Raw genomic sequence first — 139,214 nt, 5'->3', positions numbered from 1 at the left:
CCGCTCGCTCTGCTGGAGCAAAAGCCTCTCATTTATCTCCTCAACTCCCCTCCATGAAAATCTCCACCCCTCCCCTGGCACTGAGAGACCCCCTCACTCCCATGGAGATTTGTAATTGTTCTAACTCTTCCTTGGCCTTGTCCAAATAATTTTTCCAGAAAAATGATCAAGGACATTTCAAATGAGACAAACAAACCAAATCAGAGAAACCCCCACCACACCCAGTTTGGGTCTGAATTTTTCTACTGAAATTTGGAGATAATAAAATTCATCCCTCTGTTGGCCAGAAACCAAAGCTAGACCTCCCCCGCTGTAGCTGTGACTTCTGCAACTGAACTACCAATGCGTTGACTCCTCTTGTGAGACATTTCTCTGCACGATACTGCTGCTAATCCAGTTACTGACTCCAGGAAACATTTTCCTTAGTGTAGTTCTGTGTGTCACTGGTTTCTCTAGCAAAGATAAGTCCCTGGCCCTGTGGTCCAGACAGCCTCATTACACCAAGCTTCAAGCTGAGAATTATTTCTCATTCCCGCTCTGTGGGAGGGGAGACTTTTAAACACGCTCTCTGTGTGACTGCACATGGCTAAGCAAAGAGAACAAACCCCAAATCCCCCCTGTGCTTTGGGAGCCAGGTTTGCTGTGGGAATTCTGTAGTTCAGATGACTTCACGCCTTGGCATTGGGATTCTTTACCAGTTTCTCTGGCATTGGGGTAGCTTTGTGCTCACAGCTGTGATGGCCGAGTGGTTAAGGTGCTGGAGTTGAAATCCAATAGGGTTCCCCTGCGCAGGTTCGAATCCTGCTCACAGCGAGGCCTGCGTTTTAGCCAGTCCCTCACCCGGGCAATACCTCTGTACAACCCCCTGAGACACTCTCAATTCTCTCCCCACCCCAAGGAAATCCTGTTCTGCTCCTTTCATCGAGATCCCTGGGACACCCCCTCACACTGTGTCCCTGAGGGGTCAGGCAAACTCTCAGCACCTGAAGCCTCTGCCACTCACCTGGTGCCCCATAGATCAGCCATAGCCCTGGTTCTGCTCCTCTCTCTAGAGTGCGAAAGGAGCCAAGTCAGCAACTCCATGGGAGCTACGGGGCTGCAGAACCAACAAAGGAAAAAATAGGTGCTCAGCGCCCACTGGCAGCCAGCTCCCCCCCCCCACACACACTACAGGCCTTGCTGACAAGCTCCTCCTCTTCCCCTTCAGCACCTCCCACCTGCCAGTGATCAGCTGTTCAGTGGGGTGCAGGAGGTGCTGGGCAGGGTGGGGGAGGGAGAGGAATGGGACAGGGGTGGGGGCTTGGGGGAAGGGGTGGAGGAGGAAAGGGGGGATTTTTCCCGGGCACCACACCCCTCTAGGGCCGGCCCTGAAGGGAAGCACCGACTCTCACAGTGACAATAAAACTGACCAGCCTTGCGGGGGAGGCTGAGGGAGATCCGCACTCACCAGGTCTCTTCTCTCCCCCACGGTGAGCCAGACACTGCTCTCTCCTGGCTCTCACTCTAGCAGCTGGATGCCAAGGAGCCATTTCCCCACAGGAAGTGCATCGAGTGCCCCTGTGGTGCTGGGGGGGCTGGTGCTGCTGCTGCCTGTGGGGCTGGCAGGGGGCTGATGTCTGCACAGACTCTCAGCTGCCAGGCCGGAGGGGGCACTTGGGACCTTACCAGACTGGCTCAGTGAAGACGGGGGGTTGACAGAGCAATACAGACGCTCTCCAGAGCACGGAGCAGCAGCCGCCCATGCAGCCAGGCAATGAGCATTTCCCACAGCCTGGAGCCGAGGGGGAGGCGGCAGCTGCTGTTCCAGCTCCTCGGGGACAGGCCCTGTCAGCCAACAGCCACTTCTTACTCCCCACAGCTAAGGGCGCCGGGTTCCTCCGGTGGGGGTGTGGAGCAGCCGTTCGTTTTCCTGTCCTTTTTCTGTGCAACTGCTGACAAGAACATCCCAGACAGAGAAGCAAGAGGCCAAAATACTTCAATGCAGGTGCCAAAGTAGCTCAGCTGGGCGAGTGTTAGACTGAAGATCAAAGGTCCTTGGTTCAATCCCAGGCTTTGGTGGGTCCTTTCATCCCTCTTTGTGCAGGGGTGGCTTGTTTTCTGGGAGCACAGCAGTGCCTGCACCCAAGGTGAGTCCCTGAGCTTGGGCTCTGCAGTAGGAAAACATAGAATGGGCTTCTGCCCCTAGTTGGCCCACCTGACCTTTAAGAAGGAGAGAGGGGAGCTGTCTTTCCAAATATGTCAGGGAAAGAGTAAGGCAGGGCAGCCCTCAGGAATGGAGCAGCCTGGCTGGGTGTTTTTGTGCCTCAGGAATGGTGCCAGAGGGCTGCTGGGCAGTGACAAGCAGGGATTGGGGATGGAAGCTCCTCTCCGCAGCAGAGCAAGGGCACTACCAGGGAAGGGGCATCAGTAAAAGTGACCCAGCAACACCACACCTCCTCTGATCACCTACAGCAGAGGCGGCTGGTGCTGACAGCTCCAAGGGAAGGCTTAAAAGCCACAGAGCAACTGAGGTCAGGGCTAGAGGAGGACAGGACCATGCCTATGTGTGGCCTTCAGACAGGCACAAAAACACCCAGCCAGGCTGCTCCCTGCCATGCCAAACACCCACTGAAGGTCACCAGCATGCGGGGCGGCTGCTGATGTTCTGTGGCCAACATCACAAGACGGTAGGAAAGCAGGGCCAGCCCCCATGGTGGGGCCTCTGACTGGTCCCACTCAAGGTGCTCACTTTTGCAGTGGGGCAGGAGATTTTACCCCAAGAGGCTTTTCCCCAGCTGGTGAGAAGCAGAGAAACACCCAGGCTCCAAAGACGCTGTGTAGCAAGTACCCTCCAGCACAGGGACAGGCGCACACGCTAGCCCAGTCAGCCGCCCATTTTCTTTGGCAAGTCAGGAATGGCAAAGGCGAGACTGGAAGCACCTGGGGCTCATGTCCCAGCCTTTGTGACGCCCACCCCCCAACTCCTTCCCGGGGCTCTAGCTGAAGCCAGAGCATTGGCCTGAGCCGCCAAGAAGAGGTTCCAGCCCTGCAAGGAGCAGGACGTTCAGCACAACAGTAAAACTGCAGAAACACAACTACCAAGGGATTTAAACCCTCAATCTTCTGATCCACACTCAGACGCCTTATCCATTAGGCCACATGGTAACATGAGAAAAGTCCCTCCAAGCCCTTCTTTGGAAAAGGCCGACATTGTTCTTAGGTCATCTGCTGAGGGGGGCTGAGACTCTCTGGGCACAAGAAGTCGAGTTCCCAGCGACACCTGAGACTTAACTCTATGGGGCCAGGTGCACGGCTTTGGCAGGGAGGCTCAGGCATGGGGGATTGGGGTGCAGCGGACGGACCGGCTGTCTAGGTGTGGAGATGTAGTCGCACTGAGGCACAGGAGGGAGGAGGAGGAGGAATCCTGCTGACAGGCAGTGGCTGTGCAGAAAAAGAGGAGGGGTTCCGGGGACATTTTTTGCCTCTTGTTTGCCTGCCTGCTCACTCTTGTGGTGAACGGTGAAGCTGGCCTCAACAAGCCCAGGTAGCTCAGTTGGTTGAGCATCAGGCTCTTAATCTGAGGGTCCAGGGTTCAAGCCCCTGTCTGGGTGCTCAGCTTTTAAGTTGCCTTGTGTGCCAGGAGCCAAATGATTCCTGGTGCTGCCCACCAGCCACATGCGGATTCCCAGAAGCTGTGGCCATTTCCTGGGAAGGTTCCTTTCCTCAGGAATCAGGAGAGAGGCCACATCCACAGGAGCAGGCCTAGGACACACAGTCTCTGGCTGCCAGGAAGTGCTGTGGGGCCAGGTGCTGAGAAAGCCCAGAGGGGGAGCAGCAGAGATGAGGGGAAGAGAGACAGAGAAGCAATGAGAACAGAGCACAAGTGTACAGGGGGTTCAGGTCCGGCTACTGTGGGGAACTTCCCTGGTTTACACACATGTCATAGGTTTTTTCCCCACTTTGAACTTTAGCGTTCACAAGATGGGGACCTGCATGGACTCCTCTAAACTAAAATCCTAGTTTAGATCTGGTTCTCGCTGCCACCAGTCAAGTTTTAAGTGTCTGACACACTCCTGTTCCCCAAAACTTTCCCTGGGGAACACAGATCCCAACTTCCGTGGATCTTAACACAAAGGGAAATAATTCCTTCCCCCACCTTCTTCCCCTCCCTTGTCCTTGGGAGAGATACCTGGATTCAAACTCCTTGAATCAAAACAAAGAGGGATTCACTTTTCCCCCCTCCCCTTCCCCTGAAAATCCAAACAAGGGAAGAAATCAATCAAGTTCTAAAAAGAAAAGATTTTATTAAAAAGAAAGAAAGAAAGTACACTATCTCTGTAATACCAGGATGCAAAAATACAGGGTCTAACTAAGAAGCCTGGAGAGGCTTCCCCCCCCCACTTCCTCAGAAGAATCAAAGTAACAGCAAACAGAAATAAAGATATTTCTCCAGCAACCACACAATTGCAAATGCAGAAATTAATTAGAAGATTAATTCGCCTTTCTAATACTCACTATACTGGATAGTAGGAAATACTCCAGGAGAGCTTGGAGACATGTCTGGCCTCTCTTAGATCCAAAGAGAGCACGGCAACTCAAACAAAGGGCACAGACAAAGCCTTCCCTCCACAGAGATTTGAAATTATCCTGTCCCTTGATTGGTCCTCTGGTCAGGTGTTCATCAGGTTACTGAGCTTGTTAACCCTTTACAGGTAAAAGAGACTTTAACCCTTAACTATCTGTTTATGACAACACGACCCTGGTGCAATTGGCCGGTGGAAGGATCTGAGTCCCCAGCCCCTTACCCAGAGGCTGCCTGACCCCAAGGAGGCTCTTTCTACTCTCCTGTGTGGCAGAGACCTCGTAACCCCAACAAGGCTGGGCCCAGGAATCCTGGGGGGTTTGATGACCCCCAATCTTGTCATGATCACTTGAACGGGGGCTACAGTGTCCCCACTCTGGGCACTTCCCTGACCCACTCCTCATTGCATGTGCTTCAAGCAAACACCATTTACTACCCAGCAATCAATGTAAAACATAAGGAAAGATGGGAAAGGAAAACACGTCACCCTGTTCTGTGGCGCAGGGAGATCACAACCAGCGTCTCTGGAGGGTCACGGCAGGTCACAGTCTCTCCCTCACATGTCCCAGGCCTCCTCCCCAGGCCCTGGCTGTGCTGCAGGGACACCACGGGCTGGACACTTGCTCTGGCAGTGGCCACGTGCTCTAGGTGACAGGCCCCTTGTTCCCAGTGTCAGCCCCCATGTAGGGGATATGATCCCCCCACCCCCAAAAGTCTGGCCTGCAAGATCTCTTGACGGGTGGCATCTCCTTGCACTGGGCCTTCTGCCCAGGGTCCCCCTCGCTCTCCCACGCTGCTCACTGCACCCACCTCCAGCCCCAGTGCTGCTGCGGCTCTGCCTCCAGCTCCCTGGGCTGCTCCTCTGGCTCCGCTTGCTGCAGCTCTTCTCCCAGCACAGATCTGCTCCCTGGGCAGCTTCTACAGCTCGTGCTGCTGCGGCTCGGCTCCCAGCACAGATCTGCTCTGGTTCTCCCTGGCTGGTGCAGCTCTGCTCCCCGGCTCTTCTCGGGCTCCTGCTCTCTCCTTAGCTCTGCCCCACTCTGGCCCAGGCAGTTCCAGCTCCCACGGAGGATGGGACCCCCTGGCCTGGTGACTCCCTCATTACACTGCCTGGCCTGTCAGTGTGGCTAACTTGGAGCTTTGGCCTCTCCCCATTGCCCTTGGGGACTGTCAGTCTCAGGGGCCTGATTTCCCATTGGCCCTTCCCCCTTCTATTGGTGCTGGGAACTAGCCAACCGAACCCCCACTAACTTTTAGTATGGGGCCAACAGTCCCTTACACAAGCCAGCCCTGTGAGGGTCACCAATGTGCAGAGAAAGCAACACAAGCTGGTCCCATGGTGTAACGGGCAGCACTCAGGACTCTGAATCCTGCAATCTGAGTTCAAATCTCAGTAGGACCTTGTGTTGGCTTGTGGTAAAGCTCTGGAGCTCCCAGTGCTCAATTTCCCTGTGTCCAGCTCTGCAAGAGCAAATCTTTCCCCTCCTGCTGGGTGACTTGCCCACAGGAGCCAGGTCTTGGGTGGTGAATGGCCAAAATTGGTTGGGGCTCTAGAACTTGTTACCAGGTGGTTGGGATTCTTGCTGATTCACATGAGGCCCACAAGTTTGGCCATTGTGCTTGCAGCCACATGTTATCTCTTGTCCACCTGGCACTTGAAGGAAGGAGGGCCAGGGCCAGGCTTCACAGTCAGGGCTAGGCAGGAGGGAGGCAGAGTCCCAGGCTGGAGCCCAACACCTCTCCTCCTCTGGGCACCTGGAGCAGAGGCGGCTGGTGCTGACAGCTACAAGGGAAGGCTTAAAAGCCACAGAGCAACCAAGGGCAGGGCAAGAGGAGGAGAGGACCATGCGTATGTGTGGCCAGCAGACGGCCACAAAGACACCCGGCCAGCCTGATCCCTGGCATGGCAAACACCCACTGAAGACGTGCTTAATCCACTTGCTGATCAGGAGGAAAACCTGTCAAAATCTGTGTGGGAGGAGAACCCGCTTGGCTCGGAAGGAGCGAGGAAAACGAGTGAGTGAAAAAAATAACCAGAGAGAGAGAGTGAAAAGAACGTGAAAGGCAGAGAAAGAAAGAAAGGGAGAGAAAAAAACATTAGGAAAGAAAGGAAGAGCATGAAAGGTAGAGGGGAAAGAAGAAAGCAACAACATACAAGCTAGAGAAGGAAAGGAATGAAAAAGAACGAATGAACCACAAGCGCTAGTTGAAGCTGGAATGGGACAGTCAGAGAAAGGACAGACTGAGCGGTTAAGTAAGGTTGCACCCCAGATTCTCTATGTTGGGGGCACAGGCCTCCCATTTCTGTCCTGGCCCTGCTTGGGGGGACCATCCATAGGTGCCATGGGTGGCAAGTTTGTAGAAATTTTGGTGGTGCCCAGAACTCGCCGCCCCCCCCCAACTCCACCCCCCCAAACTCTGCCCCCACCTGCCTAAGGCTCTGGGCGGGGTTTCGGGGGGAGGTATGGGGTGCAGGTCCTGGGCTAGGGATTGGGGTGCAGGCTTTGGGATGGAGTTTGGGTGCAGGCTCTGGGCTGGGGGTGGGGGTGTAGGAAGGGGTGAGGGGTGCAGGCTCTGGGAGGAAGTTTGGGTGCTGGGTGCAGGCTCCGGGCTGGGGCAGGGCGTGGGTGTGCAGGAGGGGTTGAGGGGTGCAGGCTTTGGGACAGAGTTTGGGTGCAGGCTCTGGGCTGGGGGCATAGGAAGGGGGAGGTGGTGCATGCTCTGGGAGGGAGTTTGGGGATAGGAGGGAGTGCAGGGGTGAGGGTTGTGGGGCTCAGGATGAGGGGTTCATGCTGTGGGGGGGCTCAGGGCTAGGGCAGAGGGGTGAGGGCTGTGGGGCTGAGGATGAGGGGGTCAGGCTGTGGGGGCTGGGGTAGAGGATCAGGGTGCAGGGGGATGAGGGCTCTGGCTGGGGCTTGGGGATGAGGGGTTCATGATGCAGGAGGGGGCTCAGGGCTAGGGCAGAAGTTTGGGGTGTGGGGTGAGGGATGAGGGGTTCATGCTGCGCAGGGGGGCTCAGGGCTGGAGCTGAGGATTAGGGTGCAGGGGGACGAGGGCTCTGGCTGGGGATGAGGGTTTGGGGTCTTGGGGAGGCTCAGGGTGAGGGCGGAAGGGCAGGGTAAGGGCAGCCTGCCTTGCCATTAGTGGGGGGCAGGCGCTAGGACCCTGCGGCAGCAGACAGCAGTTCTGCCGGGAGCAGATCTCCCGCAGCACAGAGCAGGCAGGGGAGAGGCTGGTGCTGCTTTCTGTCAGGCAGGGACGCGGGCTGGGCGGGAGGGCGAGACACGCAGGGCAGGGAGAGGCCCGCGGGGGCTGGGGCCCAATCCAGGCAGGGCCGGGGGAGAGACCCAGCTCCAACTATTGCTGGAGCAGGGTCCCCAGCCCTGAATATTCCTGGAGCCCGGGCACCGCACACAGATATAACCTGCCGCCCATGATAGGTGCCTACTGGCACCCCCATGCTCCGAGGAGGGGGCAAGCTCCCCCATACCCTCCCCTTGGGACACGGGCTCTCCCCAATCCTGACCCCCTTCCTGCACGCTCCTGGGAATGGGGGGAAGGTGGGGGGAAGGCGTGTGCTGAGCAGCACCGTGGGTGTCTCTCTCTGGGGTGAAGGAAGAGGATATTTTTGTACCAGAAGGAAAGAGCAGGGGGCGGGGGCGTTTGTGGAGCCGGGGCGCACACCAGAGAAAGGAACTGAACGCAGCCCAGGGTGAGCCCAGTGCCAGTTGGAGCCGAGACGCCCACACCTGGAGGACCATCTCCAGAACCTACCTTGATGGTGCCGTCCATCACCGCTCCCACATGGAGCTTCCCGCCTAGACCTCCCTGGACGAGGTGAGGTGGTGCATTGGCAAAGGGGGTGGTTTGAGCAGGGTTCTGTGTGTGTGTGTCTAATTTTGGGAAGTGAAGTCACAAACTGCTGGGGCTGGTTTCCTATTGGTGTGACCGATTTTTGCAAAGCTTCCCCCCCCCCATCTTCTTTTGGCACTAGGGCTTTCTGCGCTGCCGTTGACAAGGCAGAATCAGGGCCCCCGTTGTGCCAGGGGCTGCACAAACACAGAGACAGTCCCTGCCCCAGCTGAGATCAGGCCCCGTTGGGCCAGGCGCTGCCCAGACACAGCAAGATACAGGCCATGCCCCAGAGAGTTTACAGGCTCCACACCCAAAAAGTGGGAGGAGAAACTGAGGCCCAGGGTCAAACAGCAGCACTGAGAATAAAATCCAGGAGTCCTGGCTCCTCCTGCTCTAACCACTAGACCCCACTCTGCTCCCAGAGTTGGGGACAGAACCGAGGAGTCCTGGCTCCCCAAAAGGGTGGGAGTGGGGTCTAGTGGTTAGAGGAAAGGAAGATGGGTGTCAGGACTCCTAGGTTCCAGTCCCAGCACTGGGGTTAGAGTGGAGTCTTGCACGTTAGCACTGATGGGGCTGGGAGCCAGGACTCCTGGGTTCTTTCCATCCCCCCGAAACCACCTTGCACAGCAGGAGGGGGCTGGGCAGGAAGTGATGATGGGGTGAAAACTACCAAGAAATGCAAATCCTCGAAGGAGCCTGTGCCAGGAACCGGGTGGTGCAGAAACCATGGCCTCATCCCCACCTCTAACCCCCCCTTGGCTGGCACTGGATCGTGCCCCCTGTGCCCCCCCAATCCACCCCCTGTGGGCCCTGGGGGGCAGGGAAAAGCCATGGTGCTGGGCCCCCCATCCAATTGAAGTATTCAGTGTCGCAGTGACCCAAGGTGTGTGCACAGAGTGGGGATGGAGTGTGTGTGTGTGTGTGGGTGGATGGATGAATGGATTGATTTTTGCATGTGTTTGTGCATGTGTGGTTTTCTGTAAGGGTTTTGTGTATGGGGGGGTGTTATTACAGCTGTGGGGGTTGTGTTTGTGGCTGTGCAAGTGTGTGTGTTCATGTGGCTGGATTTGTGCATGTGTTTGCATCTGTTAGCAGTTGTGTTGATGTTGGCTGGATTTGTGCATGTGTTTGTGTATATTAGCAAGTGTGTGTGTGTGTGGTTGGATTCATGGATGTGTTTGTGTATGTTTGCAATTGTGTGTGTGTGTGTGTGTGTGTGCATGATCTGCTGCCCTCTTTCGGCGCAACAATCGTTTCTCTGTATGTCACAGCCCCCATACCGTCGATCCCGGTGGTGATTTCCCCATCTTACAAGGGCTGGCTGGCCTGACCCTTCTCCCCTCTGCGGAGTGTGGCGGGGGCTGCAGTTCACCCCCTGGGGGCAGGAGTGCCCAGGTGCAGGCACTGGGCTCCGATGCACCTGGAGAGCAGCTCAGGTGAGGCAGGGCAGGGCGTGTGGTGTCCGTTCTGTGTTGCCTGGTGCTGGGCCGTTGCACAATCCCCAGCCACGCCGCACAGCGCGCCCCGAGAGGGGGCAGGGGGCCAAGCAGATGATCCAGCACGAGGGGGGAGAGGATGTGTGGTTGGGGGGAGGAAAAGCCTTGGGCTGCACTGGGGGAGCGCAGAGCAGGGGTGACACCCCAGAAACCTGCAGCAAAGGGATGGACAGGTGGGGTGGGTGGATAGAAGAGGCAGCGGGACTAAAATCTAAAAGGGGAGTGTGGGGTCTGGTGGTCAGAACGGGGGAGGGGGGTTGGTGGTCAGAATTCCTGGGTTCTATCTCCAGCCCTGGGAGGGGAGTGGGGTCCAGTGGTTAGGGTGTGTGTCGGGGGGGAGCCAGGACTCCTGGGTTCTCTCTCTGGCTCTGACTCTCTCTTGTACAATCCCTCAGCAGTTACCCAACTCGCCAGCTTGTGGGAGCGAGGGGCTGGGGCCGGGTTGTGACACAGCCCAGAGTCCCGTACTGCCCCTTTGTTACCCAACCGGGGCAGGGTGGGGGATGGCCTGGGAGACCCGCTAAGAAAGGCGCTTCTGGTGGGTTTGTGTGTGGGTCATGCTGCCCCCGGCTGGATAGACCCCTCTAGGTCAGAACCAGTCTCAGCCCGGGTCAGACCCTGGGAGCCCAGCCCCCTCTGTCGCCACGGCCATGTCTATTGGTCTCCTGGAAAGGTCCATTCTCATGGGTAGCTGTCCAGTGGCAGTGAGTTCCACAGGCCTCGGCACACGCTGTGTGGGGCAGGAGGTCCTTGTGTTGGGAGCAGTGGGAGTGAACTGTGTGCGGTTGTGTCTCTGAGCACAATTGCGAATATTCTGGTGTGTGTGTGTGATTGTGAGTGTGGCTGGGGGTGTGATTGTTTCTCTCTTTGGGGGTTGGGCTAGCATGCCCCTCTGGGTGTGTTGTGTGTGAGTGTTCTTGGGATTGTGTGAGTCCCTTTGTGAGTGTGTGTGTGTGTGTGTCACTTGCTGCAGGATACAAAATCCTGCAAAGCCATTTCCTACTGGTTAGCCCAGCAACACACTGATATAAACAGTGTCACAGGTGCACACACACATACAGAGGGACACACACGTCTCTCGTGGGCCAGTTTGGACAATTTCCCACCCCGCCCGGGCACTGTGCTGGGCCCCCCACCCGGGGGTGGCCAGCGAACGGGGGGGGGGGCAGATGTGCTGGATTCAGAAGGAAGCACTTTGGGAAAATCAGTCACGGCCCTTAGCAGAGCTGGGACACCAACTCAGTGACCCCTGCACCACCCTGGGAGGGGAGTGGGGTCTAGTGGTCAGAGCAGGAGGGGGCTGGGCACCAGGACCCCTGGGTTCTACCCCTGGCTCTGGGAGTGGAGGGGGTCTAGAACAGGGGGAGTGGGAGCCAGGACTCCTGGGTTCCATAGGGGAGACTGTTTTTTCCTGGGCTCCCCTAGAGATCCCAGCCCAGCCCCCTAGTGGAGAGTGAGTGGGAGCAGGGGAAGTTGCTCTCCCACTTCAGAAACATGATTCAACCCCCCCCCGCCATGGGCTGTGACATCATGGACCCCTCCCTCCCCAAGGCAGACAATAGAAGCCCCGCCCCACCAGAGAAGGGGGGGGTCTAATTGCACCCACAACAATCCCACTCATGGTTGCAAAGAAACCCCCACATCCCCACAAACCACCGCTAGGACAGGATCTACCGCCCCAGAGAGCCCGGCCCCGCCCCTCCGGCTCCTGACACGAACTCCCGTGGCCGGGTCTCGGCCTGGCCCTGCGCCCGCCCCGCAGCGCCACGCCCCCAGCGCCCCCGCCTGCTTCTCCCTTGGCCTCGGCTCTCCCCACTCAGGGGCGGGGCTGTTGGATGGAGCCATATGGAAATACGGGGGAGGGGCAGGGCTGAGAGCCAGGACTCCTGGGTTCTCCCCCAGCTCTGGGAGGGGAGTGGGACTAGAGGGTAGAGTGGGGGAGGGGTTGGGGTGCCTGCTGCCCTCACGGTGACCAGCAGAGCCCCCTGCCGCTTGCCGCCCCTACCAGGCGCTGGGTGTGCTGGTGCCTGGAGCAGCCCCTGGTTCCAGCCCCTCTGCCCAGGCAGCTCCCCCAGCCTGACACACACACCCAGCCCCTGCACCCGCCCCACCCCAGGGCTCCTCAGCCCAGAGGGGAGCCCCCCGGCTGAGTGGGGAATCAGAACCCCCCGAAATTACCCTGGGACCAGCATGATCTGCCTCCGCCCTGCCCTGCTCTGCATGTATTCAGAGTGAGTCAGTTTCCCTGTCCCAGCATGTGTCCTGCCCTGTGTCTCTTCTCCTCCCCAGCTCCCTCCAAACCAGCCCATTTCCCCTGCACCCCGGGCTGGGTCTCTGCCAACCCCCCTTCTCCCCTCCTGCCCCCAATATCTCCCTGCCCCTACAGGTCTATAGGGCTGGATCCCTCCCTCCCCCCTTCTTCCCTCATTTCCTGCCTCTGGGGGTCTATGGAGATGGGTGTCTCCTCTGCCATCCCCTCTCCTGCCCCCCCATATCCCGCTGCCTCTAGGGGTCTATGGGGCTGGGTCTCTCCCCCCTCCATCCCCTCCCCTACCCCCAATATCCCTCTGGGGCTCTGTGGGGCTGGGGCTGGGGCTCTCTCCCTGCCCCTGTGCTCCCCCCTGCACACGATGTCCTGGGAGTGACTCAGATTCCCTGGACCAACATTTCACACACCCCACCCCCACCCGACATGTCTCCCTCCACCCCACCCCATTTCTCCTTCACCCCAGGCTGGGTCTCTGCCAATCCCCCTTCTCCCCTCCTGACCCCAAGATCCCCTGCCCCTACGGGTCTATGGGGCTGGGTCTCTCCCTCCCCCCTTCTCCCCCCATCCCCTCATCCCTTCCCCCAATATCTCCCTGCCCCAGGCTGTCTATGGGGCTGGGTCTCTCCCTGAAGCCCCGCCCCCAGCGTCGGGCTCACAGACAATCCCCGCCCGGCGGCTGTGACGTGCGCTGGGGCTGTGACGTGACCTGACGTGCTCACTCCCCGCAGGCGACTCCTTCACTGGAGACCAAAACGACAGAAGGTGTCACGTGTCCATGGGCGGGGTTATGCAGATGAGCAGTGTCTGGCGGCAGGACGCAGAGCAGCGAGGGGAACCGAAGGAGCCCGGCGGAGAGAATTCTCTGCGTGTGGACAGAATCCGGTGTGGGGAGTTCGTGCTGTGGGTGCCTGCGCCGGAGTCACTTCGGGGCAGTGATTGCCACTGAGCTGCATAGTGACCAAAGGCGTGTGAATGGGGTGTGGTGCCTGGCGGGGAGCAGCTCATGGTGAAAAGGTGCCCCTCACTCCCGACCCGCAGCCCCTGCTATCCCAGTCCTGACCTCCAGACCCACAGCTCTGCTGGTGCCCCTCACTCCCGACCCGCAGCCCCCACTATCCCATTCCTGACCTGCAGACTCACAACTCTGCCAGTGCTCCTCACTCCCGACCTGCAGCCCCCGCTATCCCAGTCCTGACCTGCAGACCCACAGCTCTCCCGGTGCCCCTCACTCCTGACCCGCAGCCCCCACTATCCCAGTCCTGACCTGCAGACTCACAGCTCTGCCGGTGCCCCTCACTCCCGACCCGCAGCCCCTGCTATCCAGTCCTGACCTGCAGACCCACAGCTCTGCCGATGCCCCTCACTCCCGACCCGCAGCCCTCGCTATCCCAGTCCTGACCGCCAGACCCACAGCTCTGCCGGTGCCCCTCACTCCCGACCCGCAGCCCCCGCTATCCCAGTCCTGACCTCCAGACCCACAGCTCTGCCGGTTCCCCTCACTCCCGACCCGCAGCCCCCACTATCCCATTCCTGACCTGCAGACTCACAGCTCTGCCAGTGCTCCTCACTCCCGACCCGCAGCCCCCGCTATCCCAGTCCTGACCTCCAGACCCACAGCTCTACCGGTGCCCCTCACTCCCGACCCGCAGCCCCTGCTATCCCAGTCCTGACCTGCAGACCCACAGCTCTCCCGGTGCCCCTCACTCCTGACCCGCAGCCCCCACTATCCCAGTCCTGACCTGCAGACTCACAGCTCTGCCGGTGCCCCTCACTCCCCACCCGCAGCCCCCGCTATCCAGTCCTGACCTGCAGCCTCACAGCTCTGCCGGTGCCCCTCACTTCCGACCCGCAGCCCCTGCTATCCCAGTCCTGACCTGCAGACCCAGAGCTCTGCCGGTGCCCTTCACTCCCGACCCGCAGCCCCTGCTATCCAGTCCTGACCTGCAGACTCACAGCTCTGCCGGTGCCCCTCACTTCCGACCCGCAGCCCCTGCTATCCCAGTCCTGACCTGCAGACCCACAGCTCTGCCGGTGCCCCTCACTCCCGACCCGCAGCCCCCGCTATCCCAGTCCTGACCTCCAGACCCACAGCTCTGCCGGTGCCCCTCACTCCCGACCCGCAGCCCCTGCTATCCAGTCCTGACCTGCAGACCCAGAGCTCTGCCGGTGCCCCTCACTCCCGACCCAGCCCCGCTATCCCAGTCCTGACCTCCAGATCCACAGCTCTGCCGGTGCCCCTCACTCCTGACCCGCAGCCCCTGCTATCCAGTCCTGACCTGCAGACCCAGAGCTCTGCCGGTGCCCCTCACTCCCGACCCGCAGCCCCCGCTATCCAGTCCTGACCTCCAGACCCACAGCTCTGCGGGTGCCCCTCACTCCCGACCCTCAGCCCCCGCTATCCCAGTCCTGACCTCCAGACCAACAGCTCTGCTGGTGCCCCTCACTCCCGACCCGCAGCCCCTGCTATCCAGTCCTGACCTGCAGACTCACTGGTCTGCCGGTGCCCCTCACTCCCGACCCGCAGCCCCTGCTATCCAGTCCTGACCTGCAGACCCACAGCTCTGCCGGTGCCCCTCACTCCCGACCCGCAGCCCTCGCTATCCCAGTCCTGACCGCCAGACCCACAGCTCTGCCGGTGCCCCTCACTCCCGACCCGCAGCCCCCGCTATCCCAGTCCTGACCTCCAGACCCACAGCTCTGCCGGTGCCCCTCACTCCCGACCCGCAGCCCCCACTATCCCATTCCTGACCTGCAGACTCACAGCTCTGCCAGTGCTCCTCACTCCCGACCCGCAGCCCCCGCTATCCCAGTCCTGACCTGCAGACCCACAGCTCTGCCGGTGCCCCTCACTCCTGACCCGCAGCCCCCACTATCCCAGTCCTGACCTGCAGACTCACAGCTCTGCCGGTGCCCCTCACTTCCGACCCGCAGCCCCTGCTATCCCAGTCCTGACCTGCAGACCCACAGCTCTGCCGGTGCCCCTCACTCCCGACCCGCAGCCACCGCTATCCCAGTCCTGACCTCCAGACCCACAGCTCTGCCGGTGCCCCTCACTCCCGACCCGCAGCCCCTGCTATCCAGTCCTGACCTGCAGACCCACAGCTCTGCCGGTGCCCCTCACTCCCGACCCGCAGCCCCCGCTATCCCAGTCCTGACCTCCAGACCCACAGCTCTGCCGGTGCCCCTCACTCCCGACCCGCAGCCCCTGCTATCCAGTCCTGACCTCCAGACCCACAGCTCTGCCGGTGCCCCTCACTCCCGACCCTCAGCCCCCGCTATCCCAGTCCTGACCTCCAGACCAACAGCTCTGCTGGTGCCCCTCACTCCCGACCCGCAGCCCCTGCTATCCCATTCCTGACCTGCAGACTCACAGGTCTGCCGGTGCCCCCTCACGCCCGACCCCCAGCCCCTGCTATCCAGTCCTGACCTCCAGACCCACAGCTCTGCCCGTGCCCCTCACTCCCGACCTGCAGCCCCCGCTATCCCAGTCCTGACCTCCAGACCCACAGCTCTGCCGGTGCCCCTCACTCCCGACCCGCAGCCCTCGCTATCCCAGTCCTGACCGCCAGACCCACAGCTCTGCCGGTGCCCCTCACTCCCGACCCGCAGCCCCCGCTATCCCAGTCCTGACCTCCAGACCCACAGCTCTGCCGGTGCCCCTCACTCCCGACCCGCAGCCCCCACTATCCCATTCCTGACCTGCAGACTCACAGCTCTGCCAGTGCCCCTCACTCCCGACCCGCAGCCCCCTCTATCCCAGTCCTGACCTCCAGACCCACAGCTCTACCGGTGCCCCTCACTCCCGACCCGCAGCCCCTGCTATCCCAGTCCTGACCTGCAGACCCACAGCTCTGCCGGTGCCCCTCACTCCTGACCCGCAGCCCCTGCTATCCCAGTCCTGACCTGCAGCCTCACAGCTCTGCCGGTGCCCCTCACTCCCGACCCGCAGCCACCGCTATCCAGTCCTGACCTGCAGACTCACAGCTCTGCCGGTGCCCCTCACTCCCGACCCACATTCCCTGCTATCCCAGTCCTGACCTGCAGACCCACAGCTCTGCCGGTGCCCCTCACTCCCCACCCGCAGCCCCTGCTATCCAGTCCTGACCTGCAGACCCAGAGCTCTGCCGGTGCCCTTCACTCCCGACCCGCAGCCCCTGCTATCCAGTCCTGACCTGCAGACTCACAGCTCTGCCGGTGCCCCTCACTCCCGACCCGCAGCCCCCACTATCCCCGTCCCGACCGCCCGACCCACCGCTCTGCCGGTGCCCCTCACTCCCGACCCGCAGCCCCCGCTATCCCAGTCCTGACCTCCAGACCCACAGCTCTGCCGGTGCCCCTCACTCCCGACCCGCAGCCCCTGCTATCCAGTCCTGACCTGCAGACCCACAGCTCTGCCGGTGCCCCTCACTCCCGACCCGCAGCCCCCGCTATCCCAGTCCTGACCTCCAGACCCACAGCTCTGCCGGTGCCCCTCACTCCCGACCCGCAGCCCCTGCTATCCAGTCCTGACCTGCAGACCCAGAGCTCTGCCGGTGCCCCTCACTCCCGACCCGCAGCCCCCGCTATCCAGTCCTGACCTCCAGACCCACAGCTCTGCGGGTGCCCCTCACTCCCGACCCTCAGCCCCCGCTATCCCAGTCCTGACCTCCAGACCAACAGCTCTGCTGGTGTCCCTCACTCCCGACCCGCAGCCCCTGCTATCCCAGTCCTGACCTGCAGACTCACAGGTCTGCCGGTGCCCCTCACTCCCGACCCGCAGCCCCTGCTATCCAGTCCTGACCTCCAGACCCACAGCTCTGCCCGTGCCCCTCACTCCAGACCAGCAGCCCCCGCTATCCCAGTCCTGACCTCCAGACGCACAGCTCTGCCGGTGCCCCTCACTCCCGACCCGCAGCCCCCGCTATCCCAGTCCTGACCTCCAGACCCACAGCTCTGCTGGTGCCCCTCACTCCCGACCCGCAGCCCCCGCTATCCCAGTCCTGACCTCCAGACCCACAGCTCTGCCGGTGCCCCTCACTCCCGACCCGCAGCCCCCGCTATCCAGTCCTGACCTGCAGCCTCACAGCTCTGCCGGTGCCCCTCACTCCCGACCCGCAGCCCCCGCTATCCAGTCCTGACCTGCAGACCCACAGCTCTGCCGGTGCCCCTCACTCCCGACCCGCAGCCCCTGCTATCCCAGTCCTGACCTGCAGACCCACAGGTCTGCCGGTTCCCCTCACTCCCGACCCGCAGCCCCCACTATCCCAGTCCTGACCTGCAGACTCACAGCTCTGCCGGTGCCCCTCACTCCCGACCCGCAGCCCCTGCTATCCAGTCCTGACCTGCAGACCCAGAGCTCTGCCGGTGCCCCTCACTCCCGACCCGCAGCCCCTGCTATCCAGTCCTGACCTGCAGACTCACAGCTCTGCCGGTGCCCCTCACTCCCGACCCGCAGCCCCTGCTATCCCAGTCCTGACCTGCAGACTCACAGGTCTGCCGGTGCCCCTCACTCCCGACCCGCAGCCCCTGCTATCCAGTCCTGACCTGCAGACCCACAGCTCTGCCGGTGCCCCTCACTCCTGACCTGCAGCCCCTGCTATCCCAGTCCTGTTCTGCAGACTCACAGCTCTGCCGGTGCCCCTCACTCCCGACCCGCAGCCCCCGCTATCCAGTGCTGACCTCCAGACCCACAGCTCTGCGGGTGCCCCTCACTCCCGACCTGCAGCCCCCGCTATCCCAGTCCTGACCTCCAGACCCACAGCTCTGCTGGTGCCCTCACTCCCGACCCGCAGCCCCTGCTATCCCAGTCCTGACCTGCAGACTCACAGGTCTGCCGGTGCCCCTCACTCCCGACCCGCAGCCCCTGCTATCCAGTCTTGACCTGCAGACCGACAGCTCTGCCGGTGCCCCTCACTCCCGACCCACAGCCCCCGCTATCCCAGTCCTGACCTCCAGACCCACAGCTCTGCCGGTACCCCTCACTCCCGACCCGCAGCCCCCACTATCCCAGTCCTGACCTGCAGACTCACAGCTCTGCCAGTGTCCCTCACTCCCAACCCGCCGCCCCCTGGGCTTCCCCCAGCTCTACCAGTGCCCCTCACTCCCGACCCGCAACCCCTGCCATCCCATTCCTGACCTCCTGTGACGTTATGAGTGTAATATAATATTTCATTGAAAGGTGAAAAGGCCAGAAAGAGTTAATCAACTCACCTCACCCACTGACCTGACCCATGGGTGAACCTTAAGGACTGGTTAGGAAGATCTGTAAATGAACAGAGCTTTGAAATGCAAGTCTGCATTGTTAGAGGTAGAAGGGGAGATGTTTGCTCAGGGCTTGTGATGTCAGCAAACAAGTCTTGTCTATTGCTGTAGTTTTAATTCAAAGATCAAAAAAGGAATATTAACATTTATGATGATACTTGAGTGAAATAGTATTATTGTCTCTGTGTCTCTTTGAAGGTTGTGCTAACCTGGATCTGAACTGTTTAATGGGTAAATTACCCTGTGCTAATTGCCAGGATGTTTGGGAGAAGGAGTTAAGCCTGTTGTTTTCTCAGGCTGAAAGGCTGCTGGAAATGTATAAGAACCGTGGGACATAATCCTGCTTCATCTCAGATCTGCTTTGGGTTTCAAGAGGGGGAAACCTTAAGCCGTAAGGATTGAGATCCCAAGTCATTGACTGGAGTCACCCTGAATATGGACATTGGACTATAATCTCTCAACTATTTCTAAAAGGTCTTTTGGCAACTACAAGCTCATCTCTGCTATGCATCTGAACCTCAAGAATTGGCTTCAAGTCTGTCTGTATATTGATCTTTTAAGCAACACTCTCTCTCTTTTCTTTTTTAATAAATTTTAGCTTAGTTAATAAGAGTTGTCTATAGCATGTATTTGGGGTAAGATCTAAGTTATAATTGAACCTGGGTAGGTGGCTGATCCTTTGGGATTGGAAGAACCTTTTCTTTGATATAATGAGATAAGATTTTCAGGAATCATCATCATATCTGACGAGTGTCATGACGGAGGCCTGAGGCTGGGCACTTTAAGGGAACTGCGTGGTTTGGACTTCTGAGTAACCAGTGAGGTGCTACAGAAGCTGTTTTGTGCTGGTTGGTAAATCTAAGTATTAGAATAACCACCAGCGTTTGGGGTTTGTCTGCCCCGTTTTGTTTGCAGTTCACCCTGATTGAGTGACCTCAGCTGGCTCCCACGGGCAGCACCGTCACACTGCTCCTTTCTAGTCACACTTTCTACACATCTAACATTAGTGTATAATGTAATACAGATCTATCCCAACACCTGCTGGAGGTCCTCTGGTAAGGCGGATTCAGCGGCATGCCTGCTGGAGGTCTGCCGGTCCCGCGCCTTCGGCGTAACCACCACCGAATTGCCGCTGCAGCCGCGGGACTGGCAGAGCTCCTGCAGGCATGACGCCTAATCCGCATTACCAGGGGACCTCCTGCAGCTTGCTGCGCTGGTGCCTGGAGCCACCCCTGTCCCTGACCCAGGGCAGAGGATATTGGAAGCTGAACAGCCAGAGCTTGCAAGATAAAGGAGCAGGGGGGTGAGGCCTGGCGGTGTTGGCAGAAGGGGAAAGCATCAGAGGGCTCTGTGGTTACCAGGGGGATTGGTGGGAGTTGGTGAGGGAGGAGTTGGCGGCTTTGTTCCAGCAGTCGGGCAAACACCACAACATTAAAGAAACCAACAGTGCCAAGTCCTGCAGCGTCGCCCGTGGGATTTCCACAAGAGCATCCAGGCAGGGGAGCCAGTCAGCGTGTGACTGTACGATCGGATCAAGCGACAGCTGCCCGAGTTCCAGGAGATGAGGCTGCAGTTGGCCGATATGAGCGGGATCACCGAGTGAAGGGAGGGGCAGCCTCCCCTGACATTTTTGCAGCCTGCAGGGAATGGAGATCAAGCAGGGGGATGGGGGGGACTCAGGGCAGGACTCGCGGATCTGATAGTGCAGGAATCAATCCTGAACCACTTAAAGGAGGGGAAAGTGATCAGGAACAGTCAGCATGGATTCAGCAAGGGCAAGTCATGCCTGACTAACCTAATTGCCTTCTATGACGAGCTAACCGGCTCTGTGGATGAGGGGAAAGCAGTGGATGTGCTATTTCTGGATTTTAGCAAAGCTTTTGATACAGTCTCCCACAGTATTCTTGCCAGCAAGTTAAAGAAGTCTGGGCTGGATGAATGGACGGTAAGGTGGATAGAAAACTGGCTAGATGGTCGGGCTCAACGGGTACTGATCAATGGTTCCATGTCTAGTTGGCAGCCGGTATCAAGTGGAGTGCCCCAAGGGTCAGTGCTGGGGCCGGTTTTGTTCAATATCTTCATTAACAATCTGGAGGATGGTGTGGACTGCACCCTGAGCAAGTTTGCAGATGACACTAAACTGGGAGGAGTGATTGATACCCTGGAGGGTAGGGATAGGATACAGAGGGACCTAGACAAATTAGAGGATTGGGCCAAAAGAAATATGATGAGGGTCACCAAGGACAAGTGCAGAGTCCTGCACTTAGGACGGAAGAATCCCATGCACTGCTACAGACTAGGGACCGAATGGCTGGGTAGCAGTTCTGCAGAAAAGGACCTAGGGGTTACGGTAGACGAAAAGCTGAATATGAGTCAACAGTGTGCCCTTGTTGCCAAGAAGGCTAATGGCATTTTGGGTTGTATAAGTAGGGGCATTTCCAGCAGATCAAGGGATGTGATCATTCCCCTCTACTCAGCACTGGTGAGGCCTCATTTGGAGTACTGTGTCCAGTTTTGGGCCCCACACTACAAGAAGGATGTGGATAAATTGGAGAGAGTCCAGCGGAGGGCAACAAAAATGATTAGGGGGCTGGAACACATGACTTATGAGGAGAGGCTGAGGGAACTGGGATTGTTTAGTCTGCAGAAGAGAAGAATGAGGGGGGATTTGATAGCTGCTTTCAACTACCTGAAAGGGGGTTCCAAAGAGGATGGATCTAGACTGTTCTCAGTGGTAGAAGATGACAGAACAAGGAGTAATGGTCTCAAGTTGCAGAGGGGGAGGTTTAGGTTGGATATTAGGAAAAACTTTTTCACTAGTAGGGTGGTGAAGAACTGGAATGGGTTACCTAGGGAGGTGGTGGAATCTCCTTCCTTAGAGGTTTTTAAGGTCTGGCTTGACAAAGCCCTGGCTGGGATGATTTAGTTGGGTTTGGTCCTGCTTTGAGCAGGGGGTTGGACTAGATACCTCCTGAGGTCCCTTCCAACCCTGAGATTCTATGATTCTATGACCACAGTTGCTGGAGGAGGAGAGAGAGTCCTGTGAGAGGAAGCTGCTGGTGGGAAGTAATAAGTGCAGAGTGCAAACCCGCCAAGAGTCACAGGGATCTAGAAAATAAAACAGCAGCAGGTCCCATGGTGTAATGGGCAGCACTCAGGACTTTGAATCCTGGAATCTGAGTTCAAATCTCAGTGGGACCTTCTGAAGATATGTTGATTTGCTGCAAACCCTTAGAATCCCCCCTGTTCAGGCACCCCTGGGGCCCTGCACTTCACACAGCTCTCCCTGATTTCAGCTGTTAGTGAGGGAGCCTCACTGCTAGCGCAGACTGGGCAGTTTCTTGCATGGGAGACACTGTCCCAAAGCAGGACTAATGCTTAGAGCTGCTTCTCAGTGATTTCAGATCTGTTGGTCTGCAGCAAGACTCTACGTTGAGTCTTAACCAGCTCTGTTATTACACAGAGAAGAACAAAAGGGTCAAATGGGGCCTGGAACCCTTAAGAAGGATCCACCCCACCGAGTACAACACTTGTCGCTACCTGCTCTTAACCCCACTGAGAATGTTTTGGGGTCACTCCTTGGCTTTATCAACCTAGGGAACTGGGAGACTAGGAATTAACAGTCCTCCCAGTGGGCCAATAATGTCACTCATACTGCCCAGAACCCGCCCCCCAAAACTCTGCCCCTCACCTGCCTAAGGCTCTGGGAGGGAGTTTGGGTGGGGGGAGGAGGTCTAGGGTGCAGGCCTTGGGCTGGGGCTGGGGATTGGGGTGCAGGAGGGGTGCAGGCTCTGGGGGGAGTTTGGGTGCAGAAGGGGTGAGAGGCTGGTCTCTGGGAGGGAGTTTGGGTGGGGGAGGGGTTCTGGGGTGCAGGCTCTGGGATGGAGTTTGCAGTGCTGTAACATGGGCGAGGCGAGTGAGGCACTTGCCTTGGGCGTGCAAAGTGGAGGGGCGCAGCTCTACCACGATCAGAGGTGCTTCGGTGGCAGCTCTACCGCTGCCACTTCTTCGGCTGCAATTCGTCAGTGGGTCCTTCTCTCCAAGAGGGACTCAGGGACCCGCTGCTGAATTGCCGCCGAAGGATGAATGAAGCAGCGGCGGCAATTGGGCGGCAGGTCCTTCCCTCCAACAGGGACTCAATGACCTGCAGCCAAAGAGCCTGGAGCCGGCCCTTGCCTCGGGCACAAAAATTCCTTGTTATGGCTCTGGGAGTTTGGGTGCTGGGTGCAGGCTCTGGGCTGGGGCAGGGGGTAGGGGAACAGGAGGAGGGGGTGGGGGTGCAGGCTCTGGGAGGGAGATTAGGGTGGGTGGGAGGGTGTGTGGAGGGAGAGGGTGCAGGCTGTGGGAGGGAGTTGGGGGCAGGTGTCTGTGAAGAGGGGTGCAGGCTCTGGGAGGGAGTTTGCAGGGAGGAGGGTGTATGTGGGGAGGGGATGGTGGTGCAGGCTCTGGGCTGGGGCAGGGGTGGGGAACAGGAGGAGGGGTGGGGTGCAGGCTCTGGGATGGAGTCAGGGTGCGGCGCACCTGGGGTTCCAAGGTGGGGTGGGCTGGGGGCCTCCGTGTGCTGCTGCCCCCAGGCATCACCCCCGCAGTGTCCCATTGGCTGCAGGGGCTCAGGGCAGGGGCAGCGCATGGAGGCCCAGCCCCACCCTGCCCTGCCATGGGAGGGGCCGGCAGCCACTGGAGCGAGCAGGCAGATGCTGCTCAGCTCCGCTGCACTGACAGGGCCCCTGGGGGGGGGGAGCGCCTGGGGGCAGCAGGTGGGGCCAAGGGAGTGACCTGGTCCCAAAACTGCTGGAGCCCCACGGGCGAGACCTGGGAACCAGGACTGCCAGCCAGACAAACCCCTTTAAGAGGAGGCGTCCCTCTCCCTGTCACAAACTGATCTTCCTCCTTCAGTTCAGTGACAGCCTGAATTGTTCCTTATCCCGCCAGAGCCGGAGGATTGAAAGCAGCAACATCAAACCCCTGTGTAGCTCGCAGGAATGGACACAAACACTCCCTGGTATCTGAGGAGATGTTCAGCTTTGCCCTTGGTCAACTACAAGGCTAAAGGGAAAGGAGGTGGCGCCAGGTATAAAGAGTGAAACACGACACATCATAGTTATGCCCATGGTGGCTGCAAAATCTTTTGACGTACTTCTTCTTATCAGCAGTGTATTGTTTTCTCCGGAGCCTAGGCCTTGACCAAGAAATTTGTACCTTGATAAAATAATCAACTGCCCCGGTGAAGGCAATGGACTTGACACCCACTGGGGTGTCCCTACACAGGTACAAGTACTAACAACAGTTGCTGCCTTTTAGCCATAGATTTTAATCAGGGCAATAAATTGATACAAACCCCTGTTAAATCATTTCTCAGCCCGAGTCCTTCACCCACATTCCCTAGAGCATTGGGCCACCATGTGGACGTTTCATTTCTGACCTCAGTTTCACACAGAGACAAAATTTCCTTTGCACAGATCCATAAACAGTGAAACCTCCCTGTGTCTCTGGTCTGAGCCAGGACATTCGATTCCAGTGAATCCTTCTCTCCAGCAATGGTGATGGTCAGACAGAGGGGTCATGGCACCTGCATCCCTGCCAGGGAGATATTGGCTCGGCTCTTTCTTTCTGCTGTTGTTAGTCCATGAAACATCAAGGGTGGAATGCAAGGCTGAGTTCATGCACCAGCCCCCTGAAAAAATTTCAGTGCCCCAGAGAAATCCTGCCCCCTGCTATTGGAATGATGTGCTGGAGATTTGACTAGGAAAGGGACTGTCTGAATTGTCAGAGACAGGAATGAACAACAATCTACAGCAATGTCGTTCACACAAACACACTCTCATCCTGCTGCAGCTGGAAGGGAAATGGGCAGGAATTCTCGCTGTTCAGCCAAGGACACACTTACACTGATGCGCAGTCATGAGTGTGCTGGGGAAGCTGGTCTGGGCAATTTGAAGTGACAATTCAGTGAGAACATAATCATCATGTAATGATATAAGTGTACATCAAGTAGTTGTGGCCGAGTGGTTAAGGCGATGGACTAGAAATCCATTGGGGTCTCCCCGCGCAGGTTCAAATCCTGCCAACTACGCAAGCGTTGCACTGTTGTTATTGTTACTGTAGTCTTAGTACCTGAGCATCCACAGTGCAAACTGGAGCCAGATCTACTTTCACTCTGTCAACACTTAAAATGCTGCTGTGACACTGCTATAGCACTTTGGAGTAGACAGTGACTGGAGGGGTTTTCCCATCCCTGTAATAGCTACATGGACAGAACAATTCCTCCTTTCCTTTAGCACTATCTAACCAGGGCTTAGGTCACCTTAACTCTATGGGTTTGGGGGGAGGGGGGATTCACACCCTGAGAGATGTCGCTCTGCCAGTTCAGTGCCCAGCGTACACCAGCCCTTAGATCCCTCTGGGTATTTCATTGCAGGCACTGACCTGTGAGAGGAAAACATCAGCTCACAAATACACAGACTGAATTCCCCACATTTAATCTCGCTGCACTTTCCAGAAAGTCACAAAATTCAATTCATTCTTGCTAGGACAGAGAAAAAATAAGTGACACTAAGTTTTTGGCTTGGGTAAATAAAATTAAGTGTTTAATTAATATAGTAAAAATCTGTACTGATTCCTCTAACTAACACCACAGCATGAAATATGAACAGAGACAAATCTTGTCAGTGACGACTAATTTCGCAAATGATCTTCCCATTATTAATTTCCACGCTGCCCCCATTGGAGGTCTGGGCATCTCCAGTGTCATTGCTCTGCGTTCACCTTCCCCTAGAATTGTTCTCGGACATTTGCCTTCCTCTGCAGCATGGGGCTCGGGTCACTTGCTGGAGGATTCCCTGCACCTTGAGGTCTTTACGCCACGATTTGAGGCCTTCAATAACTCAGACATAGGTTAGGGGGTTTGTTACAGGAGTGGGTGGGTGAGATGCTGTGGCCTGCATTGTGCAGGAGGTCAGACTAGATGATCATAATGGTCCCTTCTGACCTTAAGTCTATGAATCTATGAATCTATTCCCAAACTTTAGTCCTGCTTTGGGACAGTGTCTCTCATGCAAGAAACTGCCGAGTCTGCGCTAGCAGTGAGGCTCCCTCACTAACAACTGAAATCAGGGAGAGCTGTGTGAAGTGCAGGGCCCCAGGGGTGCCTGAACAGGGGGGGAACAACACCCCAGGGCTTTTAAAAATGGGAAGGCTCTGAAAGGGGAGGGGCCCAGCCTCTGTAGCAGGAATGCAGGGCAGGCGAGTTCACGGCGGGCATTATGGGATACTGGTAGAAGCCAGTTATAGTGATATAATGACCAGCAGCATTTACACTGAAAATTTGTCACTTTAAGTTTGCTGCACAAAGCTCTAGGCCTCTCGTCGAGGTGGTTTTATTTTGTCACCAAAACAGGGCAATTTTGTCACCAGATGTGGCATTGCAGTGTGTGCACCAGCCACAAGCTGCCGACCGAGGGAGCGTTGTGTGTTTTTCACACACCTGAGCAATATAATTCTGCTGAAATAACTTTGCAGTGCAGACCTGGCCAAAGATTCTCACACACACACACACACACACACACACACACACACACACACACACACACACACACACACACACACACACACACACACACCCACCCCCTGCAAGGAAAACCTCACCTGCTCCTCTGCTTTGCAGAATCCAAACACAAGCAAAGCTTGTCAGGCCCCGGTGGGGATGGCAGGGAGTCAGGTGTGGGCAGACAGTGTGTTTTAGCCACAGGCAGGCACCATGGCTTAGTTGGCTAAAGCACCTGTCTTGTAAACAGGAGATCCTGGATTCAACTCCCAGTGGTGCCTTGTTGCTTAACTTTTAGGGCACCTGGTATTGGCTACTGACAGAGGACAAAACACAGAGCTAGATGGGCCTTTGGTCCAGCCCAGTGTGGCTGTTTAAATTGGGATTGAGGAGAAGGGTGAAGAGGAGCAGGCTCTGGTTGGGAGTGAGGAGCAGTGGGCATAGGAGGGACTGAGGGTTGGGATTGAGGGGCACTGGGAAAAGAGGGGACATGGGTTTAAGCTAAAGAACATCCTCGTTTGGGGATCCAGCAGGACAGGGGAAGGCAGCAGGTGATTCTAATTCCTTAGGGATATTCTATGTGTTTGTATGTGTGTGTGTGTGTGTGTATGTGTGTGTCTGTGCAGGGGAGGAACATGCTCTATGCCCAGAGGCCTTTATTCCTCCAGGCTGCAAGGACAGAGGGGCTGTCAGGAAGTTGCCCCTTCAAACCCACACACAAAAAGGCCCTTCTGAGGAAAGGGAAAATCCTGAAGAGAAAAAGTAACATCAAAGAGGACTCCAGCAAGACAGTGTAAGATCTTGGGGAGTAGTTTATCACCTGACCAGGGACTTGAACCCTGGACCCTCAGATTAAAAGTCTGATGCTTTGCCAACTGAGCTAGCCAGGCTCACAATACAAAAGAGCAAGTTGGTGCAGAGGAGAAACTAGTCAAGAAAACAAGAGCAGGAAACAATACGGGAAACCTGCTGCTCTCTCTGGCCTGGTCAACACTACGAGTTTATATCGAATTTAGCAGCGTTAAATCGCATTAACCCTGCACCAATCCACACAACGAAGCCCTTTATATCGATATAAAGGGCTCTTAATACCGGTATCTGTACTCTTCCCCGACGAGGGGAGTAGCGCTGAAATCGGTATTGCCATGTCGGATTAGGGTTAGTGTGGCCACAATTCAATGGTATTGGCCTCCAGGCGCCATCCCACAGTGCACCATTGTGACTGCTCTGGACAGCAATCTGAACTCAGATGCATTGGCCAGGTTTACTGGAAAAGCCCCGCGAACTTTTGAATTTAATTTCCTGTTTGCCCAGCATGGAGCACTGGATCAGCACAGGTGACCATGCAGTCCCAGAATCAAAAAAGAGCTCCAGCATGGACCGTACGGGAGATACTGAAGCTGATCTCTGTATGGGGAGATGAATCTGTTCTATCAGAACTCCGTTCCAAAAGACAAAATGCCAAAGCATTTGAAAAAATCTCCAAGGCCATGATAGACAGAAGCCACAGCAGGGACTCAACACAGTGCTGAAACTTAAGGAGCTGAGACAAGCATACCAGAAGGCCAAAGAATGAAATGGATGCTCACGGAGGGAGGGGCAACTGATGTCTGTAGCTATCCCACAGTTCCCGCACTCTCTGAAAACCATTTGAATTCTTGGCTGAGTTCCCAAAGCCTGAAGGGTCAAAAATATTGTCGCGGGTGGTTCAGGGTATATGTCGCCCCCCCGCCCCCCGAAAGCAAATGGAAAAAAATTGTTTCTCGCCTTTTTTCAATGTCAACGTATGTCTACTGGATTCTGCTGGCAGACGCGGTGCAGCAGCATCCCCTTCCCTTCCGGACGGCAGACGGTACAGTAGGACTGGTATCTGTCATCTTCGTCCCGCGAGTGCTCCTGGCTGGCCTCAGTGAGGTCGGACAGGGATACCAGGGCAAAAACGGGAATGACTCCCAGGTCATTCTCTTCTTTAAGCTTTGTCTCCTGGAGATTCAGTCCTGCCTGGAATATCATAGTAGCTGAAGACTGCCCTCCAGCTACTATGATATTTTATTTTTAAACTTGTTTTATAAGGACTAACCACTCAGTCTGTGTTCTTTTCCTCTCAATTTCCGAAAAGGAAAGCAAGAACACTCATCAATAGGAGATAGCAGATGCATTAAAGCACCACTATCCACTCACTTCATGCTCAGAAGAGAACACTTTAACTCTTCATTGTGGTTAGCAAGGTCAGACACTTTCAACCATACTTCACTAGTTACAAACTATAGAAATGATCCCTGAAAGTATAGTCTTAACAAAGCTGTGCTCGGCTACACACCCAGGCTAATGTGCGCAAGCTTTCTTCCCACGGTGAATGTTTTCATACAACAGGTTTCACCCCCAGAGAATTAAAGACCAAAAATCTAAAACCAGGTTCCCATTTCATTAAAGCACAATTGAGACAGCTTTAGAACACTGTCCATTAGAAGATGTTTATGTCGCTATTTACAGAAACACACCTCCTGATTAGCATGTGGAGCTCCTACCGACCAATCAAACCCTCTTGCTGTGCCATACCTCTCACAGGCTCCTCCGTACCACATGACAGCCTGTCAGGCACAGACAATGCGGACAGGTCAGCCCTTTCTAGCATGCTCCGCAGCTGTTTCTCTCTGGCTTGCTCTCAAATTCATCTGCACTAGAAGTTTTTGCAGGGTTCTATGTTACCGGTGGTACCTGCACTAAATCAGTGGCTCTCAACCTTTAGAGACACCTGTACCCCTTTCAGGAGTCTGATTTCTCTTGCATTCCCCCAAGTTTAACCTCACTTAAAAACTACTGCCTTACATAATCAGATGCAATATTTATAAAAATAAATCACTTGAATATAAGTATTGTACTTACATTTCAGTGTATAGTAGTATAGAGAACAGTATAAACAAATCAATGTATGAATTTTAATTTGTTACGAATTTGCTAGTGCTTTCTATGTAGCCTGTTGTAAAACTAGGCAAATATCTAGAGAAGTTGAGGTACCCCCTGGAAGACCATTGGATACCCCTGTTTGAGAACCACTGCACTAAATCACCCTTACTTTTAGAACTGGTGCCACTTGACCCAAGGCATTCTGAACCATTTCAGTGCTAGTAGACAGTGGCAACACAGCTGCACTAGGTCTGTTGTTCCTCCCTGCACAATTCCCACTTGGAAAGAAGATATCTTCTGATCTGACCCTATTTACTATTGTGAGCTGCATAGGCAACTTTCTCTGTGTTATGTGAGCAGAATCCACACACTATATACTACCTGTATGGCCCTGAGGATGCCACATCGGCTGCAGCTGGTGATTGGGCCACAGGTTGAGAATCACTAGTCTATAATTTTGCAAAGTCCATTGCCACAGGCTTTTCCCCCATGTCTGCTGTGAGACAAGAGCACATGAAATTCATAGCAATATAAATATGAGTGAAACCCCCCAAATATATTTACATAAAAACTAGACAGTCTCATTTTAAAACAAAGAAAAACACAGGCCACAGAGGGAGTGGGGCAAGAGTCTCCAATGATTTATACCCTCTCCTACCCGCCATTCAGCATAAGAATTAACCTACATGGATCATGACTATTTAAATAGAGCATCTTTCTCCTACAAAGCAGAATAAGACAAAAGGTTGAGGTTGTTCCCCTTCACATTTGGGAGGGAGGGGGGAGGAGTAGAAGGATTTAGAGGCTCAATCCACTTCAGATTATGAAAGAAACCAAGCAGACTAATGATTTACTCAAAACCCATCCCAGCAAAAAGAAAACCAGACTATCTGCACCTAAGCGTTATACAAGTTTCTAAATAAAGCTATTATATCTAACCTTCCTCATAACTAGATTTCTGGTACACTGAAAAAACTCCTCCTTTTATTCAGTATACAAAGCCTAACTACTCAGTCTGTGCTCTCCCCTCTCGCTTTTCCAACTAGCAGTCTATACAGTAACTCCTCACCTAACCTTGTAGTCATGTTCCTGAAAAATGCGACTTTAAGCGAAACGATGTTAAGCGAATCCAATTTCCCCATAAGAATTAATGTAAATGAGGGGGTTAGGTTCCAGGGAAATATTTTTCACCGGACAAAAGATTGTTTGTGTGTATACACACACACACACGCACACAGAGTATAAGTTTTAAACAAACAATTTAATACTGATACACAGTGATGATGATTGTGAAGCTTGGTTGAGGTAGAGGAGTCAGAGGGTGGGATATTTCCCTTACTGCTAAATGATGAACTAGCAATTGGCTGAGCCCTCAAGGGTTAACTCTCTCACTCTGCAAGGCAGCAGGAATGGAGGGAGATATGCGCATTTCCTTTAAGTACACTGCCTTGTTAATTAGATCAGCTTGCTGAGACCCCAGCTGCTGCAAGCTCTCTCCCTCCTGAGCCCTGCTCTATGGAAGATGGGGTAAGCGGGGTGCAGGAGCAGGAGGTAGGGGGACACCCTGACATTAGCCCCCCCTCTTCCTTCCCTCCCCCTGGCACAGCAAGCAGGAGTCTCGGGGAGCAGCTCCAAGGCAGAGGGCAGGAGCAGCACATGGCAGTGGGGGGAGGGACACAGCTGAACTGCAGGCAGCTGCTGCACAGGGAACTTAGGGGAGTGGGGAGCTGATAGGGGGCTGCCGGTCCATCCTGGGTCCAAGCCCCCACCCAGGGGCAGCAGGTTATATGGGCTCGAGGTGCTCGAGCACCAGGAATATTCAAGACTGGGGGCTGTGCTCCACCAATATTTGGAGCTGGGTTTCTCCCCTGGCCCTGCCTGGAGCGTCCCCTGCCCCCCACCTTGGAGCTTCTCTGCCTGAAAAAAAACAAAACAGCCAGTGCCTCTCTCCCTTGCTTGTGCTGCAGGCTGCCTGCAGCTGCTTCTGCCTAAGGCAGGGGTCGGCAACCGGTGGCTCGCGGCTCGCCAGGATAAGCACCCTGGCAGGCCGGCGTGGTTTGTTTATCTGCCGCGTTGGAAAGTTCGGCCGATCGCGGCTCCCACTGGCCGCGGTTCGCGGTCCCAGGCCAATGCAGGAGGCAGGAAGCCGCGGCCAGAACATCCCTCGGCTCGCGCCGCTTCCTGCCTCCCGCATTGGCCTGGGACCGTGAACCGCGGCCAGTGGGAGCCGCGATCGGCCGAACTTTCCGACGCGGCAGATAAACAAACCGGGCCGGCCCACCAGGGTGCTTACCCTGGCGAGCCGCGAGCCACCGGTTGCCGACCCCTGGCCTAAGGCTATAGAGATCAGCGGCCGGCAGCCTGTTGGAGCACCAAGGGAGGGGGAGGGGGAGAGAGGAGTGGGGAAGAGGCATGCACGTGCTTGGGAGCCCTCTCTCCCGCCCCCCCGCCCCAGCACCCACCTGGAGGAGACGCCAAGGGGGACTCTGGCCAGGAGATGGACATCTGGAGTGGACCTCACTCACCTGAGCAGCTGCTGGGGCTTCTGTGAGGTTTGACCCTGTGATCCGCCCCCTCCCCCCACAGCCCCACTCCTGCCCAGTGCTGGGCAAGGGGCAGCCCCATCCCCAGTGAGACAAGGGTGAGGGGCAGCAGGCTGCAGCAGGGGAGGAAGGAAGCCGCATGTGCTGGCAGTTCCCCTGCCCCAGCACCCACCCACCCACCCACCACAGGGGAGATGGGGGAGGGGGGCTCCCTAGACTTGAGCAGCTGGGGCTTGGGTGAATGTTGTGACACCCTGTTCCCCCCCCCAGCCACCACCCTGCAGTCCCCACTGCTGCCCCACGCTGGGCAAGGGGCAGCCCCATCCCCCATCCCCAGTGAGGCTATGGTGAGGGTCAGCAACAGGGGAGGCCACTCTTGATGGCAACCCCCCGCCCGGTACCCACCACAGGGGAGGCGAGTGGGCTTTCTGGACCTGAGAGAGGCCCTAGGAGCATGTGCAGTGACCATGGTGCAGAGTGAGTGTGCTGCCGGGGGGGGGGGTCCTCTCTGGCCCTAGCCCTGGGGTAGCCTGTCTGCACCCCAAGTTCCTTATCTCCAGCCCTGCCCCACCCCAGAGCCTGCACCCCCAGCACCCCAACCCTGAGCACCCTCCTGCACTGTCAAGCCCTCATCCCCAGCCCCACCCCAGAGCCCTCACTTGAGGGGAAAAACACTCAATTTAAATTTGGTGGTCAGTTTGGAGTATCATTGTGTTTAGCACAATACTTGATTATTTTACACCCTTTAAAGTGTATAACTAGTCATATACAGGTGTTACGAACTGAGAATGTTCTTAATGTTTTCTCTGAATACTGCGTGGGTGCCTCAGTTTCCCCTATGCATTTCTCAAGGATCTAGTTGGTGGGATAAGGGGGTGTGATTGTTGTAGAGCCCTAGAGGGACAGTGTGATGCCGTCTGCACAGAGAATGGCCGCAACCCTGTCTCCGGGCAACTGATGGCCTGGGCCACGCTCCTGCAAGGTGCCAACTGAAGGTGTTGGAGAACAAAGAGATCAGGTGGCCTCCTAATGCCTGGAAAAGAGACAAAGGCCAGAGGAGGGAGTGTCAGTGCCTGTGCGGACTTCCGGGAAGCGCATGGTGTGGAAGGGGATGCTGGGATGCTTTGGAACAACTCCATACAAAGCCAGTCAGGACTCTGGGGGAGCCTCCTCTCTCGGAGCAGACTGTCTCCAGGGCAAGAAGCTTACACCTTCCTGGGTCTGACCTCGGAGCATTCAGCATGCCCTTCCACATCATGCACTTTTCACAGCGAGTCTGCCCAGGCTGGTCCTGGGGCAACCAGAGGTCCCTGCACCCCCAACTCCGCAGTCAGATGTGACTCTCAGCCAGACAGTAAAACAGAAGGTTTATTAGATGACGGGAACACAGTTTAAACAGAGCTTGTTGGTACAGAAAACAGAACCCCTCTGTCAGGTCCATCTTGGGGGGTGGGGAGCCCAGACCCAAGTTCTGGGTCTCTCCCCATTTCCCCAGCCAGCTCCAAATTGACACTCCTTCCTCTGGCCTCTGTGTCTCTTCCGGACAGGGAGGCCACCTGATCTCTTTGTCCCCAACACCTTCAGTTGGCATCTTGCAGGGGAAACTGAGGCACCCACACAGTATTCAGAGAAAATATTAAGAACATTCCCACTTCATCACAACAGGTGCAACAAAATATAATACTGTATATTGAAGTAGGCAAGTGCTGCTTCTGACTTTCCACTTTTAATTGACCCTTGTAATCTTGTGGCACTGACGCGTTGTAGCTTCATTTTATATCAGCTTACAGGGTGGGAGCAGGGGGGCACCACCATTTTGGGCCCCACCAAAAATTATACAAACCTGCCGCCTATGCTTCGAGTTACCTAGTTATCAAAGTGTCGGGAATGGTGTTTGGTGCGTGTCTGGGAGCTCCTCGTGCTGAAGTAGAAAGCAGTGGGGGAAGAGCGGCTGCCTAGCATCCGAGACTCTCAGCATCGCTTCTCGGCTCCTTGGAGCTAAGATCAAACGTAGTGTCAGTTCTTATCAGTTTAATATCTGATCGGTCCTTTATTTGAGGACTGTATATTAAATTGATTTTTGAAACAAGGGGATGGAATAGGAGCTTGCTCTGTCCACCCTATGCATTGACCTGGTATTGCAGTGTCTCCAGGACCAGTGCCTCTCCTTTTGGGGAAAACTGTCTGGTTAGAAAAGCAGAAAAAGTTTCACTCTAAAGATGCTGATTTGAGAAGATTTTTTTAAAGTAGTTAAAAAAATCAGGCCTCTTTAGCACTTTGGTTTCTTCATGACAACATATTGTTAAAATATCTTGGGAGTGCTTTCTGAGTCTACAGACGTAAGTTTCTTTGTCTTGCTAGAGGATTGTTTTAAAAGCTGAGATTCTTCTGTTTGCTTTGAGTCTTTTCAACAACATGAGAGACAAATGCTTTCCAGACTGAGGGTCTGTTTGGGAGATGGTTGGTTGGGGGGTTTTGTGTGTGTGTGGGGGGGAAACACAGATTGGTAATATTCGAGTCACATGTCTATCAATAACTGGATGAGTTACACAGACTTCTCCCCACCCAGCCTACGTTCCATGTATCTTGACTGAGCCTGCCGCCCACCATCCCAGAGCAGAAGCCTGAAGCCTGAGCCCCATCGCACTCCCTCAATTACAACCCAGGAGGCTGTGGCCACAATAAAAGCCCCTGGTGGCCACATTTGAGAAATGCTGGAGCCTCACAGTAAACAAATCCCAGCAGGTTTGCCACACCCTGTCCCCCACCCTGGGGATTTCCTGCCCTCTCCCACCCAGACCAACCTTCCTGGAAGAAGTTCCCACCCCCTATGTATTTACTGCCCTTTCTCCCCACCACGGGAACCCGCCAGCAACTCCCTGATAAACCTCCCTCAACTGGCTCCACTGCAGCCATTTCCCTTCCCCTGCCCCTGGGAGGAAGGAATGAGCTGGAGCAAAACATGGATGTTGCGCTGCAGCCTGTTAGGGCAAAAAGGGCAACTGGGGACATGACAGAACAGGAAATAATTTCCCAGCACAATTCCCCCCAGGCTCTTTCCCTGCACACAGATATTCCAGCTTGTCCTGCATGTGACAGAAAAATTCAAATCTAGGGCTGTCAATTAATCGCAGTTAACTCACGCAATTAGCTTTAAAAAAATCATGATTAATCTGTTTTAATCACACCATTAAAAATAGAATACTAATTTAAAATTACGGTATTATATTTTGTTTTTCTACATTTTCAATATATTGATTTCAATTACAACACAGAATACGACGTGTGCAGTGCTCACTATATATAGTTTTATTACAAATATTTACACTGTGAAATATAAAGTGCTCAGGGTCTGTTTGGGAGAACGTGCTGTTGGTTGGCTGGTTTTGGGCGGGGAACACAGATTGGTAATATTCGAGGTCACATGTATATCAATAACTGGATGAGTTACACAGACTTCTCTCCACCCAGCCTACGTTCCATGTATCTTGACTGAGCCTGCCACCCACCATCCCAGAGCAGAAGCCTGAAGCCTGAGCCCCCGCCTCTCCCTCAATTACAGCCCGGGAGGCTGTGGCCTCAAAAGCACCCTGGTGGCCACATTTGAGAAATGCTGGAGCCTCACAGTAAACAAATCCCAGCAGGTTTGTCACACCCTGTCCCCACCCTGGGGATTTCCTGCCCTTCCCACCCAGACCAACCTTCCTGCAAGTTCCCACCCCTATGTATTTACTGCCCTTTCTCCCCCACCCTGCCAGCAACTCCTGCTCCCTCAACTGGCTCCACTGCAGCCATTTCCCCCCCTGCCCCTGGGAGGAAGGGAATGAGCTGGAGCAAACATGGATGTTGCGCTGCAGCCTGTTAGGGCAAAAGGGCAACTGGGGACATGACAGAACAGGAAATAATTTCCCAGCACAATTCCCAGGCTCTTTCTTTCCTGCACACAGATATTCCAGCTTGTCCTGCATGGGACAGAAAAATTCAAATCTAGGGCTGTCAATTAATCGCAGTTAACTTACGCAATTAGCTTTAAAAAATCATGATTAATCTGTTTTAATCACACCATTAAAAATAGAATACTAATTTAAAATTACGGTATTATATTTTGTTTTTCTACATTTTCAATATATTGATTTCAATTACAACACAGAATCCAAAGTGTACAGTGCTCACTATATATAGTTTTATTACAAATATTTACACTGTGAAATATAAAGTGCTGCAGTGCAATCTCTGTATCATTACAGTGCAACTCGCATATGTAGCTACTGCTCCCCTAAGGCTGTGCCCCCTAGGGGGCTGTGAGGGGGGAGCAAGGAGCGACATCGGGGCTCCCTGCATCCAGGTCACTTCCCCACCTGGGCTGCATAAGGAGGACAGAGCGCAGCAGCCCAGCCCTCCCCGCTGCGGGACCGCCCTCTGGCCGCGAGCGGGATTCAATCCCAACGCCACAGCGCCTGCTGGGGGAGCTGCCCCGGGAACTCCCCACGCGCCGAGTCTCTGTCCCGCGCCTCTCCCCCAATCAGCGAAGGGAGGGGCGCGGCGGTGACGAGCTACGGCCCTCCTCCACTAGAAGGTCGCGTGAAGAGAGAGAGAGAGAACGCCGCTTCCCAGTGTGCACCGGGAGGGGCGCATTGCCCGAGCAACTGCCCGTCACTTCCGCCTGAGACGAGCCAGGAACTACAACCCCAGCCTGCCCCGGGCGCCTGCCCCTCTCCAGCCCAGGTGAGGGCGGGTCCCTGGGTCGCCCCAGCCTGACACCTCCCCCAACGCAACTCCTCATCCCCGCCCCCAGAGAGCCCCAGAGAGCCCTGGCCCCCCGGTGCAGGGTCTGAAGCTGCCCGCAGGAACGTGCTGCGCCTGCCCCTTCCCGCCCTGCCCCCGGCTGGTCAGGGCCGGTCTTCCGCTCTGTCCTGCCCCGCTGTCCCCATCCCCAAAGCCCTGCCCCGCTGTGCCTGCCCCCAAAGCCCCGCCTCCTTCCCCAAAACCCTGCCCCCTGTGCCAGCTTCTTCCCTAACGCCCTGCCCCCGCTGTCCCCATCCCCAAAGCCCTGCCCCTGCCTGCCTGCCCCCAAAGCCCCGCCTCCTTCCCAAAACCCCTGCCCCGCTGTGCCCTTCCCCTAACGCCCTCCCCGCTGTCCCCATCCCCAAAGCCCTGCCCTGCCCCCGCTGTGCCTGCCCCTCAAGCCCCCCAAAACCCCAGTGCCTGGGCTGTGCTGCTCCTTCCCTAACGCCCTGCCCCCGCTGTCCCCATCCCCCAAAGCCCTGCCTCCCGCTGTGCCTGCCCCCAAAGCCCTGCCTCCCCTTCCCCAAAGCCCTGCCCTGCCCCCTGCTGTGCCCTCCCCAAAGCCCTGCCTCCTTCCCCCGATGTCCTGCCTTCACGCTGCCCCTAACCCCGAGGTCCCCCTCACATCGCCTGTTCCCCCTAATCCCCGCCCCGTTCCCTGAAGTCCAGCCCTGCCCCGTCCACCAAGGCACCACCCTCGCATTGCCCCTTTTCCCCAGCACCCCACCTCACTCTGCCCCTTCCCCGACTCCCCACTCGCGCATTGCCCCCCAATACACCCCTCCCCTAAGGGCCCACCCCCACATGGCCCCTTTCCCCAAGTTCCTACCCTTGAGCTTCCCTTTCTCCCTAAGACCCTGCCCCTGCACCGCCCCTTCCCCCTGGGACTCCGCCCTCACACTGCCCTGAGACCCCACCCTGCACCACCTGTTCCTCTAATCCCTGCCCCTGCATCGCCCCTTCCCGAGACCCCACCCACATGCTTCCCCTTTGCCCCGAGATCCCGCCCTCACAGCGCCTCTTCCCCAAGTCCCCAATGCCACACTGCCCTTCCCCTTATGACCCCACCCCTGTACCACCCATTCACCCGAGACCCCGCCCTCACACTGCTCCTCCTGAGACCCTACACCACCCAGTAACAGGCCAGACTCTGGGAAGGGAGGGGGAGAAACATGCTTTGCTCTGCCACAGACTTCCGAGTGTCCTTGGGCACATCACTCAGCCTCTCTGGGCCTCAGTTCTCCCATCCAGGAAATGGGGCTGGTGGCGTTTCCGCCCGCCTCGCACGAGCTGGGAAGAGAACTACCCTGTGAATTAAGAAGATGCTCCCAGTCCCCCTGCTCTCACCTCTAGACCCCCCGCTGCTCCCCGGGCCCGGGATCGAGCCCAGAGGGGCTAGCACCCAGCCCTCCCTGCTCTGACCACTAGCCCCACTCCCCTTTTAGGCTCACTACCTTTTCTATCCACCCACCCCACCTGTCCATCCCTTTGCTGCAGGTTTCTGGGGTGTCACCCCTGCTCTGCACTCCCCCAGTGCAGCCCAAGGCTTTTCCTCCCCTCAACCACACATCCTCTCCCCCTCATGCTGGATCATCTGCTTGGCCCCCCACCTCCTCTCGGGACGCGCTGTGCGGCGTGGCTGGGGATTGTGCAATGGCCCAGCACCAGGCAACGCAGAACGTAAACCACAGGCCCTGCCCCACCCCACTGGAGCTGCCCTCCAGGTGCATTTGAGCCCAGCACCTTGCATCTCTGCTCTCCTGCCCCACGAGGGGTGAGCTGCAGTCCCCACCATGCTCTGCAGCAGAGCGAAGGGTCAAGCCAATCAGCCCATTTAGGATGGGGGAATCAACACCCTTTTTTCTGCAAAGCCACTGACCATCAGCGGGATTCCTCCTCCCTCCTGTGCCTCAGTGCAATTAAATCTCTGTATCTAGACAGCCAGTCCATCCGCTGCACCTCAGTCCCCCATGCCTGAGCCTCCCTGGCAAAGCCCTGCACCTGGCTCCATAGAATTAAGTCTCACATCTCGCTGGGAATTCGACTTATTGTGCCCAGAGCGTCTCGGCCCCGCTCAGTAGATGACCTGAGAAACACAGTGTCCGGCTTTTCCAAAGAAGAGCTTAGACCCCCTCATCATGTGGCCTAAAGGATGAGGCATCTCCCTGTGGATCAGATGATTCAGGATTTGAGTCCCCTTGTGGTTGTGCTCACTTTGTGCTGCAAGTCCTGCTGCCTTCAGGGCTGGAACCTCTTCTTGGCTGCTCAGGCCAATGCTCTGGCTTCAGCTAGAGTCCCGGGAAGGAGTTGGGGGGTGGGCGTCACAAAGGCTGGGGCATGAGCCCCAGGTGCTTCCAGTCTCGCCTTTGCCCTTCCTGACTTGCCAAAAAAAATGGGCGGCTCCACTTCCAAAGTCAGCACCGTGAGTGGGAATGGTAAGAGGCCCCATCAGGGGGCCCGGCCCTGCTTTCCTACCATCTCCTGATGTTAACCACAGAGCATCAGCAGCCGCCCTGCAGGCTGGCCTGAGGGTGGCCTTCAGTGGGGGTTCGGCATGGCAGGGAGCAGCCTGGCTGGGTGTCTCTGTGGCTGTCTGCTGGCCACGCATAAGTCATGGTCCTGCCCTCCTCTTGCCCACCTTCCATTGCTCTGTGGATTTTAAACCTTCCCTTGGAGCTTTCAGCACCAGCCGCCTCTGCTCCAGGTGCCCAGAGGAGGAGAGGTGCTGGGCTCCTGCCTGAGACTCTGTCTCCCTCCTGCCTACGAAGCCTGGCCCTGGCCCTCCTTCCTTCAAGCGCCAGGTGGGCAAGAGGAAAAGCACAAAGGCAAGTGCCAAACTTGTGGGCACCAGGTGAATCTGTGAGAATCCCAACCCTCAGGTGTCAGTTCTAGAGCCCTGACCCACTGCAGCCTCCCACCCAGAGGCCTGGGTCACCCAACAGGATGGGAAAGATTTGCTTTTGCACAACAGGACACAGGGAAGTTGAGCCCTGTGAGCTCCAGGGCTTTACCACAAACCAACACAAGGTCCCACTGAGATTTGAACTCAGATTGCAGGATTCAGAGTCCTGAGTGCTGCCCGTTACACCATGGGACCAGCTCCTGCTGCCTTTTCTGCACATCAGTGACCCTCACAGGGCTGGCTCATGTAAGGGACTGTTGGCCCCTTACTAAAGCTTAGTGGGGGGTTTGGTTGGCTAATTCCCAGCACCAATAGAAGGGGGAAGGGCCAATGGGAAATCAGGACCCTGAGACTGACAGTCCCCTGGGCAATGGGGAGAGGCCAAAGCTCCAAGTTAGCCGGACTGACAGGCCAGGCAGTGTAATGAGGGAGTCACCAAGCCAGGGGGTCCCATCCTCCGTGTGAGCTGGAACTGCCTGGGGCAGAGTGGGGCAGAGCTAAGGCGAGAGCAGGAGCCGAGAAGAGCCAGGAGCAGAGCTGTGCAGGTGTAGTGCCAGAAACTGCTCCCTGTAGGACTTTGCTACCTGCAGCAGTTACTGGTACCTGAGGTTGTTCTTATTTGCTGACTTGACCTAATTGGATCAAACTTGACAGTGGTTTCTCTAGCAAAGGCCAATCCCTGGCCGCTTGGTCCAGACATCCTCATTCACATCAGGATGGGGTGACCAGATGTCAAAGATGAAATATCGGGACGCGGGTGGCGGAGCAAAAAAAAAAAAAAGCCAAAGGCCCCCCCCCCCGCCAGGCGTCAGTGGCACAGCCCCGTCTCCACCCAACTCTCGGCTCCGACCCCCGATACACCCCCAGCTCCCCCATCCCCTCGCTCCTGGGCCCAGCCTGGGCTCTGAGCTCTGCAGCCGAGCCGCGCTCCAGGTCCCTCCTGCAGCTCCCGGGCAAGGGGCGAACCAGGCAGCCGGGCCCGGGCCCTCCTGGCAGGAGCGTGTCTGCCCCACGTGTGTCTCTGACCCCCACCCACATGGGCCCTGCCCGCTCCGCACTGCCCCCAGCCCCACTGCGCTGCCCCGCAGGCTCCAGGGCTGGAGCAGCCTCCATGCTGCGCTCCCGGCCATGGCCATGGCCCATGTGCAAACCTGGGAGGGAGGAGGATGCCGCCTGCTTGGGGAAGAGGCAGGGCCAGGGCGAGGATTTGGGGAGGGATCCAATGGGGCAGTGAGGGTGTGGGGCTGGGGCAGGGCCAGGGTGAGGATTTGGGGAGGGATCCAATGGGGAAGGAGGGGCGGGGGGGAGTGTCCCTTCGGGCTCTGCCTGTGTGCTGGGGCAGAGGGCAAAATTGTTTGTTTGTCCAGTGTCCCGACCAAACATCAGTCGGGACGTGGGACAAACAAGCAAATATTGGGACAGTCCTGATAAAATCGGGAGGTCTGGTCACCCTACATCAGGCTTCAAGTTGAGAATCATTTCCCCTTCCCGCTCTGTGGGAGGGGAGACTTTTAAACGCGCTCTCTGTGCAACTGCACATGGCTAAGCAAAGAGAACAAACCCCCAATCCCCCCTGTGCTTTGGGGGCCAGGTTTGCGGTGGGAATTCTGTAGTTCAGATGACTTCACACCTGGGCATTGTGATTCTTTACCAGTTTCTCTGGCATTGGGGCAGTTTTGTGCTCACAGCTGTGATGGCCGAGTGGTTAAGGCGTTGGAGTCGAAATCCAATAGGGTTCCCCTGCGCAGGTTCAAATCCTGCTCACAGCGAGGCCTGTGTTTTAGCCAGTCTCTCACCCAGGCAACACCTCTGTACAACCCCCTGAGACACTCTCAATTCTCTCCCCACCCCAAGGAAATCCTGTTCTGCTCCTTTTATCGAGATGCCTGGGACACCCCCTCACACTGTGTCCCTGAGGGGTCAGGCAAACTCTCGGCACCTGAAGCCTCTGCCACTCACCTGGTGCCCCATAGATCAGCCAGAGCCCTGGTTCTGCTCCTCTCTCTAGAGTGTGACAGGAGCCAATTCAGCGACTCCATGGGAGCTACGGGGCTGCAGAACCAACAGAGGAAAAAATAGGTGCTCAGCGCCCACTGGCAGCCAGCTCCCCCTCCCCCCACTACAGGCCTTGCTGACAAGCTCCTCACACTTGCCAGTGATCAGCTGTTCAGTGGGGTGCAGGAGGCGCTGGGGGGGAGGGGGAGGAGCAGGGACTGGAGGAGGTGGGAGAGGGAGAGGAATGGGGCAGGAAGGTGCAAGCTGGGAAGAGATGGGACAGAGGTGGGGGCTTGGGGGAAGGGGTGGGGTGGGGTGTGGGGGGGGGGGGGGGGGCCCGGGCCTGGGGAGGAAAGGGGGGATTTGTCACAGACCCCTCTAGGGCCGGCCCTGAAGGGAAGCACCGACTATCACAGTGACAATAAAACTGACCAGCATTGCGGGGCAGGCTGAGGGAGATCCGCACTCACCAGCAGGGCCGTACTTAGGATTTATGGTGCCCTAGGGGAGATTATTAAACTGGTGCCCCTGTGCCTGTTCTGCTCTTAGCAACACAAATATAAGCTTACACTATTGGAAAACTTGCCACATTCACGTTATTAAAACCAGTTTAACTTAACTAAGCACACTGTAATGCTGATGCACTAGCACTAAAGAAGTAGCCCTATAGAAAAAATTCTGATTTGACAGAATGATGAAAATAATATATTTTTTTTAATTTGTCAAAATGTTATTGGAAATTTTATATGAAGAGGTATTGAAACAAAGATTTGTTTTTAATTAAAAGCAATCTTTTTGGCTTTTTTGGCTGCAAAATCAGTTTAATAAGCTGGGTTTCCAAACAGTGGGAAAATATAACCCTAGTTTTATTGCTAGGTAAAGCACAAAGTGACCAAAATGAAGTCAGCACAGAATCATCTCATCTAGATTAAGGTCGCACAGAAATGTTACAGAAGTCCTATTGTGCCTTATTTTTGTTTGGAAAGACATTAGCAATAGCAGCACATTCACATGATAAAATACATGACAAATCACTGCCTCTAAAGTTCCATCAAAAACTGACATTTTCACAGCTCTAGCATGATCTGCTGTACAGATTCTTCACAAGGAAGTGTCCCTGGCCTTTTTAACTCATATTAACTATGTATTTACTTTATGAAAGTTGGAGAAAATATTGTGAAAACGTAAAACATTGGCTGCCCAACTTCTGGGCTGGCAAAAGCTATACTGACTCACAGGGAAAAAAAAGCAGGAGAATCTTAGTACAACATATGGTCAGTCTATACCAGGGGTCGGCAACCTTTCAGAAGTGGTGTGCCAAGTTCACTGTAATTTAAGGTTTCTCGTGCCAGTAATACATTTTAACGTTTGTAGAAGGTCTCTCTCTATGTGTATATTATATAAATAAACTATTGTTATTATCTGAGGTCCTGGCCACCGGTCCTACTTAGGCCACTGCCAGCTGAGTAAATGAAACCCCAGACCGGGTGCGGGCTGAGCGGGACTGGTGTCTGGAACCCTAGACAAGGATCCCAGGCCCTGCTCAGCCCGCTGCTGGTCTGGGGTTCTGACCACCAACTCCTGCCAGCCAGGATCCCGGCCGCCAACCCCCCTCAGCCCGCTACCAGCCTGGGGTTCTGCTCACCCAGGCTGGCAGGAGGCAGAGTGGGGCCGGCGGCTGGGCTCCTGACTGGCAAGGGGCCGGCAGCCGGAACCCCAGAGTAGCAGTCGTCTGAGTGCTGCCGGCACCCCAGACTGGCAGCAGACTGAGCCACTCAACCCTCCATCAGCCCTGCTCAGCCCACCACCAGCCCACTCAGCCCGCTGCCGGCTGAGTGAATGGAACCCCAGGCTGACAGCAGGTTGAGTGGTTCAGCCGGCCTGCTCAGCCCGCTGCCAGCCTGGGGTTCCTTGGGGGTCCCCAGGCCAGCAGCAGGTGCTGAGTGGGGCCGACGGCCGGGATCCCAGCTGGCAATAGGGCAGCAGCCGGAACCCCAGAGCAGTGATGGGCTGAGCCACTCAGCCTGCTGCTGCGTACCATCAAAAATCAGCTCACCTGCCACCTTTGGCATGTGTGCCGTAGGTTGCCGACCCCTGCTTTATACTCTAGTAAGGAGATGAGCATATTACAGTTGTTGGAGGGCTCTTATCAGGAGTAACAGGCTATAGGAAAGTCAGTCAACATTTTTTGTTTCTCTGATGAAAACTGGCCCACTCCCTGCTTCAAACCAAACCTGTCACTAATAATTGTCAACAACTTAATTTTCTGTTTTTGGCTAAGAGATTGACTTTTTTTTTTTAAATATTGAAATTGGATTCAGGATTGTTAGCAAGAATTTTTGGCAAACAAAGTTGTTAAATGACAATCTAAATGGCAACACAGTACTGCTTTCATGCTTGGCTCACCCCCAGCCTGCTGGTCCAACAGCTGCAGTAGACCCCAAAATCCACCTCTTGGGGTGCAGAGTGGCAACAGCAGCAGCAAACCCTCAGGTCCAATCACACGCCAATGGGCACCACCACCAGCCTTACGGACCATAGTGAAGTTAGCACAGCATCTGATCTCAGGGACGGGTCACCCATGGAGCCACAGCAGCTCATCCTGCCCTGTACAGCTCCCCCCGGATGAGGTGGATCGGTGGCAGCTGCCAGCCTGGGGGAGACACGCTCCCCAGCTAGGTTGACCAGATCCAGATGTCCTGATTTTATAGGGCCAGTCCCAATATTTGGGGCTTTGTCTTATATAGGCACCAATTACCCCCACCCAGAGTGACCAGACAGCAAGTGTGAAAATCAGGACAGGGGTGGGGGGGGGGGTGGGGGGTAAAAGGAGCCTATATAAGAAAAAGACCCCAAAATTGGGACTGGCCCTATAAAATAGGGATATCTGCTCACCCTATCCCAACCCCCTGTCCTGAGTTTTCACACATCTGGCTAACCCCAGCCCAGCCCCCTGTGACATTCCAATCCTGGCTCACTGCCCAGGAAGTGAGTTACTTTCACTTTCATTCCTCAGCAGGCAGGGAGCCAGCCTCCTCCCCCCACCAACCCCCCAGCACCTCACCCAACCCATCCCTGATGGAGGGGAGGGAGGGGAGAGAGAGGGATCCTCCTGAGGAGGAGGGAGAAAGGAGGGGGTGCTCCATGGGGCAGGGTGAGAGAAGAATGGATGTTATGGGGGACAACAGAGGATACTGGTTCCAGAGCCGCAGGGCCTGCCTCACCTCACCTCAGCCGGGGGAAAGAGTCACACTCACAGGTGAGCTCCTCCCAACCCTCCCCTTCCCAGAGACCCCAGCAGCCAATCCCCTCCCTCAGACTGTGCTGCATTCGGTTCTCTCTAGGACCCAGCAGCCCTGCTCTTACATGCTCCACTGCTTCCCGTCTGTCCAGGCTCCCAGCAGAGCAGTGCCCCCAGACCTAGTGGTGCCCTAGGCAGCTGGCTATGGGTAAGGACGCCCCTGGACACATAAGAGAGAGATCAGGCTAGAGCAGAAAATGGTTAGGGGTGGAGAATTGGAAATGTAAGGAGAAGAAAAATCTTTCTTCTGCTCCCTCTCATCAGAGCATCTAAAAACCAGGTGAGAAATACCTCTCCCCCACTGCAACATCAACTCTGGTGGGCTTGGGCTGAGGAAGGAACTTCTCTCCCCAGCAGCTCCAGCTCACCTGGGCTGGGCCATGGACATCTGCCCCCACAGATCTGGTACGCCTGGCCTGGGACAGGGGAGGGGCTCCTCTCCTCTCCATTGGGGACATGGCGGGATGAGAGATGTGACAGGGCTTTACGGGAAATCATTATTTGCCTGATTCATGTGCCAGTCCTAGTCCTTGCTGACCAAACAAACAGTATCCTGCATGCTGATGCCAGTTTGGAGGGTCTGGGAGCACTCTCCTACCAGGAAGTGGAAGGTAAATGTAAATCTGTAGCCTTTGCCAGCTGAGGACTGTCTGATAGCGAAACTCACTATCCCATCCACCAGCTGCAGTTCTTGGCCTTGAAATGGGCCATCATTGAGAAATTTCGAGACTACTTGTCTGGTGCTCAGTTTCAGGTATGCACAGAGAACAATCCACTGACTTATGTGTTAAGAAGGGCTAAGCTGGATGCTACAGGGCAGAGATGGGTGGCTACTTTTGGTAGCCATAACTTCAGCATTCAATACCAATGAGCTGGTATAATAGGGAGTGTGATTTATCAGGACCACCAACTCTTGGCTGTGGGGAGGATGTAAGCAGGGTCAGAATGAACTCTACCCTGCCATCTGTTGGTGATGTGTTGTAAAGGCTTTTCGTTGCTGATGTGCATGGTCACACCCACCCCACATTGCATGATGGGGGTGCTTGTCCAAATGGTGATTTTGGCTGCTGTGGGATCCCCAAACACTTTCTTAATAGGGCAGGAGTAATAAAGTGTAGTAATCCTGGTCATATGAATCAAAAACAGTAGAACGGTACTTAGCAGTTCATGTTTCGGGACTCACCTGAACCTACATAAAAATCGTTAGACAAGGGACATGGGTTCCAAAGAATAGCAATTTAAAAGAGATTGAAAATATATGTGTTTAACATCCTGAGATTCTGCTGAACTCTCAAAATACACATTTTATGGTTTTCTTCTCTCTTTAGTTGAAAAATAGAATTAATTATTATTCCACTACTAATAGTGTGTTAAAGCATACACTTAAAAATCTTAGACAGCTAAGTGAAAAATTGAGATATACTGAAGAAAGTGGATTGTGATGCTATTTAAAAGCTTAAGTTCATAGGAATACAGTTTGGAATGAGAACCTGGCAGAAAAGTTTTGCTGGAAGAGTTAGCAGAGCGAGATTGTTAGTCACAGGTCAGTGGGTGGGTTTATGCAAATCCTGGACTCTTGGACGGGGGCAGGGGGGGCCACACGACTTCTGTGGCACATGCAGCACCTCTGCAACTAACGTTTGCTACCTCACTCCCTAACAACACACCTTTTACCTCTCAGGGCCAAAATACACCGTGAAAGAGATCTAACGGCATAAGCTAAGGGTGAGCAACTGCAGCACTAACAACAATTTGAAGAGATTCAAAACCGCCTCTGCCTCTGTTTTTCCACACCAGGGATAGCAGAAAGAACATCAGCAGCACCTGCAAGACACCAACAAACATCCATTTTTACCTCCCAACATGAGCTGCTGTTAGGAACCCCTACCCCTTAATGGTGAGTACTTTTCAGGCGAGGGTGACGCTCTCAGGCCTCAAATGCCAGGTACAGTTACTCTGTCCTTGATCCAAAATCAACAGGAAAATACACTGGATTACTCCTGCCCCAATAACAAAGAGACTGGGGATCCCGCAGCAGCTGAAATGACCGTTTGGACAAGCACTCCCATCATGCAATCCGGGGTGGGTGTTACCATGCAAATGACATCAGCCCCAAAAGGCCTTGACGACAGATCACCAACAGATGGCAGGGTTGACTTCATACTGACCCTGCTTCAACTAGATTGTGGCAAAGATTCCCAAACACCGAACGTTAAAACTCACCTAACGCGGGTCAATCCATCCTCATCGTCGTAACGCTTGTTATACTCCACACCCGAACGTAGCCCTCATATGGACAACATACCCTCCTAACTCAGTGGCTGTACGTTAACCTTTTACCCCCAGTCAGGGCTATTGCAGATTATGTATTCCTTACGCCAACCCATTTTAAACCGAACTTTGCACCCCTTGGGTAAGCTGTACGTTGTTCCCTGAGCACCAGAAACTTCTATGCGAAACTCTGTCCCGCATAATTTTTTTCTTTGAACTTCATCTTAATAAAATGCTGACTTTTGTTCGAGATCCCGGCTCCTCTTCCTTTGCAAGGCGTGTGCGTTCGCTCCGCGTTTTACTCTGCTAATACGGCGGGGGGCGATTGAGCCAGAGGTGCTTGCCTGCTGCAGACACGGATCCAAGGCTGACCCTCGTCCCCCACAAGCGTAACTGAAAACAGTTTAAGAAGTGCTCCCGTCTCTGGCACTCAGCTACCCAGCTCCCAATGGGGTCCAAACCCCAAATAGATGCTTTTTACCCTGTAGAAGCTAGCTGTAAAATCCTGTGACCAGGGCAGCTGCCTAGTAGCCTGCGCATCTGCCTGCCAGAGCGAGGGCGTGTAAGGCACTAATCCGGATAGTGGCAGCTAGGTGGCAGGGGGAGAGCATGAAGAAGCAGCAGAGTGGCGCAGCGGGAGCGTGCTGGGCCCATAACCCAGAGGTCGATGGATCGAAACCATCCTCTGCTACGTGTGCGCTTGTTTCTTTTCCCTCTGGGCCTTCAAGCGAGCCGGTGACCAGCAGAGCCCCAAGAGCCTAGGCCATGAGGCAAGAGGTGGCTGAGGCGAAGTGGCGGCCTGCCAGGGAGCTCCCTGGCACCTCTGGCTGCCTGGGCTGAAGGCAAGAGGCAGGCCTGGGCGTGGCCAGGGCCTCCTGTCCAGGAATGAGGCTGCAGTGCTTCCTGGTCCCCTTTTCCCACCCACACCGGCAGGCGGCTGCTGCGGGAGAACACGAGGGAGGCTCTGGGGGCGCTAGGCAGCGCTGTGTGTGTGGCTGTCAGGGGAAAGAGCCGAGGCTCCCGACTCGACCTGCCATTGACTCGCGTGGCTCTGCGCGCTGTCAGCTGGGGCGGGGCGGGCCAGGCCGCGGACGTGACTCAGGCTTGGGCCGCATGGCCGTGCTTTCCTGACGAGGCATGAGGCAGGCCAAGAGCTTTGCACAGCGTACAGGGAAGTGGGAGGGAGGTGTCTTTGAGCCGGCCTGTCTCCTCCGCTTCTCCCTTGCCGCTGGGCGGAGGCGGAAGGGAGCGAAATGTTCCCGGCTGAAAGTTTTGTGCTCGGCTTTGAGGATTAAGCCTGAGCCTCCGCACGGCTGCTGGCAGATGGGTTTCTGAATGGCATCCAGCCTGCTCTTTGGACCACCAGCTGAAAGCACTGAGGCCAAGAGGCAGCAAAATGGGACCTTTGAGGCTCCCCCCACAGGCCTCGGGGAAGCAAGGAAGTAGCACGGGCTTAGCGTCGTCCCTGGGTGGGCTTGAACCACCATCCTTTCGGTTAACAGCCGAACGCGCTGACCCATTGCGCCACAGAGACATGGAGGGGTAAGGCTGTATTGAGCACAAAAGCCGGGCATCAGCTCAGGGTACGGTATAGCACATGCATGCAGTGGTTAGCCAAGCAACAGCAAGGAACTGGACTGCTATGGAAGGAAAGTTCTGTGGGAAGGAACCGAAAAGAGCACCGGGGCTGTGGTACAGCGCTCGCATACACTTTCTTTGGCCTGTTTTGCTGGAAAAGTTAGCAGAGCAAGATTGTTAGTCACAGGTCAGTGGGTGGGTTTATGCAAATCCTGGACACTTGGACAGGGGCAGGGGGGGCCACACGACTTCCCTCTGCAACTAACATTTGCTTCCTGACTCCCTAACAACACACCTTTTACCTCTCAGGGCCAAAATACACCGTGAAAGAGATCTAACGGCATAAGCTTAGGATGAGCAACTGCAGCACTAACAACAATTTGAAGAGATTCAAAACTGCCTCTGCCTCTGTCTTTCCACACCAGGAACAGCAGAAAGGACATCAGCAGCACCTGCAAGACACCAACAAACATCCATTTCAACCTCCCAACATGCACTGCCGTTAGGAACCCCTACCCCTTAATGGTGAGCACTTTTCAGGCGAGGGTGACGCTCTCAGGCCTCAAATGCCAGGTACAGTTACTCTGTCCTTGATCCAAAATCAACAGGAAAATACACTGGATTACTCCTGCCCCAATAACAAAGAGACTGGGGATCCCGCAGCAGCCGAAATGACCGTTTGGACAAGCACTCCCATCATGCAATCCGGGGTGGGTGTTACCATGCAAATGACATCAGCCCCAAAAGGCCTTGATGACAGATCACCAACAGGTGGCAGGGTTGACTTCATACTGACCCTGCTTCAACTAGATTGTGGCAAAGATTCCCAAACACGAACGTTAAAACTCACCTAACGCGGGTCAATCCATCCTCATCGTCGTAACCGCTTGTTATACTCCACACCCAAACGTAGCCCTCATATGGACAACATACCCTCCTAACTCAGTGGCTGTACGTTAACCTTTTACCCCCAGTCAGGGCTATTGCAGATTATGTATTCCTTACGCCAACCCATTTTAAACCGAACTTTGCACCCCTTGGGTAAGCTGTACGTTGTTCCCTGAGCACCAGAAACTTCTATGCCAAAACTCTGTCCCGTACACTTTTTTTTCTTTGAACTTCATCTTAATAAAATGCTGACTTTTGTTCGAGATCCCGGCTCCTCTTCCTTTGCAAGGCGTGTGCGTTCGCTCCGCGTTTTACTCTGCTAATACGGCGGGGGGCGATTGAGCCAGAGGTGCTTGCCTGCTGCAGACACGGATCCAAGGCTGAACCTCGTCCCCCACAAGCGTAACTGAAAACAGTTTAAGAAGTGCTCCCGTCTCTGGCACTCAGCTACCCAGCTCCCAATGGGGTCCAAACCCCAAAGAGATCCTTTTTACCCTGTAGAAGCTAGCTGTAAAATCCTGTGACCAGGGCAGCTGCCTAGTAGCCTGCGCATCTGCCTGCCAGAGTGAGGGTGTGTAAGGCACTAATCCGGATAGTGGCAGCTAGGTGGCAGGGGGAAAAGCATAAAGAAGCAGCAGAGTGGTGCAGCGGGAGCGTGCTGGGCCCATAACCCAGAGGTCGATGGATCGAAGCCATCCTCTGCTACGTGTGTGCTTGTTTCTTTTCCCTCTGGGCCTTCAAGCCAGCGGGTGACCAGCAGAGCCCCAAGAGCCTAGGCCATGAGGCAAGAGGTGGCTGAGGCGAAGTGGCGGCCTGCCAGGGAGCTCCCTGGCACCTCTGGCTGCCTGGGCTGAAGGCAAGAGGCAGGCCTGGGCGTGGCCAGGGCCTCCTGTCCCGGAATGAGGCTGCAGTGCTTCCTGGTCCCCTTTTCCCACCCACACCGGCAGGCGGCTGCTGCGGGAGAACACAAGGGAGGCTCTGGGGGCGCTAGGCAGCGCTGTGTGTGTGGCTGTCAGGGGAAAGAGCCGAGGCTCCCGACTTGACCTGCCATTGACTCGCGTGGCTCTGCGCGCCGTCAGCCGGGGCGGGGCGGGCCAGGCCGCGGACGTGACTCAGGCTTGGGCCGCATGGCCGTGCTTTCCTGACGAGGCATGAGGCAGGCCAAGAGCTTTGCACAGCGTACAGGGAAGTGGGAGGGAGGCGTCTTTGAGCCGGCCTGTCTCCTCCGCTTCTCCCTTGCCGCTTGGGCGGAGGCGGAAGGAGCGAAATGTTCCCGGCTGAAAGTTTTGTGCTCGGCTTTGAGGATTAAGCCTGAGCCTCCGGCACGGCTGCTGGCAGATGGGTTTCTGAATGGCATCCAGCCCGCTCTTTGGACCACCAGCTGAAAGCACTGAGGCCAAGAGGCAGCAAAATGGGACCTTTGAGGCTCCCCCCACAGGCCTCAGGGAAGCAAGGAAGTAGCACGGGCTTAGCGTCGTCCCTGGGTGGGCTTGAACCACCATCCTTTCAGTTAACAGCCGAACACGCTGACCCATTGCGCCACAGAGGGGCAAGGCTGTATTGAGCACAAAAGCCGGGCATCAGCTCAGGGTACGGTATAGCACATGCATGCAGTGGTTAGCCAAGCAACAGCAAGGAACTGGACTGGTATGGAGCGAAAGTTCTGTGGGAAGGAACCGAAAAGAGCACCGGGGCTGTGGTACAGCGCTCGCATACACTTTCTTTGGCCTGTTTTGCTGGAAAAGTTAGCAGAGCGAGATTGTTAGTCACCGGTAAGTGGGTGGGTTTATGGAAATCCTGGACTCTGGGACCAGAGCGGGGGGGGGGGGGGTGAACAACTTTTGTGGCACACGCACCATCTCTGCAACCAACATTTGCTACCTCACTCCATAACACTACCCCCAGAGCAGCCTTTTACCTCTCAGGGCCAAAATATACCATGAAAGAGATCACATGGCATAAGCTTAGGGCAAGTGATTTTAACACTGCAGCACTAACAACAATTCTAAAAAAATTTAAATTTGCCTCTGTCTTTCCACACCTGGAATAGCAAATGTAAGAACAAAACATACATCCCTTTCTATCTCCCACAACTTTTTTCCGTTTGGAACCCAGACCCCTTAATGGTGAGTACTTTTCAGGCGAGGGTTAAGTTCTCAGGCCTCAAATGCCAGGTACAGTTACTCTGTCCTTGATGCAAACTAAACAGGAAAATACACTTGATTACCCCTGCTTCCTCTCCCACAATGCTCTGCTCGCACACATGCTCACGTGCCTCTGGCCCTCCAGTCAGGCCCCTCCCGCTGCCTGCCTGCTTGGCCCGGTGCACTCCCCTGGCCAGCCCGGGCTCTTGGCGCTGAGCCCGGCTGCCAGCCCCACCAGGGGCCCTTGCCGAAGAGCCGCCTGGTCCCTGCTGGGGCCTCTGCTGGGCCCGCTGTCCGCGGCAGGCGGGCGGGTGTCTGCGTCGGGGCTGCAGCCCAGCTCAGAAAGGAGGGCCAGACAAAGCTGGAACCTGATTTCAAGAACACTTCAGTGATGCCCGAGAGTCCTAGCCAGGTCCAGTCCCAGGAATGATCAAACCTGAGATTTAAATCAGTTCAATTAAATGCTCTGCCGGTGCCCCTGACTCCCTGCCCGCAGCCCCTTCTATCCCAGCCCTGAGCTACCAGTCAGCACTCTGCCTGTGCCTCTCACTCCCAGACCACAGCTCTGGCTTGTCGCTGGGGCGCTGGGCAATGCGTTGGAAGTGCGCTATACACAGCCAGTCCGGATTCTGCGGAGTTTCCTTTCTCTGAGCAGGCTGTCTGCAGGGCAAGAAGCTTATGAAGCTTCAACCTTCCTAGGTCTGACCCTTGAGCATTCAGTATCCCTGTCCCACCAGCCGCATCCTGCTGTGCGACTGCACATGGCTAAGCAAAGAGAATGAGCCCCCAATCCCCCCTGTGCTATGGGGGCCAGGTTTGCTGTGGGAATTCTGTAGTTCAGATGACTTCACACCTGGGCATTGTGATTCTCTGGCATTAGGGCATTACTGTGCTGATGGCTGAGTGATTAAGGCGTTGAGTCGAAATCCAATAGGGTTCCCTGTGCAGGTTGGAATCTTGCTCACAACGAGGCCTGTGTTTTAGCCAGTCCTCACCCGGGCGAGACCTCTGTACAACCCCCTGAGATACTCTCAATTCTCTTCCCACCCCAAGTAAATCCTGTTCTGTTCCTTTCATAGAGATCCCTGGGACACCACCTCACACTGTGTCCCTGAGGGGTCCGGCAAACTCTCAGCACCTGAACCGTCTGCTACTCACCTGGTGCCCTATAGATCAGCCATAGCCCTGGTTCTGCCTCTCTCTAGAGTGCAAAGGAGCCAAGTCAGCGACTCCATGGGAGCCATTTCCCCACAGGAAGTGCATTGAGTGCCCCTGTGGTGCTGGGGGGCTGGTGCTGCTGCTGCCTGTGGGGCTGGCAGGGGGGCTGATGTCTGCACAGACTCTCAGCTGCCAGGCTGGAGGGGGCACTTGGGACCTTACCAGACTGGCTCAGTGAAGACGGGGGGTTGACAGAGCAATACAGACGCTCCAGAGCACGGAGCAGCAGCCGCCCATGCAGCCAGGCAATGAGCATTTCCCACAGCCTGGAGCTGAGGGGAGGCGGCAGCTGCTGTTCCAGCTCCTCGGGGACAGGCCCTGTCAGCCAACAGCCACTTCTTACTCCCCACAGCTAAGGGCGCCGGGTTCCTCCGGTGGGGGTGGAGCAGCTGTTCGTTTTCCTGTTCGCACTCCTCTGCGGTGTGAAAACCGGGAAGGGAGGCAGAAGCCCCACTTCCTCTCGAAATGACACCCAGTGGGGAAGCCAGGACAACAGGTGGGGCAGCAAGTGGTGGCCAGACTCTTGCTGCCAGGGTCTAGTCTAGCTCTGGGTCCAGCTCAACTTCCTCCCGCACCACTGGCCCCCAGTCCCTTCCACCACCAGGTCAACCCGGGCACTAGGGCAGGAACCGGGTGAGGCAGCAAGTCAAGTCAAGCTGAGCAAGGCAGGCAAAAGCGAGTCTTGTCTTCATGGGCCACTCACAATGACGTCCTTTGTGTGCAACTGCTGCAAAAACTCCCAGAAAGAGAAGCAACAGGCCAAAATACTGCTTTACAGCTGCCAAAGTAGCTCAGTTAGGAGCATATTGGACTGAAGATCTAAAGGCTGTTTGTTCGATCCCAGACTTTGGCAGGCTCTTTCATCCCTTTTTGTACAGTGGTGGTTTGTCTTCTGGGAGCATGAAAAGTCCTCTGTGCAGCTGAGCAAGGGCAGTGCCCTGGAAGGGGCATCTGTGAAAATGGCCATTTGGAAGGTGGCAGGGATTTGGGGGCCCAGGAGGAGGCACTTGATGTTCATTGCCTTGGAGCAGCTGGGCTTGGCCACGGTGGGTGTTCAGGAAATGCACATTAACAAGTCTAGGGTAGCTAGATGAGCAGAGGGTGATTGGTGGAAGGGCCCATCTCTGGTCCTCCAGGCCAGTGAAGAATGATGGGGCTGGAGTCTTGTTCTTCACATTCATGGTGCGAGTACAGAAGGTGCTGGAGCTCAAATCAGGGAGGGCATTACTAGTGGGCTTTGTGCTCTGTAGCACTGGTTATGGCTATATTAATGTGTATGGTCCCCAGTTAAGGCGTGAAAGGAAAGTTCTATGAAGGAACTGGCTCCCTTCCTCTAGACTGTTTGGTGTTGAGCAGGATTTCAATTCCCTGACCCAGGGCAGAGGATATTGGAAGCTGAACATCCAGAGCTTGCAAGATAAAGGAGCAGAGGGGGAGGCCTGGTGTTGTTGGCAGAACGGAAAAGCATCAGAGGGTTCTATGGCAACCAGGGGGATTGGTGGGAGTCGGTGAGGGAGGAGTTGGCAGCTTTGTTGTGGCAGTCGGGCAAACACCACAACATTTAAGAATCCAATGGTGCCAAGTCCCGCAGCGTCGCCTGTGGGATTTCCACAAGAGCATCCAGGCAGGGGAGCCAGTCAGCGTGTGACTGTACGACCGGATCAAGCGACAGCTGCCCGAGTTCCAGGAGATGAGGCTGCAGCTGGCCGATATGAGCGGGAGCACCGAGTGAAGGGAGGGGTGGCCTCCCCTGACATTTTTGTGGCCTGCAGGGAATGGAGACAAAGCAGGGGGATGTGGGGTCTCAGGGCAGGACCCACAGATCTGGTAGAGCAGGACCACAGTCGCTGGAGGAGGAGAGAGAGTCCTGCGAGAGGAAGCCGCTGGTGGGAAGCAATAAGTGCAGAGTGCAAACCAGCCAGCTGAGAGTCACAGGGGTCTAGAAACTAAAACAGCAGCAGGTCCTGTGGTGTAATGGGCAGCACTCAGGACTCTGAATCCTGGAATCTGAGTTCAAATCTCAGTGGGACCTCCTGGAGATAGGTTAGTTTGCTGCAAAGCCCTGGAGATCAATGTGCTTGGCTTCTCTCTCAGGGTGAACTAGAGTGAATTTTTTCCCTCCTGCTGGGTGACTGATGGCCACTGGAGATAGGTCTTTGGTCTGGCTGGTTCAATGGGCTGGCTGCTATAGGTTGGGATCCTAGAACTTAACAGTCTGGCTAGAGAGTCCTGTGGTTTGACCATATGGTTGTTTCTCGCTGCTTCACCTGAAGTCCTCAACTTTGGTCCCTGCAGCTGCCACGCTTTTCCTCTTGCCCACATGGCATTTAAAGGAAGGAGTTCCAGGGCCAGGCTTCATAGTCAGGGCTAGGCAGGAGGGAGGAAGAGTCCCAGGCTGGAGCCCAGCACCTCTCCTCCTCTGGGCACCTGCAGCAGAGGCAGCTGGTGCTGACAGCTCCAAGGGAAGGCTTAAAAGCCACAGAGCAACCAAGGGCGGGGCAAGAGGAAGGCAGGACCATGACTATGCGTGGCCAGCAGACAGCCACAAAGACACCCGGCCAACCTGCTCCCTGCCATGCCAACCCCCCACTGAAGGCCACTCACAGACCAGCATTCGGTCTGCGGCCAGCATCACAAGGTGGTTGGAAAGCAGGGCCAGCCCCCGAGTGGGGCCTCTGACCGTTCCCACTCAAGGGGCTCCTTTTGGCGGTGGGGCAGGAGATATTTCCACCAAGAGGCTTTTTCCCAGCTGCTGAGAAGCACAGAAGTACCCGGTGTTTGCTCTTGCGGTGAAAGGGGTTAATACGTTTAGGCGGCCTGGCTAGCTCAGCTGGCAGCACCTCTGGCTCTTACTCTGAAGGTCGAAGTTACAATTCCCTGTTTGGGTGCTTGGGGCTCCTCTTCAGCAATACAACACACAATGTGCCTAAGCCCCCACCCAGTAACCTGGGGAAACTAACCCTGGCCACTGGGTGCCTCTAAGAGATGATACTTTCCCCACTCACAACCACTGAGTGCAGAAAAGAAACTTTAATAAAAAGGAGGAAAATCACCTTGTATTAACTTGGGAAAACACCACAATCAGGATTCATAACACAACACTATGAGCAAAACACCCCCCACAGTGCGCTGGGTAGTGGCCTTTTGCCTGGGGCTCTTAAATCAAGACCCCAGAAGCTCTGTGGATGTGCCCCTCCCTTCAATGCACCTCACCCACAGCTGCTGTCCTGGGTCAGTGAAAACCCAGACTTCACCTCTCACCTCCTGGGGGGAAAGCCCCTTTCTCCCTCCGCTGTCTGGCCACATTGCCGGCCACTTGCCGTTCCCCCCTGTCACCGCTCTGCTGGCCACCCTCTCTGCTCTGGGATGTCTTGTGGTCCCACCAGGAGTGGAACAGGCTCCCTAAAAGCAGGGCCGCCCAGAGGATTCGGGGCCTGGGGCAAAGCGGGGGAGCGGACATAAAAAAAGGCGCCACCTGCTGTGGCTCTTGTACTCACTGGGTGGCGTCCGAGTCTTCAGTAGCAGCGGGTCCTTCACTCGCTCTGCGTCTTCGGCAGCACTGAAGGACCCACCACAGAAGTGCATCCGAAGACCCGGAGCACTGCCAGGGAAGAGATTCTTGGCCAGGGCTTGCGGGGCCCTGCGGGGCCCGGGGCCTTGGGCAAATTGCCTCACTTGCCCCCCCAGGGTGGCCCTGCCTAAAAGTAGCAGCCACCAGAGCCCAAACAGTAGCCCCACCCCTTCCACTCGAGGCCACGCCCCTACCCCACCCCTTCTCCCCAAGGCCCCACTCCTGCGCTGCCTCATCCCCCAAGACCCCTCCTCCAGCTCACTGGTCTCCGTCCCCTCCCCCCATCATTAGCCCTTACTGTCATTACAAAGTGGCAAGGCAGAGCCCTCCCATTTTTTAAAGTCCTGGGGTGTTGTTCCCCCCGTTCAGGCACCCCTGGGGCCCTGCACTTCACACGGCTCTCCCTGATTTCAGCTGTTAGTGAGGGAGCCTCAATGCTAGCGCAGACTCGGCAGTTTCTTGCATGAGAGACACTGTCCCAAAGCAGGACCAATGATTAGAGGTGATTATCAGTGATGTCAGATCTGTTGGTCTGCAGCAAGACTCTCCATTGAGTCTTAACCAGCTCTGTTATTACACAGGGAAGAACAAAAGGGTCAAATGGAGCCTGGAACCCTTAAGAAGAATCCACCCCACCAAGTACCAACACTTGTCGCTACCTGCTCTCAACCCCACTGAGAATGTTTTGGGGGTCACTCCTTGGCTTTATCAGCCTAGGGGGGTCTCAGAAAACACTCATTGACAGGTGCTACAGTGGCACAGTTGGTTAGCATGCAATACTGTGAGGAGGTGTGCTGAGATTGTGAGTTCAAACCTCACCTGGAGCACTGGTTTTCATTAACAACATGGCATCACCCTCTCATTTGGCCCTGTGGAATGTAGAACTCCAGCCCAGGGAACCCTGAGAAGGAAAGGAGTCAATAATGCCCCCTTCCATTATTACCTCCTCTCCATAGCTCAGGTCAGAATCTACAATCCTTTCTCCCCCCAGCCCCTGTGCCAGGATCCCTCAAGCAGAGCCTAGAGTCCACCATGGCGTCTGTACTATTGACAAACACTAATTACCACAATCTAGTTGAAACAGGGTCAGTATGAAGTCTACCCTGCCATCTGTTGGTGATCTGTTGTCAAGGCCTTTTGGGGCTGATGTCATTTGCATGGTTACACCCACCCCGGATTGCATGATGGCATTGCTTGTCCAAATGGCCATTTCAGTTGCTGCGGGATCCCCAGTCTCTTTGTTATTGGGGCAAGAGTAATCCAGTGTATTTTCCTGTTGATCTTGGATCAAGGACAGAGTAACTGTACCTGGCATTTGAGGCCTGAGAGCGTCATCCTCGTCTGAAAAGTACTCACCAATATGGGGTATGGGTTCCTAACAGCAAAACATGGTGGGTGGTGAAAATAGATTTTTGTTGGTAGTAGTGGTGGCTTTGTATGTGCTGGTCCTGGTGTGGAAAAACAGAGACAGTTTTAAATCTTTTAAAATTGTTGTTAGTGCTGCAATTTCTCATCATAAGTTTATGCTGTTAGATTTTTTTCACAGTGTATTTTGGTCCTTAAAGGTAAAAAGGTGCTCTGTGTGTGGTGATATGAAGTGAGATAGCAAAGGTTAGTTACAAAGGTGGTGCATGTCCTGCAAAAGTCATGTGCCCTGCCCACCCCAGTTCTGGTCTCAGTCAGGGCCTTCTCTTGTTGGAAAGGAGATGAAACCTCTTCTGGTAAACTGGCATTTCACACTTGGTAATGCTTCTCTCCTGATTGGTGGTGGGGTTTAGTGCCAACGCTTATATACTCTGGTTTCTCTTCAGATCGTATAAATCTATCACCTTACAACATGGGCTACGGCTATTATAAGTGAGAATAATGCATGCAGCAACTCACAAGCTTGTCATAAACTCTAAACACGTTTTTTTATAAAGCTAATGCCTGTTTTAACAACACTAACAAACAGGTGAGCAAGACTAGTTTCCAGCCATGCGTTTGTCACTTTTCAGTAAGGTCTAGTGGCCTTGGCATGAGCTGGCACCTGGTCTGCCAGTGTCAGAAGAGGATCTGCCCTCTCTTATCCCCAGGTGTCTGTACTGGGAGCAGTACTGTTCAACTTATTCATAAATGACCTGGGGAAAGGGCTAAACAGTGAGGTGGCAAAATTTGCAGATGATACAAAATTGCTCAAGAGAGTTAAGTCCCAGGCAGACTGCCAAGAGCCACAAAGAGATCTCACAAAACTGGGTGACGGGACAACCGAATGGAAGATGAACATCGGTGCTCATAAGTGCAAAGTAATGCACATTGGCAAACATAATCCCAACTATCCCTATAAAACGATGGGGTCTAAATTAGCTGTTACCACTCGAGAAAGAGATCTGGGACTCATTGTGGATAGTTCTCTGAAAAAAAATTCACTGAATGTGCAGCGGAGCTTTGGGAATCATTAAGAAAGGGACAGGTAATAAGACAGAAACTATCATATCGCCTCAATATCAATCCATGGTACACCCACATCTTGAATACTGCGTGCTGATGCGGTCACCCCAACCTCAAAAAAGATATATGGGAATGGGAAAGAGTCAGAAACAGACAACAAAGATGATTAGGGGATATGGACCAGCTTCCGTCTAAGAAGAGATTCATAAGATTGGGACTTTTCATCTTGGAAAAGAGACGACTAAAGGGGGATACGAGGGAGGTCTATAAAACCATGACCGGCGTGGAGCAAGTAAATAAGGAAGAGTTATTTACTCCTTCTCATAACACACGAACTAGGGGTCACCAAATGAAATTAATAGGCAGCAGCTTTATAACAAACAAAAGGAAGTCTTTCTTCATGCACCACACAGTCAACCTGTGGAACTCTTTGCCAGACGATGTCACGAAGGCCAAGACTGTAACAGGGTTAAAAAAAGCACTAGATAAATTCATGGAGGATAGGTCCATCTATGGCGCTTCGCCAATGGTATCCCTAGCTAGGTATCCCGGTTTGCCAGGAGCTGGGCATGGGCGACAGGGGATGGAGCACTTGATGATTCCCTGTTCTGTTCATTCCCTCTGGGGAACCTGGCATTGGCCGCTGTCAGCAGACAGGATACTGGGCTAGGTCTTTAACTTGGACGGGTAGCTGGGAAGACGGTCAATCAGACAGAACCCGTTCGACAAACCTTTTCATTTCCTTGTTATTGCCTGACTCCTTTAATTCTTTTCCTTTTCCTTATTTCCCAGCAGACCGACTAGCCACCAGATTTGGGTGCTAGCAGAGGGACCTGACGAGCTCCTTCTTTTCGGCAGCATTGAACATGCCAGGGCACAGTCAGCTTCTGGATGCTCATCTGAATGTAACGCCTAGCTCTCACCTTTATTTCTGTTTCTTAGCTCTTTTGGGCCATCCATCTTTGGTCTGACCCGTAGGATCCCTGCATTAGGAGAGATGGCTAATTAATGAGCCCATAAACCTTGGAAATCAAATGAAACCTGAAGTCCGTAGAAGACCTCGAAAGGCCCTTGGGGGGTGGAGTGCGAGCTGAGGAAGAGTTCCCTGCACAGCTTACCTCTCCATTCTCGTTTTCCTGTCCTGAGCGGAAAAGCCAGGAAGCAGCTCCGGGTAGGGAGGGGATACCATATGTGTGCAGTGGTTAGACAGGAAACAGCAAGGAACTGGACTCGTATGGAGTGAAACTGTAAGCATCTTCTGTATGCCTGATGACTGCAGGTTTGAGAGAGTTATGTGGGAAGTGGAGGCTTTTGGTGGGCTTTCAGAGGAAATGGAATGGAAAGGCAGCCGAAAGTGGAATCCCAGGTTTTTAAACAATCCTCCACTAACACACCAAACAGCTCAGGTCTAGTTACTCATTGAAAATTAGAATAAAGTTACAGCAAGATTTCATCATAAATGAAGTCAAACCCTAAAGATTTCAGAACACAACTGCTATAAGGAGCCACGAGGGAAGCAATACAAAGTCAACCTTGCCTCAGAGAAAGGCAGTTAAACAATTTCTCTTTTTTAAAGCAGCATAATCTCCCCAAACGGAAGGGCACTGTTCCCGGAGAAGGGTCCTGGAGAGGGTTTTCCTCGTTGGTGCTGGCCATCCACCTCCCCGAAAGGCGGGAGCTAGGTCGACGGAAGAATTCTTCCGACCAAGGCGCGGACTGATGTAGCCGCGCCGATTTACGTTCCCCGTGCAGCCCAGGCCCGAGGGTCAGTGCGTGCTGAACAGTTAAGTCAAAACAGCTCCGTCTGTCAGAGGTGTGCAAAAGGGAAAACCCACTGCTGGGCGACACGGCCACGCCACCCTAACCCGCAGCGTAGCTAAAGGGCATTCGGGGAGGCGGTGGGTGGGCCTCAAGCGACGGAAAGCCCTCCTCCAGCATGGGGTTGTGATAGCCTAGTCTCCGTAGCACAGACAGGGTGGCCACCAAGAGACAGGAACAGACAGCGAAAGCCAAAGCGGCCCCAGGGCAGGGGGCGAGGCTGCCTGTTGGACGAGGAGACCGGGTGGGACAGGCGTTTTGAACAGGCCGTCCTCCCATCAAAAGAGGAAGAGCCCGAGAAGAAGGGCCAGGCAAGAAGCTACAAGCAGGGAAAGAAGCAGAGCAGGCAGGCAGGCAGCTCCCCTTAGAGCCAAGGAAGGCACCAGTCCAAGCCCCCCAAAAGCAGACTAAAGAGCAGATCAGCTGCAAAAGACCAGGGAAAGCCAAGAACACAGAGAGACCCAAGTAAAGTTTCAGAGCTGAGCTTTGCTTACAAGGAGGAATGTGTGACAAAGACACCTAGAAGTACAGGGCCTGTGGAAAAGAGCACTCCCAAAGACCCAGAATAACAGCTGTTTTCCTGAGAACCTGCTTTGCAGTGCACTAAGCCTAAACAGCCCACTATCAGTTGTCTGTTGTTCAAACCAATCACCAGGGGAGAGCGCGAACGCAGTCCCCCACTACCACAAATTATGCAGTCAAGTTTCCCGCATTTGGGGAAATTGCAGGGGTCAGCACACCCACAGTGCAATGGATGAGCCTCACCCTGGGAAAACCACCTTCGTGATCATGGTATCTCCCCTACCAGGTAAGTATGAGTTCCTGCTGCCCGGCCGCCGCCCGCCCTCGCTCGCCCCGCACTTATAACACACGGGGCGGACCGCCGCGCCCCCACCGCCGGCCTCGCCCACACCGGCCCACACTGCCGACAGCTGCCCCGACGCGGCCCCCGGAGACCGTCCCTTCCCCACGCCGAGCTCCCGGTGCCAAAGTCGGGCCCTGCCTGGCAGCCTGCGTCCGCTCCCACGATGCTCTGCTCGCACACAGCTCTGCATACCTGCTCACGCGGCCCGCCCCTCCGCTCAGGCCTCCCCTGCCCGCCCGGGCCGCCGCTCTTGCGTGCTCAGCTCTTTGAGCTCAGATGGGGTGTAGTGCTCAGATCGAGTGCGACAGACCTTAACTTTGCCATGTGAGGGTCATTCTAGCCCCATTACCTGGCTTGGTTATTTATACCTACGACTGTCTTTAACTGTTGTATGCGTGATGTACCCTCACTGCTTGCTGACTGTATCTTGAACTCACCCACAGTATACCCCACATTGGGGACATTGCACACTGTATATGTGCTGTCCAATACCAAAGTATTAGCATCCCCCTATACTCTGTATGTCACCCCTGATGACCAGTAACTGATGTTACAAACTCTCTGTATTATCTATTCTTAAACATTTTCTAATAAACATTTAAAACTAAAATTGCCCTATACTCTGTATGTCACCCCCGATGACCAATATCTGACATTTCAACTCTCTGTATCGTTCATTTTCAAATATTTTCTAATAAACTTTTAAATCTTGGCCTATCCAAGTGCTTGGCCGTGATCAAGTGTCTTGATGTTTTTGGTCTTTTGGCCTCGAGATGAAAACCTTGTCTGTGTCTTGGGAACCTTGAGGTAAAAAATTATCTAAGTTGTAGCGGGTCCCGTCCCGGGAAGCCAGGCCATCGGAGAGACGACGTGGCCCACCTGCTGCTGGGGAAAGAGTGCAGCTTGCATTTCGCTTCTCTCTCGCTCTCTCCCCACCGGAAGTTGGTCCAATACAAGAATGACCTCCCCTGCCTCCACCACACACACACACACACACACACACACACTAAGGCTCAACCCCACCAGCAGAGGGCAGCAGGGACACACACATCTCCCCTGGGCCAGCTTGGACAATTTCCCATCACAACCCAGCACAGTGCTGGTGCCCCCACATGGGGGTGGGCAGTGACAGGGCCGGGGGGTGGGCAGATGTGGTGGATCTGTAAAAACAGCAAAGACTCCTGTGGCTCCTTACAGACGTATTGGAACACGAGCTTTCATGCGTGAATCCCCACTTTGTCAGATGGATTCAGACGGAAGCAATTTGGGAAAATCAGTCAGGGCCCTTAGCAGAGCTGAGACACAGACCAATGACCCCTGCACCACCCTGGGAGGGGAGTGGGGTCGAGTGGTCAGAGCAGGGAGGGGGCTGGGCACCAGGACCCCTGGGTTCTATCCCTGGCCCAGGGAGTGGAGGGGGTCTAGAGCAGGGGGACTGGGAGCCAGGACTCCTGGGTTCCATAGGGGAGACTCTTTTTCCCTGCGCTTCGTTCCCTAGAGATCCAAGCCCAGCCCCCTAGTGGAGAGTGAGTGGGAGCAGGGGAAATTGCTCTCGCACCTCAGAAACATGATTCAAACCCCACCCCCATTGGCTGTGACACCATGGAACCTTCCCCTCCCCCAGAAGAAAATGGAAGCACCGCCCACCACAGAAGGGGGGGCTCTAATTGCACCCATAAGATACCCACTCATGAAGCAAAGAAATCTCACAGTCCCCTGGTAGGACCAGATGTGCTGCTCCCACCTATTTCCTTATCACCAGGAGCTGCTCCCCACCAGGCACCACACCCCATTCACACGCCTTTGGTCAGTACGTAGCTCAGTGGCAATCACTGCCCCGAAGTGACTCCGGCGCAGGCACCCACAGCACGAACTCCCCACACCGGATTCTGTCCACACGCAGAGAATTCTCTCCGCCGGGCTCTTTCGGTTCCTCTCGCTGCTCCCCGTCCTGCCGCCAGACACTGCTCATCTGCATAGCCCCGCCCATGGACACGTGACACCTCCTGTCCTGCTGGTTTCAAGTGAGTGTGTTGCCCTCGGGGAGTGAGCAGGTCCCAGCACGTCACAGCCCCAGCCAGGGCCGGCTCCAGGCACCAGCTCAGCAAGCAGGTGCTTGAGGCGGCCAAGGGGAAGGGGCGGCATGTCGGGCTCTTTGGCAGCGGGTCCCTCGGTCCCTCTCAGAGGGAAGGACCTGCCACTGAATTGCCGCCGAAGAAGGCGGCGCGGTGGAGCTGCTGCCAATCACGATCACGGCTTTTTTTTTTTCCCCTGCCGCTTGGGGTGGCAAAAACCCTGGAGCCGGCCCTGGCCCCAGCACACGTCACAGCCCCAGCACACGTCATAGCACGTAACAGCCTGGGGCAGGGAGATATTGGGGGAAGGGATGAGGGAATTGGGGGAGAAGGGGGGAGGGAGAGACCCAGCCCCATAGACCCATAGGGGCAGGGGATATTGGGGTCTGGAGGAGAGGAGAGGGGGTTGGCAGCGACCCTGCCTGGGATGCAGGGGAAATGTGGTGGGGAGGAGGGAGATGAGGGACAGAAGAGACACGTGTGGATGGTGAAACGTTGGTCCAGAGAAACTGACATGCTGTGCAGGGGAGAGCACAGGGGCAGGGAGAGAGACCCAGCCCCACAGAGCCCCAGAGGGATATTGGGGGCAGGAGAGGGGATGGAGGGAGGAGAGACCCAGCCCCATAGACCCCTAGAGGCAGCGGGATATGGGGGGATAAGAGAGGGGATGGCAGAGGAGACACCCATCTCCATAGAACCCCCAGAGGCAGGAAATGAGGGGAGAAGGGGGGAGGGAGGGATCCAGCCCTATAGACCTGTAGGGACAGGGAGATATTGGGGGCAGGAGGGGAGAAGGGGGGTTGGCAGAGACCCAGCCCGGGGTGCAGGATAAATGGGCTGGTTTGGAGGGAACTGGGGAGGAGAAGAGACACAGGGAAGGACACATGTTGGGACAGGGAAACTGACTCACTCCGAATACATGCGGAGCAGGGCAGGGCAGTGGCAGATCATGTTGGTCCCAGGGTAATTTTGGGGGGTTCTGATTCCCCACTCAGCCGGGGGGCTCCCCTCTGGGCTGAGGAGACCTGGGGTGAGGCGGGTGCAGGGGCTGGGTGTGTGTGTCAGGCTGGGGGAGCTGCCTGGGCAGAGGGGCTGGAACTGGGGGGGCTGCAGCAGCCCCTGGCTTGACGTGGTTTCCATCACACCCAGGGGTTACAGTTGGTTCAGTGGCTCAGCACCCCCCACTATACAGATTGTTCTGGCACCACTGGCCTAGGGTCACCGTCTAGTGCTCAGGGCCTGCCTGGCTCTCCTAGAGCAGGGCGAGCGCCCAGCTCTCCTAGGGCAGGGCTGGCAAAAGCTCTGGACAGATACTAACAGCGCAGGGGAGCCTGGACGAATATTAGTTGGACAGAGGAGCCTGGAGCAGTTTTATCAGAGAGCAGAAATGAATCCCGAACACAGCACTGGAGCTGCAGTGCTCGGGGTGTGGGCCTGGGTCTCCTGCACAGTCTCCCTGCTCCCCCTCGTGGCATAACAAGTTCCCTGCAGAGAAGCAGAGGTGTGGGACCGAGGGGTGCGGCGGGGGCTGCAGCACCCCCATGTCTCACTGTGCAAAGCTCCAGGTGCTGTGGGAACAAAGCCAGCATTATTGTGCGATTCCAGAGAACCCCGGAGCTGTGCTGCCCCTGTGCAGTGTGAGCGGGAATTGCACGTTTTCACAATGCTTGTGAACACCAGGGCCCGTGCAACCATTTGGGCAAACTAGGCGGCCGCCTAGTGGTTGGTGGCGCCTAAAAGCCCCCTCAGGCGAGGAGGTGGAGCAGAGATGAGCTGGGGGGCGCGCGGGGAGGGCTGTCCCCAGTAATGGGGGAAGGGGGCGCACAGGGGAACTGCTCCCCACCCCAGCTCACCTCCGCTCTGCCTCCTCCGCCGAGCACACAGCCCAGCTCTAAGTCTCCTCCAATCGGCGTCACAAGCCTGGGGGGGGGGGGGGCGGAGAATTAGAGTGATGCCGGCGTGCTCAGTGGAGGGGGTGGAGCCGAGGTGAGCTGGGGCGGGCTCCCCAGGCAGGCTTAGCTTCCGCAGGCAGGGGCGGCAGGTTATGTCTGTGTGCGGTGCCCGGGCTCCAGGAATATTCAGGGCTGGGGGCCCTGCTCCAGCAATATTTGGAGCTGGGTCTCTCCCCCGGCCCTGAGCCTCCCCAATGCCCCAAACCCTCATCCCCAGCCAGAGCCCTCATCCCCCTGCACCCTAATCCTCTGCCCCAGCCCTGAGCCCCCCTGCACAGCATGAACCCCTCATCCCCCTGCACCCTAATCCTCATCCCCAGCCAGAGCCCTCATCCCCCTGCACCCTAATCCTCTGCCCCAGCCCTGAGCCCCCCACAGCATGAACCCCTCATCCCCCCGCACCCTAATCCTCAGCCCCAGCCAGAGCCCTCATCCCCTGCACCTAATCCTCTGCCCCAGCCCTGAGCCCCCACAGCATGAACCCCTCATCCCCCGCACCTAATCCTCAGCCCCAGCCAGAGCCCTCATCCCCTGCACCCTAATCCTCTGCCCCAGCCCTGAGCCCCCTGCACAGCATGAACCCCTCATCCCCTGCACCCTAATCCTCATCCCCAGCCAGAGCCCTCATCCCCTGCACCCTAATCCTCTGCCCCAGCCCTGAGCCCCACAGCATGAACCCCTCATCCCCGCACCCTAATCCTCAGCCCCAGCCAGAGCCCTCAGCCCCCTGCACCCTAATCCTCTGCCCCAGCCCTGAGCCCCCCTGCAGCATGAACCCCTCATCCCCGCACCCCTAATCCTCTGCCCCAGCCCTGAGTCCTCCTGCATCATGAATCCCTCATCGTCAGCCCCACAGCCCTCACCCCTGTATTCCCTCCTATCCCCAAACTCCTCCCCACAAGGTGCACCCTCCCCCTTCCCACATACCCCTTCCCAATCCCAAACTCCATCCCAAAGCCTGCACCCTTCACCCCCTCCTGCACACCCACCCCCTGCCCCAGCCCCGAGCCTGCACCCAAACTCCATCCCAAAGCCTGCACCCCTCCTGCACCTAATCCCCAGCCCAGGATCTGTACCCCAGACCTCCTCCCGAGCCCCTCCCAGAGCATTAGGCAGGTGGGAGCAGAGTTTGGGGGGCAGATTTGGGGGTGGGTTCTGGGCACCACCAAAATGTCTACCACCTTGCCACCCATGTCCGCAGGAGGTCTCCCCAGGCAGGGTTAGCTGACGTGGCAGGGGGTGGGGTGGGGAGGAAGTCTCCCCAGGCAGGGTTAGCTGCCACGGGGGGATGGGGGGAGTAGTTGCTGCAGGGGGACTCCCCGGGTGGGGGGCTGAGTTAGCTGCGGGGGGTGGGGGAACAGACAGACACGGTTAGCTGGGTGGGAGGGTGCACGGTGGAAGTTTCACCTAGGGCCCAAAACTTCCTTGCACCCGCCCTAGGGCTTTCCGCACCCCTGACAGGCTGATTAGACACCTGCAGCCAATCAAGGCAGGCTACTCAGGGCACCTGGGTTTAAAAAGGAGCTCACTTCAGTTTGTGGTGTGCGTGTGAGGAGCTGGGAGCAAGAGGCGCAAGGAGCTGAGAGGCAGAGAGTGAGAGTGAGAGTGAGAGTGAGAGAGTGTGTGTGCTATGCTGCTGGAGGAGGACTGAGGAGTACAAGCGTTATCAGACACCAGGAGGAAGGTCCTGTGGTGAGGATAAAGAAGGTGTTGGGAGGAGGCCATGGGGAAGTAGCCCAGGGAGGTGTAGCTGTCATGCAGCTGTTACAGGAGGCACTATAGACAGCTGCAATCCACAGGGCCCTGGGCTGGAACCCGGAGTAGAGGGCGGGCCTGGGTTCCCCCCAAACCTCCCAACTCCTGATCAGACCCAGGAGGAGTTGACCCAGACTGTGGGTTCCACCAGAGGGGAAGATCACTGAGGTGAGCAAATCTGCCAATAAGCACAGGACCCACCAAGGTAGAGGAGGAACTTTGTCGCAGCCTCTAATTGCAGCATTTTTAAATGGTCTGCATGTTGCTTGCAGGCTCCTAACACTTGTGACAGCAGCTCCTTTTAACTTCCATTCAACCATCTGTACTTATGGCGATAGGTCAACTTTAGGTCTTTAACTTTGATTGGTAGCTGAGAAGATGGTATATCGGACAGAAACCCGTTCGACAAACCTCTTCATTTCCTTGTTATTTCCTGACTTCTTTATTCATCACCTTTTCCTTATTTCCCAGCAGATTGACTAGATCTGGGTGCTAGCAGGGGGACCTGACGTGCTCCTTATTTTCTGATTTCTTTCGGAAGCATTGAACTTGCCAGGGCACAGTCAGATTCTGGATGTTCATGGAAATGTAACACCTCATGCTCAGCTTTAGTTCTGTTTCTCAGCTCTTTTGGAAAATCGATCTTTAGTCTGTCATGTAGCATCCTTGCATTAGGAGATGGCTAATTAATAAGACCATAACCCTTGGCAATCAAATGGAACCTGAAGTCCACAGAAGAGCCCGAAACGCCCTTGGGGAGTGGAGTGCAAGTTGAGGAAGACTTCCCTGCACAGCTTCTCTCTCAATTCTCGTTTTCCTGTATTGAGTGCAAAAGTCGGGAATCAGCTCAGGGTACGGTATACCATGTGTGTGCAGTGGTTAGACAAGGAACTGGACTGGTATGGAGCAAAACTATCTTATGTGTGCCTGATGACTGTATGTTTGAGAAGGAGCAGAAAAGAGCAGTGGGGCTGCGGGATAGCGCTTGCATAGGCTTTCTTTGGCCTGTTTTGCTGTAAGAGTTAACAGTGAGAGATTGTTAGTCACATGTCAGTGGGTGGGTTTATGCAAATTAGGCGTGTACAGGGAAACCAGCAAGAGGAAGGAGGGTGAAAGACTTCTCTGTCTTTGAACAGAATTGTGTGTTAAGGGCTCTTGCTTTGAATTCTTCCAGTGGAGTCATTTCGGGGAAGTGATCATCACTTTGAGTTACCTAGTTATCAAGTGTCGTGAATGGTGTTTGGTGCGTGTCTGGGAGCTCCTCGTGCTGAAGTAGAAAGCAGTGGGGGAAGAGCAGCTGCCTAACGTCCGAGACTAACAGCATTGCTTCTCGGCCTTTTGGCTAAGATAAGTGTAGTGTCTGTTCTTATCAGCTTAATATCTGATAAGTCCTTTATTTGAGGACTGTATATTAAATTGATTTTTGAAACAAGGGACTGGAATAGGAGCTTGCTCTGACCACCCCATGCATTGACCTGGTATTGCAGTGTTTCCAGGGCCAGTGCCTCTCCTTCTGGGGAGAATTGTGTGGTTAAAAAAGCAGAATAAGATTCACTCTAAAGATGCTGATTTGAGAAGATTTTTTTTTAAATTAGTTGGAAAATCAGGTTTCTTTAGCACTTAGGTTCTTCATAACAATGTATTTGGGAGTGTTTTCTGAGTCTACAGCTGTGAGTTTTTTTGTCTTGCTGGAAAATTGTTTTAAAAGCTGAGATTCTTCTGTTTGCTGTGAGTTTTTTCAACAACATGAGGGATGAATGCTTTCCAGACTGAGGGTCTGTTTGGGAGATGGTTGGTTGGGGGGGGGGGGGGTTGTGTGTGTGTGGGGACACAGATTGGTAATATTCGAGTCACATGTATATCAATAACTGGATGAGTTACACAGACTTCTCCCCACCCAGCCTATGTTCCATGTATCTTGACTGAGCCTGCCGCCCACCATCCCAGAGCAGAAGCCTGAAACCTGAGCCCCACCGCACGTGGGGAGGAGGGGAACTCCCGCTGGTTGCCGGCTCCTACAGTGTTTATGACTCCGGAAGGGGGTAGGGACCAGCCCCTGCAGGCAGTCGGGGGGATGAGCCGCTGCTTTGCTGCCCCCGAATCCCCCTCAATTACAGCCCGGGAGGCTGTGGCCACAATAAAAGCCCCTGGTGGCCACATTTGAGAAATGCTGGAGCCTCACAGTAAACAAATCCCAGCAGGTTTATCACACCCTGTCCCCCACCCTGGGGATTTCCTGCCCTCTCCCACCCAGACCAACCTCCCTGGAAGTTCCCACCCCCTATGTATTTACTGCTCTTTCTCCCCACCAAGGGAACCCGCCAGCAACTCCCTGATCATCCCTCCCTCAACTGGCTCCACTGCAGCCATTTCCCTTCCCCGGCCCCTGGGAGGATGGAATGAGCTGGAGCAAAACATGGATGTTGCGCTGCAGCCTGTTAGGGCAAAAAGGGCAACTGGGGACATGTCAGAACAGGAAATAATTTCCCAGCACAATTCCCCCCAGGCTCTTTCCCTGCACACGGATATTCCAGCTTGTCCTGCATGGGACAGAAAAATTCAAATGTAGGGCTGGCAATTAATCACAGTTAACTTACACAATTAACTTTAAAAATATCATGATTAATCTCAGTTTTAATCACACCGTTAAACAATAGAATATCAATTTAAATTTATTATATTTTTTGATTTTCTACATTTTCAATTAGATTGATTTCAATTACAACATAGAATATGAAGTGTACAGTGCTCACTATATATAGTTTTATTACAAATATTTACACTGTAAAATATAAAGTGCTGTAGTGCAATCTCTTTATCATTAAAGTGCAACTTGCATAGGTAGATTTTTTGTTGTTGCATAAGTGGACTCAAAAAGAAAACAATGTAAAACTTCAAGTCCAGTCAGTCCTACTTCTTGTTCAGCCAATTGCTGAGACAAACAGGTTTGTTTACATTTACTAGAATAATGCTGCCCGTGTCTTGTATACATCACCTAAAAGTGAGAACAGGCTCTCTCATGGCACTTTTGCAGCCAGCGTTGCAAGGTATTAACGTGCCAGATATGCTAACATCCATATGCCTTCATACTTCAACCACCATTCCAGAGGACATGCTTCCATGCTGATAACGCTCGTTAAAAAAATAATGTGTTAATTTGTGACTGAAGACCTTGATGAAGAACTGTATGTCTCCTGCTCCATGGTTTTATCCGCATTCTGCCATATATTTCATTTTATGGCAGTCTTGGGTGATGCCCCAGCACATGTTCACTTTAAGAACACTTTCAATGCAAATTTGACAAAACACAAAGAAGGTATAATGTGAGATTTCTAGAGATAGCTACAGCGCTCGAGCCAAGGTTTAAGAATCTGAAGCGCCTTCCAAAATCCAAGAGGGACGAGGTGTGAAACATGTTGTCAGAAGTCCTCAAAGAGCAACACTCTGATGCAGACACTACAGAACCTGAACAACTAGACAGGACAATCAATCTTCGGTTGGTGGCATCTGACTCAGATGAGGAATATGAATGTACTTTGGCAGGGGCGGCTCTAGCCATTTCGCCACCCCAAGCACGGTGGCACGCCACGGGGGGCGCTCTGCCGGTCGCCTGTCCAGCGGCTCCGGTGGACCTCCCGCAGACGTGCCTGCGGATGCTCCACCCCAGCCGCGGGACCAGCGGACCCTCTGCAGGCACACCTGTGGGAGATCCACCAGAGCTGCCTGCCGCCCTCCCGGGACCAGCAGAGCGCCCCCCGCGGCATGCCGCCCCAAGCACGTGTTTGGCATGCTGGGGTCTGGAGCCACCCCTGTACTTGGGATCGTTATCGAGCAGTACCTGTCATCAGCATGGAAGCATGTCCCTGGCCTCTGATTGCTAGAAGCTGGGAGGGGAGAACAGGGGCTGGAGCTCTCCATGGCCGCCTGGTCTGGTCACTCCCTCTGAAGCCCATAGCCAGGGCCAGCCTTAGGGGTAGGTGCCACCAGGGAATTGCCCAGGGGCACCGTGGTCAAGGGCGGTGCTGTACAGTGGCAGAGAGGTGTGTGCTGCTGGTGTAAAGTCAGAAACTGCTCCCGGCTGGCAGGGGAGTGCTGCTTGGGGTGGTGCCCAGATTTCTCCCTGCTCCCTCCCGGCATAGGAACATGCGTGGGAGGGAGGGGAAGAGAAGGGGGAGAGAGCGGTGATGAGCGGATACTGCTCCCCCCAATGTTCCTCTGTGCCCCCCTAGGGGGCTGTGAGGGGGGAGCAAGGAGCGACATCAGGGCTCCCTGCATCCAGGTCACCTTCCCCACCACTTGGGCTGCATAAGGGGAGGACAGAGAGAAGCAGCCCAGGTGGGGAAGGTGACCTGGATGCAGGGAGCCCCGATGTCGCTCCTTGCTCCCCCCTCACAGCCCCCTAGCGATCTGCGGAGGAGCAGTGTTCAGGGGCGGCGGGGCGAGCGAGCAGCAATGCCAGCTACTCTGTTCATCCAGGTCAGTTTCCCGAAGTGGGCACAGGAGGGGGTGCAGGGGTTAGGGGAAAAGGGGGCACAGTGCAGGGATTATAGGTGTGGGAGGAGGCAGGGGTTAGGGGAAAATGGGGCACAGTGCAGGGATTGCGGGTGCGGGAGGAGGCAGGGGTTAGGGGCGCAGGGGTTAGGGGTCAGAGCTTTGGGGCACCAGAGGGTTTGCAGGGTTAGGGGGACAGGAGGGGACACAGGGGTTAGGGGTGCAGAGGTTAGGAGGCAGGGTGAGGAGTGCAGGAGGGAGGTGCAGGGTTGGGGTGTAGGGGTGCCAGATGTCACAGGTTTAGGGTTCGGAGGGGCACAGGGTTAGGGGTGTAGGGGGCACAGGGTTAGGGGTGAGGGACGTAAGGGTGCTGGAGGGGGTGCAGGGTTAGGGGAGCGAGAGGTTGGGGATGTAGGGGTTAGGGGTGCTGGAGGGAGCACAGGGTTAGGGGTGCAGGGTTAGGGGTGCCAGAGGTTGGGGATGTAGGGGTTGGGGTGCTGGAGGGAGTTCAGGGGGGAGCACAGGGTTAGGGGTGCAGAGGTTAGGGGTCCCAGAGGGGGCACAGGGTTAGGGGTGTAGGGGACACAGGGTTAGGGGTGTAGAGGTTCGGGGTGCCAGAGGGGGACACAGGGTTAGGGGCGTGGGGGAGGATGCAGGGTGAACAGTGCAGGGTTAGAAGCACAGGAAGGGGCACGGGGCTCTCCTGTGGCCCAACCCCACAGGAGACTGACCCCATGTTTAAAGAACAAACCTCTATACTAAGGGCTGCAATATCCACTGGGGTGAGAAAAACTGCATCAGCTCCTTGCTGCCCAGCCTGTGAGAGCTCTGACTGTGCGTCTATAAAGGGAACAGTGAATGGAAGTTAAGTGATGGGTGATGGGGCAGCAGGGATTAGGGGCATGGAGAACGGGGGTGCCTGACAGGTGTTGGGCTGCACGTTCCCTGCTGCGGGGTTCCCTGCTGCAGCTCCGCAGACTGGAGCCTGCTCCTCCTGTGCAGGGCCAGCTCCAGCTTTTCTGCCACCCCAAGCAGGAGGGGGGAAAGGACAAGCTGTGGCTCTTCGGCGGCAGCTCAACCACACTGCTGCTTCTGTGGCAGTTCGGCGGCGAGTCCTCCCCCCCCCTTCCTCTTTGGCAGCAATTCGGCGGCAGCTCAAAGCCTAAGACAGGGAATGAGGGACCTGCCGCCGAATTTCCGCCCAAGACCCAGCCGTGCTGCCCCGATACCGGACAGGCCGCCCCTTTGAATTGGCCGCTCCAAGCACCTGCTTGCTACACTGGTGCCTGGAGCCAGCCCTGCTCCCGTGACAAGCAGGGGCTGGTGCAGAGCGTGGCAGGGCAGGGAGATGACATCTCCCCCAAGGGTGGGGCCTTTTCACAGCAAGGGCAGCACCTCCCCGCAGTAGCACAGACCCCACCTACTCCTCCTGCTTTCTCCTGACACCAGCACCACCCTTCCCAGCACCGCCTCATGGCAGCATCTGCTTCCGGACTCGCACCAGAAACGGGAAGTCTGGGCCAGGCCTGGCAGCAGCTGTCAAGAAATGGAAGCAGGAGACACAACCACTCCCATGGTGCTGTGGGGCCCATCCTGGCTGGTGGGAGATGGAGGCAGTGGACACTACCACTCCCATGGTGCCGTAGGGTTTTCAGGTGGGGTGCCCCCCTGCCAGGGTTGGGCTCCAGGGGAAGTTTGGCAGCTTAAGGGACTGGGGGGGGGGGAGAGTTGCTTGGAGGAGGTTTGAGGACCAACAGCGAAGGGGAAGTTGGACACTGGCCAGAATACCAGGAGACAAGGCAGGTGAGGTGATACCTGTTACTGGACCAGCTTTGGAGCCACACAGGATCGTCTTCATGCAGGGGAAAGGTGCTCAGAGCATCACAGTTCAATAGAAGTTGGAACGCTCTGCCCCGAACACCAGACATTCCCCTACTTCCTGGAATGGGGGGGGGGCTGTCCCCATTGTCCTGTAAAAAGCCCCACCATGTAACCCAGAGGTGGCTGCATCTTAGCACCAAGACACCAGTAGTCACTGCTCCAGAGGAGATGGTACATACAGGCCACTGCCCTACGTGGCCCCCAGATGTCACAGACTGTGCACTGTCTTAGCTGGCCCCACACGTTACTGCCCCAAGAGGTGAGGTACACACAGGCTACTACTCAAACTGGGCACCTGGGGTCACTGCAGCAGTGGTTGGGGGGGATACATGCAGGGCACTGCCACACATGGCCACCAGGGGGCACTGCTGCAATGGTGGTGGGGGGCGGGGGATGATAGGCCACTGCCTGAAATGGCCACTACCACAATGGTGTGGGGAGAGGGGGAGGGAGATACCAATAGGGCACTGCCCCACCAGGGCACCACGGGGAGGTCACTGCTCCAATTAGTAGAGATACACATCGGGTAGTGCCCCAACTGGGGGCCCTGCCCCAGAGAGAGAGGGGGCTGGGGAGAGAAGAGGAAATCAAAGGCCACTGCCTCACTTAGCCACCAGGGGTCACTACCTAAATAGGGGGACACACACACAGGGCACTGCCCCACTTCACCAGCAGGGGTCACTGCCCCAATAGGGGGATATACAGAGGATATTGCCCCATGGGGGTGCCAGGGATCAGTGCCTGCCATATCTGGCACAGGGGTAGAGGGGATAGGGTGACCAGATGTCCCAATTTAATAGGGACAGTCCCGATATTTGGGGCTTTTTCTTATGTAGGTGCCTCTTACCCTCCACCCTGTCCCGATTCTTCACACTTTCTATCTGGTCACCCTGCAGAGGGAGAGGGAGGGGGATGCACACAGGGCACTGCCATACTTGGCCACCAGTGCACATCCCTAGTGGGGGAGTGACACACACCAGGAGCAGGACTCACTGCCACAAAGGGGTTGGAAGATACCCAGGGCAGTGCCTGACACGGCCACCCAGGCACCCTGCCACCTTGGGGGAGGTGAAGAACACACCTCAGGCACTGACTCCTCTGGCTACCAGTGCTCACTGGCCCAATGCAGAGTTTGGGGGAGTAAATACACACAGGGGACTGCCCCACCTGGGCAACATGAGTCATCGAGATGAGAGTGGGATACGCAGAGGGCACTGCCCCAATGGCTGATATACATACAGGGCCCTGCCTCACCTACCCAACAGCGCTCACAGGCGCAATGGCAGTGGTGGGGTCACATAGGTAACTGCCCTCAGTGGCCACCAGGGGTCGCTGCAGCAATGCTAGGGGGATACGTGCCAGGCATTGCTGCCCCTCGCCACCAGGAGTCTCTGCTCCTACAAGAAGGCACCTACAGGACACTCCCGTGCCTGGCCAGCAGGGGTCACTATCAGTGGGGAGGGGCTATGGGGAAGCAGAGAAAGAGCAACTAACTGCAGTGGGGAAAATCATCATCTACCAGGGAGAAAGAACGGACTCTGCTAGGACATCGCACCAACTCCGGCCAGGCTGGATACCAGCAATTCGGGGCTGGGGCAGCTCCAGCTAGAGGCTGGGCGGAGGCAGGTGACCTCGGTCTCTGTGCTGAGCAGGCTGCTTTGGCAGCGAGGAGGGACAGGGAACCCCCCGGCCAGGGTCTTGCTGCCCAAGGAGGGGGAGATCTGTGGCAGTTTTGGAGTAGCTGGTTCAGCAGCCGTGAGCCGCACGCTTGTCCCTGCCTGAGCTCTCCAGGAGCACATAACACACAGGTGTGCGCTGGATGTAGGCACCAGTGTAACGACAGGGCCAGACTCTGCTGAGTGCTGCCTGCGAGAGACAGGGGCAGAGTCAGACGGGCAGATGGGGGCAGGAGATGACAGGGCCAGCGGCCATGAGCTGAACCCATCACAAGTCCAGCCTGTGACGTCACCATCCGTCCCTGCAGCTCTCCATCTGTCCCGCTGTCCGTCCAACTCTCAACCTCCCATCCATCCCCAATGTATGCCACACCCACCCCTTCACCCATCTGCCTCACACACTCATCTATTTCCTCCTGCATCCTGCTGTCCCTCTGATTGTCCCTGCAGTGCCCAGCACAAGGAGGCATAGTGGACCCTGAGCGAGGCTTTTGGGTGATGCAGTAATGGAGTTAGCAGGTGATAAGGGGGGTTCTGGGCATCTCTAATCCTGTGCCCAAAGCCATGACTGCGAGCCCACTCCTCTCAGTCTCAGCCCCCATAGCCCCAAAGACATGACTGGCCACTCACGCTGTGACCCAGTTACAGCAATGAGGTCTCCCCGAAGATACGGGGTGGGAGGAGCAACCCCCTTATCCTGGCAGACAGGACACATCCTTCCCAGTACAGCAGAGACCTTGCCCATGGGCAGATAGACCCAGCTGAGCCCATAGGAGACTGGGGGAGGAGGAGAAGAGGAAGAGGATGAAGGCAACTGAACATGACAGGTGTCCATGAAAGGAGAGAGAGAGTTTGAGTGTAAGTTGGCCAACACAGAGAGAGAAACCTCGGAGGAAGAAAGAAACTCAGAACAGGGAGTCACCCTCATGGATCCAACTTTCTGCTAGGGGGCACACACCACTCCTGGCCAGAGAGATGATCAGCCCCCGCAAATGGCAACATCATCTCCCTTGAAGCCACAGCTAGTCCAGAAACCCACACCCAGGTAACGGGACATCCCTGCCTGGAGCCAGGGGGGCTGTGACCAGAGCCCTTCCCAAACCAGATACTTCTCTCAGCGATAGAGACAGCTACTCTCATCCCAGCTGGGCAGGTCTTGCCTGGCATCAACAGGATTCACCCTGTCACTGCTCTCGCTCACTTGCCATCTCACCTCGGGGCTGGACTTCGTCCCCGTGACTTCTTTTCCCTTGGTATGAAACACAACACAAGAGGAAAAGAAAAAGCAATGGTGGCGAGGCTCCTCTTCTCGCTACTCCCGCACCCCAGGGCTCCGGCTTCAACCCTCCTCCCAGTCTGCCATCACAGCTACAATTAGAAATCTGAGCCCTGGGCTCACACCTGGTTGTCTCCCCAATCCTTGGCGCTGTCCAGCATGTCTCCCTCCACAGAAGTCACCTGGTCTCATCTTAGACTCCATCTTCATATTGCTCTTCTCCTTCCCAGAGCTCCTGCTCTGCTCCTCAGACCTGTCTGTGCTCAGCTCTGCAGGCAGAGGGGAAGGGGCATGATGGGAACACACACGCCCCATTCCAGAGACCACGCAGCATCCACAGGGCTACCAAACCACTTCACCTTTGGCCAAAACCACACCCCACTCCGAGGGAGCAAAAACCCTTTGTGAGCACAGCACACACAAAACAGATTAACACCCACACCCAGCCCAGCCAAAGTGGGAGCTTCCCCACCTTCCCGGCCACAGGTCCATGGGGCTCATTGATGGAGAAGTTTGGTGGACTGTGGGGGTCCCTGTGTTATACCATAATAAAAACCAGCAGGATCTTATTAAGAGGGATAAGGCAAAGATGCCACATTTATTGTAAATATAATAGTAAAGCAAAAGATAAAAGCAAACAACATTGTTTTACTACTTATTTCTATCACTACTTATTTCTTACACACACACACACACTTATTCATTCAGGTTCTGTATAGGTGTTATAGTTACCAGTCTAGATGTTGCTCATGCCAAGTTACTGTCCAGGTATCTTGGTCATGAGGATGGAGCCAAGTCTGTGTCAGATGCACCTGATGCTCCTGGAGGCTGGCAGCAGAACCAGAGACTCAAAGTCCTTAGTCTTCAGAGTTCAGTTTTATAGGAATTTATTCTTATGTCAGCCCATGAGAGTTGCTTCATTCTGCTGTTGCTAAATCAATCAGCAGGTGGCTGGCTCCATGTTGTCAGATGTTTGTTTTTCCTTCCTTTGAGGTGTGGTGAGGTGGATTCCAGTTTGCCCCCCCGGGGGTTATCTGGTTGATCCCACTTGACACCTTCTTTGGCCGACACTGAATTCTTCAGGCTGGTAACTCCCTAACCATTCATTCATTATTTCAACTAGGCACTCATTCACATACAGTCTCTATTTTAATCACATCTATTTCACTGTCTCTTTACCTTTTGGGGTGTTACCAATTTATGTGAGACTCCCTGTCTTTTAACAATCAAAAATAAAGTGAGATGAAAACTTACAGAGGGTGGGGGTCTCTATCTATATACTATAACAGCTACTGTTTTGGCTTACTTAGAGTTAATTAATGTTTAAGAAATTTTATACAAAGTATTTCTTTGAGCAGGCTTCACACAGACACAGCTGGTGGCTTGCAGGTTAGAGGCTAAATCTTGGGAATCACATTTACTTCTAATATAAACCTTCAGTTATAAAGTATCAATTAACAATAAATCATTTTTAACAATAAATTATTTTTATTATTTTTCATATAAAACATGTCTAATATGAAACCTTCTTTAATATCCCTACACCTGAAGGACTAGCTCAGCGTGTGATGAGTGACTGGGGTGTATGTGGGGGCCAGACTGTGGGTTGGGGTGTCCAGGGGGACCCCAGGGAAGGGACTAGGGGGATTAGGGATAGAGGAGGGTGGGGATACCAAGGTGCATTGTGGGAAGGTGGGATTTAGAGAGCCCAGAGTGGATGGGTGGGGGTGGGTTGGAGGACCCTACAGTGGCTGAAAAGGGGAACCCGGCAGGTTGGGGGGCAGCAGAGATTGGAGCTGAGGAACCCCCCACCCTGGGGATGGACTGGGGGAGTGGGGGGATGGGAAAGTGGGGCCCAGCCGGGGCTGCGCCTGGAACTGGGGGTCTGAGCCCCCGGCGCGGAGCCGCCAATCACCATCCCCACTGCCCCCGAGCTCGCGCCCCCGCCTCCGGCACCGCCCCTGGCCGCGAGCGGGATTCGAATCCCAACGGCCGCAGTGCGCGCCCGGGGGTCGGGGTGGGGGAACCCGGGCCTCCCTCCACGCGCCGAGTCTCTGTCCCGCGCTCTCTCCGCCAATCAGGGAGCGGGGAGGGGCGGGGCGAAGTGACGAGCAACAGCCCCTCCTCCAATAGAGGCCGCGCGTGTGAGAGAGAGAACTACGCTTCCCAGAGTGCACCGGGAGGGGGCGTTGTCTGAGCAACTGGCCGTCACTTCCGCTCTGAGACGAGCCAGGAAAAACAACTCCCAGCGGGCCCCGGGGCGCCTCCGTCCTCCCCCGCCCAGGTGCGGGGGGGTCCCGGGGTCAACCTGACACCTCCCCCCCCCCCCCAACGCAACTCCTCATCCCCGCCCCCCAGGGAGCCCCGACCCCGGTGCAGGGTGTGACGCTGCCCAGCGCAGGAACGTGCTGCGCCGCCGCCTTTCACCTCGCGCACAAAGCAGCGGGCGGGGCCGGGTCTGGCTCTGCCCGGGGCTGGATCCCCGTGTCCGCCCGCGGATGTTCCCGGCGCCCCTTGTAACCCCGGCTGGGTGTGAGCGGGTCCGGGTGGGTCCGACGGCCCAGGCACCGCCGCGTGTCACCCCCGACTCCCGCTGCCCCGGCCCCCCCTCCCTGGGAGCCCGGCTCCAAACACCCGCTGCAGGGACAGTGTCACCCCGGCCAGACCCGCCCCGGCCGGAATGAGTCCTGCTCCTTCCCCCAGCCCCGCCCGCTGTGCCCCCAAAGCCCCGCTCCTTCCCCAGCCCCGCCCCGCTCTGCCCTTCCTCCAAAGCCCTTCCCCACCCCCAGAGGTCCTGCCCTCACTCTGCCCCTAACCCCGAGGTCCCCCTCACATCGCCTGTTCCCCTAATCCCGCCCCTTTCCCTGAAGTCCTGCCCCGCCCCACCCTTTCCGCAAGGCACCACCCTCCTATTGCCCCTTTTCCCAGCACCCCACCTCACTCTGCTCCTTCCCGAGTCCCCACTCCCACTCCCACATTGCCCCCAATACACCTCCCTGCACCCTTTCCCCAAGGACCCACCCCACATGGTCCCTTCCCCGAGTTCCCACCCTTGAGCTTCCCTTTCTCCCTAAGACCCTGCCCCGCACCACCCCTTCCTCCCCCGAGACCCTGCGCCTGCACCACCCCTTCCCCCTGGGACTCCGCCCTCACACTGCCCTGAGACCCCACCCCTGCACCACCTGTTCCCTCTAATCCCTGCCCCTGCATTGCTCCTTCCTCCGAGAGCCCACCCACATGCTTCCCTTTTCCCCCGAGAGCCCACCCTCACAGCGCCTCTTCCCCCAATGCCACACTGCCCATTTCCCCCTGGGTCCCCGCCCCCACACTGCCCCTTCCCCTTATGACCCCACCCCTGCACCACCCATTCACCCGAGACCCCGCCCGCATATTGCCCCCAGACCCCACCCGCCCACTGCTCCTTCTCCTGAGACCCTGCCCCCGCACCACCCAGTAGCAGGCCAGACCCCGGCAGGGGAGGGGGAGAAACATGCTGTGCTCTGCCACAGACTTCCCGAGTGTCCTTGGGCACATCACTCAGCCTCTCTGGGTCTCAGTTCTCCCGTCCAGGAAATGGGGCTGGTGGCGCTTCCCGCCCTCGCATGAGCTGGGACGAGAACTACCCTGTGAATTAGGAAGATGCTCCCAGTCCCCCAGCTCTCACCTCTAGACCCCCCTCTGCTCCCAGAGCCAGGGATAGAACCCAGAGGGCCTACCACCCAGCCCCCTCCCTGCTCTGACCACTAGACCCCACTCCCCTTTTAGGCTCACTGCCTTTTCTATCCACCCAGCCCACCTGTCCATCCCTTTGCTGCAGGTTTCTGGGGTGTCACCCCTGCTCTGTGCTCCCCCAGTGCAGCCCAAGGCTTTTCCTCCCCCCAACCACACATCCTCTCCCCCTCGTGCTGGATCGTCTGCTTGGCCCCCTGCCCCCTCTCGGGGTGCGCTGTGCGGCGTGGCTGGGGATTGTGCAATGGCCCAGCACCAGGCAATGCAGAACGTAAACCACAGCCCCTGCCCTGCCCCACCAGAGCTGCCTTCCAGGTGCATCGGAGCCCAGCACCCTGCATCTGTGCCCTCCTGCCCCACAAGGGGTGAGCTGCAGCCCCACCATGCTCTGCAGAGGGGAGAAGGGTCAAGCCAATCAGCCCATTTAGGATGGGGGAATCAACACCCGTTTTTCTGCACAGCCACTGACCATCAGCGGGATTCCTCCTCCTTCTCCCTCCTGTGCCTCAGTGCAACTAAATCTCTGTACCTAGACAGCCGGTCCATCTGCTGCACCCCAGTCCCCCATGCCTGAGCCTCCCTGCCAAAGCCCTGCACCTGGCTCCATAGAATTAAGTCTCACGTGTCACTGGGAACTCAACTTCTGTGCCCAGAGAGTCTCGGCCCCCCTCAGTAGAGGACCTGAGTCTGAGAAACACAGTGTCCGTCTTCTCTAAAGAAGTACTTGGAGAGGTTTTTCCAGTGTGACTATATGGCCTAACAGATAAGGCGTCTGACTTCAGCTTAGGCGATTGAGGGTTTGAGTCCCTTTGTGGTTGTGCTTGTGTGATTTTACCTTTGGGCTGAAAGTCCTGTTTCCTTCAGGGCTGAAACTTCTTCTTAGTCGCTCTGCTCTGCCAGCTCGGGCTGGGGGACGGGGGTGCTGTGTAGGGCACCAAAATGTCTAGGGACAACCCTGAATAGATCATTTTTCCACAGGGACCAATGGCTGTTAGAATAGAGAGATTCAGGCTGCCTGTACAGGCCTAGACTTTAAGAACTTAGGTGTATTTTTATCACTTAGCTAGTGACAGGGGTATAAAACAAAGACCCAAAATCTCAGTCTGCCTGTGTCTGGGCCTTCTCTCCCTAGGAGAGTCTGAGCCCTTGTTCGTAGGCTAAGGCCTTTGGCTAAGCAGCAGGGGCAGCCATAAGCTGGGAAGCAAACGGTCCCATCCTCACCTCCCAAACCCGTCACACTGAACAAGGTGGGGTTGGGCTGTTAGGAAGACGATCCTGTCCCGATAGTGCCCATCACCACCAGATAACGAAACAGATCTTAAGGGAGCATCCGGTCTGGCATGAAATCCCTTTTCAATGGTTGTGGTTGTGAAACCCTCATTTCTGTAGGGTTTAGCTTTCTGGCCCCCACTTTTCTATTGTCAATCTGTCTGGTTCTCTAATTGTTTCTGGCTGCTGCCGAGTTAATTTTGCTGGGTGTAAGTTAATTAGGGGAGAGGGATGTAATTGGTTAGATAATTCTGTTACAATAGGTTAGGATTGGTTAGTTACAATGATTGGTTAAGGTCTAGCTGAGAATATTACTGTATAAACTGGGGTCAAATTGGAATTATGCTAACAGGGAAATTGGAATCATGCTAACGGGGGGATGGGAATAGGGAACGGCGAACAGAGACACAGACAAGGCTCTGCGGTGTCAGAGCTGGGAAGGGGGACGTGGGGTAAACACTCTGCAGTGTCAGAGCTCATAGACTTATCGACTTTAAGGTCAGAAGGGACCATTATGATCATCTAGTCCAACCTCCTGCACAACACAGGCCACAGACTCTCACCCACCCACTCCTGTAACAAACCCCTGGCCTATGTCTGAGCTAGCGAAGTCCTCAACTCGTTGTTTAAAGACTTCAAGGTGCAGAGAATCCTCCAGCAAGTGACCCGTGCCCCATGCTGCAGAGGAAGGTGAAACCCCCCCAGGGTCTCTGCCAACCTGCCCTGGAGGAAAATTCCTTCCTGACCCCAAATATGACGATCAGCTAAACCCTGAGCATGTGGGCAGGACTCAGCACCCAGGAAAGAATTGTCTGTAGGGATGTGGGGTAAACGCTCTGCGGTGTCAGAGCTGGGAAGGGAACACTGGGGAACAGACTCTGTCGGTGTATAGAGATAAGCCCGACTGGTGTGAAGGGCTTTGGAATCTGCTTGCTTGGAAACTAACCCCAGTAAACATCCCGTTGTCTGCGCTTCCGACTTCTGGTCTTTTGCTGCTTATTGATTGTGTGACAAGAGCCAGGGAAGTGGGCGGGGGAAGGGAAAGCCCTCTAACAATGGCTCCTTGCTCCTCTCCCCAGGCTCAGGGGTCAAGGATGGGCAGGACTCCAGGCTCTGCTTGAGGATCCTGGCACAAGAGCTGGGCTGGGGCGGGGAGAAGAATTGTAGATTCTCACCTGCACTGTGGAGATAATAAGTGAAGGGGGCATTTTTGACTCCTCCCCTCCTCAGTGTCCCCAGGGCCGGAAATCTACAGTCCACAGGGCCAAATAAGGGGGTGAAGCCATTTGGCTAATGAAAACCAGTGCTCCAGGTGAGGCTTGAACTCACAACCTCAGCATAGCTCCTCTCAGCACTGCCTTATAAGTACTGTGCGCTAACCAATTGCGCCACTGGAGCACCTGTTAATTGTAAGTCTCTGAGACCCCCTAGGCTGATAAAGCCAAGGCATGACCCCAAAACATTCTCAGTGCAGCTGACAGCAGGTAGTGACAAGTGTTGGTACTTGGTGGGGTGGATTCTTCTTAAGGGTTCCCGGCACCATTTGACCCTTTTGTTCTTCCCAGTGTAATATCAGAGCTGGTTAAGACTCAATGGAGAGTCTTGCTGCAGCCCAACAGAGCTGAAATCACTGAGAACCAGCTCTAAGCATTAGTCCTGCTTTGGGACAGTGTCTCTCATGCAAGAAACTGCCCAGTCTGCGCTAGCAGTGAGGCTCCCTCACTAACAGCTGAAATCAGGGAGAGCTGTGTGAAGTGCAGGGCCCCAGGGGTGCCTGGACAGGGGGGAACAACACCCCAGGACTTTTAAAAATGGGAGGGCTCTGCCTTGCCACTTTGTAATGACCGTAAGGGCGAGTGAGGGTGGGGAGGGGGCGGAGAGCAGTGAGCGGGAGGTGGGGTCTGGGGGGAAGAGGCAGCGTAGGAGCGGGGCCTTGGGGAGAAGGGGTGGTGCAGGGGCGTGGAGTTGAGTAGCAGGGATGGGGCTACTGTTCGGGCTCTGGTGGCCGCTCCTTTTAGGGAGCCTGTTCCGCTCCTGGTGGGACCACAAGACGTCCCAGAGCACAGAGGGTGGCCAGCAGAGCGGTGACAGGGGGGAACGGCAAGTGGCCGGCAATGTGGCCAGACAGCGGAGGGAGAAAGGGGCTTTCCCCCCGGGAGGTGAGAGGTGAACTCTGGGTTTTCACTGACCCAGGGCAGCAGCTGTGGGTGAGGTGCAGTAAAGGGAGGGGCACATCCAAAGAGCTTCTGGTGTCTAGATTTAGGAACCCGAGGCAAAAGGCCACTGCCCAGCACACTGTGGGGGGGGGGGGGTGTTTTGCTCATAGTGTTGTGTTGTGAATCCTGATTGTGGTGTTTTCCCAAGTTAATACAAGGTGATTTTCCTCCTTTTTCTTAAAGTGTCTTTTCTACACTCAGTGCGTGTGAGTGGGGAAAGTATCGCCTCTTAGAGGCACCCAGTGGCCAGGGTTAGTTTCCCCAGGTTACTGGGTGGGGGCTTAGGCAGATTGTGTGTTGTGTTGTTGAAGAGGAGCCCCAAGCACCCAAACAGGGAATTGTCACTTCAACCTTCAGAGTAAGAGCCAGAGGTGCTGCCAGCTGAGCTAGCCAGGCCGCCTAAACGTATTAACCCCTTTCACCGCAAGAGCAAACACCGGGTACTTCTGTGCTTCTCAGCAGCTGGGAAAAAGCCTCTTGGGGGAAATATCTCCTGCCCCACCGCCAAAAGGAGCCCCTTGAGTGGGAACGGTCAGAGGCCCCACTCAGGGGCTGGCCCTGCTTTCCTACCGCCTTGTGATGCTGGCCGCTGAACGAATGCTGGTCTGTGAGTGGCCTTCAGCGGGGGTTTGGCATGGCAGGGAGCCATATCTGCCTTCTCTCAATGGGTCAATTGTACAGCTGATGTTCCTTAATGACCCATCAAACAGGCTAGACAGAACTGACACCAACTTGTCTGGGCACAAGTTTGAAATACGAGCAGCATACAGCCAATATTCATAACGTCAGCTACAAAAATGATGCACATCTAGAGATAGCATCATTAGAATCAGCCAATCAGAACCTCTCCGTAGACCCCTTACACAACAACCTTTCTACAATATTGGCTGCAAATATAGAACAGTGGTCGCAACAGTGATCTGTACAGTTACAGATTATGTCAATAACGTCACAGGAGGTGACACGGCATCAGTGAGACTGATACTGGAATACTGCCTCCAGTTTTGGTGTCCTCATTTGAAAAAGATGTTGTGAAATTGGAGCTGGGGCAGCAAAGAGCCACCAAATGTTCTGAGGGCTGGAGAAAAATGCCTTTTAGTGAGCTACTGAATGAGCTCAACCTGTTTCGCTTATCAAAAGAAGATTGGCAGGTGACATCAATGAAGTGTTGAAGGGCCTTAATGGAGAGAAAATATTGGGTATTAAAGGGCTCTTTAATCCAGCAGAGAAAGGCATAACAAGAGCAAATGGCTGGAAGGTGAAAAGAGACAAATTCATATTACATCTAAGGCACAAATATTCAACAGCGAGCATGATTCACCACAGGAACAAGCTACCAAGGAAAGTGGTGGATTCGCCATCTCCTGATGTCATTTAATGAAGGCTAGATGCCTTTCTGGAAGCCGGCTTGTGTCATACAGGAGGCCGGTGATATGCAGGGGGTCAGATTAGATGCTCTAATCGTCTCTTCTGGCCATAAAGTCGACTAATTTCTGAATAACTGAGTGTAGCATTGGGAGCAGCGTCTGATGTTTTCCTGTCTAGCCGGCTTGCTTCCTAGAACGAACGCTCCTTGAGTGGGGTGATCCACAGGGAGTAGCTCAAACCTCCAAAGTGCCTGGGCAGGGGCAGGATATTAGCACAGCAAGGGAGGGGTGTGGCAGTGACATCACAAAGGCCTTTTGCAGGACCTCAGACTATTGGTCCAAGGTGGTGGGGAGGTGGTGACCTCACAGAGAGATGCTGACATCAGCCAGGCAGGACAGCCCTCCACCACCATGTGCAGTGAGTAGGGACACAGTGAAGCACACGCCGCACTTGCTGGCTCAGCCTTGTGCATGGTGGGGTGGCCACCTCCCTGTTGATGAGACCTGGTCCCACCGTCTCCATGGAGCTCCAGGCTGCCCTGCTGCCATCCCTGTCTGTGCTGTCTTCTCTAGCAGTTGACTGGAAGGTGAGCACTGGCCGCATGCCATGTAGCCATGTTGTCTCCAAGGGCGAAAGCAGGAGGAATGGTACCTTCATAGCCCACCCAATATTCCATATCATAGTTAAGGAAAATATTTCTCAATGACCTCTCAGTAAAAGATCAGAAGCAGCCAGTGTCTGCATCAGTCTACGAGCATTGGTATTTTCTTGAAATTTGTCAGACCAACCTAACTAACACCTAACACACATTTGAAGTTCTTCTTTTCACGCTGTTGCTCATTCTCAGGTTCTGCTTTGTCTCCAGACAGATCCATTCTCTTTCAGGACAGCCTTGCTCTTTCTGTCTGTTTCCCTCGCTGAGGTGTCGGAGTAAACACTCCTTCCTTCTATTCTCAGACAAACACTAGTATTAACTGTTTGCTACTGATGGGTCTAGAAAGCATTTGTCAAGTGGAAGATACCGTTTCTGGGGGATTGCTCCCAAGATCCAGTACTTTGGGTTCAAACGTCACCCAGCTTCCTTGGTGAAAATAGCACCAAGGCTTTTTTGCAATGTACAAGAAGAAAGGAGTTTTTCACCCCAAATGGGACTTGAACCCACAATCTCTGGCTTAGGAAGCCAACGCCTTATCCATTAGGCCACTGGGGCCCTGAAAACCAGTGGAAAGAGGGATGGAAATTCCCTCTCAGGATTGCACATTCCTCACATTCAATCAGAAGTCAAATACACCAATTAATGGCCTTACAGAAACATCTGCATCCCCTGGCAGCGAGGCAACTGGGCAGGTCGCTGACAGAGCTGAGCACCACCTTTCTGCCAGCCATCGTTAGAGAAGAACCCCACCCTAGAGTCACCCCTCCCTCCTTCAGCACCTCCACGGCTGTGGCTCTGAGCGGCAGTAGGATGATTAGGGGGCGAATCCGGGGCTGGAAGGGGGGTAAGGTCGGCCTGTAAGGAGTAACCAGGTGGGGCAGACCCAGGGGGAGGCTGTGGGCTGCTGGTTGGTTGTTGGGATCCGAGCTCTAGATCAAAGCTGCACAGCAACCTGACACCCAGGGTTATAAGGCCGAAATAGTGACCCCCTTACTGGCCTTGGTGACCCCCAAACCCTTGTTACTAAGGGCATTGAGGAGCCTCTGTCCCTTAATAACTTCTGGGAGCTCCCCAGCAGGCTGCGGGCATCAGCCGCCTCCTGCCTCACAGGTTAGACTCTTGGTGCTGTGCCAGTCGCCCCCTCGCTTGCAGGCCCAGTGTGAGAAGAAGGAGGCCCGGTGCTGGCAGAAGAGGGTTTTGATTGATCGATCTCTGTGTGATGGGCACAGGACGCTTCCACTCAGTAGCACAGCTGGGGGGGGAGCAAGGGGAGCAGCTAAGGGCATTGGGTTCCTCCGGTGGGGGTGTGGAGCAGCCGTTCGTTTTCCTGTTCGCACTCCTCTGCGGTGTGAAAATCGGGGAGGGGAGGCAGAAGCCCCACTTCCCTCCCGAAATGATACCCAGTGGGGGAAGCCAGGACAACAGGGTGGGGCGGCAAGTGGTGGCCAGACTCTCACCACCAGGGTCTAATCTAGCTCAGGGTCCAGCTCAACTTCCTCCCGCACCACTGGCCCCAGTCCCCTTCCACCACCAGGTCAGCCCGGGCACTAGGGCAGGAACAGGGTGAGGCAGCAAGTCAAGCTGAGCAAGGCAGGCAAAAGCGAGTTTTGTCTTCATGGGCCACTCACAATGACGTCCTTTTTGTGTGCAACTGCTGCAAAAACATCCTGAACAGAGAAGCAACAGGCCAAAACACTGCCACACAGCTGCCAAAGTAGCTCAGTTGGGAGAGCGTTGGACTGAAGATCTGAAGGCCCCTGTTTCAATCCCAGGCTTTGGCAGGCCCTTTGATCCTTCTTTGTGCAGGGGGGGCTTGTTTTCTGGGAGGGTGGCAGCAGCACCTTTATCTGGGGCAGGTACCTGATTTTGAGCTCCCCAGCAGGACAACAGAGAGCATGGGCTTCTCCCCCTAGTTGGCCCACCTGACCTATAAGGATGGGAGATGGGAGCTGTCTTTCCCACATGACTTATTTGTCGACCCAAAATGGCGGGAACAGAGTGAGGCAGGACGGCCCTCGGAGATGGTGCCAGAGGGGGCAGGGACTTGGGAGGAAAGCTCCTCTGCAAAGCTGAGTGATGACAGTACTGGGGAAGGGGCATCTGGCACGTGGAATGTGGCAGGGATTCAGAGGCCCAAGAGGAGGCACTTGATGTTAAGGTGTGAAAGGAAAGATCCATGGTAGGAACTGGCTCCCTTCCTCTGGACCACACAGTGTTTGGTGTTGGGGCGGATTTTAATTGTCTCAGCCGGCCTGAGAACTGCTGGTCCCGTTTTCTCAACTGTGAGAGGAAACGTTTTTACAATGAGCACTACCTGGCGCAGGTCTGTAGCGAGGTTGGCTTAGAGGACTTGTTTCTCCATAGCAGAACCAGTGGAGGGTGGGCGGTAGCCTCCTAGTCCTAGTCCTAGACCCGAGCTCACAGCAGCTGCAGAGGGGATACACCTTTCTGCAGGGACAGGCCAGGAGTCGCACTGACCGGATTTACGTGAAGGAGAGCACGTCGACATGGCTAATCTATGGGGCACCAGGTGAGTGGCAGAGGTTTCAGGTGCTGAGAGTTTGCCTGACCCCTCAGGGACACAGTGTGAGGGGGTGTCCCAGGGATCTCTGTGAAAGGAGCAGAACAGGATTTACTTGGGGTGGGGAGAGAATTGAGAGTGGCTCAGGGGGTTGGACAGAGGTATTCCCCGGGTGAGAGACTGGCTAAAACACAGGCCTCGCTGTGAGCAGGATTTGAACCTGTGCAGGGGAACCCTATTGGATTTCAACTACAACGCCTTACCCACTCGGCCATCACAGCTGTGAGGACAAAACTACCCCAATGCCAGAGAAACTGGTAAAGAATCACAATGCCCAGCCATGAAGTCATCTGAACTACAGAATTCCCACCGCAAACCTGGCTCCCAAAGCACAGGGGGGGATTGGGGGTTTGTTCTCTTTGCTTAGCCATGTGCAGTCGCACAGAGAGCGCGTTTAAAAGTTTCCCCTCCCACAGAGCGGGAAGGGGAAATGATTCTCAACTTGAAGCCTGAGGTGAATGAGGATGTCTGGACCAAGGGGCCAGGGACTGGCCTTTGCTAGAGAAACCACTGTCAAGTTTTAACCAATTAGGACAAGTCAGCAAATAAGAACAACCTCAGGTGTCAGTAACTGCTGCAGCAAAGGTAGCAAAATCCTACAGGGAGCAGTTTCTGGCACTACACCTGTGCAGCTCTGCTCCCTGGCTCTTCTCGGGCTCCTGCTCTCTCCTTAGCTCTGCCCCACTCTGGCCCAGGCAGTTCCAGCTCCCACGGAAGATGGGACCCCCTGGCCTGGTGACTCCCTCATTACACTGCCTGGCCTGTCAGTGCGGCTAACTTGGAGCTTTGGCCTCTCCCCATTGCCCCTGGGGACTGTCAGTCTCAGGGTCCTGATTTCCCATTGGCCCTTGCCCCTTCTATTGGTGCTGGGAACTAGCCAACCAACCCCCCCCCCCCGACACACACACAAAGTTTTAGTAAAGGGCCAAGAGCCCCCTTACACAAGCCAGCCCCATGAGGGTCACCGATGTACAGAGAAGGCAGCATGAGCTGGTCCCATGGTGTAACGGGCAGCCCTCCGGACTCTAAGTCCTGCAATCTGAGTTCAAATCTCAGTGAGACCTTGTGTTGGCTTGTGGTGAAGCCCTGGAGCTCCCAGTGCTCAACTTCCCTGTCTCCAGCTGTGCAAGAGCCAGTCTATTCCCTCCTGCTGGGTGACTTACACCTTGTAGAGCCAGGTCTTTGGCTGGGAAGGCCACAAAGGGTTGGGGCTGTGGAACTTGCTACCTTGATGGTTGGGCTTCACCTGCTGCCCACAAGTTTGGCCCTGGTGCTTCCTGCCACACTTTTCCTCTGGCCCACATGGCGCTTGAAGAAAGGAGGGTCAGGGCCAGGGCGGGGATTGATAGTCAGGGCTTGGCAGGAGGGAGGAAGAGCCCCAGGCTGGATCCTGTCACATGGTCCCTCCTCTGGGCACTGTTCTCTATTTGGTTGTCATGGTTTTTGTTGCTATGGCAACTGAGTTAGATTATTAGGGGATAGCCCAGCCTGTTTCGGCCGGTTGGGTGAGCTGTGTGTCTGTAAATAAAATGGTGGTTTTGTTAGCTGTCTGCTGTCTGGCCTCAAGTGATTTCTTCCTAAACCGGCTGCCCCCAAGGATATAACAGTAGACATCTTGGCTCAGGCTCAATACCGGGCTCTGGGAGCCCTCAAGGTAGGGAGGGAGTTTAGCCAGCAAAAAAGGTAGAATGGCAGTGGAGTATTACCCTGGACTCGATGGCATTTCTCCATTGGTCTGTCTGCTTTGGGGCAGGGACAATAACACGTCCTGCTGCATTCGTTATTTCAAAGGGCAGTTTAGGATTTTCATTCTCACACACGGTGCACAAAGCAGGACTCAACCTTTGCTGTAAACTAAACAAGCTGCTCACAGATTCTGGCAGCCACAAGGAGCATTTGGTGTGAGAGCCCAGACCTGCCCCTGTCCCAGAGAGAGGGGGGTCATCTGTGACAGGCTGGACCACTGACCTATCAGCTCTTAACTCCCAAACTTTCAGTAACTCTATCATCAGTGCCTGTGAGTGTAATTTAAACCATAAAAACAGCTATACTGGGCTGGACCAAAGGCCCACCCAACGCTCTGTTTTGTTCTCTGAAAGTAGCTAATACCAGGTACCCCAAGAGTTACTCAACAAGGCACCACTGGTAGTTGAACCTAGCATCTCCTATTTATAAGGCAGGTGCTTTAAGCCAGCTAAGCCATGGTGCCTGCTTATAACTGAGGCTTTGGCTACACTTGCATTTCAAAGCGCTGCCGCGGCAGCGCTGAAGCTAAGTGTAGTCAAAGCGCCAGCGCTGGGAGAAAACTCTCCCAGCGCTGTCCGTACTCCACCTCCCTGTGGGGAATAACGGACAGCGCTGGGAGCGCGGCTCCCAGCGCTGGGGCTTTGACTACACTGGCGCTTTGTAGCGCCGCAATTTGCAGCGCTGCAGAGGGTGTGTTTTCACACCCCGCTGCAGCGCTGCAAATTTGTAAGTGTAGCCAAGCCCTAGGACACAGTGTCTGCCCACACCTGACTCCCTGCCAGCCCCACCGGGGCCTGACACTTTGCATGTGTTTGGATACTGCAAAGCAGAGGAGCAAGTGACGTTTTCCTTGCAAGCTGTGTGTGTGTGTGAATCTTTGGCCAGGTCTGCACTAATTCTTTCAGCAGAATTATATTGCTCAGGTGTGTGAAAAACAGACAATGCTCCCTCGTTCGGCAGCTTGTGGCTGGTGCACACACTGCAATGCCACGTCTGGCGACAAAACTGCCCTGTTTTGGTGACAAAATAAAAAACACCTCGACGAGAGGCCTAGAGCTTTTTGCAGCAAACTTCAAGTGATAAATTGTCAGTGTAAATGCTGCTGGTCATTATATCACCATGACTGGTCTCCACCAGTATCCCACCATGCCTGCTGTGAACTCGCCTGCCCTGTATTTCTGCTACAGAGGCTGGGTCCCTCCTTTCAGTGTCCCCCTGCTCCAAGGGAAAGTTCTGACAGCTGAGCTGCTATCTACACCGGGATTAGGTTTATAGAACTGCATTGCCAGCCTAAGTAATGTAATTACACCAACCTAATTTTGTAGTGTAGACCTGTCCAAAGAATCACACACACACCTTGGGAGCAAAACGTCACCTGCTCCTCTGCTTTACAGAATCCAAACACGAGCAACACTTGTCAGGGCTCAGTGGGGATTGGCAGAGAGTCAGGTGTGGGCAAACATGATGTTTTAAGTAACAGCAGGTACCATGGCTTAGCTGGTTAAAGTACCTGTTTCGTAAACAGAAGATCCTGGGTTCAACTCCCAGTGGTACCTTTGGGAGTGGCTTTTGGGGCACCTGGTATTGGCTACTGTCAGAAGACAAGTTTCAGAGCTAGATGGGCTCCTATGCTGCCTCTTTCTCCAAGACACTGCTCTCTGCCCCCTCCCCACCCTTACGGTCATTACAAAGTGGCAAGGCAGAGCCCTCCCATTTTTAAAAGCCCTGGGGTGTTGTTCCCCCCTGTTCAGGCCCCCCTGGGGCCCTGCACTTCACAGAGCTCTCCCTGATTTCAGCTGTTAGTGAGGGAGCCTCACTGCTAGCGCAGACTGGGCAGTTCCTTGCATGAGAGACACTGTCCCAAAGCAGGACTAACGCTTAGAGCTGGTTATCAGTGATTTCAGACCTGTTGGTCTGCAGCAAGACTCTCCATTGAGTCTTAACCAGCTCTGTTATTACACAGGGAAGAACAAAAGGGTCAAATGGTGCCTGGAACCCTTAAGAAGGATCCACCCCACCGAGTACAACACTTGTCGCTACCTGCTCTCAACCCCACTGAGAATGTTTTGGGGTCACTCCTTGCCTTTATCAGCCTAGGGGTCTTGGAGAATCATTGTTAACAGGTGCTCCAGTTGCACAATTGGTTAGCACACAATACTTATAGGGCAGTGCTGAGAGGAGCTATGCTGAGGTTGTGAGTTCAAGCCTCACCTAAAGCACTGGTTTTCATTAGCCAAATGGCATCACCCCCTTGTTTGGCCCTGTGGAATGTAGAATTCCAGCCCTGAGGAGGGGAGGAGTTAAAAATGCCCCTTCACTTATTACCTCCTCTCCAGAGCACAGGTTAGAATCTACAATCCTTTCTCTCCCCCCAGCCCCTGTGCCGGGATCCCTCAAGCAGAGCCTGGAGTCCTGCCCATGGCGTCTGTACTATTGACACAGACTAAGTGACAGGGACAAAACACTCAAATCCCGCCTGGTGCGGGGAGCCAGGTTTGCTCTTCAAATTCTGTCGTTGGTACATTTCCAGGCCTGGGAATGTCCCACAACAGCATTTAATGGGAAGCTGCCTGCAGAACAGTGACACTGCACAGAGCTCCTGCGGAGGAGGGGTGGGAATTAGTAACATTTTGAGGATCGTTTGGGAAATGAGCCTTTGCTGACAAGGTTTGTCTCTGTTCATATTTCACCTTCAGGTGTTATGTTGAGGGATCTTTAGTATATTTTTGGGAGGTTAATAACTATCTCCTCAACTTTATTTACTCAACTTGAAAATTGGTGTCACTTGATTTTTGCATCTCCCTGTGAAACTACAACTGACACGTGTGGCTTTCTACAGGGGGTCATGATGTTAAAGTTGGGGAATTCAGTCTCTGTACTTCTGGGCGGGGGGGTTGCTTTTTTACAGCTGCCTCACTGCCAGGCACAATGGGCTGTTAGCTGCACCCACTGTCCTTGCCAGGGGCCCCTGCTGACCCCTGGGCGGCTGCACTGCCGTGCAGGGGTGACTCTGCAGGTGGAGAAGCTGCTGTGGAGCAATGTAGAGCAGGTGCAGGAAGGAGACGAGGTCACTATTCACATTCTGAACTGCACAATTTTCCAAATTTGGGAAAAGATTAATAGATTCATAGACTTAAGGTCAGAAGGGACCATTATGATCATCTAGTCTGACCTCCTGCACAATGCAGGCCACAGAATCTCACCCACCCACTCCTGTAACAAACCCCTAACCTATGTCTGAGTTATTGAAATCCTCAAATCGTGGCTTAAAGACCTCAAGGTGCAGGGAATCCTCCAGCAAGTGACCCGAGCCCCATGCTGCAGAGGAAGGCGAATGTCCGAGAACAAGTCTAAGGGGAAGGTGAACGCAGAGCAATGACACTGGAGATGCCCTGACCTCCAGTGGGGGCAGCGTGGAAATTAATAATGGGAAGATGATTTGCGAAATTAGTTGTCACTGACAAGCTTTGTCTCTGTTCCTATTTCACGCTGTGGTGTTAGTTAGAGGAATCAGTACAGATTTTTTTACTATATTGATTAAACACTTAATTTTATTTAATCAAGCCAAAAACTTAATGTCACTTATTTTTTCTCTGTCCTAGCAAGAATGAATTGAATTTTGTGACTTTCTGGAAAGTGCAGCGAGATTAAATGTGGGGAATTCAGTCTCTGTGTTTGTGAGCTGATGTTTTCCTCTCACAGGTCAGTGCCTGCATTGAAATACCAAGAGGATCTAAGGGCTGGTGTACGCTGGGCACTGAACTGGCAGAGCGACGTCTCTCAGGGTGTGACCCCCCCCCCCAAACCCATAGAGTTAAGGTGACCTAAGCCCTGGTTAGATAGTGCTAAAGAAAAGGAAGAATGGTTTTGTCCATGTAGCTATTACAGGGATGGGAAAACCCCTCCAGTCACTGTCTACTCCATAGTGCTATAGCAGTGCCACAGCAGCATTTTAAGTGTAGACAGAGTGAAACTAGATCTGGCTCCAGTTTGCACTGTGGATGCTCAGGTACTAAGACTATAATAACAACAGCAACATAGAGCTTGCGTAGTTGGCAGGATTTGAACCTGCGCAGGGAGACCCCCCCAATGGATTTCTAGTCCATCACCTTAACCACTCGGCCACAACTACTTAAGCAACAGTTGTTCCACTATATGATGATTCTGTTCTCACAGAATTGTCACTTCAAATTGTTTGCTCAGACCAGCTTCCCCAGCACACTCATGGCTGCGTTAGTGTAAGAGTGTCCTTGGCTGAACAGCGAGAATTCCTGCCCATTTCCCTTCCGGCTGGAGCAGGATGAGAGTGTGTTTGTGTGAATGACATTGCTGTAGATTGTTGTTCATTCCCCACTCTGACAATTCAGACAGTCCCTTTCCTAGTCAAATCTCCAGCACATCGTTCCAATAGCCGGGGGCAGGATTTCTCTGGGGCACTGAGGGCTGGTGCGTGAATTCAGTCTTGCATTTCACCCTTGATGTTTCATGGACTAACAGCAGCAGCAGAAAGAAAGAGCCGAGCCAATATCTCCCTGGCAGGGATGCAGGTGCCACGTCCCCTCAGTCTGACCGTCTCCATTGCAGGAGAGAAGGGTTCACTGGAATCGAATGCCCTGGCTCAGACCAGAGACACAGGGAGGTTTTGCTGTTCATGGATCTGTGCAAAGGAAATTTTGTCTCTGTGTGAAACTGAGGTCGGAAATGAAACGTCCACATGGTGGCCCAATGCTCTATGGAATGTGGGTGAAGGACTCGGGCTGAGAAATGATTTAACAGGGGTTTGTATTTATTGCCTCGATTAAAATCTATGGCTAAAGGCAGCCACTGTTGTTAGTACTTGTACCTGTGTAGGGACACCCCAGTGGGTGTCAAGTCCATTGCCTTCACCAGGGGCAGTCGATTATTTTAGCAAAGTACAAATTTCTTGGTCAAGGCCTGGACTCCAGAGAAAACAATACACTGCTGATAAGAAGAAGTACATCAAAAGGTTTTGCAGCCACCATGGGCATAACTATGATGTGTCGTGTTTCACTCTTTAAACCTGGCACCACCTCCTTTCTCTTTGGCCTTGTAGTTGACCAAGGGCAAAGCTGAACATCTCCTCAGATACCAGGGAGTGTTTATGTCCATTCCTGCGAGCTACACAGGGGTTTGATGTTGCTGTTTCAGTCCTCCGGCTCTGCTGGGATAAGGAACAATTCAGGCTGTCACTGAACTGAAGGAGGAAGATCAGTTTTTGACAGGGAGAGGGACGCCTCCTCTTAAAGGTGTTTGTCTGGCTGGCAGTCCTGGTCCCCGGGTCTCGCCCGTGGGGCTCCAGCAGTTTTGGGACCAGGTCACTCCCTTGGCCCCACCTGCTGCCCCCAGGCGCTTCCTCCCCACCCCCCGCCAGGGGCCCCGGCAGTGCAGCGGAGCTGAGCAGCATCTGCCTGCTCGCTCCAGTGGCTGCCGGCCCCTCCCCAGGGCAGGGCAGGGTGGGTCACTGCCTCCGCGCGCTGCCCCCGCCCCGAGCCCCTGCAGCCAATGGGACACTGTGGGGGTGATGCCTGGGGGCAGCAGCACACGGAGGCCACCCAGCCCACCCCACCTTGGAGCCCCAGGTAAGCGCCACACTCCTGACTCCCTCCCAGAGCCTGCACCACCACCCCCTCCACACACGCCTGCCCCCAAGTCCTTCCCACAGCCTGTGCCCTCTCCCTCCACACACCCCCTCCCGCCTGCCCCAATCTCCCTCCCAGAGCCTGCACCCCACCCCTCCTCCTGTTCCCCCTACCCTCTGCCCCAGCCCAGAGCCTGCACCCAGCACCCAAACTCCCAGAGCCATAACAAGGAATTTTTGTGCCCGAGGCAAGGGCCGGCTCCAGGCTCTTTGGCGGCAGGTCCCTGAGTCCCTGTCGGAGGGAAGGACCTGCCACTGAATTGCCGCCGCCGCTTCATTCATCCTTCGCTGGCAATTTGGCAGCAGGTCCCTGAGTCCCTCTCGGAGAGAAGGACCCACTGCCGAATTGCAGCCGAAGAAGCAGCAGCGGTAGAGCTGCCGCTGAAGCGCCGCTGATCGTGGCAGAGCTGCGCCCCTCATCTTTGTGCGCCCGAGGCAAGTGCCTCACTCGCCTGGCCCTTGTTACAGCGCTGCAAACTCCATCCCAGAGCCTGCCCCCCAGAACCCCTCCCCCACCCAAACACCCTCCCAGAGCCTGCCCCCCAGACCCCCTCCCCCCCCCAACCTCCCTCCCAGAGACCAGCCGCTCACCCCTTCTGCACCCAAACTCCCCCCACAGCCTGCACCCCTCCTGCACCCCAATCCCCAGCCCCAGCCCAGGGCCTGCACCCTAGACCTCCTCCCCCCACCCAAACTCCCTCCCAGAGCCTTAGGCAGGTGAGGGGCAGAGTTTTGGGGGGCGGGTTCTGGGCAGTATGAGTGACATTATTGGCCCACTGGGAGGACTGGAGGACTGGCACTGGCCCTAAGGTAAATTGAGGTTGAGACCCTGCTTTAAGGGATTGGAGCAATGCTGGAGAGACTGACGGGAAGGGAGCTGGGAGCTGTGTGTGCCCCAAGGAGAGTTGTTGTTGTGCTCTGGTGACACAGAGCGGGGGTGGGGAGTTTGTAAGCTGTGGTGTTTGTATAGAAGAGAGAAAGTTTACTAACCCCCAGATTAAAAACTGTTCCTGCTCTGGGCTATACATGACACTCCTTGTTGAGAGTATAGATCAGCGGTTGAATGTTTCCCTGCAGGGTAATGGGTTCCTAATGCCCTCCCTGGTCAGAGCTCCAGCACCTTCTGTACTCACACCGTGAATGTGAAGAACAAGACTCCAACCCTATCATTCTTCCCTGGCCCAGAGGACCAGCGAGATGGGCCCATCCACCAATCACCCTCTGCCCTTCATCCTATCCCAGTCCTGACCTCCAGTTTCACAGCTCTGCTGGTGCCCCTCACTCCCGACCCGCAGGCCCCTGGGTTCCCCCCAGCTCTGATGGTGCCCCTCACTCCCGACCCGCAGCCCCCTGGGCTTCCCCCAGCTCTACCGGTGCCACTCACTCCCGACCCGCAGCCCTCTGGGCTTCCCCCAGCTCTACCGGTGCCACTCACTCCCGACCCGCAGCCCTCTTGGGCTCCCGCTGAGCTCTGCAGTCACTGCACTGCTGGTGCCCCTCACTCCTGACCTGCAGCCCCTGTTATCCCAGTCTGGCTGATTATCTAGTGGAACAAGCTCTGCAAGGGACGTGGTTAATTCCCCATCACTGCCTGTGTAAATGAAGACCGCAGCTCTTCCTGCAAGACACCTGGTGTGTGGGTGTCCCTGTTCCCCCTTCAGAACCTCTGGTACATGGTGCTTCCCTCCTCCCAGTTCAAGATCCCCATCATGTGGGTGCTCCCATCCAGGATCTCCGGTGGGTGTCTCTGTCCCCCACCCCATGAACTAGCTCCAGTGTGTGGTTTCCCCTGCCTGCCCCCATCCCGGATCTGTGGGTGTCTCTGTTCCCCTTTTCAAGATCCGTGTTGCTTGGCTGCGTCCCTCCCCCCAAGTCAGAATCCCCAGCGTGTGAGTGCTCCCATCCCCCCTCCAGGCTCTGCGGGGGATGTCTGTATAAAAAGAGACTGTGTCTCACTGTCTTGCCCAGGCTACGCTGCAGGGGCTATTCACAGGTGCGATCCCACTACTGATTGACACGGGAGTTTTGACCTGCTCCGTTTCTGACCTGGGCCGGTTCACCCCTCCTTAGGCAACCTGGGGACCCCAAGCTGCGGACACCTGATCGGCACAGCCCCCTGCAGCCCAGAGCTCCTGAGGTCAAGCGATCCGCCAGCCTCAGCCTCCCCAGGCGCTGGGATCACAGGCACCAGCCACGGGGCCTGGCTGGTTACAGGGTCTCCCGCTTCCAATTTCAGGCTCAGCCTGGGAGCTCTGCGCTCTGAGCGGGTGGAAGCGGAGCCTGGAACTGAGCTGATGCGCTGAGGGTTATCTGCACTGCGCACTTCACACAGAGGTGAAAACACGGGGCACAGATCTTTGAGCACAACCCTCGTCCTGAGGAATGGGGGGGGCTGCATAAAGAGAAACCGGCTCTCCCTGGCAGGGCTGCAGCAGCTCTTCACAGGGGCAGTCCCATGGCCAATCGGTACCAGAGTTTTGAAAGCCTCCTTTTACTGGACTGACCTCGCTCCCCTCTCTCTAGGGGGACTGGCGACCCCAAACTTCCCAGAAACCAGCATAGCGAGGCCAACCTGAGCACAGACACCTGCTCAGCACCCCAGGGTGCAGCCCTGAACTCCGGCAATCAGCTACGCTCAGCTGCCCACCCAACAAGCGTTACACGCAGGAGCCTTCGTGCCCCACGTGTTCAGGTCCCTCCCAGCGCCAGCTTCAAACTCCGCTGCTCAGTTCTAAGCTTTGGCCACACGGGGGCAGCCTGGAGCTCAGCCAACGCCTCCCATTGCTGGTTGCGTTTCCCACTCCTCGAGGCAGGTTCACACCCCGCAGGCAGATCTCTGAATTGGAGCCGAACCGTTCCCCAAATCCAGTGCTTTAGCAGCAGCTTTGCTAGGAAAGCGCTGACGTCCCCAAGTAACGTAAGAGCCAGAGCGCCGTGACCAGGATCTTCTCTTGGGCCCCTCACCGTGGTGTCTGTCAGGCGCAAGGAGAAACCAGGGAAATGTTTTCATGGCGTTTAAGGGCAGAAGGGGCCATTAGCTCAGCTAGTCTGACCCCCGAATAACACAGAATTACACCATGACACGTATTGATCCCACAGACCTTAGATAGATCAAAGCGTCTCAGCCTCAGGAAGGAGGCTAAACTGGGTACCAGAGGTAGCGAACAAGGGGCCCCCAAGGCAATGGCAGGGAGCTGACGAGGTGAAATATGCCCAGATGATCCCAGCAGGCGACCCACCCCCATGCTACAGAGCTGGGAGTCCCTGTTCCTGCTGCCCTTAAGAATCTCTGGTGGTAAGTGGGTCCCCCCCCGTTCCCCAGATAAGAATCCTCCATGTGGTTTCCCTGGCTTCACCTCCAGATAAGAACATTGTGTGGAGGGAGTGGGAGGAAGGTTGTCTGGCAGATCTGTAAAGGGGGACTGTGTCTCCCTGTCTGGCCCAGGCTCCTGGGAGGAAGTGATCTCAGTGTGTCTGGCTGTCTCCATTCCTCCCACCCATAAGAATCCCTGGTGTGTGGGTGCACCCTAGACCATTACGGATCTCTGGGGGTGGGTGTCTCTCTCCCCCTAGTCAGGATCTCTGGGGCATGGCTCTATAAAAAGAGACTTTGACTCACCCAGGCTGGGCTGCCATCATGGAACAGACCAGGTCCTTCTGTGGAGGGTTTGCGTTCCTCCAATTATGTGATCTCAGTGTGTGTGGGTGTCCCTGTCCATTCAACCCTTAACAATCCCTGGTGCGTGGGTGCGCTGGGCCCCATTACAATCCCCTCTGTCTTACCCCCCATGAGGGATCCAGTGGATTTGGTTGTTCTCCACGCTACTGGGGGTGTCTGGTGCCCCTGTCCCTCCTGGTTAATAGTGGAGTGTGTGGGTGTCCCCCCGCCCGTTAAGGATCCATGTTGTGTGGATGCCCCCGTTCTTCTAATTAAGAATGGTACAATGGAGCATAAGGGTGTGTCCCCCACCCAATGAACTAGCTCCCGTGTGTGGTTCCCCTGCTCCCATCCAGGCTCTGTGGTGTGTGGGTGTCTCTGTTCCCCTTTTCAAGATCCGTGTGCAGGGGGGCGTTCCTCCCCCCAAGTCAGAATCCCCAGCGTGTGGGTGCTCCCATCCCCCCTCCAGGCTCTGCGGGGGGGGGGGGGTCGTAAAAGAGACCGTGTCTCACTGTCTTGCCCAGGCTACACTGCAGGGGCTACTCACAGGCACAACCCCACTACTGATCGGCACAGGAGTTTTGACCTGCTCTGTTTCCGACCTGGGCCGGTTCACCCCTCCTTAGGCAACCTGAAGACCCTGAGCTTCCCAGGGATCACCCTATTGATGCCGAGCTTAGTGCGGACACTCAATCGGCACAACCCCCTGCAGCCCAGAACTCCTGAGCTCAAGCGATCCGCCGGCCTCAGCCTCCCCAGGCGCTGGGATCACAGGCACCAGCCATGGAGCCCGCCTTATTTTGCTGCCTGGCAGCTGGAGCTTTAAACTCTGCTTGTGAGCTCTGTGCCTTGGCCAGATGGGGACAGCCTGGAACTGGGAAATGCTCCTGCTTCCCCCGCCCCCCTCTCATGTCGAGCTGCAGGCGCCGCTGTCCTCCCAGATAAGATCCCGGATGTTTCGGTTCCCCTTCCCCGCCCAGGTGTCCGGGTACCTCTGCCCCCATACAGAATCCTGGGTGTGGGGTGTCCGTCCTCTGCAGAGGATCCCGGCGTGTGGATGCCCTTGTCCCCCCCTACAAGATCCTGGGTGTGTGGGTGCCACGCTCCCCCCCGTAGATCTCTGGTGGGTCGGTCCCCGGGGTGTGAGTGCTCCCCTCCCCCGAGACAGGCTTGGGGGGGGGGTATAACTGGCTCTCCCTGTCCTGCCCAGGCGGTGCTACAGCAGCTGTTCACAGGGGCAGCAACCCCACTGTGACCCTGCAGCTTTAACCTGCTCCAGGGGTGACCTGCTTCACCCTCCTGTGGGAGCCCGGGGACCCCGAACTGCCCAGAATCACCTGATTGATGCCGAGCTTAGCACAGACACCGGCTCAGCCTGGCAGGGAGCTGCCCTGAGCCCTGACAATCAGCTTCCCTCCGCCTCCTGCTGCACAGCGAGGATCCCACGTGAGAGCCTTTGTGCCCCGCGTGTCCAGCCAGGTCCCTCCCAGCTTCAGCTTTCAACTCTGCTTGTGAGCTCCTCTCTCCGGCCACACGGGGGCAGCACTAACGGCCTCATCTAAATTTGACCCTTCAGACCGCAGATTATAACCCAGCGGGCAGATTATAACCCAGGAAGCCAAATCCTTCCCCAAAATGACCGTTGAAGCAGAAGGTCCCCTTGGAAAGATCAGGAATTTTGCCTTTAAAAACAAGGAAAATGTGCATTGGTCTCTTCTGTCTACAGCGAGAGATTGAAGAAACTCAATTGATTTCATTGACTGGAGGTTAAGAGGGGATTTAGTCACTGATTTTAAATACACAGTTTTAAAAATTCCCAGAGGGGGGAATATCTGATTTTAAAGGGTTCTTTAATTCACCAGACAAAGGTTGAACACGACCCCCTTGGTTTGCAGTCAATGTCACAAAACGCCAACTGGAAATTACCATTTTTAACTGTGAGGCTAATTATCTAGTGGAAAAAGCTCTGCAAGGGACGTGGTTAATTCCCCATCACTGCCGGGTGTAAATGAAGACCGCAGCTCTTGCTGCAAGACACCTGGTGTGTGGGTGTCCCTGTTCCCCCTTCAGAACCTCTGGTACATGGTGCTTCCCTCCTCCCAGTTCAAGATCCCCATCATGTGGGTGCTCCCATCCAGGATCTCCGGTGGGTGTCTCTGTCCCCCACCCCATGAACTAGCTCCAATGTGTGGTTTCCTGCCTGCCCCATCCGGGATCTGTGGGTGTCTCTGTTCCCCTTTTCAAGATCCGTGTTGCAGGGGCGTCCCTCACCCCAAGTAAGAATCCCGAGCATGGTGGTGCTCCCGTCCCCACCTGCAGGCTCTGTGGGGGATGTATGTATAAAAAGAGACTGTGTCTCACTGTCTTGCCCAGGCTATGCTGCAGGGACTATTCACAGGTGCAATCCCACTACTGATCAGCAGGGGAGTTTTGACCTGCTCCATTTCCAACCTGGGCCGGTTCACCCCTCCTTAGGCAACCTGGGGACCCCAAGCTTCCCCAGGATCACCATATTGATGCTGAATTTAGTGTGGACACCCGATCGGCACAGCCCGCCGCAGCCCAGAACTCCTGAGCTCCAGCGACCCGCCAGCTTCCCCAGGCGCTGGGATCACAGGCACCAGCCACGGGGCCCGGCTTGTTTTGCTGTCTGGCAGCTGGAGCTTTAAACTCTGCTTGTGAGCTCTGTGCCTTGGCCAGATGGGGACAGCCTGGAACTGGGAAATGCTCCTGCTCCCCCCGCCCCGTCTCATGTCGAGCTGCAGGCGCCGCTGTCCTCTGATGTAAGATCCCGGATGTTTCGGTGCCCCCCATCCCCTGTCCAGGAGCCCAGGTGTCCGGGTACCTCTGCCCCCAATACAGAATCTTGGATGTGTGGGTGTCTGTCCCTCTGCAGAGGATCCCGGAGTGTGGATGCCCTTGTCCCCCCCTACAAGATCCTGAGTGTGTGGGTGCCACTCTCCCCTCCTAGAAGATCTCGGGTGCGTGGGTGGGTGCCCCTGTTCACCCTTACAGCATCCCTGGTGCACGGGGGCCTCCCTCCGTCCCAACTCAGGGGCCCCAGGGTGTGAGCGCTCCCATCCCCCGATACAGGCTGGGGCGGGGGAGGGGTATAACTGGCTCTCCCTGTCCTGCCCAGGCGGTGCTACAGCAGATGTTCACAGGGGCAGCAGCCCCACTGTCACCCTGCAGCTTTAACCTGCTCCAGGGGTGACCCATGCGGGTCGGGAGTGAGGGGCACCAGCAGAGCTGAGAGTCTGGAGGTCAGGACTGGGATAGCAGGGGCTGCGGGTCGGGAGTGAGGGGCACCGTCAGAGCTGGTTGACGCCTAAGGGGCTGCGGGTCGGGAGTGAGGGGCACCAGCAGCGCAGTAACTGAAGAGCTCAGCGAGGAATCGAGGGGGCTGTGGGTCGGGAGTGAGGGGCACCAGCAGAACTGTGAGTCTGGAGGTCAGGACTGGGATAGTAGGGGCTGCGGGTCGGGAGTGAGGGGCACCGGCAGCACAGTGACTGGGGGGCTTTGCGGGAAGCCCAGTCGCTGCAAGTCGGGCGTGAGGGGCACCAGCAGAGCTGTGGATCTGGAGATCAGGATTGGGATAGGAGGGGCTGCGGGTCGGGAGTGAGGGGCAGCAGCAGAACTGTGAGTCTGGAGGACAGGACTGGGATGGCAGGGGCTGCGAGTTGGGAGTGAGGGGCACCGGCAGAGCAGGAGGGAGACCAGGGGGCTGCGGGTCGGGAGTGAGGGGCACCGTCAGAGCTGGTGGACGCCTAAGGAGCTCCGGGTCGGGAGTAGGGGCAGCAGCAGAACTGTGAGTCTGGACTCAGGACGGGGATAGCAGGGGCTGCGGGTCGGGCGTGAGGGGCACCGGCAGAGCTGGAGGGCGACCAGGCGGCTGCGCGTCGGGAGGGAGTGGCACCAGCCGAGCGGAGAGGCAGGAGGTCAGGACTGGGATAGTAGGGGCTGCGGGTCGGGAGTGAGGGGCACCGGCAGCGCAGTAACTGGGTAGCTCAGCGGGGAATCCAGGGGCATGCGGGTCGGGAGGGAGGGGCACCAGCAGAGCTGTGGGTGTGGAGGTCAGGACTGGGATAGTAGGGGCTGCGGGTCGGGAGTGAGGGGCACCGGCAGCGCAGTAACTGGGAGCTCAGCGAGGAATCCAGGGGGCTGCGGGTCGGGAGTGAGGGGCACCAGCAGAGCTGTGGGTGTGGAGATCAGGATTGGGATAGGAGGGGCTGCGGGTCGGGAGTGAGGGGCACCGGCAGCACAGTGACTGGGGAGCTCCGCGGGAAGCCCAGTCGCTGCAGGTCGGGAGTGAGGGGCATCAGCAGAGCTGTGGGTCTGGAGATCAGGATTGGGATAGGAGGGGCTGAGGGTCAGGAGTGAGGGGCAGCAGCAGAACTGTGAGTCTGGAGGTCAGGACTGGGATAACAGGGGCTGCAGGTCGGGAGTGAGGGGCACCGGCAGAGCTGGTGGGAGAATAGGGGGCTGCGGGTCAGGAGTGAGGGGCACCGTCAGAGCTGGTGGACGCCTAAGGGGCTGCGGGTCGGGAGTGAGGGGCACCAGCAGAGCTGTGAGTCTGGAGGTCAGGATTGGGATAGGAGGGGCTGCGGGTCGGGAGTGAGGGGCAGCAGCAGAGCTGTGAGTCTGGAGGTCAGGATTGGGATAGCAGGGGCTGCGGGTCGGGAGTGAGGGGCACCAGCAGAGCTGTGAGTCTGGAGGTCAGGATTGGGATAGCAGGGGCTGCCGGTCGGGAGTGAGGGGCACCAGCAGATCTGTGTGTCTGGAGTTCAGGATTGGGATAGCAGGGGCTGCGGGTCGGGAGTGAGGGGCACCGTCAGTGCTGGGGGGAACCAAGGGGCTGCGGGTCGGGAGTGAGGGGCACCAGCAGAGCTGTGGGTCTGGAGGTCAGCACTAGGATACCATCCAGCCTGATGGTAAGCGATGCCCAGCTGAGCCCATGGCCAGTACGTCCTGCTCCACCCACGGCCGGGCTGGGAGTCAGGACTCCTGGTTCTTCTCCCCAGCTGTGGGAGGGCAGTGCAGGCTAGTGGTTAGAGTGGGGGTTGGGAGCCAGGGTATCCGGGTCCCACCGCTAGCTCTGGGAAGGGAGTGGGGGCCAGTCTTGTGCACCCCCGGGCTTGAAGTGGTTTCCATCCTGTGCAGGGTTTACAGTTTTGTTCACTGGCTGTCAGCACCTCCCACTATACAAATTGTCCCAGTGCCGCTGGGTCTAGTGGTTAGAGCCGGGGAGGCCGGGAGGCAGGCAGGGCAGGGTGGGGGTGGGGCCCGGGAGGCACCTGGCCTGTGCTCACCCAGAGGCCCTGCTCCTCTCCCTCTCCCCCCGCAAGGCCCCATCCGCACGTCGCCCTGTCCCACGCTCCATCTGGCCACATGGGGCGTGGGGGAGAGGAGGGGTGCAAACGGCAGAGAGGCAGGCAGGGGGGGCCAGGGGGGGGGCGAAGAGGCACAAGTGGCAGGGCCTCGGGGGAAGAGACGTGAGAGGTGGGCGGGGGTCAGGGAGTGGAACAAAGGGGTCCTGAGGGGGCGTGTGGGCGGGGCTGAAGGGGCGTGTGGGCGGGGCTGAAGGGGAGTGTGGGCGGGGTGGAAGGGCGTGTGGGCGGGGCTTTGGCAGGAGGAGGCTGAGTGACAGCAGGCCTTGGGGCAGGGCCACAGTCCGGCCCGCCCAGCCTCCCAAGTGGAGGAGTCCCAAGCTGCCCATGGAGCCAGGACTCCTGGGTTCTATTCCTGGCTCTCCCACAGACTCCCAATCTGAGCTGGTGCAGCCCATCTCGCCCTCCCTGGTGCCTCAGTTTCCCCCGTGTGAGACGGGTCCCAGTGTGAACGGCTGCAGCGCCGTGGAGAATCTCGTCCCTTCTCCTGGCGGCTCCTTGGTAGCCCTGGGGAAGCAGCCAACTGCTGCAGCCCCTGGCTCCCGTCTGGGCAGCCCGGGGTGGGGGTGGGATCTGGGCAATGGGAAGAAGGAATCCCCCCTTCCCCCACCCCACCCCGGCGACATGGGGGGAGGCTGGTGCTGCGGGGGCAGGGAGTCCTGCAGCCCTCGCAGGGGAGAAGGGGCAGGTTCCCGGCTTGGCTGCTGATGGGGGCAGGGTGGGGGGCACTGCTGGACTGGGGGCTCCACCCTGCGGGGTGGAGGTGGAGCACGGCCTGCTGGGAGTGGACGTCTCCTCTGGATGGGGGAGGGTGACACTGGCCAAATTGTGGAGCCCCTTTCCCAGACAAGGGAGGGGCCTCTCAGCCTTGCCGGCTCGTCTCTCTTTCACCAGGATCGGCCCAGCACCTGGCCTGGCCCAGACCCCCCTTCCTCAGCGCCAGCAGCTGCCCATTGTGGGGAGTGGAGCGGCCGGGGGGTGGGGGCCTCTCAAGCCCCCCAGGGAGCAGGGCCGGGGCACTGGGGGGCAGAGGCTGCGGTGGGGGGAGGTGGGTTGGAGAGATGTCGGGGGGTGAAGCTGGGACTCAGGGGAATGGGGCAGGCTGCAGGGAGGAAGTGTGGGGCTACCGAGGGGAGCTGGGGCTGGGAAGCTGCGGGGGACACAGCCGGGGGTAGTGGTGACACCGCAGGGGGCTGCTCAAGAGGCAGTGGGCTGGGGGCAGGGTGGGAGCTCGGACAGGGTGGGGGTCAGGCTATTGCGGGTCTCCTGTGAATGGCACCAGACTGCAGGAACCCCCGGCCGGCAGCCCCTGCTGGGGGTCGGGTCCGTGCCGCCCCCCGCGAGGCACCCTGCTGGGGGGCCTACTCACGGCAGCCCCCCCCCCCGCTGCACCCTGCTGGGGGGGTCTGGTCACTGCAGCCCCCCCCGATGCACCCTGCTGGGGGCTCTGGTCACTGCAGCCCCCCCCCGATGCACCCTGCTGGGGGCTCTGGTCACTGCAGCCCCATGCACCCTGCTAGGGGCTCTGGTCACTGTAGCCCCCGCTGCACCCTGCTGGGGCTCTGGTCACTGCAGCCCCCACCCGAGGCACCCTGCTGGGGGCTCTGTTCACTGCAGCCCCCCCCCGCGGCACCCGGCGGGGTGCTCTGGTCACTGCAGCCCCCCCCGATGCACCCTGCTGGGGGCTCGGGTCACTGCAGCCCCCCCCCCCCATGCACCCTGCTGGGGGCTCTGGTCACTGCAGCCCCCAACCTCACACTGGAACTGGGCGGGGGGAGAAGGTTTATTCTCGCGCTCCCATTGGTCAGGGCTCTGCCTCCTCTTCCTATTGGCTGTCTCGGGAGGCGGAGTTTCGAGAGGGCGTCACGTGGCCTTGAAGCGTTCGCGAGGCGGCTCCTGAGCAGCCCAACCCCCGAGCTCCTCCCCACTGCCGCCCATCCCCTCCCTGCCCCGCCCCAACCCCTGAGCTCCCCTCCCCAGTGCCGCCCATCCCCTCTCTGCCCCGCCCCAACCCCCTGAGCTCCTCCCCACTGCCGCCCTCCCCTCTCTAATCCCGCCCCCAACCCCTGAGCTCCTCCCCACTGCCGCCCTCCCCTCCTCCCCGCCCCCAACCCCTAGCGCCCCCTCCCCACTGCCGCCCATCCCCTCCCTGCCCCGCCCCCAACCCCTGAGCTCCTCCCCACTGCCGCCCATCCCCTCCCTGCCCTGCCCCCAACCCCCTGAGCTCCCCTCCCTGGTGCCGCCCTCCCCTCTCTGCCCCGCCCCAACCCCCTGAGCTCCCCTCCCCAGTGCCGCCCATCCCCTCTCTGCCCTGCCCCCAACCCCTGAGCGCCCCTCCCCACTGCCGCCCATCCCCTCTCTGCCCCGCCCCAACCCCTGAGCTCCTCCCCACTGCCGCCCATCCCCTCTCTGACCCCGCCCCCAACCCCTGAGCTCCCCTCCCACTGCCGCCCATCCCCTCTCTGCCCCGCCCCAACCCCTCCGAGCTCCTCCCCACTGCCGCCCATCCCCTCTCTGCCCTGCCCCAACCCCGAGCGCCCCCACCCCACTGCCGCCCATCCCCTCTCTGCCCCCGCCCCAACACCCCCTGAGCTCTCCCTCCCCACTGCCACCCTTCCCCTCTCTGCCCCCGCCCCCAACACCCCCTGAGCTCCTCCCCACTGCCGCCCATCCCCTCTCTGCCCTGCCCCAACCCCCGAGCGCCCCCACCCCCACTGCCGCCCTTCCCCTCTCTGCCCCTGCCCCAACCCCTCCTGAGCTCCTCCTCCCCACTGCCGCCCTTCCCCTCTCTGCCCCCGCCCCAACACCCCCTGAGCTCCTCCCCCAATGCCGCCCATCCCCTCTCTGCCCTGCCCCCAAACACCCTGAGGTCCCCTCCCCAGTGCCGCCCATCCCCTCTCTACCCCTGCCCCAAACACCCCCGAGCTCCCCTTCCCCAGTGCCGCCCATCCCCTCTCTGCCCCGCCCCAACCCACCCTGAGCTCCCCTCCCCAGTGCCGCCTCCCCTCTCTGACCCCGCCCCAACACCCCCTGAGCTCCCCTCCCCAGTGCTGCCCCCTCTGCCCCCACCCCAACCCCCGAGCTCCTCCCCAGTGCCGCCCCTCCCCTCTTCTGCCCCGTCCCCAACACCCCGATCTCCCCTCCCACAGTGCCGCCCATCCCCTCTCTGACCCCGCCCCAACACCCCCGAGCTCCTCGATGCCGCCCATCCCCTCTCTGACCCCGCACTCAAACACCCCTGAGCTCCTCCCCAGTGCCGCCCATCCCCGTCTCTGCCCCGCCCCAAACACCCCCAGCTCCCCTCCCCAGTGCCGCCCATCCTCTCTTCTGCCCCCACCCCAAACACCCCTGAGCTCCCCTCCCCAGTGCTGCCCATCTCCTCTGCCCCTGCCCCCAACACCTCCCGAGCTCCCCACCCCAGTGCCGCCCATCCCCTCTCTGACCCCGCCCCAAACACCCCCTGAGCTCTCCCTCCCCAGTGCCGCCCATCCCCTCTCTGCCCCGCCCCAAACACCCCTGAGCTCCTCCCCCCAGTGCCGCCCATCCCGTCTCTGCCCCGTCCCCTAACACCCCCAAGCTCCCCTCCCCAGTGCCGCCCATCCCCTTCTGCCCCCACCCCAAACACCCCCTGAGCTCCTCCCCAGTGCCGCCCATCCCCCTCTTCTGCCCCCGCCCCCAACCCCCCCGAGCTCCCCCTCCCCCGGTGCCGCCCATCCCCCTCTCTGCCCCCGCCCCAACACCCCGACCTCCCTTTCCCCTCTCTGCCCCGTCCCCAAACACCCCCGAGCTCCTCCCCCAGTGCCGCCCATCCCCCTCTTCTGCCCCCGCCCCAAACACACCCCGACACTGCTCCTGGTTTTGGGAGGGGAACAGGAGAAAGGACAAAAGAAGCAAGAGACGAAGAGAAAGGAGGGAGGGATGGATGGAGGAAAAGGTGAAACAAAAAGAACAAACTCTAATGTCCCCAGTGATTTTAAGGGACAAAATCCCAGGTACGGAATAAAATTCTGCCTCCTTAAGCTTGTGTTTTCCATGCCTAGATTCAACTGTCGCCAGATGGATCAGACTGAACAGGTTTCAAACCTCGAGGAGGCTCTTACCTTCTAAACAGGGGCGGCTGTTTTCTAGTAAAATCACGAAAAGGGAAGGAGAAAACTTTGAAAGAGGTTCCTCCTGGCGCTCACGTACCTGAACCCGAATACTCTCTCAGTCCTCAAAGAGAGACCTGGAGAAGGAGACTTGCTGAAGCAAAGCCACAGGGGTCTCTGAGGTTTCCCTGGCCCCTCACCCCGTCCTGCCTGGCTGATGTCAGCATCTCTCTGTGAGGTCACCACCTCCCCACCACCTTTGACCAATAGTCTGAGGTCCTGCAAAAGGCCTTTGTGATGTCACTGCCACACCCCTCCCTTCCTGTGCTAATGTCCTGCCCCTGGCCAGGCACTGTGGAGGTTTGAGCTACTCCCTGTGGATCACCCCACTCAAGGAGCGTTCGTTCTAGGCAGCAAGCCGGCTAGACAGGAAAACATCAGACGCTGCTCCCAATACTACACTCAGTTTTTCAGAAATTAGTCGACTTTATGACCAGAAGAGACCATTAGAGCATCTAATCTGACCCCCTGCATATCACAGGCCTCCTGTATGACACAATAGCTACTTTTGAGGCCAACACATTCCAGAAGGGCATGTGGTCTTCATTAAATGACATTAAGAGATGGTGAATCCACCTCTTTCCTTGGTAGCTTGTTCCTGTGGTGAATCATCCTCGCTGTTGAATATTTGTGCCTTAGTTGTAATATGAATTTGTCTCTTTTCACCTTCCAGCCACTGGGTCTTGTTATGCCTTTCTCTCCTAGATTCAAGAGCCCTTTAATACCCAATCTATTCTCTCCATGAAGGCCCTTCAACACTTCAATGAAGTCACCTTTCAATCTTCTTTTGATAAGCGAAACAGGTTGAGCTCACTAGAAGGCATTTTTCTCCATCCCTCAGAACATTTATTGGCTCTTTGGTCATCAGACTCCTGAACTGTAGCTGGATGTGGTTCTTGTTCTTCTGCACAACATAGCTCCTGGAGAAGAGGGATCTTCAAATGTACATTCCTATGATACCTTTGTTTAATTGATGAAAACATAAACTAGACACTTAGAGGATTGGAACTGATTTCAGCTGATGGACAGCTTTGCTAGGTTTTTGTGCATTTGGACAGTGAAATGTTGAGTGTTTACATTCATATCAAGCACCCTGTATAGTGGAGCTCCTGAACATAATGAAGAATGGAAATGAAAATGTTTTCCTTTTTTAAAAAAGAAAGAAGGTTATAAGAGAACACGGGGCTTGAATCAAGGATCACTTGATCTACCATCAAGCACTGTACCACTAAGCTATACCCCATGACCATGGACTCATGATCTCCAAGACTTTGAAGGACAGACCCTGCTTCCTCGAGAGCCTTTGCCAGTCCCAGACCAGACGTGGTTTTAAAAATGGGGTTTGATTAAACTTCGTAAATGGGGTGAACACCACAGCTTGCACTCCACCGATATAGCTTCTCCCACTGACATAGCTGCCACCTCTTGGGGAAGTGGATTAACTGCACCCACATGAAAACTCTCTCCTCAGCATAGAGCAGTGGTTCTCAAACTGAGAGTCAGGACCCCAAAGTGGGTCATAACCCTGTTTTAATGGGGTCACCAAGGCTGGCATTAGACTTGTTGGTGCCTGGGGCTGAAGCCAAAAGTCTGAGCTCCACCACCCAGGGCTGAATCCTCAAGCTCTGGTTTTGCCCTCCCCAACTGGATAAGAGGGCACAGTGTGAAATGTTTGGGGACCACTGTTTTAGGATGACGTTCTCAATCACTTCTATGAAATCCAATAAAGCTATTCCTCACCCACCTACCCTCCATCAGGACCGACTAGGTATGTTCTGCTGCCCTTCACTCATGCAGGAAGGATAATAACATTTCATTCCACTCAATCCTAAAGTGATTTGTAACCCGCCACCAGCCAAAACTGGTCATTCTGGGAAAGCGGCCCCATCATGCTGCATAGCTAGGCAGAGTAGGTGTGTCTGTGCAAACACCGTCTGTTCCTGAAGTCTTTCCCCCAGCTCCTCACTAGATGTGAAGGGGGAGCTCATTCAGCCTCTGCTTCCGCTTAGTATTTAAAAACTCCTTATTGTCCCTATCTCTGCTGACATTAGATTTCTCCTCCTGTCTTTTCCTTGATAGTTCTGATGAGGTGGCTGAGTGGTTAAGGTGATGGACTGCTAGTCCATTGTGCTCTGCATGCGTGGGTACAAATCGCATCTTCATCGGATGCATTTAGTCATTGCTCCTCCTTTGTAGACAACCATGTCCCCGTTTGGTATGATGTTGCTTCTTGCAAACAAAAACTTTCTCAGAAACTCAGAACTCTCTTGCTTTAAATAAAATGTCTAAATCCCAGATTTCTTAAAAAAAAAAAAATTCTCTAGTCCTGTATTTCTTAATTTATATCTCAAAAGGTAACATCCTCGTCATCTCCTCCAAACACCCTGGGACCTGCCCAAATTATTAAAATACCCTCAACCCGAGCAAGGCCAGAGCAGTGACCCAGAGCTAGTGTCTAGGCCAAGCTGTTCTGAAGGAGGCAACTCAAACATTTTCTCCCTGCTTCCCTTGGCAAGGTCTGACTGGGAAAAAAAAATTCCCCAAACTGAAAAACCAGTACTAATCTGTTTGGGGACTTTGGTTTGAAAGTATTATTGTTATTATTCTCTTCTGAATCAGTTCAGTTGAGTCTTTGTCCTCCAGGTGTGTTTCCAGCTAAAACCACATTGAGGGTACTGGACCACTGACCTATCAGCTCTTAACACCCAAACTTTCAGTAACTCTTTATCAGTGACTGCGAGTGTAATTTAAACCATAGGTTCATCTAGCTCTGAATCTTGTCTTCTGACAGTAGCCAATACCAGGTGCTCCAAAAGCCAGTCTTTAAGGTACCACCGGGAGTTGAACCCAGGGTCTCTTGTTTACAAAACAGGTGCTTTAACCAGCCAAGCCATGGTACCTGCTGTTACTTAAAGCAGTGTGTTTGCTCACACCTGACTCTCTGCCAATCCCCACTGGGCCCTTACAAGTGTTGCTCGTGTTTGGCTTCTGTAAAGCAGAGGAGCAGGTGAAGTTTTGCTCCCAAGGTGTGTGTGCGATTCTTTGGACAGGTCTACACTATGAAATTAGGTTGGTGTAATTACATTACTTAGGCTGGCAATGCAGTTCTATCAACCTAATCCCGGTGTAGATAGCAGCTCAGCTGTCAGAACTTTCTGGAGCTATGAAAGGAGAGAGGTCGGGCCTCTGTAGCAGGAATGCAGGGCAGGCGAGTTCATGGTGGGATACTGGTGGAGACCAGTTATGGTGATATAATGACCAGCAGCATTTACACTGACAATTTGGCACACACACACACACACACAGAGCTTGCAAGGAAAACCTCACCTGCTCCTCTGCTTTGCAGAATCCAACACAAGCAAAGCTTTTCAGGCCCCAGTGGGGATGGCAGGGAGTCAGGTGTGGGCAGAGAGTGTCTCTGAGCCACAAGCAGGCACCATGGCTTAGCTGGCTAAAGCACCTGTCTTATAAACAAGAGATCCTGGGTTCAACTCCCAGTGGTGCCTTGTTGAGTACCTCTTGGGGCACCTGGTATTGGCTACTGTCAGAGAACTAAATGGGCCTTTGGTCCAGCCCAGTATGGCTGTTTAAATTATACTGAGAATTAAGAACTGATAGGTCAGTGGTCCAACCTGTCACAGATGACCTCTTCTGTCTGGGACAGGGGCAGGTCTGGGCTCTCACACTAAATGGCTCATTGTGGCTGCCAGAACCTGTGGGCAGCTCATTTAGTTTGCACCGAGGGTTGAGTCCTGCTTCATGCACCGTGTGTGAGAATGAAAATCCTAAACCGCCCTTTGAAATAACAGATGCAGCAGGACGTGTTATTGTCCCTGCCCCAAAGCACACAGACCAATGGAGAAATGCCATTGAGTCCAGGGTAATACTCCACTGCCAGTTTATCTTTTTTGCTGGCTAAACTCCCTCCCAACCTTGAGGGCTCCCAGAGCCCAATATTGAGCTTGAGCTGAGATGTCTACGGTGCAAATTTACCACCCCATGGCCCTAGCCTGGGAGCCTGCACTGGCACAGGAAAGCCATGAGTGTTTCATTGCAGTGTGGACATAGCCCCAACCCACTCAGCTTTGGAACCCATGTCCCCTGCCCAGCAAGTGCTATTGAACTGAGGGTGAGTCCCTCAATCAGGGTCTGCCAAGCACAGTTGTGCTGCCCTTGGTTCACACAACAAGGATAACAGCCCTTTATTTCTCCTGCCCCTATAACATGGAGACTGGGAATCCAACACCAGCCACAAGTGATCATTTCGGCAAGCAACCCGACCTATTTCCAACATACTGTAAAATCCACATGCAGACTCATACACGAAACCTTGCAAGAAAATCTTCCTGAGGGGGTCTGAAGCACCTGCTGCTGGAGGGAAGGAGGGAGCTGTGGGTTGGGATTGAGGAGCAGCGTGAGGAGGGGGGGCCTGTGGATTGGGATTGAGGGGCACCGGGAATAGGAGGGGGCTGTGGGTTGGGACAGAGGAGAAGGGTGAAGAGGAGCAGGCTCTGGTTGGGAGTGAGGAGCAGTGAGCATAGGAGGGACTGAGGGTTGGGACTGAGGGGCACTGGGAAAAGAGGGGACATGGGTTTAGGCTGAAGAGCATCTCCATTTGGGGATCCAGCAGGACAGGGGAAGGCAGCAGGTGATTCTAATTCCTTAGGGATATTGTGTGTGTGTGTGTGTGTGTGTGTGTGTGTGTGTGTGTGTGTGTGTGTGTGTGTGTGTGTGTGTGTGTGTGTGTGTGTGTGTGTGTGTGTGTGTGCAGGGAAGGAACATGCTCTATGCCCAGAGGCCTTTATTCCTCCAGGCTGCAAGGACAGAGGGGCTGTCAGGAAGTTGCCCCTTCAAACCCACACACAAAAAGGCCCTTCTGAGGAAAGAGAAAATCCTGAAGAGAAAAAGTAACATCAAAGAGGACATGGGAAAGACAGTGTAAGATCTTGGTGAGTAGTTTATCACCTGACCAGGGACTTGAACCCTGGACCTTCAGATTAAAAGTCTGATGCTCTACCAACTGAAAGCAGCAAAGAGTCCTGTGGCACCTTATAAACTAACAGATGTTTTGAAGTATGAGCTTTTCCTGGGTGAATACCCACTTCAGCTAGCCAGGCTCATGAAGAAAAAGAGCAAGTTGGTGCAGAGGAGAAACTAGTAAAGAAAACAAGAGCGGGAAACAATATGGGAAACCTGCTGCTCTCTCTGGCCCGGTCAACACTGTGAGTTTATATCGAATTTAGCAGCGTTAAAGGGCATTAACCCTGCACCCGTCCACACAACGAAGCCCTTTATATCGATATAAAGGGCTCTTAATACCGATAGCTGTACTCCTCCCCGACGAGGGGAGTAGCGCTGAAATCGGTATTGCCATGTCGGATTAGGGTTAGTGTGGCCGCAATTCGATGGTATTGGCCTCCAGGCGCCATCCCACAGTGCACCATTGTGACTGCTCTGGACAGCAATCTGAACTCGGATGCACTGTAAAATCGGAATAATCCCGTAGTGTAGACATACCCTGTGATTAACAACATTGGTGGCTAATTGAAAGGCTGATGGTTCAAACCCAAGTGAAGATGGAGGTGGTTTTTTTTAGTCATGAGGGTTTTTTTTAGTGATGAGAATCCAGTACATTTTAACAGGCAGAAAAATCTCTTCAACGCTGGTCTAACCTCATTAGGCAAGCATAAGTGACACTTTTGCCAGATGCATTGGTGGTATAGTGGTGAGCATAGCTGCCTTCCAAGCTAGTTGACCTGGGCTCAATTCCCAGCTAATGCAATGATGTGATGTTTTCTCTGCTGGGAAGTGATTTAATTTCAGTCACATTGTATCAGTTTATCAATGGAATGAGAGAATCCATGTGCTGCAGGTCATTCAACACACAATGGAGGAAGAAAGGGGCAGGACTATACAATGAGCTGTTGGAGTTATCCTGATATTACAATGTTTGGTTTATTTTTTAAAAAACTTCCTTTACTTCCATCTCCCTTTTAGACTCAGAGGCTTTAAGGTCAGAAGGGACCAGTGTGATCATCTAGTCCGACCTGCTGCACCTTGCAGGCCAAAAGACCCCACCCACCCACTCCTGTAATAGACCCGGGAGGGGAGGCAGCTCTGTGCTCTGCCCCTCCCCCAGGCAGCACATGGAGGCCCTCTGCTCCCCTCCCCCCATGGGTGTGCAGAAATGTGCCAGCAGCACTGAGGTGGCTCCCTGCCCACTCTGCCTCCATCCCTCCGTGCCACTCTCAGAAATGGCCGGCATGTCCCAGCATCCCCTGGGGTGGGCGGAGTGTCTCCATTCATTGCCCCTGCCCTGAGTACCAACTCCGCAGCTCCCATTGGCCAGGAACTGCAGCCAATGGGAGCTCTGGGGGCAGCGCCTGCAGGCAGCGGCGCACGGAGACTCCCTGGCCTCGCCCACCTAGGAGCTGCTGACGCAGGGTTGTGTGTACGGGTCAATTTGGGAGCTGCAGTGCCCAGGGTAAGCGCCACCCCTCCTGCACCCCAACCCCCTCCCCCAGCGCAGAGCCAGCACCGTGCACCCAAATTTCCTCCCAGAGCTTTGCTTGTCTTCCTTTCACCCAGAACCATCGTCCTTCTCCTGGGCTGCAAGTAGCCATCCCTGGGAAGCCAAGAGGCAGGCACAGGATTCTGCCTCCCAGCAGCCAACTGCACCTCCCCAGGCTTTGCAGAACGACTGGTGGCGCTCTACTAACCCCACTTAGCCGCACTAAGGCGCTTAGCTTCTGCCCTGCCTTCCTCAGCTCGACTTTCCTCTTTTGCCCCATCCCTGCCTCACTCCCTCCTTTGGCAAGTCACACAGAGGAGCCAGCAGGAAGAGCCGGCCGCCATAGGCCAACCTCCATGTGCAGAGGAGACCAAGCCACAAGGCTTCAAAAGGTGACAGGCCAAGATCCTCTAGCTTTCCCCTGCTGATGCCAAGGCTTTTTCCTCAGCTCATTTCATCACCCTCTGTCCTGCAGGGGTTGGGGTTATCGCAGGTGTTACCCGAAATTGGGTCAACTAGTAAGTGTAAGGAGGACAAATGACCCACCAGAGTTTGGCAGAAAGCAGCACATTTGTTATACTGACAGCTAAGCTCAAAATAAGCGGGGGCAGGGGGTGTCACACTCGCACTCGCATACTCACACTCCCAGGACGGGCACGGCACTGGAGATGTCAGGATTCTGCAAGGTAAGTGTCCCACAGCGCAGCTATGGATGGTGTGATGAAGGTAAGTCTTCCTGAGGCACAGTGATATGCAACGCTGTGAACCACTGGCCAGGCGGTCCGGGCGAAGGGCATTCACTGGAGGTACAAGCTTGTGAGTGCTCTCCTGAGCACAGGGCCCCTTCCCCTTTTAAGGGCCTGCACCTCCTGGCCTGCGACTAGAGATGACTTGGCTGCATCTGGTTGGTCACACTCCACCTTGGGCAGTGTCCATGCTCTGGGTGTGTGAGTGCTGCCTAATTAGAGTCCCAGACACCTTGTCAACCTGGGAGCTCTTCTGCTCTTCAACCAGCCCATTCATCCCAGGAGCAGAAAAGCCACTTCACAGGCATTCAGAGAGGGAGAGGAGACAGAAGCGGGAGCAGGGGAAGTATAACAGACCTTTTGAGCATAGAAATCACTGCTGCTCCTACAGCAGTAGGAGCTGGGAAAATTAAACCCCCATGTTTCCGCCTGGTTTTGAACCAGGGACCTTCTGCGTGTTAGGCAAACGTGATAACCACTACACTACAGAAACTCTGTCCCAGTGCTTTGCCCTTCCCTTCATAAGACCATAAGAATGGCCATACTGGGTCAGACCAAAGGTCCATCCAACCTCACATCCTATCTGCCACCAGTGACCAATGCCAGGTGCCCCAGAGGGACTGAACCTAACAGGTAATGATCAAGTGATCTCTCTCCTGCCATCCATCTCCATCCTCTGACAAACAGAGGCTAGGGACACCATTCCTTACCCACCCTGACTAATAGCCATTCATGGACTTAACCGCCATTCATTTATCTGCAAAAAGAACAAGGAGTACTTGTGGCACCTTAGAAACTAACAAATTTATTTGAGCATAAGCTTTCCTGGGCCAAAACCAACTTCATTGGATGCATGTAGTGGAAAATACAGCAGGAAGAGATATATATATATATATATATATATATATATATATATATATATATATATACACACACACACACAGAGAACATGAAAAATTGGGTGTTGCCATACACACTATAACGAGAGTGATCAGTTAAGGTGAGCTATTATCAGCAGGAGGAAAAACCCTTTTGTAGTGGCTTTCATGGCCTTTGAGAAAGCAAGACAGAGACTTGGAAGATCCAGCAGGGTTTGTGGTACAGGAATTGTTCTCAGATTCCACTGAGACTTCAACTCAGATTGCAGGATTCAAAGTCCCGAGTGCTGCCCTTACACCATGGGAGCACCTGTTGATTACTGTAGACTTCCAGCAGGGAGGACTCTGTGGGCAGGGGCGGCTCTAGGCATTTTGCCGCCCCAAGCACGGCAGGCAGGTTGCCTTTGGCGGCTTGCCTGCGGGAGGTCTGCCGAAGTCGCAGGACCAGCCGACCCTTCGCAGGCATGCCGCCGAAGGCAGCCTGCCTGCCACCCTCATGGCGACCGGCAGAGCACCCCCTGCGGCTTGCTGTCCGAAGCATGTGCTTGGTGTGCTGGGGCCTGGAGCCGCCCCTGTCTGTGGGGACAATTTTTTCTGGCAGGGAGGACTCAGTGGGAACATGCCTCTCTGGCCAGCCCTGCATTTGCTCAAGAAGTCAGCACCCAGCACTTTGCTGCAGGCCCAGAGGCCTTTCTTCCTCCAGACTGTGAGGCCAGTGGACAGGTGAGGCAGTAGCACCTTCAGTCCCAGGCAGTAAAGGGCCCTTCCTGGGAAAGGCCATGTCCTGAAAAGGAAAAACTAAAGTCAAGGAGAGTCCTTCTAAAACTCTTTGGGGATGTCACAGGGGGAAAGTGTTTCTTTGCCTCACCAGGGACTTGAATCCTGGATCCTCAAATTAGAAGGCTGATGCACTGCTAACTGAGCTAGCCAGGCTCACACTCTACAAAAAGCAAATTTTGTACAGAAGAGAAACTAGTCAAGAAAAATGAGGGCAGGAAACTATACAGAAAACCTGCTACTCTCGCTCTCTTAGCAGTCCTAGCCCCACCTGCTCCTCCATCTGGTGCCCTGAGGCCGTATTCTTTTTTTTGTTAAATATCAAATTCAGGAGAAAACACAGTTATACAAAGCAAAATGAAATCACAAACAGAAATGTCGTTGGAAATACAGAAATAAAAAAGGAAAATGCAATTCCCATCACTTTATTGCGTCGGGGCCATTCCTGTATCGAGAGCACCCGCGAAGGTCCCTGTGTGCTTACGAGAAACCTGGAGGAACTCATACCACAGCCTGAACATGAAACTCAACTGTTCCCAGGTGCCACAGTAAAACCCTTTCCCTGCTGTGAAGTTGCACTCCATAGGATTTTATTAAAGTATGCTAATGAGTGTGAATATAAAGTGACTGGACTATGCTTCATGCAAAAGGTCTCTTGTAAGGTATCATTACAAAGCTTATAATCTACTGCGTGTGTTCATCCTATTTGTATGAACCGATCATTCTTGGATCTGAAACTAGAAATATGAACTATAACTCTGAGGTCCTGTTGTAATGATGCAAAGTGTGGGCCATTAATAGTGGTTTGGACTCTTGATGGCTCCCATTAACCAGGACAATAGACTGGAGATGGCTCTGTCCTGCACCATCCCTGAGTCAGGCCAGGAAGAATGAAGGCTTGGGGGGGGGGGGTGTCTCACGGGACATTTGACCATGTCACCTGGGACAGGAATCCATCTTAAACCTGGGGCTCTTCCCCAGGAGAGAGACAAAAGATTCCTGCCTGGTACCAAAGCTCTATAAGAGGGTGGAACTGAACAAACATGCTGCAGTCATGAGACATCCCCTAGCTACCACCTGAGCTGGAACAAGGGCTATAGCAAGTGAAAAGATTGGGCCCAGACAAGAAATAAGTCTAGTCTTTGCCTCTCAGTCTGTGCAGATGGGACCTTGCCCTCCAGTGCTGGAGGATTCTCCCTTCTCATCTACCCTTGTCCCAAGCAGCACAGCAGGTGGGAATCTTAAATGTGCAGAGGAGACTTAGGAGCAGAAACCCCCCCAGACCTTCCATGCAATTGGCACTAGCCCCTCACTGACCAGGATTGAAAGTCCTCCAGGGCATGAGCAAAGCAGCAGGGTGAAAAGAACCTGGAGATGCTAGGATTGAACCTAGGACCTCATACATGCAAAGCATGTGCTCTACAACTAAGCTACATCCCCAGATGGGCCATTTGTGCTATAGGTTACACTTAGAGCCCTCCTGTTTCCAGAGCACCTAGTGGCCTAAAAGCAGCATGAGGGACACATTCCCTGCTCTGAGGCCAAATCTGCTGTCCTGGAAGTTGCTGGTTCTTAGGGGTCACTCTGCTGCAGGGCCAGATTCGATGTGTGGGGCAGAGAGAGTGGGTGCCCTGGGCTCAGGGTGCAGAGATACACTCAGCCCTCTCCCCTGCATTGGGTGGGGGGTGCTGCCACCCCCTCCTGGAATGTAATGGGAGGGGAGGGGCGCTGTGAGTCGCTCAACACCTGACCCCGGTGGCAGAAGTGCTGTGGGGAGCTCCAGGTGTTTCTAGGATCTGCTCTTTCCACCTGCCTGTAAAGTCCAGCTTTCCCCAGCACATTCACTGCGGTGCAATTGGGTCACAGTTTCCATGGCTGAACAGCAAAGAATCGCTCCCAGTTTCCCTTCTATCAGCAGCAGGATTAGCCTGTGTCACTGATTAATGAGGTGGCTCTTGTTGTAGATTGATATTCATTCCCCACCTTGACAATTCACACCGTCCCTTTCCCATGCAGATTCCCAGCACCTCAGTGATCCTCGTAGCAGGAGTTGGGGCCTGAGATTTTCAGGGTTCTTCCCCCCTCCACCTGGAGTGAACTCAGTTTTCCCCCATCCCAGACAATCCATGAAATAACAACAGGGGCATAAAGAAAAGGGGAGGGAACATCTCACGGCCAGGGCTGGATGTGCCCATGGCCCGCTGCTTATCCATTGTTTCCATGGAATTTGGCCCCCTGCTTTGCACAAGGGACAGCTCAGCTCAGCATCAATCAGGTGACTCTGGGAAGTTTGGGGTCCCCAGGCTCCCACAGGAGTGTGAAGCAGGTCACCCCTGGAGCAGGTTAAAGCTGCAGGGTGACAGTGGGGTTGCTGCCCCTGTGAACAGCTGCTGTAGCACTGCCTGGGCAGGACAGGGAGAGCCAGTTTTACCCCCCCCCCCAGCCTGTATCGGGGGATGGGAGCACTCACACCCTGGGGACCTACCCACGAGAGATCTACTGGGAGGGAGAGTGGCACCCACACACCCAGGATCTTGTAGCGGGGGACAAGGGCATCCACACTCCGGGATCCTCTGCAGAGGGATGGACACCCACACACCCAGGATTCTGTATGGGGGGCAGAGGTACCCGGACAGCTGGGCGGGGGAAGGGGGCACCGAAACATCCGGGATCTTACCTGGGAGGACAGCGGCGCCTGCAGCTCGACATGAGAGGGGGGCGGGGGAAGCAGGAGCATTTCCCAGTTCCAGGCTGTCCCCGTCTGGCCAAGGCACAGAGCTCACAAGGAGTTTAAAGCTCCAGCTGCCAGGCTGAGAAATAAGCCGGGCCCTGTGGCTGGTGCCTGTGATCCCAGCTCCTGGGGAGGCTGAGGCCGGTGGATCGCTTGAGCTCAGGAGTTCTGGGCTGCAGTGGGCTGTGCCGATCAGGTGTCCACACTAAGTTCAGCATCACTATGGTGATCCCAGGGAAACTTGGGGTCCCCAGGTTGCCTAAGGAGAGGTGAACCGACCCAGGTCAGAAATGGAGCAGGTCAAAACTCCCATGCTGATCAGTAGTGGGGTTGTCCCTGTGAGTAACCCCTGCAGCGTAGCCTCAGTGAGACATGGTCTCCTTTTAGACACCCCCCCCCCTGCAGAGCCTGGCTGGGGGGATGGGAGCACCCACATGCTGGGGATTCTGACTTGGGGGGAGGGATGCCCCCCCTGCAACACGGATCTTGAAAAGAGGAACAGCGACACCCACACACCACAGAGCCTGGATGGGGGTAGGGGAACCACACACGGGAGCTAGTTCATGGGGTGGGGGGCACACCCATAGGCTCCATTGCACCATTCTTAATGAGAAGAACGGGGGCATCCGCACAACACGGATCCGTAACGGGCTGGGGGGACACCCACACACTCCACTATTAACCAGGAGGGACAGGGGAACCAGACACCCCCGGTAGTGTGGAGAACACCCACATCAAATGGATCCCTCATGGGGGGTAAGACAGAGGGGATTGTAATGGGGCCCAGCGCACCCACGCACCAGGGATTGTTAAGGGTTGAAGGGACAGGGACACCCACACACACTGAGATCACATCCTTGGAGGAACGCAAACCCTCCACAGAAGGACCTGGTCTGTTCCATGATGGCAGCCCAGCCTGGGTGAGTCAAAGTCTCCTTTTATACAGGCACGTCCCAGAGATCCTGACTAGGGGAGAGAGACACCCACCCCCAGAGATCCGTCATGGTCTGGGGTGCACCCACACACCAGGGCGTCTTCTGGGTGGGAGGAATGGAGACAGCCAGACACACTGAGATCACTTCCTCCCAGGAGCCTGGGCCAGACAGGGAGACACAGTCCCCCTTTACATATCTGCCAGACAACCTTCCTCCCACTCCCTCCACACAATGTTCTTATCTGGAGGTGAAGCCAGCGAAACCACATGGAGGATTCTTATCTGGGGAACGGGGGGGACCCACTTACCACCAGAGATTCTTAAGGGCAGCAGGAACAGGGACTCCCACATCTGTGGCATGGGGGTGGGTCGCCTGCTGGGATCATCTGGGCATATTTCACCTCGTCAGTTCCCTGCCATTGCCTTGGGGGCCCCTTGTTCGCTGCCTCTGGTACCCAGTTTAGCCTCCTTCCTGAGGGCTGAAACGCTTTGATCTGTCTAAGGTCAGTGGGATCAATACGTGTCATGGTGTAATTCTGTGTTATTCGGGGGTCAGACTAGCTGAGCTAATGGCCCCTTCTGCCCTTAAACGCCATGAAAACATTTCCCTGGTTTCTCCTTGCGCCTGACAGACACCACGGTGAGGGGCCCGATAGAAGATCCTGGACACAGCGCTCTGGCTCTTACTTTACTTGGGGACGTCAGCGCTTTCCTAGCAAAGCTGCTGCTAAAGCGCTGGATTTGGGGAACGGTTCGGCTCCGGTTCAGAGATCTGCCTGCGGGGTGTGAACCTGCCACGAGGAGCGGGAAACTCAACCAGCAACGGGAGGCGTTGGCTGAGCTCCATGCTGCCCCCGTGTAGCCAAAGCTTAGAACTGAGCAGCGGAGTTTAAAGCTGGCGCTGGGAGGGAGCTGAACACGCGGGGCACGAAGGCTCCTGCATGTAACGCTTGTTGGGTGGTCAGCTGAGCGTAGCTGATTGCCGGAGTTCAGGGCTGCACCCCGGGGTGCTGAGCAGGTGTCTGTGCTCAGGTTGGCCTCGCTATGATGGTTTTGGGAAGTTTGGGGTCCCCAGTCCTCCTAGAGAGAGGAGCCAGGTCAGCCCAATGGGAGCACCCACACGCTGGGGATTCTGACTTGGGGAAGGGACACCCAAGCAACACAGATCTTGAAAAGGGGAACAGAGACACCCACAGATCCCGGATGGGGGCAGACAGGGGAAACCACACATGGGAGCTAGTTCATGGGGTGGGGGACAGAGACACCCACCAGAGATCCTGGATGGGAGCACCCACATGATGGGGATTTTGAACTGGGCGGAGGGAAGCACCATGTACCAGAGGTTCTGAAGGGGGAACAGGGACACCCACACACCAGGTGTCTTGCAGCAAGAGCTGCGGTCTTCATTTACACAGGGCAGTGATGGGGAATTAACCACGTCCCTTGCAGAGCTTGTTCCACTAGATGATTAGCCTCATTGTCAGGGCCGGCTTCAGGAAGTGCGGGGCCCAATTCGAACAGTTTCGATGAGGCCCCGGCAGGGATGACTAAAACAAAAAAACCCTTAAAAAAAACCCTTTCATGTCTTCCATGTATTATTTACTTTCCATGACTATATAAATAATAACAAAATTATCTATTACATACATTGCATCATATATTAATTAGCTGATTTGCACTTTCATATTAGGAAAATAATTTGTTTTGATAGTTCTCCAACTGATTTTCTTCACTGTTTATTTTATTAAAATTTATAAATATTTCTTTATTAATATAAAATTGCCCCCTCCTTCCCCCCCCCAGCGCTGCCCCGCCCCGTGGAAACAAACCCTCCTTCCCCAGCTCTGCTCCGTCGAAACAAGGTTCGGTGGGGGCGGGGGGCAGGAAGAAACAGCACACATGGGGTGACCAGATCACAGCAGTAAAATAAGACCTGCCCCCTCCCTGCTCAGCCCCACCATCACACCCCTATTCACCCCCTAACCCCCTCCGCTGGCTTGCTGCGTCCCTCCTAGTCAGTCCCCCCCCACCACTCGCCTCCTTTCACCTTCTCCCTCCCCTGCCAGAAACCCCCATGCCCGCCCCAAGAGCCCCAGCAGGCTCACAGCTCGCCTCTGTGCCCACCCGCCACTTGCCCCTCACCCTCCCCAAGTATAATGCCTCATTCAAAGCCCCAGAGGTCACTATATTACTGCACATAGCAGTCAGTCAATGCAGTTGTAGATAAATCTCTGTATTATGCATTTTTGTATAACTTTTATATCACTTTGTAGTGAACCTTGGTAATATGTTATAGCGGGCCTCTAAGGTAGTGTAATTAAGGTAAAAGAAAAATGTCTTTTTGCTAGAAGTAGAATAAGATCTTCCCCCCACTTTGTAATCAGTTGCCCTGTTGAATGGATGAGGTGTGATTGAGGAAGGTGTGGAAGGCAGCACCTCCAGACACCTGCAAGCCTTGGAGAGGGGCTGGGAGCCAGCTTTGCCCAGGCTGAGTGGGATGGAGTTTGGGTGCTGGGTGCAGGCTCTGGGCTGGGGCACGGGGTGGGGTGCAGGAAGGGTGGAGGGGTGCAGGCTCTGGGAGGGAGTGCGGATGGCTGGGTGCAGGCTCTGGGACAGAGTTTGGGGGCCGGAGAGGGGGTGGTGGGTGCTGGGAGGGGGAGGGGAGGGGAGGGGACTGCCATCACATGTGGCTTCCTTCCTCCTCTGCTGCCCCTCACCATAGCCTCGGTGGGGCATGGGGCTGCCCCTTGCCCAGTGTTTGCAGGAGTGGTGGCTGGGGGGAAACCCAGTCAAACTCGGGTTTTACTCTTTCGTTGATGGGTCACTTTAACCCATTACACACCCTTTCCCGCCTCTCTCACCCCCCTTTTCTACTGGGCTTGCTTGATCTTTTCGGTGGAGCCAGATGAAAACCACAAACCTCAGTGAGAGCAACAGGCCGGAAGACTAGACTGAACCCACCACCCAGCCTAGTCCACCCCAGAGCCCAGGACTGAGGGCAAATGTCCCCCCACCCCCAGGCCACCTGCTTCCACTCCTGGCCTCTCCCAGCGCTGCCAGCGATTCTGTATGGCTGCATCAGGCGGGATTTCAACCGGACCGCCCCCCCGCTAAATTCACCCCTGTTCTGCAACCACTCTGCACCAAGAGAACCTCCCTTCCCTGCCCTAGAGCTGCTGGATGGCTAGAAAGCTGAGCTGGGCATTTGATTGATCTGGAATATTATCATGCCCCCCCTCAAAAAACCCTTAATATCCACACAGCTTTGAGGGGGGAATAGCCCCTCCACCAAGCCGGTCTAATTTATTGTTGTAGGGCAAATGAAGGCGCCATAGTTTAATGGAAATATTCAGCCCCTACAGCGATCTTGCAGCAGGGAAAGCAGAGTTGATGGGAAGGGAACTGGTCTGGATAGGAGCCCCAGTCCCCTTCCTTTGCAAAATAATTTGGAGAGGGGAATCAGATCACCCCGTGCCTCAGTTTCCCCTCTTGCCAGGAAGGGTGGGGGGGGGGATAAGTCTCAGCCTGCCGTGTTGCAGACCTTTCGCATTCTCCCCTCTTGATGTATTTGGTTTCCTCCTCAAACCTCCCTCTCTCTCTCACCTGGAGTTCACAGCACTAAGTACCGGCTCGGGGCTTTTTTCCTGGGTTACATGATCCCGACTTTAGTTTGGAACCAGACACAGGCAGGCACCAACTCACCCTCAAACAGCAACACCACGAAAACCACAACACCAGCCCAACATTACAACCCTGCGGGGAATCACAGGGTCAGACACTCACCGCTGGAAGCCCCAGCAGCTGCTCAGGTGAGTGAGGTCACGGCAGAGATTCCTGTCTCCCACCGGACCGGAAGCTCCCTCGGCGTCTCCTCCAGGTGAGTGCTGGGGGTGGGGGAGGGGAAGGAAGGCTGCAAAGCACATGTGCCTTCCCCCCCCCTCCTGACCTGCAACACCCACCCGCGGCTGCCTCTGCCTCAGCCCTCTGCCCGCCAGCGTCTCTCGTTGCCTAGCAACAACAGCTGCTGCTTCCGGGAGAGACGCTGCCGGCGCGGGGCCCTCTCAGGCGCGGGGCCCAATTCGGGGGAATCAGGCAAATCGGCCTAAAGCCGGCCCTGTGCTCAACATTACGAGTTTATATCAAATTGAGCAGCATTAAATCGCATTAACCCTGCACCGTCCACACAACGAAGCCCTTTATATCGATATAAAGGGCTCTTAATACCGGTATCTGTACTCCTCCCCGACGAGGGGAGTAGCGCTGAAATCGGTATTGCCATGTCGGATTGGGGTTAGTGTGGCCGCAATTCAACGGTATTGGCCTCCGGGCGCTATCCCATAGTGCACCATTGTGACCGCTCTGGACAGCAATCTGAACTCGGATGCACTGGCCAGGTTGACAGGAAAAGCCTCATGAACTTTTGAATTTCATTTCCTGTTTGCCCAGCGTGGAGCTCTGATCAGCACAGGTGACCATGCAGTCCCAGAATCCAAAAAGAGCTCCAGCATGGACTGTAGGGGAGATACTGAAGCTGATCTCTGTACGGGGAGATGACTCTGTTCTATCAGAACTCCATTCCAAAAGACGAAATGCCAAAACATTTGAAAAAATCTCCAAGGCCATGATAGACAGAGGCCACAGCAGGGACTCAACACAGTGCTGAAACTTAAGGAGCTGAGACAAGCGTACCAGAAAGCCAAAGAATGAAATGGACGCTCACGGAGGGAGGGGCGACTGATGACTGTAGCTATCCCACAGTTCCCGCACTCTCCGAAAACCATCTGAATTCTTGGCTGAGTTCCCAAAGCCTGAAGGGTCAAAAACATTGTTGCGGGTGGTTCAGGGTATATGTCGTTCCCCCCTCCCCCCTCCCGTGAAAGCAAAGGGAAAAATCATTTCGCCTTTTTTCAATGTCACCGTATGTCTACTGGATGCTGCTGTCAGACGCGGTGCTGCAGCGCTACACAGCAGCATCCCCTTCCCTTCCCTTCCCTTCCCGACAGCAGACGGTACAGTAGGACTGGTATCAGTCATCGTCATCCCGTGAGTGCTCCTGGCTGGCCTCGGTGAGGTTGCCCGGGGGTGCCTGGGCAAAAATGGGAATGACTCCCAGGTCATTCTCTTCTTTAAGCTTTGTCTAATGGAGATTCAGTCCTGCCTGGAATATCATAGCAGCTGGAGGCTGCCCTCCCCTCCCCCCTTTGAACTCTACTTGCAGAGGCAATAAAGTCAGTGTTGTTTCAAATTCTTGCATTCTTTATTACTTCGTCACACAAATGGGGGATAACTGCCATGATAGCCCAGGAGGAGTGGGGGAGGAAGGAAGCAATGGGTGTGGTTGTTGCAGGGGCACCCCCTAGAATGGTATGCAGCTCATCATTTCTGACCTGGAGCGGCTGTTTGCCTCTCTGGTTCTTTAGTAGGCTTGCCTGATAGTCCAGACAGGACTGACTCTCCCTTTAGACAAAACTTAAAGAAAGGAATGACCTGGGGAGTCATTCCCATTTTGTCCATACGCCCCCAGCCCACCTCACCCCTCCTCCTGTTCCCGCTACCCCCTGCCCCAGCCCAGAGCCTGCACACTGCATCCAAACTCCATCACAGAGCCTGCACCTCAGAACCCCTCACCCACCCAAACTCCCTCCCAGAGACCAGCCTCTCACCCCTTCTGCACCCAAACTCCCCCCAGAGCCTGCACCCCCTTCCCACACACCCCTAACACCTGCCCCCAAACTCCCTCCCAGAGCCTGCACCCCTCCTCTTCCCACACCCCCTCCCACCTGCCCCCAAGCTCCCGCCCAGAGCCTGCAATCCCACCCCACTTTCTGTTCCCGCTACCCCTGCCTGAGCCCAGAGCCTGCACCAGCATCCAAACTCCATCCCAGAGCCTGCACCCCAGAACCGCTCACCCACCCAAACTCCCTCCCAGAGACCAGCCTCTCACCCCTTCTGTACCCAAACTCCCCAGAGCCTGCACCCTCCTGCATCCCAATCCCCAGCCCAGGGCCTGCACCTAGACCTCCTCCCCACCCAAACTCCCTCCCAGAGCCTTAGGCAGGTGAGGGGCAGAGTTTTGGGGATGGGTTCTGGGCAGTATGAGTGACATTATTGGCCCACTGGGAGGACTGGAGGACTGGCCCTGGCCCTAAGGTAAATTGTGGTTGAGACCCTGCTTTAAGGGATTGGAGCAATGCTGGAGAGACTGACGGGCAGGGAGCTGGGGAGCTGTGTGTGCCCCAAGGAGAGTTGTTGTTGTGCTCTGGTGACACAGAGCGGGGGTGGGGAGTTTGTAAGCTGTGGTGTTTGTATAGAGAGAAAGTTTACTAACCCCCAGGTTAAAAACTGTTCCTGCTGTGGGCTATACATGACACTCTCTGTTGTGAGGGTAGGTCAGTGGGTGAATGTTTCCCTGCAGGGTAATGGGTTCTTAGTTCCAATCCAAGTGATTCCCTTTAAAAACTTTTTTGAATGAAAATCAATTTCCAGACCCATCTCCAGTATGTTCAGGAGTTCGCTGAACGGGGGCAGGGGGCTTGAAATGAATTTAAACACTCAGCATTTTCCTGTGCAAATGAATAAAGACCTAGCAGAGCTGTCCAGCAGCTGAAATCAGTTCCAGTCCTCGGCGTCTCTAAGAGGGACACTCGGTAGCTGAGGCATGTGGGACACCTCTGTGGTGATGACAGGTGAAAAAATGCTGGATTCAATGAAAGCTGAGCCCATAGGAGGGGAAGGTGAACGGCAGCACCACACAGGGTCATAACACTCAGACACGGGGCTCCGCTGTCACTGCCCCTGTGTTTTCCATCATTTCTATCCTAAGGAACACACCCTCCCCCTCCCCCACACACTGTCACACACAACCTTCTCCCCTTGAGCCCCATCCCACCCCTACCCCTCTCCCCCACACGCCATGGGACACAGCCTCTCGGTGACTCACCCAGATGGGAGCTTGTCTCTGCATCTGCCCAGCAGGGGAGCAGAGAGCCGAAAGGGCCACAGGAGACCAATGGAGCTAGGCAGGGATAGAAAAGACTTCCCCTCCCCTCCCCTCCCTTTCCTTCTCTTCCCTTCCCTTCCCAAGAGTCCCGTTAATCTCACCCATGAGACATTCCAGCACTGGGTGGGCTCAAAGCATCAACCTTCCCCTGAGCCACGGAAGGGGGAACCAGCTCTATCACATGGAAGGAGGCTCCCCACCTCTGCTGCTGCCATCCTGCAGCCTTTAATATGGATTTGTTTTAGCTAATGCAACCCCCCCCTCCGCTAATCCACCCATGAAACATGGAGACAAGCTCCTGAAAACAGAGTCCAGGGGTGCAGTGGGTTAGTGTCCAGTACTTACAGAGCAGTGCTGAGTGGAGTCATGCTGAGGTTGTGCGTTCAAACCTCACCTACAGCACTAGTTTCCTTTAAGCAAATGGCTTCAGCCAATCATTTTGTCCTGCAGAAAATACAATTGCAGCTCAGAAGACACCGAGGTCCCCTTGCTTTACAGAGAGCAGGGCAGATTCCACAGATCTACCAGGCTCTGCTCTCCACCAGCCGCCTGTGTCAGGAGGGGTCAGGCAGAGCCCAGAGCACTGCCCCCGACTCCCCCTCAGTCTTTGCTCCCCAAACCACCTGTGTGCTCACCCTCTTCGCTGAGAGACTCAAACCCTGCCTGGCTTTCTGTATGTCGGGGTTTTTTGTTGTCTGTCGTGTTGCTGTGCATGTGGGTCCTGTGTGATTTTTGTGGATGCCTTGCATAGTTTTTTGTGTGTGTGTGTGTGACTTTTGCATGCAGATTGTTTTTTGCTAAGTATTCTTTAGGTATGTGGTTTTTGTGCTTTCCTGTTGTGGGCTTTTGCTGTATTTTTTGGTGTGGATTTCTTCTATGTTTTGTGTGGCTTTCCCTTATGGCTCTGTGTGCTGTGTGGGTTTGGTTTTTGTTTATGTCTGTGTGGGCCTGTGCAGTCTGTGATGTTCTCTTTCTCTCTATTTGTCTCTCTGTTTGTATCTTCATGTGTAAATTCACTGGAACTTTTCAAACTCTCCACAGCTTTGCCAATTTTCACCAGGAATTTTACTCATTAACAAATTCTCACTTGTTCCCTACCAGTTGGTGACCATTGCCCCAGGGGCCTGTCAGTCTCAGGGGCCTGATTTCCCATTGACCCTTCCCCCTTCTATTGGAACTGGGAACTAGCCAACCTAAAAACCCCCACTCAGTTTTAGTAAAGGGCCAACGGTCCCTTACATAAGCTGGCCCTGTGAGTGAGTGAGTGAGTGAGTGAGGGAGAGCTCAGTGGTTTGAGTATTGGCCTGCTAAACCCAGGTTTGTGAGCTCAGTCCTTGAGATGGGCCATTTAGGGATCTAGGATAAAAATCTGTCTGTGGATTGGCCCTACTTTGAGCAGGGGGTTGGACTAGATGACCTCTTGAGGTCCCTTCTAACCCTGGTATCCTATGATAGGATCACCAATGTTCAGAGAAACTAGCACAAGCTGGTCCCATGGTGTAAGGGTTGGTATGCTGAAATCTGAGTTCAAATCTCAGTGGAACCTTGTGGTAAATCCCTGGAGATCCAAGTGCTTTCCTGTCTCCAGCTGTCTAAGAATGAGTTGTTTACCTTGTGCTGAGTGACTCATCCCCACTGGAGCCAGGTCTTTGGTTGGAATGGGGTCTAGAAGTGGCTATGGTTTGACTGGGTGTTTGGGATTTCTGATGCCCACAAGTTTGGCCCTTGTGCTTTCTACCACACTTTTCCTCTTGCCCACATGGCGCTTGAAGAAAGGAGTGTCAAGGCCAGGTTTCATAGTCAGGGAAAGGCACGAGGGAGGAAGAGTCCCAGGCTGGAGCCCAGCACCTCTCCTCCTCTGGGCACCTAGGACAGAGGTGGCTGGTGCTGACAGCTCCAAGGAAGGCTTAAAAGCCAAGGGTAGGGTAAGAGGAGGGGAGAACCATGCCTATGCGTGGCCAGCAGACAGCCACAGAGACGCCCAGCCAGGCTGCTCCCTGCTCCCTGGCATGCCGAACACCCACTGAAAACCACCCACAGACCAGCATGTGGGGCGGCTGCTAATGCTTTTTGGCCAACATCAGAAGACGGTAGGAAAGCAGGGCCAGCCCCCCTGGTGGGGCCTCTTACCATTCCCACTCCAGGTGCTCACTTTGGGAGTGGGGCAGGAGATTTTTCCCCAAGAGGCTTTTCCCCAGCTGGCGAGAAGCAGAGAAACACCCAGGCTCCCAAGGTGCTATGTAGCAACCCCCTCAAGCACAGGGACAGGCGCACACTTGGAAGAGGGAAACTGCTCCACACACTAGCCCGGGCAGCCGCCCATTTTCTTTGGCAAGTCAGGAAGGGCAAAGGCGAGACTGGAAGCACCTGGGGCTCATGCCCCAGCCTTTGTGACCCCCAACCCCCAACTCCTTCCTGGGGCTCTAGCTGCAGCCAGAGCATTGGCCTGAGCGGCCAAAAAGAGGTTCCAGCCCTGAAGGGAGCAGGACTTTCAGCACAAAGGTAAAACTGCACAAGCACAACCACGAAGGGACTCGAACCCTCAATCGCCTGATCCAAGTCAGACGCCTGATCCATTAGGCCACGTGGTCACACAGGAAAAGGCCCTCCAGGCACTTCTTTGGAAAAGGCAGACACTGATGCATCCGACGAAGTGGGGATTCACCCACGAAAGCTCATGCTCCAATACATCTGTTAGTCTATAAGGTGCCACACGACTCTTTGCTGCTTTTGCAGACACTGTGTTTCTTGGGTCAGCTACTGAGGGGGCTGAGACTCTCTGGGCACAAGAAGTCGAGTTCCCAGTGAGATGTGAGACTTAATTCTCTGGAGCCAGGTGCAGGGCTTTGGCAGGAGGCTCAGGCATGGGGGATTGGGGTGCAGCGGACGGACCGGCTGTCTAGGTGCGGAGATTTAGTCTCACTGAGGAGGAGGAGGGGGAATCCTGCTGACAGGCAGTGGCCAGGGCCGGTGCAACCACTAGGCAAACTAGTCGGCCGCCTAGGGTGCCAAGTGGTTGGGGGCACTAAAAATCGCACTCAGGGGAGGCGGGGGAGTGGAGGTGAGCTGGGGCATGATGGGGATGTGGGGGGGGCTGCCTGCAGCAAGTAATGGGAGGGGCATGCAGGGGAACCACTCCGTGTCCCAACTCACCTCTGCTCCGTCTTCTCCCCTGAGCACGCCGCCCCCGCTCTGATTCTCCTCCCCTCCCAGGCTTGCCGCACTAAACAGCTGATTGGCACCACAAGCCTGGGAGGCAGGAGAAGTGGAGCGGCGCCGGCGTGCTCAGGGGAGAAGGCGGAGCGGAGGTGAGCTGGGGAGGGGAGCTGCTGCAGGGGGGGCTGCCCGGCTCTTCCCCATGGCCCCCGCCCCTGCACTCACTGCATGGTAAGTGGAGTGACCCAGGCCCAGCCTGGTCCACTCCCCTGGCTCCCAGCCAAGCCGCCGGCGAGTGCTGTGGGGCGGCTCCCCCCTCCCCCAAGCTTGGGAGCTGGGGAGCAGAGCAGGCTGGGGCCCCAGGCCTGCATGGGGGGAAGCAGAGGGAGGCTGGTCCCAGGCCTCTGTGGGGGACGGGGGACTGGCTACTTCCTGCAGGAAGTGGAGTGACCCGGCCCCAGCCTGCTCTGCTCCCCTGGCTCCCAGGCTTGTGTTGGTGTTGGCTGGATTTGTGCGGGTGTTTGTGTATATTAGCAATTGTGTGCGTGTGTGTCTGTGTGTGGCTCGATTCATGCATATGTTTGCGTATGTTTGCAGTTGTGTGTGTGTGCATGCCCCCATACCGTTGACCCCGATGGTGATTTCCCCATCTTACAAGGGCTGGCTGGCCTGACCCTTCTCCCCTCTGCGGAGTGTGGTGAGGGCTGCAGCTCACCCCCAGTGCCAAGATGTGGGGTGCTGGGCTCCAATGCACCTGGAGAGCAGCTCAGGTGAGGCAGGGCAGGGCATGTGGTGTTTGTTCTGCGTTGCCTGGTGCTGGGCCATTGCACAATCCCAAGCCACACCGCACAGCGCACCCCAAGAGGGGGCAGGGGGCCAAGCAGATGATCCAGCATGAGGGGATCATTCTCATTGGTAGCTGTCCAGTGGCAGTGAGTTCCACAGGCCTTGGCACATGCTGTGTGGGGCAGGAGGTCTTTGTATTTGGAGCAGTGGGAGTGAACTGCATGCAGTTGTATCGCTGAGCACGATTGTGAATATTATGGTGTGTGTGGTGGGGGTGATTGTGAGTGTGGCTGGGGGGGGTGATTGTTGCTCTCTTTGGGGGTTGGGCTAGCATGTCCCTCTGGGTGTGTTGTGTGTGAGTGTTCTTGGGATTGTGTGAGTCCCTTTGTGCATCAGAGTGTGTGTGTATGTGTGTGTGTGTGTGTGTGTGTGTGTGTGTGTGTGTGTGTGTGTGTGTGTGTGTGAGACTTGCTGCAGAATACAAAATCCTGCAAAGCCATGTCCTACTGGTTAGCCCAGCAACACACTGATACAAACAGTGTCACAGATGCACGCGCACACACACACACACACACACACACACACACACACACACAGAGTAGGGCTCAGCCCCACCAGCAGGGGGCACCAGGGACACACACGTCTCCTCTGAGCCAGCTTGGACAATTTCCCATCACGACCTGGCACAGTGCTGGTGCCCCCACACGGGGGTGGGCAGCAACCGGGTGGGGGGGGCAGATGTGCTGGATCTGTAAAAGCAGCAAAGATCCTGTGGCTCCTTATAGACTAACAGACGTATTGGAGCATGAGCTTTTGTGGGTGAATCCCCACTTCATCGGATGGATTCAGAAGGAAGCACTTTGGGAAAGTCAGTCAAGGCCCTTAGCAGGGCTGGGACACAGACCCAGTGACCCCTGCACCACCCTGGGAGGGGAGTGGGGTTGAGTGATCAGAGCAGGGAGGGGGCTGGGCACCAGGACCCCTGGGTTCTATCCCTGGCTCTGGGAGTGGAGGGGGTCTAGAGCAGGGGGACTGGGAGCCAGGACTCCTGGGTTCCATAGGGGAGACTGTTTTTTGCCAGTGCTTCCCTCCCTAGTGATCCCAGCCCAGCCCCCTAGAGGAGACTGAGCACAAGTGGGGGGAGTTGTTCTCCCACTTTGGACTTATGATTCAAACTCCTCCCCCAAGGACTGTGACATCATGAAATCTGTCCCCCTCCCCCCAACACAGAGAAAACTGGTGGGATTCTGTCCACACGCAGAGAATTCTCTCCGCCGGGCTCCTGCGGTTCCTCTCGCTGCTCCCCGTCCTGCCGCCAGACACTGCTCATCTGCATAGCCCCGCCCATGGACACGTGACACCTCCTGTCCTGCTGGTTTCAAGTGAGTGAGTTGCCCTCGGGGAGTGAGCAGGTCACAGCACGTCACAGCCCCAGCCAGGGCCGGCTCCAGGCACCAGCTCAGCAAGCAGGTGCTTGGGGCAGCCAAGGGGAAGGGGCGGCACATCGGGGTCTTATTCGGCAGCGGGTCCCTCGGTCCCTCTCGGAGGGAAGGACCTGCCATCGAATTGCTGCCGAAGAAGAAGGTGGCGCGGTGGAGCTGCCACCGATTGTGATCACAGATTTTTTTTTTCCTGCCGCTTGGGGCAGCAAAAACCCTGGAGCCGGCCCTGGCCCCAGCACACGTCACAGCCCCAGCACACGTCATAGCACATCACAGCCTGGGGCAGGGAGATATTGAGGGAGGGGATGAGGCGACCGGGGGAGATGGGGGGAGAGACCCAGCCCCGTAGACCCCTAGAGGCAGCGGGATATGGGGGTGCAGGAGAGGGGATGGCAGTGGAGAGACCCATCTCCATAGACCCCCAGAGGCAGGAAATGAGGGGAGAAGGGGGGAGGGAGGGATCCAGCCCTATAGACCTGTAGGGGCAGGGAGATATTGGGGGCAGGAGGGGAGAAGGGGGGTTGGCAGAGACCCAGCCCGGGGTGCAGGGAAGTGGGGTGGTTTGCAAGGAATTGGGGAGGAGAAGAGACACAGGGCAGGACACATGTTGGGACAGGGAAACTGACTCACTCCAAATACATGCGGAGCAGGGCAGGGCAGAGGCAGATCATGCTGGTCCCAGGGTAATTTCGGGGGGTTCTGATGCCCCACTCAGCCGGGGGGCTCCCTTCTGGGCTGAGGAGCCCTGGGGTGGGGTGGGTGCAGGGGCTGTGTGTGTGTGTCAGGCTGGGGGAGCTGCCTGGGCAGAGGGGCTGGAACTGGGGGGGCTGCAGCAGCCCCTGGCTTGATGTGGTTTCCATCACACCCAGGGGTTACAGTTGGTTCAGTGGCTCAGCACCCCCCACTATACAGACTGTTCTGGCACCATTGGCCTAGGGTCATCGTCTAGTGCTCAGGGCCTGCCTGGCTCTCCTAGAGCAGGGCGAGCGCCCAGCTCTCCTGGGGCAGGGCTGGCGAGAGCTCTGGACAGATACTAACAGCGCCGGGGAGCCTGGATGAATATTAGTTGGACAGAGGAGCCTGGGGCAGTTTATCAGAGAGCAGAAATGAATCCTGAACACAGCGCTGGAGCTGCAGTGCTCGGGGTGTGGGCCTGGGTCTCCTGCACAGTCTCCCTGCAGCCCCTTGTGGCATAACAAGTTCCCTGCAGAGAAGCAGAGGTGCGGGACCGAGGGCTGCGGCGGGGGCTGCAGCACCCCCATGTCTCACTGTGAAAAGCTCCAGGTGCTGTGGGAACAAAGCCAGCATTATTGTGTGATTCCAGAGAACTCCCGGAGCTGTGCTGTCCCTGTGGAGTGTGAGCGGGAATTGCACGTTTTCACAATGCTTGTGAACACCAGGGCCAGTGCAACCATTTAGGCAAACTAGGCAGTCACCTAAAAGCCCCCTCAGGCGAGGAGGTGGAGCCGAGGTGACCTGGGTGGGGGGGGGCGCGTGGGGAGGGCTGCCCGCAGTAACGGGGGGTTGGGGGCGCACAGAGGAACAGCTCCCCACCCCAGCCCACCTCCGCTCTGCCTCCTCCGCTGAGCACACAGCCCAGCTCTAAGTCTCCTCCAATCAGCGCCGCAAGCCTGGGAGGGGAGGAGAATTAGAGAGACCTCCAGCGTGCTCAGTGGAGGAGGCAGAGCCGAGGTGAGCTGGGGCCGGCTCCCCAGGCAGGGTTAGCTGCTGATGGAGGTGGAGGAAGTCTCCCCAGGCAGGGTGTGATGATGCGGTTCTGGCGGGACCCAACTGAGAGTGCCAATTCAGGACCAATTGCTCAAACAGGGCAGTCACAGCCCAAGGCTCAGGTTTTTCCACCTATAAGGCAAACCAAACCAGCCAGACAAAGAGGACTTCGGTCTCACCCCACTGGCTAGCCACAAGTCACACAAGCAATTTCCTTAGACACTTCAGTCTCCCAGTATCACCACCAGTGCACCCGTCCTGGGGATGAATGGTTATGAAAACCAACACCCCAATAAAAGAAAAAGGTTCTCTCGATCCCAAAGGACCAAGCCCCAGACCCAGGTCAATATACACATCAGATCTTACCCACAAATCACGCTGTTGCCAATCCTTTAGAATCTAAAATCTAAAGGTTTATTTACAAAGGGAAAAAGGTAGAGATGAGAGGTAGAATTGGTTAAATGGAATCAATCACATACAGTAATGGCAAAGTTCTTAGTTCAGGCTTGCAGCAGTGCTGGAGTAAACTGCAGGTTCAAATCAAGTCTCTGGAGTACATCCCCTGCTGGGATGGGTCCTCAGTCCCTTGTGCAGAGCTTCAGTTTGTAGCAAAGTCCCTCCAGAGGTAAGAAGCAGGGTTGAAGACAAGAAGGAGATTAAGCATCAGCCTTATATAGACTTTTCCAGGTGTAAGAATCTCTTTGTCCTTACTGTGGAAAATTCCAGCAAAATGGAGTCTTCAGTCACATGGGCCAGTCCCTGCATACCTTGCTGAGTCACAAGGCGTGTCTGCCTTCTCTCCATGGGTCAATTGTGTAGCTGATGGTCCTTAATGGGCCATCAAGCAGGCTAGGCAGAGCTAACACTAGCTTGTCTGGGATGCTTTCCCCAGAAGCAGAGCATAATACAAAATACAGACAGTACAGAGCCAATACTTATAACTTCAACTACAAAATGATACACAGACATACAGACAGCATAATCATAACCAGCAACCCAGAACCTGGTCTTAGACACCTTATATGACCCCCTTTACATCAGATTTGGTGCCACTACAGGACCTTGGTTGCAACCCATGTTCTATATGGTCCCAATTTATATCAATAACGTCACACCTCCCTTGCCTGACCCTTTTGGAAGGAGTCACCGGCTGGTGCGGGGAACGATGTGGCCTCCGTTATCAAATGGATGGATCAAGACACCACCTGCCAAGGTAGGGGAATTAGCTCAAGTGGTAGAGCGCTCGCTTAGCATGCGAGAGGCAGCGGGATCAATACCCGCATTCTCCAGCGGCAAGGCAGCCGCGGGACCGTCCCTTGCCCTTCTTTTAGAAGCCATGGACAGTCAGCCAGCTCAGCTCCTCCAGTGGCCTCCATCCCTCTCCCCGCTTGGCCTCCCAAAAAGCCAGCCCTTGCGGAGCACAAAGCTCTTCCTCCCCGGCCCTTCTCCCCCTTGCGCTGACTGGGAGGCTGGAGACAGCTGGGGGAAGTTAGCTCAAATGGAAGAGCATGGGAGAAGTAGTCAGACCCATACACACATTCTCCAGCCTGCTCTGCTCTGCTCTGCTCTGCTCTGCTGGGCTGGGCTCTAGTGGGGGACCTGCACCTTTCTTTCTGAGCTCTCACTGGAGCACAATCCCTCTCCTCCTCCCTCCCTGCTAGTCTATGCCAAGCTCATTGGCCGGGAGGGAGAGCCACTCAAATACGGAATTACTCACATCCCAGAGGTCCATGAAGGGAATGAGGAGATGGGCGGGGTGGCACGCGATACCAGCTCAGCTGAGACCGTGAGACCTCGCAGCCTCCTGATCTCAGGCAGCATGGCAGCCGTGGAGCAGAGCAGAGCAAAGCACGCAGACAGCTTGGAGACAGCCAAAGCGGGGAAGGGCTGCGTTGGTCTGGAAGAGGGAGTCGGTGGCTGTCTATCCTGGCGGAGGCAGGGTCGTTTTGCTGTATGCTGGGCCGGGGGCCAGGGAGTCTGCTAGAGTTGCTGAGCTGGGCCTGCTCCTGGCTTTGCTTGGATTAGAGGAAAGTGGTGAAGATAAGAACGGCCCTCCTGGGTGAGACCGATGGTCCATCTAGGCCACTATCACGTCTTCTGACAGTAACCGATGCCAGGCGCTTCAGCGGCAATGGCCAGAGCAGGCAATCGTCAAGTGATCTATCCCTGCGTTGTCTTCTGAAGTTTGGTGCTTGTTTCAGGGGCTAACTCTCAGCCCAGACACACTCCAGGGAGGGAGCGTTGGTGTTTGTGCCGAGGAGCGTGGCTGGGACTCGGACCCCCTTCCCCAGCTCTGGGTAGCACGCCCCCCTCCCCCCCATTTCAAGCTGTGTTCTGCTTAAGGCCACAGAGCCCTTGCGTTTTTTTGCCCGGTGCCTGAGAGTCAGGCCAGCTGCGGGGAATTAGCTCAAGCAGCAGAGCGCTCGCTTTGCATGCGAGAGGTAGTGGGGGGCGATGCCCGCATTCTCCGAGCCTGTCGACTAAGGGCTCCTGATGAGCGTGGTGGACGGGAGAGCCGGCCATCTGACTTTTGGCCTTGCTGCCCGTAGCGGTCAGGCCGAAAAATCAAAAGCCATCCTCCCCAGGCCCACAGCCACCCAGGGGCTCCTCTGCACCAGGTCCGGCTTTAGGAAGTGCGGGGTTTGTACTCACCAGGTGGTGCTCCGAGTCTTCGACAGCAGGTCCTTCACTCACTCCAGGTCTTTGGCGGCACTGAAGGACCCGCCGCCGAAGTGCCGCCGAAGACCCAGAGCGCCGCCAGGTGAGTAAAAATTAAAAAGGCGCCTCTAGCCAGGGAAGGGATTCTCCCTGGACGTGGGGCCCTCTTAGGCGCGGGGCCCGATTCGGAGGAATTGGTGGAATAGGCCTAAAGCCGGCCCTGCTCTGCACCATCTTGCCTGAGTGAGTGGAAGTGGAGCCTGGAACTGAGCTGATGCGCTGAGGGTTATTTGCTCTGCACGCTTCACACGGAGGTGAAAACACGGGGCACAGATCTTTGAGCACAACCCTTGTCCTGAGGAATGGAGGGGGCTGCATAAAGAGAGACCGGCTCTCCCTGGCGGGGCTGCAGCGGCTCTTCACAGGGTCAGTCCCACTGGCAATTCGTACCAGAGTTTTGAAAGCCTCCTTTTCTGGCCTGGCTCCCCTCTCTTTAGGGGGACTGGCGACCCCAAACTTCCCAGAAACCATCATAGCGAGGCCAACCTGAGAACAGACACCTGCTCAGCACCCCGGGTGCAGCCCTGAACTCCGGCAATCAGCTACGCTCAGCTGCCCACCCAACAAGCGTTACATGCAGGAGCCTTCGTGCCCCACGTGTCCAGGTCCCTCCCAGCGCCAGCTTTAAACTCCGCTGCTCAGTTCTAAGCTTTGGCCACACAGGGGCAGCCCGGAGCTCAGCCAACGCCTCCCGTTGCTGGTTGCGTTTCCTGCTCCTCGTGGCAGGTTCACACCCCGCAGGCAGATCTCTGAATCGGAGCCGAACCGTTCCCCAAATCCAGCGCTTTAGCAGCAGCTTTGCTAGGAAAGTGCTGACGTCCCCAAGTAAAGTAAGAGCCAGAGCGCTGTGTCCAGGATCTTCTCTTGGGCCCCTCACCGTGGTGTCTGTCAGGCACAAGGAGAAACCAGGGAAATGTTTTCATGGCGTTTAAGGGCAGAAGGGGCCATTAGCTCAGCTAGTCTGATCCCCGAATAACACAGAATTACACCATGACACACATTGATCCCACAGACCTTAGATAGATCAAAGCGTTTCAGCCCTCAGGAAGGAGGCTAAACTGGGTACCAGAGGCAGCGAACAAGGGGCCCCCAAGGCAATGGCAGG

At 55.7% G+C, this 139,214-nt stretch overlaps 24 non-coding genes across 24 annotated transcripts; 13 read left to right on the top strand and 11 right to left on the bottom strand.

The window, feature by feature from the left end:
- The first annotated feature begins 731 nt into the window (after positions 1 to 731).
- On the top strand, positions 732 to 813 carry TRNAS-UGA. Its single transcript has one exon. It is a non-coding gene; the product is annotated as a tRNA-Ser (tRNA).
- Positions 814 to 3,517: 2,704 nt separating this feature from the next.
- Positions 3,518 to 3,590, top strand: TRNAK-CUU. The gene has a single exon. It is a non-coding gene; the product is annotated as a tRNA-Lys (tRNA).
- Positions 3,591 to 21,550: 17,960 nt separating this feature from the next.
- TRNAQ-UUG lies at positions 21,551 to 21,622 on the top strand. The gene has a single exon. It is a non-coding gene; the product is annotated as a tRNA-Gln (tRNA).
- A 2,790-nt stretch (positions 21,623 to 24,412) lies between these two features.
- On the top strand, positions 24,413 to 24,494 carry TRNAS-AGA. The gene has a single exon. It is a non-coding gene; the product is annotated as a tRNA-Ser (tRNA).
- A 1,677-nt stretch (positions 24,495 to 26,171) lies between these two features.
- TRNAT-UGU lies at positions 26,172 to 26,245 on the top strand. The gene has a single exon. It is a non-coding gene; the product is annotated as a tRNA-Thr (tRNA).
- Positions 26,246 to 26,781: 536 nt separating this feature from the next.
- On the bottom strand, positions 26,782 to 26,854 carry TRNAK-UUU. The gene has a single exon. It is a non-coding gene; the product is annotated as a tRNA-Lys (tRNA).
- A 1,188-nt stretch (positions 26,855 to 28,042) lies between these two features.
- On the bottom strand, positions 28,043 to 28,259 carry LOC120376569. The gene has a single exon (XR_005587427.1). It is a non-coding gene; the product is annotated as a small nucleolar RNA U3 (small nucleolar RNA).
- A 5,131-nt stretch (positions 28,260 to 33,390) lies between these two features.
- On the top strand, positions 33,391 to 33,583 carry LOC120376377. Its single transcript, XR_005587259.1, has one exon. It is a non-coding gene; the product is annotated as a U2 spliceosomal RNA (small nuclear RNA).
- Positions 33,584 to 39,224: 5,641 nt separating this feature from the next.
- TRNAQ-CUG lies at positions 39,225 to 39,296 on the bottom strand. The gene has a single exon. It is a non-coding gene; the product is annotated as a tRNA-Gln (tRNA).
- Positions 39,297 to 40,788: 1,492 nt separating this feature from the next.
- Positions 40,789 to 40,870, top strand: TRNAS-CGA. Its single transcript has one exon. It is a non-coding gene; the product is annotated as a tRNA-Ser (tRNA).
- A 6,417-nt stretch (positions 40,871 to 47,287) lies between these two features.
- Positions 47,288 to 47,359, top strand: TRNAM-CAU. Its single transcript has one exon. It is a non-coding gene; the product is annotated as a tRNA-Met (tRNA).
- Positions 47,360 to 48,128: 769 nt separating this feature from the next.
- Positions 48,129 to 48,202, bottom strand: TRNAN-GUU. The gene has a single exon. It is a non-coding gene; the product is annotated as a tRNA-Asn (tRNA).
- A 2,407-nt stretch (positions 48,203 to 50,609) lies between these two features.
- On the bottom strand, positions 50,610 to 50,685 carry TRNAN-GUU. Its single transcript has one exon. It is a non-coding gene; the product is annotated as a tRNA-Asn (tRNA).
- A 3,771-nt stretch (positions 50,686 to 54,456) lies between these two features.
- On the top strand, positions 54,457 to 54,528 carry TRNAQ-CUG. Its single transcript has one exon. It is a non-coding gene; the product is annotated as a tRNA-Gln (tRNA).
- Positions 54,529 to 60,967: 6,439 nt separating this feature from the next.
- Positions 60,968 to 61,131, bottom strand: LOC120376165. The gene has a single exon (XR_005587073.1). It is a non-coding gene; the product is annotated as a U1 spliceosomal RNA (small nuclear RNA).
- Positions 61,132 to 68,284: 7,153 nt separating this feature from the next.
- On the top strand, positions 68,285 to 68,474 carry LOC120376339. Its single transcript, XR_005587225.1, has one exon. It is a non-coding gene; the product is annotated as a U2 spliceosomal RNA (small nuclear RNA).
- A 14,114-nt stretch (positions 68,475 to 82,588) lies between these two features.
- On the bottom strand, positions 82,589 to 82,682 carry TRNAI-UAU. The gene is made up of 2 exons: positions 82,645 to 82,682; positions 82,589 to 82,624 (listed from the first exon to the last, which is right to left on the bottom strand). It is a non-coding gene; the product is annotated as a tRNA-Ile (tRNA).
- Positions 82,683 to 86,005: 3,323 nt separating this feature from the next.
- On the bottom strand, positions 86,006 to 86,078 carry TRNAR-CCU. The gene has a single exon. It is a non-coding gene; the product is annotated as a tRNA-Arg (tRNA).
- Positions 86,079 to 88,243: 2,165 nt separating this feature from the next.
- Positions 88,244 to 88,325, bottom strand: TRNAS-UGA. Its single transcript has one exon. It is a non-coding gene; the product is annotated as a tRNA-Ser (tRNA).
- Positions 88,326 to 91,332: 3,007 nt separating this feature from the next.
- TRNAT-CGU lies at positions 91,333 to 91,406 on the top strand. Its single transcript has one exon. It is a non-coding gene; the product is annotated as a tRNA-Thr (tRNA).
- A 2,491-nt stretch (positions 91,407 to 93,897) lies between these two features.
- On the bottom strand, positions 93,898 to 93,982 carry TRNAS-AGA. The gene has a single exon. It is a non-coding gene; the product is annotated as a tRNA-Ser (tRNA).
- An 18,152-nt stretch (positions 93,983 to 112,134) lies between these two features.
- On the top strand, positions 112,135 to 112,208 carry TRNAI-UAU. The gene has a single exon. It is a non-coding gene; the product is annotated as a tRNA-Ile (tRNA).
- A 4,171-nt stretch (positions 112,209 to 116,379) lies between these two features.
- On the bottom strand, positions 116,380 to 116,452 carry TRNAV-AAC. The gene has a single exon. It is a non-coding gene; the product is annotated as a tRNA-Val (tRNA).
- Positions 116,453 to 136,607: 20,155 nt separating this feature from the next.
- On the top strand, positions 136,608 to 136,680 carry TRNAA-AGC. Its single transcript has one exon. It is a non-coding gene; the product is annotated as a tRNA-Ala (tRNA).
- The last annotated feature ends 2,534 nt before the right edge of the window (positions 136,681 to 139,214 follow it).

Source organism: Mauremys reevesii, linkage group 12 (genome assembly GCF_016161935.1).
Source record: "Mauremys reevesii isolate NIE-2019 linkage group 12, ASM1616193v1, whole genome shotgun sequence".
NCBI lineage: Eukaryota > Metazoa > Chordata > Testudines > Geoemydidae > Mauremys > Mauremys reevesii.
The sequence above is the reverse complement of the archived record's forward strand: the minus strand, read 5'-3'. Positions and strand labels throughout refer to the sequence as shown.